The sequence below is a fragment of the Phyllobates terribilis genome, unplaced genomic scaffold (genome assembly GCF_046119375.1).
Source record: "Phyllobates terribilis strain yellow unplaced genomic scaffold, ASM4611937v1 Scaffold_11__3_contigs__length_659146591, whole genome shotgun sequence".
Classification (NCBI taxonomy): Eukaryota; Metazoa; Chordata; class Amphibia; order Anura; family Dendrobatidae; genus Phyllobates; species Phyllobates terribilis.
Window position 1 is genome coordinate 108,744,532 of NW_027362771.1, and position 124,059 is coordinate 108,868,590.

The 124,059-nt window shown below is 43.2% G+C and overlaps 2 protein-coding genes across 3 annotated transcripts; one reads left to right on the plus strand and one right to left on the minus strand.

The window, feature by feature from the left end:
- Positions 1–13,097: 13,097 nt before the first annotated feature.
- On the minus strand, positions 13,098–40,434 carry DEPDC4 (DEP domain containing 4). Its single transcript, XM_073651455.1, has 9 exons — positions 40,281–40,434; positions 36,720–37,110; positions 28,862–29,010; positions 28,546–28,726; positions 25,672–25,898; positions 24,021–24,163; positions 22,519–22,644; positions 19,905–19,983; positions 13,098–15,390 (listed from the first exon to the last, which is right to left on the minus strand). Exons 1-9 carry the CDS (start codon positions 40,348–40,350, stop codon positions 15,209–15,211), a joined length of 1,548 nt encoding a protein of 515 aa, XP_073507556.1. The 5' UTR covers positions 40,351–40,434; the 3' UTR covers positions 13,098–15,208.
- A 338-nt stretch (positions 40,435–40,772) lies between these two features.
- On the plus strand, positions 40,773–96,323 carry SCYL2 (SCY1 like pseudokinase 2). Of its 2 annotated transcripts, XM_073651453.1 has the most exons (19): positions 40,773–40,925; positions 48,755–48,950; positions 53,849–54,006; positions 69,115–69,259; positions 77,806–77,955; positions 80,562–80,783; positions 81,146–81,262; positions 82,990–83,115; positions 83,370–83,546; positions 84,626–84,637; positions 84,738–84,860; positions 87,075–87,188; positions 87,330–87,462; positions 87,552–87,670; positions 90,129–90,229; positions 90,465–90,531; positions 90,954–91,043; positions 91,963–92,085; positions 92,980–96,323. In XM_073651453.1, exons 2-19 carry the CDS (start codon positions 48,774–48,776, stop codon positions 93,631–93,633), a joined length of 2,808 nt encoding a protein of 935 aa, XP_073507554.1. In that variant the 5' UTR covers positions 40,773–40,925; positions 48,755–48,773; the 3' UTR covers positions 93,634–96,323. The 2 variants fall into 2 exon arrangements, with proteins under 2 accessions (XP_073507554.1, XP_073507555.1); XM_073651454.1 differs by lacking the exon at positions 84,626–84,637.
- The last annotated feature ends 27,736 nt before the right edge of the window (positions 96,324–124,059 follow it).

Here is a 124,059-nt window from a genome sequence, read left to right on the forward strand (position 1 = left end):
TGTCACCTGGTATATAGCTCAGCTGCGCCCATCTATCCCTGCCTGAGCATAGTGTTTCATTCAGTGTGTGCGTGCACTCTGAAGGTGCCAGGTCCCGTTCTGTGTTCTCTTGTCTGCCTATCCTGGAGGCTGTATTTCCAGGCCTGTCTGAACACGCTCCTAGCCTGTTCCTCCTGCCTTCTAGGGGCCGATTACCTAGACCTGTTCCTGTATCTTGTCTGACCTGTCTGAACACGCTCCTAGCCTGTTCCTCTCGCCTTCTAGGGGCTGATTACCTAGACCCGCTCCTGTATCTTGTCTGTCCTGTCTGAACATGCTCCTTGCCTGTTCGTCCTGCCTCTCTGGGGGCCGTATTCCCAGACCCGCTCCTGTATTCCGCTGCAGTGTCGGTCTCCTCCGTACACTCAGTTCCAGTCTGAACTCTCTCCTATCCTTTACCTGTTTTGCCTCTATGTCCGTTCCCTTCCTTTTTCTGCAGAGTCTGAACTCGTACCTAACTCCTGCTTGTTGTCTCTGTACTCCCGTTTGTGAGTTTGTGGTCCACTCGCTACTTCACTGCAAGTACCCTGTGGGTGTCTGGCTCTGCCTTTCCCTTCCTGTCTGTTCCGTGTGAACAGAGCCCTGTCCCCCCTACTCAGCCTAGCCTGCTCTGACTCCTTTGCTCACCGCTCCGGCGGTTCTAGCCTGCTCTGACTCCTTTGCTCACCGCTCCGGCGGTTCTAGCCTGCTCTGACTCCTTTGCTCACCGCTCCGGCGGTTCTAGTCTGCTCTGACTCCTTTGTTTACCGCTCCGGCGGTTCTAGCCTGCTCTGACTCCTTGCTCACTGCTCCGGCAGTCCTGTCCTGCCCTGCTTCTGCCCGCTGCTCCGGCAGTCCTGTCCTGCCCTGCTTCTGCCCGCTGCTCCGGCAGTCCTGTCCTGCCCTGCTTCTGCCCGCTGCTCCGGCAGTCCTGTCCTGCCCTGCTTCTGCCCGCTGCTCCGGCAGTCCTGTCCTGCCCTGCTTCTGCCCTCTGCTCCGGCAGTCCTGTCCTGCCCTGCTTCTGCCCTCTGCTCCGGCAGTCCTGTCCTGCCCTGCTTCTGCCCGCTGCTCCGGCAGTCCTGTCCTGCCCTGCTTCTGCCCGCTGCTGCGGCAGTCCTGTCCTGCCCTGCTTCTGCCCGCTGCTCCGGCAGTCCTGTCCTGCCCTGCTTCTGCCCGCTGCTCCGGCAGTCCTGTCCTGCCCTGCTTGTGCTCGCTGCTCCTGCAGTCCTGTCCTGCCCTGCTTGTGCTCGCTGCTCCTGCAGCCCCGTCCTGCTCTGTTCTTGCCCACCGCTTCGGGCGTTCCCTCTCTGCTGTGGTTGTCTACCGCATCTGCGGTTCTGTGACCCAGTCTGTACTGGGTCTTAACCTTTCTGTGCTCCAGCCCGTCCTTTCGGCCAGTACCTCCCTGCCTGCATACTCGCCTGTATCCACCCATCTGCATACCTGCCGTGTTTGCTTATATCCACCAGTCTGTGCCAGCCTAACCTGCCTGTTCCTGAGTCCCAGTGTGTACTGGGTCCTATCCCGCCTGTGTTCCTACCTGCTAGTGCCTCCCTGTCTGCACTCTAGCTGCGCTTGCCTTTACCCGCCTGCCTGCATACCAGTCGTGCCTGCCTATACCCTCCAGTCTGTGCGCCAGCCTAACCAGCCTGATCCAGTAATCCCTGTGTGGGTCAACCCCCGTGTCCGGAGTTTGACCTGGAGTAGCACCTGGTCCCTCTGCCCGGTTTCTCCCTGGTGCACTGGCGTCGTATGCCGTCGTGCCATCTTGGTCGGATCGGCCAGATACTTAGTCACGCCCCTCCAGGCACTCTCCGGTTCATGGTCCAGTGGAATCACTACAATCACACGCACACGCCGCTCAGCCCGGGCGTGTGCATAACAGTCAGTCTGTCAGCATTTTTAGTTGACATGTGGATGCGCTTATCAGTTATAATTCCACCAGCGGCACTAAAAGCCAGCTCTGATAAAATGCTAGCGGCAGGGCAGCCTAGGACCTCCAAGGCATAGAGAGCCAGTTCATTCCACGTACCCAGCTTGGATACCCAATAATTAAAAGGCACAGAGGAATCACGGAGGACGTTGGTATGGTCGGCAAGGTACTATCTCACCATCTTCCCAAACTTTGAACTCCTTGTGAGAGTACCCCGCACCTCAAGGCCTATGCGATGGGAGGGTCTGAGAAAACTGTCTCAGAACTTTGACAGTGTTCCCCTGCCTCTGCTGAATTGCATTTGTGTCTCTCTCGCCTGTACTCCTTGGTTATCTAACGAACTGTGACCTCTGCCGCCAGTGTTTTCAGATGGGAATTTTTTTAATAGTTCCGCAACAAGGGCCTTCTGGTACTGCCCCATTTTTGTAGCCCTGTCCGCCTCAGGAATAAGAGATATAAAGTTCTCCTTGTAGCGTGGGTCTAGTGTGTCACCAACCAGTAATGACTGTCACCCAAAATTTTGAGAACGCGAGGGTCATGGGAAAGGCAGCGTAACAAACTCAGCCATGCATGCCAGACTGCTAACAGGCAAGACTTCTGTGTCCTCACCAAGAGGATGACTGACCATGCTCCCCTTCTCCTCCTCTCTGTCCTCTGGCCATCCACGCTGAACAGACAGTATGACAGTTGTGCAGGTAGTACCGTCTATAGCGCATGAAACTAGCTCCTGTTCTTCCTCCTCCTCTTTGTCACCCAATCCACGTTAGGATGAGATGAGGCTGCGCTGTGTGTAATCACCTTGTATGGTTCCTTGCTCCATCTCATCGTGCTCCGCCTCCAATGCATTTCTTTGATTATGAGCAGAGAGCGTTTCAGAAGACAGAGAAGTGGGATGGTGACGCTAATTATGGCGTCATCGCCGCTCACCATCTTGGTGGAGTCCTCAAAGTTTTGGAGTTTTGTACATATGTCTGACATCCATGTCCACTCCTGAGGTCTTATGTGTGGAGTCTGAACTGAATACCGATGGCCTTGTTGATGCTGGTACTCAACAACTGCCCTCTTCTGCTCACAAATCCTTCCCAGCATCTGCAGTGTAGAGCTCCAACGCGTGGGGACATCACATACCAGTCTGTGAGCCGGAAGCTGCAAACGCTGCTGAAACACGGCTTGGGCGGCGGAAGCTGTAGGGGACTTTCTAAAATGGGCACACAGGTGGCGTACTTTAACAAGCAGATCTGGAAGCTCCGGGTAAGATTTGAGAAACCGCTGAACCACGAGGTTAAGCACACGGGCGAGGCATGGTATGTGTGTGAGCTGGCCTCGCTTCAGAGCCGAACCAAGTTCCAGCCATTGTCACACACGACCATGCCTGGCTGTAGGTTCAGCAGTGTGAGCCACAGATCTGCCTGCTCTTTCGGAGTTGTCCACATCTCTTCAGCATTGTGCAGTTTGTCACCTAAGCATATTAGCTTCAGCACAGCCTGTTGCCACTTGGCCGAGGCAGTGCTGCAGTGCTTCCAGCTTGTGACTGATGTGGTCATTTCGGAGATGGAGGCTGAAGGGGAGGAGGAGGCTGAGGTGCAGGAGCTGTAGACTGTGGGGACAGCCCTGATTGACCTAGGGCCCGCAATCCTTGGCATCGGGAGGATGTGTTCCGTCCTAAGATCCGACTGGGTCCCGGCTTCCACTATGTTAACCCACTATGCCGTCAGCGAGATTTACCGTCCCTGCCCACAAGCACTTGTCCACTTGTCCGTGGTTAGGTGGACTTTCCCGGTAACTGCGTTGTTGAAGGCACGGCTAATGTTTTGGGACACGTGCTTGTGTAATGTGGGGAAGGCACACTGGGAGAAATAGTGGCGGCTGGGGACCGAGTACCGAGGGACGGCCGCCGCCATCAGGTTGCAAAATGATTCCATCTCCACGAGCCTAAAAGGCAACATTTCGAGCACAAGCAGTCGTGAAATGTGGGAATTTAGTACTGTGGCCGGTGGGGCGTTGGCTGCGTATTTGCGCTTGTGTTCCAAGGACTGGGGTATGGACAACTGAACGCTGTGCTGGGACAAGGACGTGGACGTGCTTCTTGAGACTGTAGGGCAGGAGGCATCTTTGCATGCACTATGGACAGGGGATTGGCTTGCATGCACAACAGCAGAAGAAGCAATGGTGCCACCCGCAGACACTGTTCCTGGACCCTGGGGTTTGGCCCACAAAGTCAGGTGCTTTGCTGCCATGTGCCTGATCATGCTGGTGGTGGTCAGGCTGGTCGTTTTGCCACCCCTGCTGATGCTGGCCTGGCAGGTGGTGTAAATGGCCTTTTTGGGGTTATTGGCGCAGTCTTTAAAAAACAACAAGACTCGGGAAGACCTAACAGTTGCACTGGCAACTTCCTTCGTGTTGGTGTTATGGGGAACGGTTGCCTGCCTTCTTTCTGCGGCCACCACACTGTTTCTTCCTGCCTGTCGGGGTGCTCTGCCTCCCTCCCACTGTGTGCTGCTCTCCTCGCTCTGCATGTCCTCCTGCCAGGTTGGGTCAGTTACTATATCATCCACCACCTCGTCTTCCACTTCCGCACAAGGTCCTCCTCCTGACTTTCTGGCAATTGTGTCTCATCATCGTCCACCTCTTGTGACACTTTCCCACCGTCGCCTTCGTGTGACCGTGGCTACTCAAGTATTTGGGCATTGCTACATGCGATCTCCTCTTTCACCACTTCAAGTGGACCGGGCGAGAGGCCCAAATCTATGAATGGGAAAGTGAACAGCTCTTCGGAGAGTCCAAGTGTGGGATCAGTTGCCTCTGGGCACTCAGCATGGAGGGAGGAAGGAGGTTCAGGTTGAGGAATATGCGGTCCAGAGTCGCAGCTACTGAGACTTGACAATGTGGAAGACAAGGTGGTGGTGGTGGTGGCTAAGTGACTGGAAGCATTATCTGCTATCCAACCAATAACCTTTGCACACTGCTCTGTGTTCAATAGTGGTGTTCTGCAGTCCCCTATTAATTGGGACAGGAAGGTCGAGAGAGAAGATGTGGTTGTTTGTTGTGGCACAATTTCAGTTTGCCCACGGCCTTGTCCTCGGCCTCTGCATGTACCACCATCACGTCCAGTTCCCCCTTCCTTGCCACGTGCCTTGCCCATTTTAAATGGAGGACAATATCTTCCACGCTCACAACAAATGACTGAATTTGGAGCGAACTTAGATGGGATCAGTGTGACGAACAAACCACAGTTTTAAATAAAGGGCCTGTAGGTAACTATTTTGAACAGCAATCTAGTGTCAATTGCTTCACTGACACAAATTTTTAATGGAGGTCAGAAATGGCAGTATTTTCTGAAAACGTATATGTGATCCGTGTGACGGAGAAAACACAGTTTTAAATACCTGGATGCTAGGTAACTATTTTGAACAGTAAACTGGTGTCAATTGCTTCACTGCCACACTGATTTTTTTTTTAAAGGAGGCCAGAAATGGCGCATTTTCTGAAAACGTATATGTGATCCGTGTGACGGAGAAAACAGTTTTAAATAGCTGGATGTTTAGCGCTGTAATATGGAAATGACCGGGCTGTATTCTGCAGTCCCAACAAGCAAATGGCGCAGAAAAACTGTTTTCTGGATTGCTTTTTAAGCAAATAATAAAGATTAAAATCCAAAATAAAATTAGTCCTGGCCCCTGAGACCTGGGCCTATTTCTAGAAATATCTAACAGCAGCAGCAGACAGAACTGGAATGGAGCCTTTTGTCCTATGTGCACTGCAGTCTGCTATTTACCCTGCCTGCCTGATATCTCTGCAGATGGATTAGTCCTCAGAAGGACTGTTTGTTGAGATGGATATGTGTCTCTAATATAGTTTGGTACACCTACACTAACTAGAAACAAGCAAATTTCTCCCTAGCTCAGCAGCACCTCTCCCTACACTGTCTGATTCCGGAGTGACTGTGACGAGCATGGCGGCGCCAGGTCTGATATAGACCTGATGACGCTGTGCGGCCAGCCAATCACTGTAATGCCACAACCAACATGGTTACGGCATTACAGTGAGTGGCAGGCAATCCCTGCATGTTCATTGGCACTCTAAAGAGCGCCAAACATGCAGGGAGGAGACCCGAGCTCCCGCCGAGCAACCCCGGAAATACTCGACGAGAGCCGAGCATGTCGAGCAGTGAGATGCTCGGGCGAGCACCAAGCAGTAGCGAACATGCTCGCTCATCACTAGTTAAAAGTTGACCAGCAATTTCTAATTTTTCCAATAAAATTTACAAAACCATTTTTTCAGGGACCACATCACATTTGAAGTCACTTTGAGGGGTCTTTATGACAGAAAATACCCAAAAGTAACACCATTCCAAATACTGCACCCCTCAGGGTGCTCAAAACCACAGTCAAGAACTTTATTAACCCTACAGGTGCTTCACAGGAATTTTTGGAATGTGGAAGAAAAAAAATAACATTTAACTTTTTTCCCAAAAATGTTACTTTAGACCCAATTTTTTTTATTTTCGCAGGGGTAACAGGAAAAAATGGACCCCAAAATTTGTTGTGCAATTTCCCCTAAGCTTGCAGATACCCCATATGTGGGGAAAAAACACTGTTTGGGCGCACGGCAGGGTTCGGAAGGGAAGGAGCGCCATTTGACTTTTTGATTGTAAAATTTGCTTGAATAATTAGCGGACGCCATGTTGCGTTTGGGGAGCCCTTGATGTGCCTAAACAGTGGAAACCCCCCACAAGTGACACCATCTTGAAAACTAGACCCCTCAGGAAACTTATCTAGATGTGTGGTGAGCACCTTGAACCCCCAGGTGCTTCACAGAAGTTTATAACATTGAGCCGTAAAAATAAAATGTTCACATTTTTCCCACAAAAATGTTTTTCAGCCCCCAATTTTGCATTTTCATAAAGGAAACAGGAGAAATTGCACCATGCAGTTTGTTGTGCAATTTCTCCTGAGTAAGCAGATACCCCATATGTGGGGGAAAACCACTGTCTGGAGGCACGGCAGGGTTTGGAAGGGAAGAAGTGCCATTTGACTTTTTGATTGTAAAATTTGCTTGAATAATTAGCGGACGCCATGTTGCGTTTGGAGAGCCCCTGATGTGCCTAAACAGTGGAAACCCCCCCACAAGTGACACCATTTTGGAAACTAGACCCCTCAGGGAACTTATCTTGGTGTGTGGTGAGCACCTTGAACCCCCAGATGCTTCACAGAAGTTTATAACATGGAGCCATGAAAATAAAAAAATTAACTTTTTTCACAAAAATGATGTTTTAGCCCCAATTTTTTTTATTTTTTATTTTCACAAGGCTAGGAGAAGAAAATGGACCCAAAAACTTTTGTGCAATTTCTCCTGAGTATGCCAATACCCCATATGTGGGGAAAATACAGTGCTGGGGGCACGGCTGAGTTCAGAAGGGAAGGAGCACTGTATGACTTTTTGAACGCAAAATTGGCTGGAATCTAGAGCAGACGCCATGTCGTGTTTGGAGAGCCCCTCATGTGCCTAAATAGTGGAAACCCCCCACAAGTGACCCCATTTTGGAAACTACACCCCTCAAGGACTTTATCAAGGGGTATAGTGAACTTTTTGAACCCAGAGGTACGACACAGAATTCGATAACATTAGGTTATCATATTGAATAAGTTGTCATTAGTCTTGAGCGCAAGTGCTCGCTACTTGAATTTGCATCGGGTATTCAGGTATGCTCGAGTCCCCGCCCGCATGTTTCACGGTTATTAGACACCCTAAAAAAAACATGCGGGGTTCGCTCGTGCATGGCAGGCAATCCCCGTGAGTTTTTTTTGGCCGCGAAGCATATGGGGCAGAGACTCGAGCATGTCACTCGAGCACCCGCGATACTCAGTGCATACCCGAGCACCTGATGCAAACTTAAGTAGCGAGGACTTGCGCTCAACACTAGTCGCCATATCGTCATCTTTTTTTTTTTTTTTTTTTTTTACTTTTGAAAAAAATCCCAACCCTAACCCCAACCTTAGCCCAACCCTAACGCCAACCCCAACCCTAACGCTAGCACAACCCTATCCCGAGAGTTTATTTTTTATGCCGTTCCTCGTGCGGTACAAGTGATTAGACGATTTTATTCTTCGGGTCGGTGCAATTACAGGGATACCAGAATCATATCGGGTTTTTATGATTGACAGCTGTCACACACTAAAAGACGCATTTTTTTGTAAAATCTAGTTTTTGCATCGTCATATTTTGAGAGCTATAATTTTTCCATATTTTGGCAGACAGTCATGTGACGACTTGTTTTTTTGCGGGATGAGTTGACGTTTTTATTGATGCCATTTTCAGGCACGTGACATTTTTTGATCGCTTTCTATTCCGATTTTTGGGAGGCAGAATAAACAAAAACCAACAATTCAGGAATTGTTTTTTTTTATTTTTTTATGCTGTTCCGCGTGTTTTAAAATTGATAAGGTAGCTTTATTCTTCAGGTCAGTACGTTTACAGCGGTACCACATTTATATCGTTTTTCTATGTTTTGGCACTTTTACACAATAAAAGCGATTTTATAGCAAAAGAAGTATTTACTTACCGGTAACGGGATTTCTCAGAGCCCATGACGGCACCATGGAGAGAGGGGATCCGCCCTTCAAGGACAGGAAACCTACAGATAAAAGGGCGGTTCCTCTCTCCCGCATCAGATGTTTACAGAGTATGAGAGGACCACCAGGTTAGTAACACAAAAATTTTACATTTTAAGAACTTGTCAGAAACACCACGTGGCTACAAACAGGCAACTAATAAGTGTGTGCACCCACACGTGAAGGGAGGGAATGTACGGGTGCCATCATGGGCTCTGAGAAATCCCGTTACCGGTAAGTAACTATGTCTTTCTCCTTCCCCCATAACGGCACCACGGAGAGAATTACAGAAAAGTGACTCATTGGGTGGGGAGGGGGGGGGGGGGGGGGGGGCTACAGCTACCAGAACCCTTCTCCTGAAAGTAAGGTCTGGAGAAGAGGATAAGTCTAGCCGGTAGTGATTGAAGAAGGTAGAGGGGGAAGACCAGGTTGCCGCTCTACATATCTGCTCTATTGTAGCACCGGCCTTCTCCGCCCAAATGGCTGCTACCGCTCTTGTTGAGTGGGCCTTCAGTTTCTCCAGGGCAGCTTTCCCGCGTGAGGAGTACGATAGTGTGAAGGCCTCCCTTATCCATCTGGCCAGCGTGCCCTTAGAAGCTTTCTTCCCCTTACGAGGGCCCTGAAAGCAAAGAGAGAACTATCCTCCCTACACTCGTGTCGCCTCTAGGTAACGGATTAGGCACCTTCTGACGTCTAGTGTATGCAAGACTCTCTTTCGTGTTCCTAAGGTTGGGGCAGAAAGAAAGGAGGGTGATTTCCTGGGGGGGACCTGTGGAATCTTGATGCCACTTTTGGCAGGTAGGCAGGGTCAGTTCTCAAGGGTAACCCTATCCTCCAAGAATTGTGTGAAGGGGGGGCCTGCAGATAGGGCCTGAATATCACTAACCCTATGTGCGGATGTGAGAGCTACTAAAAGCGCTGTTTTGAGGGATAGAATTTTTAGAGACGCTTCTGACAGAGGTTCAAAAGGGTCCTTCGTTAAAGCTGAAAGGACCAAATTTAAATCCCAAGGTGTAGTATTTCGGGAGGGGATGGGTCAGGATCTGGATGATGCTTTAATGAACCTAGATACCTATCTATCCCTAGCCAGATCGAAATTGTAGAGGGCTCCCAGGGCTGCAACTTGGACTTTTAAGGTACTTGTGGCCAGACCCTGTTCCAAACCCCTCTGTAAAAATTCCAGGATAGAGTTAGTGGAACCTCCCCTCCTACCCTGGAACCGGAGACTGAAAGGAATTTCCTCCAGGTTTTCCCGTAAAGTTTGGTGGTCACAGGTTTCCTACTTTGAAGTAGTGTGGTGATAAGATTTGGGGAAAAACCTTTGTCCTTCAGAAGAGCCCTCAAATTCCAGGCTGTCAAGTGTAAGTTTGATGCCTGAGGATGGAGAAATGGACCCTGAGAAAGAAGGTCCAGAAGCTCCGGAAGAACCCATGGGTCGGAGATTGACAACATCCTCAGCCAAGAAAACCACGCCCTCTTTGGGCAGAAGGGGCCTATCAAGATTACTCTCGCTTTCTCTTCCCTGATTTTCCTCAGAACAGCTGGAATCAAGGCGGTCAGAGGAAAAGCATAAGCTAGAGGGTAACTCCATGGGATCATGAAGGCATCTAAAGCTATGGGGTTTCCTTTGGGGTCTAGAGAGCAGAAAGAGTGTGTTTTCTTGTTCCGACTGTTGGCGAACAGATCTATGGAAGGACGTCCCCACATTTGTACAATCTGACGAAAAACCGACTCCCATTCGCCCTGCTTTAGCTGTGTCCGACTCAGGAAGTCAGCGGTGCGATTTTCTATCCCTTTTATGTGTGTAAGTGTAGTTTTACACTGTCAAACCTGACACACCCGTGACAGTTATGCCATTGGGCAGTGAAGAAATAAAATTTTGTTTTCACACTGGAAATGGATAAAAATGGCACCAAATTTGTCCCACAATTTTCGCTGAATGTAGAAATACCCCATATGTGATTGTACAGTACTGCTTAGCCATATGGCAATACTTGGGAGGGATGGAGCACTACTTGCCTCCTGGAGTGTACATTTTTCTTGAATAATTTGCTGACTCCATATACAGAGCCCCTAAGTGCTAGAAGAGCAGAATATCCCGTCAAGTGACCCCATTTTGGAAATTATACCTCTTTGGGAATTTAGTGACCTGTAAATTAGGCAAGCTCTCATCCCTACAGAAATGCCAAACATGTGGACGCTAAATGCAGTCTAGGCACCCTGGAGCTTAGAAGGGTGGGGGGCATTTATCCTATACTCTGCGCTGAGCACTTATATCGGGGTTTCCATCTAAATCTCCGAGTGACGCGATCCAAATGATGGATCCATTCACTATAATGAGACAGCAGAGTTCCTCTGGTCTTAGCATGACCTCTGTCCAGCTTTGTCCTTTTCAGAAGTGCACAAAACTGTGGCCAACCGCACTTTTATACATGCCTAAAAAGATGGACAGCGTCGGATAACAGGCCACAGTGCCTCCATCTGCCTCATTATAGGGAATCTTCCGATGGGGATTTCATCTGAATCACGGATTTCAGAGATTTACACGGAAACCCCGGTGTAAGCGCTCAGCACAGAGCACAGAATAAATGTGAGCTGAGCCTTACTGCGATCTTTGGAAGGCAGAATGAACAAGTCAACAGCAGATGAAGAATTGGTTTATTTTTTATACTGTTCCTCGTGCGGTATAAGTGATTAGACGACTTTATTCTTCGGGTCGGTGCGATTACAGAGCTTTTATTGCATCTCCATATTTTGAAAGCTATAATTTTTCCAAATTTTGGCTAACAGTCATGGATGAGCTTGTTTTTCGCAGGATAAGTTGACGTTTTTATTGGTACCATTTTTGGGTACATGACATTTTTTGATCGCTTTCTATTCTGATTTTTGGGAGGCAGAATGAACAGAAACCAGCAATTCAGGAATTTATTTTTTTTATGCCGTTCTACATGTGGTAAAATTAATAAGGCAGCTTTAGTCTTTGGGTCAGTATGATTACAGCGATACCACATTTATATTGTTTTTGTGCTTTGGCGCTTTTACACAAAAACTTATAGAAAAAAATAATTTATTTATTCTGAGAACTAGAACTTATTTTTATGCTGATGGATCTGTATGGCAGCTAGTTTTTTTACGGGACAATATGACGTTTTTAGCGATATTTTTAATTTACATTCGTCTTTTTGATCGACTTTTATTCAATTTTTTTTCGCCAGTAGAATGATAAAGCATAGTTTTTTTTCACGATGTTCACTGAAGGGGTTAACTGGTGGGACAATTTTATAGGTCGGGTTGTTCCGAATGCCGCGATACCAAATATGTACTTTTTTTTTTTTCATACACATTTATTTTTTATGGGTACAATATATTATTATTTTGTGATATTTTTTAATTTTTTGCAATTTATTCTTTTTATTTTGCCCCACTATGGGACTTCCATTGTCTGCAGTCTGATTGCAGTTCTAATGCATTGAAATGCATGAGAACTGACAGGCTGCTCTCACACAAACGTGTTCGATCATGCACTGAGCATGATCTAGCAAGCTTGCTAGAGCCTGGTGACCGGGATGTCGTCATGACGACATCGGGTCACCATGGCAATGATCGGGGTCCAGCAATGACGTTGTGGGGGTGGTGATCGGAGGGCAGAGGGGGCTCCCTCTGCATGCTTGCTAAATTCTGTGATTGGATCATTTAGGGGGTTCAAGTGTCGGGTGTCAGAATCAGCCGACACCCGGTGGCGATCGCACGCTCAGAGCCTCTGTGCACACTAAATTGCATGTACATACTCCGTACGTCCAATGTTGGGAAGCACTTCCCAACCAGGAAGTACTGAGTATGTCTAAGGTCAGCAAGGAGTTAAAGTTGGTGGAAACTGGTGCGCAGCAGCCTCACCAGTAATCTGTAACCACTGGAAGGGAGCCCTGACAGCCGCCTCCTAGATGACGCAACTCTTCTTTGATTAGCTAGCCAGGAGTGGCATCACGTGTGTCACACCACAACCATGCCATTGCACCAGGTCAGCAAATCAAACGAGCCACCGATGTTGCCAGGCGGCTCTCAGAGCTCCCATCCAGTGGCCACAGATTCAAGATGTGGCTGATGGACCAAGGCTTGCAAATTGATTCATATGAACTCTACACAGAGTTTGTGAGCTAGGAAGGAGTTCTGTAGCACAAAGTTGCCAACCTCATTCTTTTTTTTCTGGACTAAATTATCCTCAGACAGCCTTTTTTGTAATAGACATTTCTGAAAAGGTCATAAATTGTAAATCTCTATAACGCAGATACTAAAACATATCAGCACCATTCACTGAACTGTAAAATATTGCTAATTAATAATAATACAAAACATCTCCATTCTCAAAATCATTGACATGCCAATTTTCTTTTTGCGGACAGTCCAGAATTTTAATAATGGGGACAACCATGTAATGATTTTTTTTATTATTTTGAGCACAGAGAAAAAACACCAACAACATTAATCGGGATAATTCATATTTTTATTTTCCATGAAAAAAAAAAAAAGTGTTACGAGTTCATTTTGTAGTTAAAATTAAGGTAAACAATATTTTTTTCTTTAATTGCAGCTTTTATTTACTATAGCTTTATTTCTTGATTTTATTACAAATAAAAACAACCACCAGATCTTGGACATGTAGGAGAAAATGTAAAATTAGATATTTTTTTTAATACCTTTCTACATTACTCAGCTATACAGTAATGTGTGTACAGAATTTATTGCTAATGGTTATCAATATATTCGTGGTTATTCACTGTTACCAAATGACAGTTATGAAATACTATGTTGGTAAATAATTGTTCATCTGTTATATCAGAAATGTGTATTAGTGCCATGATCCTGGTAACTAGTGTTTAAAAAAGCTAAATGTTCCAAATCAGTCTGATTACAGATATATTATCATTATTCCTACTATTATTACTAGCTGTATTATCCGGAGGTGAAGGAGTTGTGTTGGCTCCAGAGATCCCTGGTGGACTGCTAATTTGTGATGCATGGAAAGGCCAGGATCACACTCTATTAAGTCTGTATTCCCTCATTACCATTCAAGTATTGAACAATTTTCTGCTTAAAACCCTATTGAATTCATCATATCTCCCTATAGTTTATCGTAAGAAATAAAAAGCATTCATTCATACTATCAAATTCCTACACACAAAATGATTTGCACTTATCCCTTGAAGATGAATTGCTACATAAGACTATGACATTCAAGTAGCCCCTTTTAGGCTAAAAGTAGAATAAATTAGTATATTATTAAAGTGTCATCCCAGTCATGTAAATAATATAAAATGCACAGAAATTTCTGAGCAATCCACTCTCACACACCTGTTTTATTAAAGGGACTCGGTCAGCACAGAATAACTGCTCAAGACAAGTACATGAGCAGTTATATACACCTTTACAACTGCATGTTTCCCATCCATCACTGCCCTTTTCTGGCTCCATCCAGCCAGAGCTGTCAAAGAAGAGGAGGAGGGGTGGAGATAGAGGGAAAACAAGCAGGTGGGAAGGTGTACATAAATGTTTGGCCCCACCATGATGTGAGCGAGCGCCTGTACTTGGTTTGAACAGTCATTCTGTGCTGACAGAGTCCCTTTTAAACATCAGTCTTCATGTAAGAACACAGCATTTTAGGGTCAATGCTTGCTAAAACGGGTCGTACAGTTTAGAAACTCATGGCTTCCCTCTTCCAAAAGCACCACCACTACAGTCCGCAGGTTGTGTGCGCTATTGCAGTCTAAACTCATTATCTTCAATGGAACAGAGCTTCTGTAAAAGACACAACCCACTGACAGGTATTCCTGGAAGAAGACAGACATTTTTCTTCTCTTGTACACCCACTTTAGCCAGCATTCACACATGTTAGGTGGCCTAAGGAGCTATGCCTGCTCCACATGGATTAGGTACTGGCTGTACGAATACTAAGAGAAATGAACAGAACATTTACGTTTGCGCTGTGCCGATGGGCTGCCGTGGCAGCTGGCAGTTTGGTGAATTTTTTTTTTTTTTTACAGATTTTTAAAAATGTTGCAGACATAGTGAGACCTTAACGTAATTGATCTGCATTTACAATATACACCATCATGGCAGGTTAATGAAATTTAAGATCTACTGTATTTCACAGCTTCAATGTTAATAATCACAGACAGTACTCATTTGAAGTGAACCTCTGGTCTTATTACATCAGCCCATTTACTGCTGACAGTAATAACATCAACCTACTCAGTGATGTCTCTGGTTTCTAAAGGAGCGATAAGCCGTTCTGTATATCTGCCTATACTGTGTAAGGGATAAGTTCCCTTTAAGAATCAGTAGTTACTCGCAGTACAAAGTGCCAAAGCATACCAGTATAGGAACAAAGTTCTCTCTATAGAAACACATAAAAGAGCACATGGTAAGTCTCCAGTAAAGAGCTTCATATACTGTGGAAAGTACTTTCCACAATTTCTGGAGCAGTTACCAAATGCAAGGGAATTGCATTGGTTATGTATTGCAAGAAGAATGTCCAAAACATGACAACTGCTCCTGATCACATTTTTATGTAGATTTCAAACCTAGTCTCATAGGTGGGCACAAACCCACCTACTCGTAGTGCAAAGGGCCATTTCATCAAAGCAGAACCTTAGTTGCTGGAAACTGAAGGGTGATACTTTTGGAATTCTTTCATTAGTTTCTTCTTTTTCTTCTCAGGAATAGCAGAACTCCCGTCCACCATCATTAGTAACTGACGAATTTCCCTTCTTGTGTAATCATACCTCTGTTCTTCGTATTCTCTAATGGTTAACCGTTGACAAAATGTAAAACCTGTCACATGGGTGCAGAAAATAGGCATTTCAGAATATCCATGAACATAGAACTAACAGATTATCTTAAAAACATAACCATTATTTAAAAAAAAAAAAAAAAAAAGTAGTTACAATCAGGGCTGTGACGTCGGAGTCCATTTTGGTGCAGTCGGAATAAAATGGACTGACTCCTAAAATATTTTAATAAATTGGGTACAGTAGTACAATGCAGAATGTTCTGTAAATGTTTTCATAAGAATTTGGGAAAGTTGTGAAATGTCCTATAAATGTCTGTTCTGTTCCTGATCTAAGGCTGCGGGCACACGATGCGTTTTTCATGCGTTTATGCTGCGGAATTTCCGCAGCGGAAACGCATCAAAAACGCATGGTAATCCGCACCCCATGGTCCCCAATGGCATTCCGCAATGTCAATGCACATGCTGCGGATTTTTCCGCAGCGTTTCTGCAGCGCTCATAAATCCGCAGCATGTTCATTAATTTTGCGGAAGCGCCGCCATTGACTTGCATTGAGACGCATAGAATCCGTGTCAGTACATTTGTACACGCGGATTATATGCGATTCAATGTGCGGATGGTACCCAGTTCTGGAGAAGAGGAGACTCTCATCCAGACCTGGGTACCATTGTACCTGTAAAAAAAAAGAATAAAATAATAAATAAAGTTTATATTCACCTGTCCGGCGGCCCCTGCAGTGCTTCTCCTTCCAGGACCTGAGATGACGTCGCGGTCATGTGACCACAGGCTGTCTCGCAAGATGCCGGCAACCCGGAAGTAGCGCGACAACACACGCGACAGCTCACGCGGCGGGGGATTGGTAAGTATAGCTTTATTTTTTTATTTTTACAGTCACACTGTATAAATCCATGCCGTTTGTATGGATTTATACAATGTGACCTAGTTGTCAAGCACTTTCCAAGTGATGCTATCGCCTGGAAAGTGCTTGTCAGTCCGCATGCGGAAACAGATGCGCTAACGCATGTGGATACGCATGTGATTCCGCATGTATTCTGCAGGAAAAACGCATGCACAATCTGCATGCGTTTTTTCTGCCAGGGAGATGCAGAAATGCTGCAGAAATTTTCTGCTTCATTTCTGCATCGTGGGCACATAGCCTTAGGGTCTCGACTTTTAGTTGAGATGAATCTGTGCTGCACTTTATGTGCATGCTCAGTAGTGAGGCAGGGCTGTGGAGTCAGGGATATTGAGGAGTCAGAGGTTTGGCTTACCTGCTCCACAGCCCTGGTCACAATTCTTTCTTAGACGGCGGCACATGTACATTACATTTAGTGTACCCAGCAGCGGCAACTATTGGGTCTTCTGTAAATACTTTTTGCATGCTTTCTGACTGGTTCACAGATAAGTCTAACGGACTGTTACTGGGACGCCTTCTTTAACAGCATTAGGCGGTCTTACCCTCTTAACCAGGCACAACTAAAGAGCTCAGTACAACATTGGCTACGGAAAGTATTCAGACCCCTTTAAATGTTTCACTCTTTGTTTCATTGCAGCCATTTGGTAAATTCTAAAAAGTTGATTTATTTTCTCATTAAAGTACACTCTGCACCCCATCTTGACTGAAAAAAAAAACAGAAATGTAGAAATTTTTGCAAATTTATTAAAAAAGAAAAATTGAAATATCACATGGTCATAAGTATTCAGACCCTTTGCTCAGACACTCATATTTAAGTCACATGCTGTCCATTTCCTTGTGATGCTCCTTGAGATGGTTCTACTCCTTCATTGGCATCCAGCGGTGTTTAATTAAACTGATAGGGCTTGATTTGGAAAGGCACACACCTGTCTATATAAGACCTCACAGCTCAAAGTGCATGTCAGACCAAATGAGAATCATGAGCTCAAAAGGAACTGCCCAAGGAGCCCAGAGACAGAATTGTGGCAAGGCACAGATCTGGCCAAGATTCTAAAAGAATTTCTGCATTACTCAAGGTTCCTAAGAGCACAGTGGCCTCCATAATCCTTAAATGGAAGAAGTTTGGGACCACCAGAAGTCTTACTAGACCTGGCCGTCCAGCCAAACTGAGCAATCGTGGGAGAAGAGCCTTGGTGAGAGAGGTAAAGAAGAACCCCAAGATCACTGTGGCTGAGCTCCAGAGATTCAGTAGGGAAATGGGAGAAAGTTCCACAAAGTCAACTATCACTGCAACCCTCCACCAGTCAGGCCTTTATGACAGAGTGGCCTGACGGAAGCCTCTCCTCAGTGCAAGACATATGAAAGCCCGTATAGAGTTTGCTCAAAAACATATGAAGGACTCCCAGACTATGAGAAATAAGATTCTCTGGTCTGATGAAACGAAGATAGAACTTTTTGGTGATCATTCTAAGCAGTATATGTGGAGAAAACCAGGCACTGCTCATCACCTGCCCAATACAATCCCAACAGTGAAACATGGTGGTGGCAGCATCATGCTATGGCAGTGTTTTTTAGCTGCAGGGACAGGACGACTGGTTGCAATTGAAGGAAACATGAATACAGCCAAGCACAGAGATATCCTGGATGAAAACCTCTTCCAGAGTGCTCTGGACCTCAGACTAGGCCGAAGGTTCACCTTCCAACAAGACAATGACCCTAAGCACACAGCTAAAATAATAAAGGAGTGGCTTCAGAACAAATCTGTGACCATTCTTGACTGGCCCAGCCAGAGCCCTGACCTAAACCCAATTGAGCATCTCTCGAGAGACCTGAAAATAACTGTCCACCAACGTTCACCATCCAAACTGACGGAACTGGAGAGGATCTGCAAGGAAGAATGGCAGAGGATCCTCAAATCCAGGTGTGAAAAACTCGTTGCATCATTCCCAAGAAGACTCATGGCTGTACTAGCTCAAAATGGTGCTTCTACTCAATACTGAGCAAAGGGTCTGAATACTTATGACCATGTGATATTTCAGTTTTTCTTTTTTAATAAATTTGCAAATATTTCTACATTTGTTTGTTTTCAGTCAAGATGGGGTGCAGAGTGTACTTTAATGAGAAAAAAAATGAACTTTTTAGAATTCACCATATGGCTGCAATGAAACGAAGAGTAAAAAATTTAAAGGGGTCTGAATACTTTCCGTACCCACTGTAATTATGACCCACACTATACATCTGAACCCTTGTAAGACTGTTTTACGATTATTTGGAGCTATTTATTGTATATAGTAAGCTCTGCATTTGTGGAAAGGATTTGTATTGTTTCCATTGAGGAGTCACACACAATCCTAGATAACCTCTTTAATGCCATATATATTTTTTTACTACATGCCAAAGAACTAACAGGCACGTAGCTGACAATTACCTGCCGGTTGTATCCGATGCTAATCTCTGCCAACACATCACTGTCACAGAGCACTTCTGCTGGCAATTATGCAGCTATCGCTGACGTCACGTCGGCAGAGCAGCGACTTCTCTTCTACTCTGCCATGCTGATGGGGCGTAACTGCTGATGTCATGATGATTGACAGCCAGCTTCCCACTGCCTAAATGCAGAGAGGTGGCTGTCAATCCGCATGACGTAGACAGATATGACTTGTATCAGGAATATGTCACTACATGAAGTCATTGTGTGAACATTTTAGATATTGCCAGTTAGAGGGGTGCTTGAAACTGTATGCAATCATGTGGTGAGCACTTATGCGAGAATAACAAATGGGGGTTAAGTGGGAACCACTGGATGCAAGTATACTGCCTATATGGAAGATGGGCTCAAGAAAAGGGAAGCTTTGGCTATTATATACAGTAATGGGAGACTCATTTTGGCTCGCCACAATCTCAGAGCTGAATGTGGTTCTCAAGGTAAGAAAAGTTGGGCATCACTTGTGTAGATGGAAAGAACTATAGCCGAATCATAATAACATAGTAATGTAGGTTGAATAAAGGACCTAGGGTCCATCAAGTTCAACCTTTCTCCCCCAATTGTACTCCCTACACTAACTGACTGGGACTAGCCCTCACAAATGTATTACCATTTTTTTTATTACTGCACCATTACAATTAAAAATGTTCCTGTTTATATTTTTTTAAATTTGTTTTATGTTTTGTATTACTCTTGTGATTCTAATAAAGGTATTACTAAAATCCCTATGCCTACATCTGTTGATCCAGAAGAAGGCAAAAACCCCAGGACACCTTTGATTTCTCTCTCCCCATCTAGAATTTCTCCTATTACCATAAATTTAGTGAAGATTAAAGGGATTTCTGTTAGAGAAAGTGCAGTTAGTGAATGGGCAATTACAGGCTGCACGAAGACAAGAAACATGCCTCTTTCATTTAAAAATACATTAATACATCTTAATATATTCACATTTACTAATTCATTTCACCATGGCAGTAGTAGAGCAAAGGTCAGATATCAATCTTTATAGGTAACATTCGATATTTGCACAACCTCAAATAGGTCCAATTCTTCAGACACTAAGCCCTGGTAAGTATAAAATGCCAGGGAGACTAGTATCATTAATACATTAAACTTCATCGTTTAACTCCTTTACAAGTAGTTAATGAACAAATACCTAAAAGGTCATCTGGGTCTCCTCCATTCTGCAGGCTCCTTAACTTCGAGCTTACAAGGTCAAGTAGCTCCATGGGTGTCTGCATCATATGAAAAAAAACATGCAGTTTAATTGGTATAGAAGGCCTGCACAATATATACTTCTAAACATCCTACTTGAAGAAAACATTCAAACGTCCCTTTAAAGGGAATCTGTCAGCACGTGTTTGCTACAGTTAGGTCCACATATATTTGGACAGAGAACATTTTTCTAATTTTGGTTCTAGACATTACCACAATGAATTTTAAACAAAACAATTCAGATGCAGTTGAAGTTCAGACTTTCAGCTTTCATTTGAGGGTATCCACATTAAAATTGGATGAAGGGTTTAGGAGTTTCAGCTCCTTAACATGTGCCACCCTATTTTTAAAGGGACCAAAAGTAATTGGACAATTGACTCCAAGGCTATTTCATGGACAGGTGTGGGCAATCCCTTTGTTATGTCATTCTTAATTAAGCAGATAAAAGGCCTGGAGTTGATTTGAGGTGTGGTGCTTGCATTTGGAAGGTTTTGCTGTGAAGTAAACATGCGGCCAAAGGAGCTCTCCACGCAGGTGAAACAAGCCATCCTTAAGCTGCAAAAACAAAAAAAAAACATCCGAGAAATTGCTACAATATTAGGAGTGGCAAAATCTACAGTTTGGTACATCCTGAGAAAGAAAGAAAGCACCGGTGAACTCATCAATGCAAAAAGACCTGGGCGCCCACGGAAGACAACAGTGGTGGATGATCGCAGAATAATCTCCATCGTGAAGAGAAACCCCTTCACAACAGCCAATCAAGTGAACAACACTCTCCAGAAGGTAGGCGTATCAATATCCAAATCTACCATAAAGAGAAGACTGCATGAAAGTAAATACAGAGGGTTCACTGCACGGTGCAAGCCACTCATAAGCATCAAGAATAAAAAGGCTAGACTGGACTTTGCTAAAAAAACATCTAAAAAAGCCAGCACAGTTCTGGAAGAACATTCTTTGGACAGATGAAACCAAGATCAACCTCTACCAGAATGATAGAAAGAGAAAAGTATGACGAAAGGCGTGGTACAGCTCATGATCCAAAGCATACCACATCATCTGTAAAACACGGCAGAGGCAGTGTAATGGCTTGGGCATGCATGGCTGCCAGTGGCACTGGGTCACTAGTGTTTATTGATGATATTCAGAGCCATACTGTGTGCTCAGATCCAGCCAAATGCAGCCAAACTGATTGGTCGTCGTTTCATACTACAGATGGACAATGACCCAAAACAAAGCCAAAGCAACCCAGGAGTTTATTAAAGCAAAGAAGTGGAATATTCTTGAATGGCCAAGTCAGTCACCTGATCTCAACCCAATTGAGCATGCATTTCACTTGTTAAAGACTAAACTTCAGACAGAAAGGCACACAAACAAACAGCAACTGAAAACCACCGCAGTGAAGGCCTGGCAGAGCATCAAAAAGGGGGAAACACAGCGTCTGGTGATGTCCATGAGTTCAAGACTTCAGGCAGTCATAGCCTACAAAGGGTTTTCAACCAAGTACTAGAAATGAACATTTTATTTACAATTATTTAATCTGTCCAATTACTTTTGGTCCCTTTAAAAACAGGGTGGCACATGTTAAGGAGCTGAAACTCCTAAACTCTTCATCCAATTTTAATGTGGATACCCTCAAATGAAAGCTGAAAGTCTGAGCTTCAACTGCATCTGAATTGTTTTGTTTAAAATTCATTGTGGTAATGTCTAGAACCAAAATTAGAAAAATGTTGTCTCTGTCCAAATATATATGGACCTAACTGTATGTAATCTGACATCAGCAAAATATTGATTCCAGTGATGTATCACTTACTGGGCTGCTTGTTTTTACGGGGTTAATTGTAGAGAAAGAATGACATTGTAGTAAAAATCTCCAGGTGAGAACGATTATGGTGATGCTAAACTTGCATTATTGTATTGCGCATATCAGCTAGAACTCCATTTAAATAGTTTAGAAAGCAGAATCTAAACGGTTAACAGCAGAGATCACCACTCGGCCATGATATTAGAGACTATGTAAAATAGCCAGCATCTACTGTGTGTGAAAAGAGCTCAGTTCCCGAGCCCCCTCCACGCTTGCAGACCCTAGCTATGACATGGATGAGATTTTAATGACAACATTTCTAATTTGTCATGTGGACACTGTCACCAAGACCTTGCATAAATCCTTATCATCAACTATGATGCGGGTATTAATAGACACTGGAGATTATGGTCCACAATATGTCTCCATGATAATGCTGCATTTTTATTCAAGAGGAATATATTTAATGAGAAAGAAAGATCAGATCTTGTTATCTTGTAAGGGAACTTTACCCAAACAATACAAGACTGGTACTTTATATAAGAGCATTTATAAGACGTCGATGACAGGCTAGACAGCGGGTTGCTTCTGCAGTCCCTCTGAAATGTACATGAAGACACTGCTTTGGCAGGACACCCCTATTAGTAGGGATCCCCTAACCTGTGCTGCTACATGAAATTAACAACTAGTTCAATATCAACAGCTCTGGTTTTACAACAATGAGCTAAGCACACAATCCTAAATTCTGACTTACCTTGAAGAGTTCACTTGAATGATCCAGTAGAAACATAATAAATTGTTCACTTTGTCCTCTTGATACTGTGGAGTTGTGAACTACGACTTTTGGGAATGTTTTTACCACCATTACTTTGTTATCAAACTGGACAAAAAAAAAACAGTGACTTAATTTACAATAAGATAGACACTTTTATTATCCACATTTAAAAAATAATTGTAAGAAACAGGTTTGGTATTCTGATCTATTGAATACACACCTAAAAGGTCTTCAGTTCAAAATATCTTCCGGTTAGAAGAACCTATCCATTAGATTGGTGATAACTTTTAGATCTGTGCAGGTCTGACCGCTGAGACCCTCATGTATCGCCAGAACTGGACACTTTTATCACTGATAGACTGAAGCCGCAGTATGCATGTTCGACCTGCACTCCATTTATTCTCTATTGGACTGCTGAATCTTTGGATTTGGCTTTCATAGGGAACAGATGGAGTGGCAGTCGAGCATGCACACTGCAGCTCCATTCTAAGGAGGAAAAAATAAGTTGTCCATTCTGGCAATCATTGGGTGGTCCCAGCAGTCGAAACCCCCACTGTTCTAAAGTCATCACATCATCTATCCTGTGGATCGGTGATCAACATACCTACTAGAATATCCCTTTACATCAGGGGTACACAACCATTATTTGAGGGATACATTGTCAAATTTAACTGCTTACAAGGACCGCAATAAAACTGAAAAGGATATCACCTTTTGAGAGGTTTATGGCATATCAAAAGTATTTATCATAAATGTGTAAAAGATGCAGACTCCACTACCAAGATTCTCACATATTTAGAGAATGGGGATCCTCTTCTCCCCAATCAGTACTGTGCAAAGAACCCCTGCATGCCTGTAACTCGCTCTTTGAAGATTATGGGTGTTGTAGTAGCGGACTGCATTTTACAATTCCCATAAGCCACCTCTGTACCATATGCCTTTCTACAGTGCTAAACAGGGGTCAAGGAACCAAAGTCTCTTGATGTGTGGGGGATCCAGTTATGGTTACACAGTGCTGTACTCATGCTTGCCTGCTCCTGAGCTGTGTGTTACTCATCTTCCCTCTGACATGGAAGCTACTTTATACAGATAATTGGAGTCAGCACAGAATGGTATAGCGGGCCACATGTGGCATGTGGGCCGCACGTTGTGAACCCCTGCTTTAAAGAGTTTTTTTTTTTTTTAAAGGAAACCTCCTTGATTATGTTGTACTGTATCATGTGTGATTAGCAATCTGCACTGTACTCTAGAATTTTTTTTAATTTAATGTGTACCTGTCAGATGTTTTGATCAGTTAAAGGGGCCCAAGACCCCCATTAATCACCAGAATGAGGGGGCTAATGCTCAGCCCTTTGCCTCTGAACTGCACCCTTTGTCACTTTTGTTCTCCAAGAAGCCAAAGAATAGCAAATAAGCTCATTTGTACATGGGTCATTAACTAACAATAGCAGGAACTGGCTAGGCCCAGATGGCCATCTTACCTGCTTCTGCAGCCGGTAGGCATCAGTCTCAGAAGCAGCTGCCAGGAAAACAATTAAACGACGGAATTCCTCTCTTGCTTGTGGCATGAGCAATCTAAGGAAAAGCTGGACGGCTTCCAAAGCTTGGCTTCGCTTTCCATTTTCTGTAACAAAAACACTATTAGGCTGCGTGCCCCCTATGCGTTTTTCAAGCATTTTTGCCACGGAATTTCCGCAGCGAAAACGCTTAAAAAATGCTTGGTAATACGTTCCCCATGGTCCCCAATGATAATCCGCATGTGCTGTGCACATGCTGCGGAAATTTCCAATGCGGATTATCATTGTGGAAAAATACGCAGCATGTCCATTAATTTTGCAGACACACAGTGTAATCGCCCCATTGACTTGCATTGGACCGCGTGACATCCGCATCACTGCATCTGCACAAGCGGATATCACACGGTTCAATGTGCGGATGGTACCCAGGTCTGGAGGAGAGGAGACCCTCATCCAGACCTGGGTACCATAGAAACTGTTTAAAAAAAAAAAAAAAAAAAAAGGATTCTATTCACCTTCTGATGTCCTCCCGGTGTTTTCTCCCCTCCGTCTGGTCTGTTGTATGGATCGCAGTGTTGTGAAGGACCTGCCATGACGTCATTGAGCCATGTGACCTGTCACATGACTCAATGACGTCACCGCAGGTCCTTCACACCACAGTGAGCCGCCCAACACACCGGATGCAGCAGAGAAAACACAGGGAGGACATCGGAAGGTAAGTATAATCTTTATTTTTTACCATTCTTATTCTTTTTTTTTAAACTAACTTGGTCACACTACTATAAATCCATGCCGGTTGCATGGATTTATATAGTGTGAACAAGTTGTCAAGCACTTTTCCAAGTGATGCTAAAATCGCTTGGAAAAAGGCTTGATAACCCGCATGCAGAAATGCATGCAAAGACGCTTGACAAACACTTCTACCTGGCAGGAAAAACGCATGTAAAAATATGCAGCATTTCTGCATCGTGGGCTCATAGCCTTAAAGACCTATTAAATATTCTGGTTACTGTAAGTAGAGCATCATGTCACTGAATGACCGTGGCTTTGACATGTCATGCCTGCTCGCTGGAATGAACCCTTGATGGGAACGGTTTGAGCCATAGCAGTTAATCAGTGGTTTTCTTTCCTTAGAGGGTTAATAAGATAGACCCATTTTTGGTGCACAGCGTTGCATGATAGGCCATGTCTCTCTTGTTGGACAAGGTACAGGGTACAAGGACTGATGTCTACGTTGATAATTTCTGTACAGGGTTACAGAATATGTTGCCTATATGCAAGCAACATGAATACATAAAGGAATAAATGTAACAATTCACATTAAAACATCAACTTACAGTGGTAAAAGACTGAGTCACAGTATTCTTGATATATACCTCTAATGTATGCCACAGTATAAGCATCAGAAAAATAAGCTTTTCTGTAGTTACTTAAGAAAAAAAAAGTATATAAAATTATCCCTACATATGCCTGCGCGACAGATGTGAAAAGCACACTTGTCATCGCTCCTGTCAATGGGGCACTACGAACAGGTTCACTGCATGTGTAATGTGAAGATGACAAAACCCCACTAGTTACCGGTCTCACTTTCCAAACAAAAACTAGTGGCTCTCACCCAAAAGTTCCACAATTCCCATAAGAATCTGAACCATTCTGCAATCCAAAAAGGGATCTCTTTCCTGGGAGTAATATTTAGTAATAACGTCAAAAAGCATCTTCTTGTACAAGTCCAGATTTTCACCGTTTCCATTCATCTGAGATAACTCCTGGCTCAGCATCACAATTTGTTCATCAGGAAAATACTCCAAACACTCAACGGCTGCAGCGAGCCAACGGTCCAGCCTGAAAAAGAAGAAGTCATATTGTTAAATACTGTATTACCACCGCACTCTGCTGCTCTAAAGGCAGAATAAAGCCTGTAAAAGTAGCACCTTACATACAAAAAAGATTGCAGAATGACTGCTGGTAAGCTCATAAACAATGATCTTTTAGGGATTTGCTATTTATGCAATACACTAATGTAGCTTCACTAAAAGAGGACGTCGATTTTAACACCTTAGCAATAGACATTATGGTGCTGACGTGAGGTCTTTTTTGCTATGTTTGCGTTATGTTGAATGCAACGAAATAAATATATTGGGAGCTGGGATGCCACACTAGCTGTGCCTTTATCATCCGCAGGAACTGTTAGCTATACAGACACTGCTGCATAAGTCGGGATTGCAGGTAACTTTGATCCTGAGTGTTTAACCCCTCAAATTCCTTCAGTCAGTAGTGACCAGGCCATGTTGATGGATTGCCATGGAACTTGTGGGCAGAAAGAATGGCCATGATCTTCCACTTGTGTATGTCCATTAAAACACTGCAATACAGAACTAATGTGTGCATTACATAAGTGATCAAACAATTTCATTGTCACGCCCTCTAGTGTGAAAATTATATTATAAATTACATATACTATCTATCCATCTAGCTCAATTGCAGAAATAAAAAGGCAAGTGATCAAATATATAAAAAATTCAGGGCTTGTGTGTAATGATTTTTTTCTTTAAATTATGCCATATTTTTCATACCACAATCTGTATTAAAAATAAAAAAGATCTTGTAATGTACACATTGGCCACTGGGGACTCTAACTTCCTGTAGTTTCAGGAAACAACACATGCACATTGGCCACAATAGTCAAAACCCAACTGGATCCTTGGTCAGCGGTTACATTGCCTAATGGGATTGGTGGACCCTGTGTTATCAGCTGTGTATAGAGGTGTTACCCCATCATTGTAATCCTGCCTCTGATATGGAGCCTGCTGAAAACTCTTACCGAATGAACAGGAAGTATTAGTATAAAAAAAGATCCAGTATTACAGATTTAGCTTTTAACTAGTGATATGAAAAAAAAATTCCATGTGCTTTCCATTTGTCACGAGTAGTTCATTGGAGAGGCTTTGAATTTTTTTTTTTTCCCCATGTTCGAAAAATGGAGAGGAAGAGAACATGAACTCTATATCACCAGCTGTTGGAAGCCGCAATCCTACAAGTCACAATTGACCCTTTAACGAGCCTTGCAATATGACTTAGGATTTGGCTTTTATCCTAAGTCATATTGCAAGGCTTGTTAAAGGGTCGATTGTGACCTGTAGGATTTCTCCTTCCAACAGGTGATGATATAGAGTTCATGTTCTCTTCCTCTCTGAAGAGGCAATTTGCATATTAAACTTCCCAGAGGAGCATTGCACGGCAAATAAGTCTCATTACCTTGGCATGCCAGAGCCGGTATGTAACTCTCCACAAGGAGAAACGTTACCCCCAAAAACTGACACATGGACTAATAAAATAAACCCAGCAGAAAAAAATAAGTCCATTATTTAACTATTAGAAAAAACCCTGAATTTTAAAAGCCTAAAAAGGAATAAAAGTTAACAATTGAGGTCTCATTCACACATCAGTTTTTCCCCCTCACATGCGATGACAATTTATAGGAGTCTTTTGGATCAATTTTCATCTGTTTTTAGTCCGTGTGTCAGTTTTTACGATTCTCATTATCAGTTTCTTATATGCAAAAAAATCCCCCAAAAAACCCAGAAACAAAACAAAAAAACCTTCTCTATTTAATGGCATAATCTAAAACTATTTTTGAATATACTTGAATTAAAAATTAGCTATCCTTTCCCAACTACACTATCCAACTGCTCCTCCCCCCCTTCCTTTTTGATGACGCTTTGTTTGAGAACTCCAGTGCATGATGGGATACTCTAAAGAAGCGTCATCAGGGGGCACTTGCGTTGGCGGTGCAAGTCTGTGCGCGACACCTTCTATTCTGACATCCCGCTCTAGTGCCGACTCATTACTGACGATCTGAGCCGGCAACAGAGTGCGCTGTCATTGTGCGGATTGCCCCTGAAATGAGTGTCACTGATAATGCTTAGTTTCAGGGAGGGGGCTGCCTCATTTGAGTATCCCAGCATGCACTGGGATTCTCAAATGAAGAGTCATAAAAAATGAAGTGGAAAAAAAAAGCAGTCAGTGTAGTTAGTGAAGGATGGGGAATTTTTTATTTAAGTATATTAGAAAATAATTTGATTATGGCAGTAAATATATAGGGATTTAGAATGACAATTAATTTTGACTTTGGATAACCCCTTTAAGACAAATCCTAACACAGCTCTGTCAGCAGGAGGGAAAAAAAACACACACATAGAACACCAAATGGATGACTTGCAGAATGCAATAATAATAAAAAAAAAAAAAAGTTATTAATCATTCCACCTACCAAAAAAGTTTTCAATGCACTATATGTACACCAAAATTATGCTATTTAAAAATATATAAGGTACTTGCACTGCAAGAAAAAAAGGCCCCATATGCATTTTCTTTGGAAAATGAAAAAGGTCATGGCTCTTGTAACAGTAATAAAGAAACAAAAAAAATGCTGTGTCCTTCAGGCCCAAATTAGTTACAATGACATATTTTACATATTTTAATGACTTACTTGGGCAAGTTTAGAGTCTGTAGGACTTCCCTGTCCAGAAATGTGTTGGATACAATGAAATCAGCAAAATGCTTCTTGTATTTGGCCTTAACTGGGGAGTCCAAGATGCCTTCCAAGACAGGAATGTGAATTAATTGAAGAAGCCGAACCATCACTTGCTGTTTCCACACATTTTCAACGTCTTTAAGGATAAAAGGCAAAAAGCATTAGACACAGAAATTATTAAAAAGAAAAAACACACCATAAACAAGGGTTATTTCTTTGTAAAGAGACAAGGAAATGTATATGCAGCAGCTAGCATTGTCAGATACTTTACCTTTAGGAGATGGGGTGCTCTGCGGTTTATTGGGGTCTTGGTGAAGATGTGCATTAGGAATGTCACAGATACAGTGAAGGAGTTGGTTTAACTTCTCATTTGCAGAGTCCAGAGCAGACGGATTACAGATGGTTAGAACATGTCCAGTCCTGTATTAGTGACATTGAAATAAAGCATGTGATAATATATTCAGTACTGCACGTCATGCAATCCTCTAAGGTGTAAGCCCATATTTGGGAATTTGTAGAGGACATAATATAGAAGTGTAATTGCTTCTACAGAATATAGCAAATTCCTCATAGTTCCTCTGTCATGTTGTCATCTACAGTACTTTAACTGATGCCTCATTGGACCTTCGTTCACTTATAGTATATAAAAGTTATTAATTCCTGTAAATCAACTCTAAATCGAAAGTACCATTTTAAAGGAATTGTCCCATGATTAGCGTACCCATTTTTACGAGATTACAAAAAAAAAAAAACTTTTTGCAATAGAACATGAATTATATTATATATATATATATATATATATATATATATCTATATATCTATATATCTATATCTATATATATATATACACACACATATATATATATATATATATATATATATATATATATATATATATATATATATATATATATATATATATATATATATATATATATATATATATATACATATATTTCTTAAAGTGCTTGTCTCTAGATATTGCAGCTACATACTTATTATGGCACCCCTTTCTGTGCAGTCCCCAATAGGTCCCTTTGGCCTATTTAAAAATAGAATTCGACTTACCGGTAATTCGGTTTCTAAGACCCTCCACGACAGCACACCTGGAGGTAGCCTCCCCATCCTAATTAGGGACAGGAAACACAAGAGGTTAAATAGCCCCTCCCCTATACTATCCCCAGTGTTTTCAAAGGACCACACAAGATGAATGCTTCAATAATATTTTATTAACACTAAGGAGTTTTTCTCATAAATCAAGAAAGGGTGGGAATTACCCGTGCTGTCGTGGAGGGTCTTAGAAACCGAACTACCGGTAAGACTAATTCTATTTTCTCCAATCCCCTCCACGACAGCACCACTTGGAGCAATACCAAAGAATGAATTTTAGGGAGGGACAACCGCCTGAAGGACTTTCCTTCCAAATGCTAAGTCTCTATTTGACATTACATCCAATCTATAATGTTTAGCAAAGGTATGGACGGATGACCATGTACCTGCCCTTCAAATTTGCTCGACGGATGCGCTAGCCTTTTCAGCCCAGGAGACCGACATCGCTCTGGTGGAATGAGCTTTCAAGGATTCTGGAGGAAGTAAATCTTGATTTTTGATTGCCTCGCAAATCGCTTTTTTAATCCAATTTTCCAGCGTGTTTTTGGAGATTTTCTTCCCTTTGTTGGGACCTCCATATTGCACAAATAGGCTCTGAACCTTTCTCCAGGACTCCGTCTGACTTAAGTAGAAGATGATAGTCCTAAGATCCAGCGAGTGGAACTCCTCTTCCCTGTTATTTGATGGAATCTGACTAAAGGATGGAAGGATTATAGCCTGAGACATATGGAATTCAGATGAGACTTGGGAAGAAATGAAGGATCCAACTGGAGGATGATTCTGTCTTCCAAAACACGAAAGTAAGGCTCTCTGATGGAAAGTGCTCGAATTTCCCCTACCCTCCTAGCTGTAGTCAGGGCCATCAACAATGCTGCTTTCCATGACAGCTTATCTGAATCTTAAATAGACATTGGCTCGAAAGGTTGCATGGTAAGACCTTTAAGAACCGTATTGAGATTCCAAGGCGGAACATTTCTTGCTCTCGTCAGGTTCATTCGTGATGCAGCCGTCATGGATCTCCTAATCCATCTGTTTTGGGTCAAGTCAGTATCAAAATAGGAGCTTAGGGCTGAGATCCGGACCTTAAGAGTGCTTGGTCTTAATCTTTTAGACAGACAGTTTTGCAAAAAATCCAGAATCTTAGATATATTCGGCTGAAAGGGATCTAGTGTATGAGGGTCATACCACAGCTTGAAGGTCTTCCAGATCTTTCCATAAATGGAGTTCGTTACCTGCTTCCTGCTTTTCTGCAGTGTATGGATCACCTCCTCTGAAAAGCCTCTGGCTTTCAGGATGGTGGCTGCAGAAGCCAGACTGCTAAGGAGAGATTTTGAGGGGTCGGATGGTAGATCAGACCCTGATGCAAAAGATCGTGTATCCGAGGAAGAATCAACGGATCTGCCACTTTTAAACTGTTCAATATTCCGAACCATGCCCTTTTGGCCCACATCGGAGCTATGAGGATTGTTTTTACCCTTTCGGCCCTGATGTTTTGTAAAGTCCTTGGTAACAACGGAATTGGGGAAAACGCATATGCGAGTCTAACATTCCAAGGATGAGCAAAAGTATCTATCCCCGCTGCCAGATCCTTGGGGTCCAGGGAGAAAAAGGTTTTTACTTTCGCGTTCTCGTGGCTTGCGAACAGATCCACTTCTGGATTTCCCCATTTCTGTACAACCATGTAGAATATCTTCCAGTTCAGACTCCATTTTCCCGGATTAATGTCCTTTCTGCTTAATAAATCTGCCTGATAATTGTCAGAGCCCTTCAGGTGCAGAGCCGACAGGGATAGGAGATGAAGCTCTGCCCAGCAAAAGATCCTTGCAGAGACTGGGTTTCTGTTCCTTCCCTGATGTCTCAGGTGGGCTACCGTTGTCATATTGACCAAGTATATTCTGACATGCAACCCCTGGAGTAGGGACTCGGTTGCCAGAAGGGTCTCTTCCACCGCTTTCAATTATCTTAAGTTTGAGGACTGATCCGCAATTTCTTGCGACCAAATTCCCTGAAACACCACCTGCGAGACTACGGCTCCCCATCCCCTCTTGCTGGCGTCTGTCTTGACTAACACAAACGGATGCTGAAACTATACTGTTCCCTTTTCCAGATTTCTCGGACAAAGCCACCATCTTAAAAATACTTTCACCTGCTCTGGTAGATGAATCCTGCTGATGAGGGAACTTAGAGATCTGTCCCAGTGTGAAAGGATGAAGCTCTTGAGAACCCTTGTATGTGCTTGAGCCCAAGTTACCGCTTGAATAGAGGAGGTCATGGTCCCCAGGACAGACATGGCGAATCTTATTGAGACCTTGTTCTGGTTCATTAGTGCACAGACTTTTGACCTCAGCTGAATTTGCTTTTGCCTTAATCGCCCAAATATGGAACGATACTGATATTCCGTCATCTTACAAAGGCCACCACTTTCACCGTGAGCTTCGTGAACAAGCGGGGAGCTGACGAAATTCTGAAGGGAAGCACGTTGAGCTGAAAATGATGTATTCTTTGATTTTGACTTACAGCAAATCTGAGGAACTTCCCGTAAGAAGGATGAATTGGCACATGATAGACCTGCAAGAGGCATACTAATCTTCCCCAATCAGTGGAATTGTGGACTTTAAAGAATCCATCTTGAACCTTCTGAATTTTACATATTGGTTGAGACGTTTCAGATTGCGAATTATCCTGTAGGCACCTGATGCCTTTTTTTAACAAGAATATTCAAGAAGAGTGACCTTCTCCTCGTTCTCTGCCAGGAACTGTTGATATTACTCCTGCATTTTGTAAATCCTGAAGACCTGATATTAAGACTTTCTGCAATTTTGAGGAAGACCAGGTTGTTATCTCTGCTCTTCTTGGTGGGTAAGCAGCGAAGTCGATTTTGACTCCTTTTTCCACTATCTCCAGTATCTTTCTGTCTGCTGATATTAGCCACCACTGTGAAAGGAAACTTGAAATCCTGCCTCCTACCTTCCTGGCGTCATTGTCTGTCTTGTTTTGATTTTGAAAAATATTCTTCCCTCTTCCACCTTTGGGGGCAAGACCAGCGACTGGATTTTCCTTTGCCTCTATAGTCAAACGATTGCTGTTGCTGAGATGGAAGAAATGGCCTCTTCCTAAAGTTTTTTGGAACTTTTGGCTCTGGTAAAGATTTTTTCTTGTCTGAAGCTTTTTCTAATAGCTCATGCAAGGCCGAACCAAACATATATTCTCCTTTAAACGGGATGGAACAAATCTTTGATTTTGACACATTATCTCCGCTCCACATCTTCAGCCATAAAGCCCTTCTCGTGGAATTGGATAGTACTGCCTATCTTGCTGCAATTCTAACAGACTCTGCAGAGGTATCGCCTAAGATTCCAGTGGCTTTCTGGAGTAGGGGATGAGATGCAAGAAGGTCCTCCCTAGGAGTACCTTTCCAGAGATGATCCTCTAATTGATGTAACCAGAGGAACATGGATGGTGCTACACAAGTCGAGGCGATATGTGTCCTCAGGGAAGCCGCAGATGTTTCCCATGTCTTCCTCAACAGGCTGTTCATTTTCCTCTCCATTGGATCCTTTAGTTGGGAGGAATCTTCAAATGGAGGGGCTATCTTTTTCGCCACCCTCGAAACTTGAACATCTACTTTTGGAATCTCTGACCATGCTTTAGTCATACTCACATCTAGCGGGAATCTCTTTCATTTCTCCAGCAATATTTAACCTTTTTTCCGGAAACTCCCATTCATCCATGATGAGACTACGGATATTGTCGTGCACCTGGAACACTAGCTTTTTCTTCAACTTCAAGCCCCCAAACATCTTACCCTGGATTGTACGGGTTTTCTTCTCTTCCTCCACCTGCATAGTGTCCCTCACTTGCAATAACAATCCATATTTTCTAATGAAAAATAGTACTTTTTGTCCTCCTCACTTCCCTGATCTGCACCCAGGTCACCCTCTTCAAGCTCTTCCATAGAAATATTTTCCTCTGAGTCTGAAGTATCCCTGACTGGATACTTCCTCTTTTTAGCCGGTATGAGAAGGAAGCTAGTGAGGACTGTATTTCCTGCTGGACCATTCCCCTAACTTCTTCCATAAGGGACGGCTGTTCCTCTTTCACAATATTCTCCGTACATCTCTGGCACAGGAGTTTCTTATGGCCTGAGGTAAGCTTTTTTTCTACAAATGGCACATTTGCGTATTGTGCTTTCACCCACTTTCGGTGCAGGATCCTTGTCTCCCTAAAATTAGAAGGGAAGATGTATTTAAACTTTTCAGATCCTGCTCAAGAGAGTGGGGAATAACCTATCCCAGGAGTACTTACTGGGGCTGGGTTCACGCAGGGCTCTGCAGATGCAGGCTTTGAGACAACACCTTCCATAGATACAGTCATTTTCTGTCCTACCTTATCGGTGTCTTCTCATCTGGGCCTCTTATAGAAGGAACCGAGATCCAGCGCTGACTCCCACCAATCAGGTGGAAGTTTTCCTCCATTTTAGGGAAAAACCGCAGTTTCAAATTTCCCGCCACGGCCCCATATGTTCCACTGTGGAACGCAAACCGGAAGTGACGCCGCCGGCCGAACACCGCGTACTTCTGGTGCGTCCTGCATGCGCGCCGGACGCTGCCATGGAAGACGGAGGACAATCCACAGGCTGGGGAGCTACAGGAGGCCCCCAGCCCACCACCCACTCGGCTTTACCCGAAGGCACAGGAGAGTGGGGAGGTCCTGCTCAGGAGGGAACGGGAGCTAACAGGGGAGGAAGGCCAGAGGCGCTCGATCCCTGCAGCCCGCCTCAGGTATGTTATTAGGGCACTGATCGCCGGCCACAGCTACCCTAGGAACCTCTTCATCCCATAGGGACAGGAAAATACTGGGGATAGTATAGGGGAGGGGCTATTTAACCTCTTGTGTTTCCTGTCCCTAATTAGGATGGGGAGGCAACCTCCAGGTGGTGCTGTCGTGGAGGGGATTGGAGAAAAGACCAATACTTTTACCCACTTCCAGCTACTTTTTTCATTTTTGTTTTTTCTCCCCCCTTTTCCAAGAGCCCTAACTTTTATTTTCCAGTAGACATAGCTGTATGACGACTCTTTTCTTTACAGGACAGGTTACAGTTTTGAATGACACCATTCAGTTGACCAAATAATGTACCGTAAAACAAGAAAAATAATTCCAAATGCAGTGAAATTGTGGGGAAACAAATTGCAATTCCTCTATTGTTTTTTGGATTTCAGTTTTCAGCTGTTCATTATACTTCATGTCAGTACAATTACGGACATAGCAAATTTGTATAGTTACGTGTTTACTTTAGTGGTGACTTTTTTTCTTTTTAAATTGTTACATGCAAACGCCAGCTGTGTATCACAGCCAGAATCTGCTGGTTATGGTGCAAGCTCAGCTCTGAAGCCCAATCCATACACCTGTCACGCAAGGTGTGGGAAAGACTTAGTACAACACAAAGGGAAGAGGGAAAGGGAGCACAGACTCTAGGGAAATGGGGGAAGTGGAGACCTCCTAGGTTGATCTAGCGTCACCCTGTCTCCCCTAACGTCCCTGTATTGGCTCTTCACCAATCGCCGCATGCGTGCCTCAACCTGACTTTCCCAGGCGTATGGCTATGGAAGTGAGATGAGCACTAGTTGATCTCCACTAAACACTATAGACAACAAGGGTAGACAAACAGGGGGAAATTGCTTAGCTTTAGATGACTCCAGACAAATGCGCACACATCCTCAAGCTCCAGAGAGGACAAAGTAAAGCTCTTGCTAAGCCTTCACAAATAGTAATGAATATCGCTGGCACCTCTCTCTGAAACACAGCAGGTATTTATACACCCAGGCAGGGTGTTAATTAGCCAGAGGAAGGTAGCTGCTGGGTCCTAGAGAGACAGCCTCTAAGATTATGTCTGTAATGCCAAACGTAGAGATCTCCTGCAACCAACTGCAGGGCGCCTGTCTGTCACTTCTGACACACCCGTGACAACACCCGCACCCAGCATGTGCTGTACATGTACGGAAGATGTCAGGAAGGGTTTAAAGACCTATAATAGTCATTAGCCCTCTTGTAGATTATGTTTTGGGTCTCACAAATTACAGCCCTGCTCAAAACCGCTATCCTCTTGTATATAGGAATTGTAGAGTTTCCCGCTACTCTGCAGGGCCAATCAATGCACTATGAGTGGCTGCAGAAAAATACAAGTTATGGCTCTTGGAAGGAGGGGTGGAAAAAACAAAAAATGCAACACTGGGCACATTAGGTGGATGATCCAATTAACAAATCTGACGATGACACCATAACAAGTATGTAACAGCAATATTTAGACAGGAGCACTGAATGAGGTTCTGTTCACATCCCATTTGGGCTTTGTGTTGGAGGTATATGGTCCATTAACAGTATTCAACCAAAAATCACTAATGCCATTAATAAAAAAAAAAATATATATAAAATTATTCAATATGTATTTCTGTTATAGCGCACAATATAAGAATGCAAAAAAAAAAAAAAAAGATGCCAATGCATATCAGCTCAATGCAGCTCGTAGTATAAAAGGACACTGTTTTACGAATAGAGGCCTGCGGCTATGGTCAGAGTATGTACCAAAACCTTTACTAGTGTACATGTTTGTCAAATGCAATGTGAACAAAGCCCTAGTATCCGGTTTCAGATGCAAAATCTGTGTATATACTAAAAGAACAGCTCTTATGGGAAATAGAGTTCAAAAGTTAAAAAGCGGCAGTCAGCACTACTCACTCTATAGGAGCCAGCAAACTAATCCGAGAATGTTATCTGCACATGTGATACTCAGCGCAGCCTTTCAAAGTGTAGTAAAAAATTCCATCAGAAAAAAATGCACGGCACTCACCAAACCTAGCACACCTTTATAGGAAAAGATGACATCAGCCGGGACAAGGAATCAGATACGAGCAGTCAGTTCTAAGACTGTTAGAACCTCAGAAGGCATGCTTCTCTATGTCCAATAAATAGATGGATCGGATTTGCTTTTCTTATCGTACTTATGGGAATCATGTACCTACCTTGAGCGCCTCCTCTCTCTACCAACGCTCTTCTCGCTTGGGGAGCATTCAGCAGCACCTCTGGATTCTAAAAACCTATAGAAATGACTGTTACTGTCCTCAAAGACATGCTCCGCTTCACTCTTAAAAAGCTTAGCACCAACAGGTTCAAAGACTTTGTGGTCCATGAGGGCTTGGCACAGCTGCACCCCTTTAGTACGCGAAATATCGTAGCTGCTTAAATACATATTCTGCATCAGGTGGCAAAGGACGATGTCCACAGCATCCGAGCCGATGAAGCAGTTGGGATACGTCCGCAGGTGTTGTCGTCTGTTCTTTACTTCCACTTGAATTTTCAGTGCCTGGATAATGCTATTCCATAAATGTGTTGCCTGGAAGGGTCCAGTGTAGCCTGCAATATCAACATAATAGCACAAGTAAAAAATAAAATCTAATCTATAAAATGTTAGAACCAGGGCTGTGGAGTAAGTAAAGCCAAACCTCCGACTCCACAGCCCTGCCTCACTACTGAGCGTGTACATAAAGTGCAGCACAGATTCATCTCAGCTAAAAGCCTAAATCCATAGATCAGGAATAGAACAGACATTTATATGACATTTTATAACGTTCCCAAATTCTTATGAAAACAATTACAGCACATCCTACATTGTATTACTGTACCCAATTTATTATATATTTTAGGAGTCGGTCCATTTTATACCGACTCCACCAAATGGACATTGACTCCGCAAACCTGGTTATAATCGTAATACAGAATAAGAATAAACTGACGACTTCCATAATATTTACGAAAATGAATTCATTTTTCCCTGACTCGACAAACGCCTACGTGCTGGGCTTTGCCAATATGGAGGCAGCAACTTAAGTTATTCAGAACAAAGATTCCTTCTTCTACCCAACATCTGCTGAACAACCAATACACATCAGATGTGCAGCTGGCTAAGCAGAAACGGGGTATAAAGGGTGAATTCAGTCTACTGTGTATCATCATTAGACACAGCACCATCCCTGGCATTGACCCATTCATGCCTGGTCACCTGGCATCACTACAGCCACTAGAAAACACTGGAAGTAGAAAACTTTCCCATTTTATGTCCAAAAGATCTATTGGTAGAAGCCTAAAAGGGACTATTATGGCATCCTCATACCTTGAGCATAACTAAGTGGGACAGGGATGTAATTGAACCCAGACCGGGGGAGAAAGGGTATAAAAGTTCTCCATCCAATACGAGGAGAACTGAACCATGTGATTAGTGGGTTTCCCTGTTCACACTGCAGCCAAGGAGCTTATGCCAGTTATATTTATCGTACCAGGGCACTGACGGGTTTCTCAATCCTGTGCTATCAATTAGAGCAGTGTTCACATAATAAGTGATGCCGGTGCGGGTCCCACCATTGGGACCACTAATCACGACATTGCATATGCTTAAATACCGCTCCCTTCACACTCCCCTTTACTGTAATCACGCAGTGCAGAAGAAATTGGGGCTCAGACCCATCGTTCTAGTGATCAGTGGGGTCTCAGCAACCAGACATTTATCATCTATCCTGGGATACGTGTCAATCTAAGGAAAACCCTGTAAAATTCAGGAAATAAAATATGATGTAAAATAAATGAAATACATACAGTGCCTTGAAAAAGTATTCATACCCTGTCAACTTTTCCACATTTTTTTGTTTCCTGTTACAACCACAACCTTTAATATTACATAAGTTATATAGGTTGAATAAAGACCTAGGTCCATCTTGTTCAACCTTTCTCCACCAATTGTACATTTTGCCTAATTTAACTATAACCCACAATGTTATATTTATCGAGGAAATCCTCCAGCCCTTTTTTGAAAACTGTTATAGTGTCTGCCATCACTACCTCTTGTGGTAGGGTATTCCACAGTCCGACTGCTCTGACTGTAAAGAACCCTTTCCTATTTAGGTTCCGGAATCGCCTTTCTTCCACCCGTAATGAGATCTCCCTGGTCCTTAGTATGGTCTTTGGAAGGAATAAGTCATGTGACAGTCCTTTGTACTGACCACACATATACATGTAAATGAGTTCCCATCTGAGGCGTCGTTTTTCTAAGCTAAACAAGCTCAACTGTTCCAACCTCTCATATGAGAGGCCTTCCATCTCTTGTAATAATCTAGCTGCCCGCCTTTGAACTGACTCCAACTTTTGAACATCCTAAATATATTTTATTGGGATTTTATGTGGTATATCAAACACAAAGTAACAAGTATTTTATGAAGTGTAAAGGAAATGATACATGGTTTTCTAAATATTTTAAAAATATAAATCTGAAAATTGTTTCTGCATTTGTATTCATCACCTTCTTCTGCATGCTAGCTGTGTCCACTACATGGTACGTGGAAGAAGGTGCTCTGGAAAGATGAGACCAAAGTAAAAGTTTTTGAGCTAAATGCAAAATACTATTTATGGCAGAAAATGAATACTGCAAATCACACTGAAAATATCATCCCCACTATCAAACATGGTGGTGGCAGCATCATTCTTTTCCTCACCAGGTACAGGGAAGCTGGTCAGAGATGATGGGAAGATAGATGGAGCTAAATACAGAGCAATCCTGGGGGAAAACCTGTTTGAGGCCGCAAAAGACTTGACTGGGGTCTAGATTCACTTTCCAGCAGGACAATGACCCTAAATATACAGCCAGAGCTATAATGTAAGGGTTTATATCAAAGCATAGTCATGTTCAAATGGCCCATTCATAGTCCAAACCTAAATCCCATTGAGAATCTGTGGTAAGACTTGAATATGTCTGATCACAGACGCCTCCATCCAATCTCACTGAGCAGGAGCTAGTTTACATAGAAGAATGTCAGCCTCTAGATGTGCAAAGCTTGTAGAGACATACCCCAAATGACTTTCAGCAGTAATTGCAGAGGAAGGTGGTCCTACAAATTACTGACTCAGGGGGGCTGAATACAAATGCACGTCACAATATTCAGATTTATATTTTTGAAATAATTAGAAAACCATGTATCAATTCCTTTACACTTCACAAATACTTGCTAACTTTGTGTTGGGATTTCACATAAAATCTCAATAAAATACATTTAAGTTTGTGGGTGTAACGTGAAAAATGTGGAAGAGTTCAGGGGTATGTATACTTTTTCAAGGCACTGTATGATGTGTTCTTATGATGTTACATGTGGTGGCCTCAGGACTCTTGTCCGGTCTCCTGACTTCTGGTTTGCCGTGGGGCAGTGCTCTCCTGATTGACATTTCGGACCCCTGACTAGACCTGGGCGCTCCCTGATGAGGCAATTTTGCAGCATCGGAGCACAGGGCCGGGATCGGGAGCTCCAGCCACCACTAATAGACTGCAGAGGTGGCCGGTGACCTAGGCAACGAGCAGTAAACAATACAAGTGACAATTCTTCCATTCTAGAGAACAGAGAGGATTTTAATAACAAGTAAATTGAATAGTTGCATGTTCCTAGAAGGGCTCTGCCACATAGAAATACATGAGAGAGCCCCTGTAACTGGTGCTAGCGTATATGGCTGCCCCCATGGTGGTGGCGAAGCTGCAGCTCCATTACCTCTCCTGCGGGCTCTCAGCTCTCCCATACTGCGGATCCGACGGAATCTAGGAGTCAAATCTGCCGCCATGCACCTGCTGAGGTCACCTGCCGCCAGCTCTCATCACGTGACGCTGACTCTAGGAGGCGGGGCCGAGCGCTCTACGTCACGTTGACGTAACCTGCTCACGGCAGCCATCTTTAGTTCTGGCTCTGCCAGCATGTGCAGAGCGCTATCTCCGTGCAGCCAAGCATTGTGCTGTGTAATAAATGGCGCATTGTCTGCGTGTTAGCTGATATAGGGTCTAACAAATTATTATATGAATTGTTGTGGAAATATTAGTCCTCGTTATACGTCACTGTCGCAAGAGCAGAGAATGGCTTGGTTGTTTTCCGGACACCTTGCAGTCACCAGAGCGTCCCCTGCGCTGCTGGAAGGCTTGTGGCGCGGAGGACATGATGGTGTAGCCTCTAGGGCAGCGTGGAATCATTGTGACCTACGGGAAAATGGCGGCACAAGTCACGTACTGCTGGAGACACAGTCCTGACCTCTAGTGACTGGGGGAGGCGGTCAGCTGACAGCAGATGTGGAGCCACCTGAACGAGGAAAGAAGTGGAGCGGCCTGACGGGAGGAGACGGTGATCACAGCTCCGAGCTGGGGACAGGTACGGGGCCACGGCGGCCATGGTGTCAGCTGCCCGGTGTCCTGGCACTCGTTCACACTGGAGTCTCTGCCCCCTGCCATACTTTATACACCTGTATAGTGGACCTGCATCAGGTGGCTGACAGGAAGCAGCTGAGCCATGGACCCCCGTGTACGATCTGTGGTGGGGTCACCGAGGCGGCCTATTGGGGTACATTGCTGGAAGCGCATCAGCAGTTCTTTGCTTCTACCTTGGACGAAAGTATTACACACAGGACTGTGCAAAAGTGTTAGGCAGGTGTGGAATCATGCTGCAAAGTAAGAATGCTTCCAAAATACAAGCGCCAGCGGTTTATTCTTATCCCTTAACAAAACGCAAAGGGAATGAAGCAAAGAGAAATCTAAATCAAATGAATATTTGGTGTCACACTGACCACTCTGCCTGCAAGACCGCATCCATTCTTCTAGGTGCACTTACACGCAGTTTTTGAAGGACCGTGGCAGGGAGAATTCTCCAAACATCTTGGAGAACCATTCACAGATCTTCTATGGATGTAGGTTTGCACCAATCCTTCTCTTCATGTAATCTCAGACAGAATCAATGATGTTGAGATCGGGGTTCTATCAGGGCAATATCATCACTTCCAGGACTCCTTGGTCTTCTTTACGCTGAGTCTGGGAAGTGATGATACGGCCCCCACAGAGCTCTGATCTCAACTTCATTTAGTCTGTCTGGGATTACGGGAAGAGACAGGAGGATTGGAACAAGCTTACATCCATAGAAGATCTGTGGTTAGTTCTCTAAAATGTTTGGAATAACTTCCCTTCAAAAAACTGTGTATGCCTTGATGAATTAATGCTGCTTTGAAGGCAAAGGCTGCCCTCCCCAAATATAGATTTGATTTAGACCTCTCTTTTGATCACTCACTTTGCATTTTGTTAATTGATAAAAATTAACTGTTAGCACTTCTGTTTCTGAAAGTATTTTACTTTACTACATTTCACCTGAAAAAATATCAGAGAAAAAGAAACAGCCTTACCAACACCAAATCAGATTACAAATGCACAAGCAGGATTCAGGAGACCCCCATGATATACAGTAGGCGGGGGGCAGCGCAGGTGCAAAATGCTAATGAAAACAGCCACTCACTGACCTACAAATTCATGGAGGGAGTGGCTGTGTAGTATTATACATGCACACCGATGGGGCTTGCATAAGATGCCAGTAACACAGATGTGTGATGCACTGTATCTGGCTTGCAGCCTATTGATGATGCTCATACTATTAGATCAGGCGGCTGCCCAGCACTATATATGTGCACCCCCACAAGGACTGACACCACGGTACACCCAACCAACACTAAAGGGCTCGGCTGCATCCTGCATAAAGATGGAAAATAATGTATAAGATAAAATACATTTCATGAGGTATTAGTCGATATTTTGGCCAAAATATGTAAGCTCACAACCCACGTCAAGGGTCCTCATACCTGCAAGTTTTAACACTAAAATTAAAAACTGCTAACATAGGACATGTCCCCATGGGGACTTTATCATGGGGGTCCCCTGCACCCTGCTAATGCAGTTGTAATCTGATTTGGCATTGGTAAGGCTGTATTTTTTCTGTGATGGTTTTTGAAATCCTGTCCTATGTTGGCCATTTCTTTCACTTGAGCCTAAAACTTTCGCCCAATACTAGCCAATGTGTCCAATATGTTTGCATACATTTTCAGCGTGTTAATTTTTCTGTCTTTTGTACATTAAATGGACTTAATTTCAGGCAGATCAGAGAATGCTACAAAGAATGATTTTTTTTTCTAATGTTACTGTGGCCCCAATAAATATTCCATAGTACTTGCGTCCGGTCACTGTGGACGGAAACCCACGACTGATTTACAATCTTGTGATCCCTGTAGTATAACATTTCTTGAGCACCTTTTTCTCAATGAGTTTTCTAGTAGAAATGACTTCATGGAACTCTTGATCTTTGGGAAGTCTTTCGTTTCCTGAAACACTTGGAAGAGTTTTTGAAGCGGACTCAAGGGAGGGTTATACATACGGCAAACATCTGAATGTATAAGTTACTTCTTTGCATGCATGGTAGGGTCTCCTGATGGTGGGGTTTGCTTTGGGCAGAACAGATCCATTTTTTTCTCATTGTTTTCTTAATTGACACAATGCACCCCAAGAATCTTTCCTTTTAGCTTTAGTATGATACTCCTTGTGAGAGCTGTTATTTGCAGTTGAAAGCAGTTTGATTAACCCCCAACCTCAACTCCAGTCGCTACTGTTAACCATTTACATACCGCTCTAAGCAGCCACTCTCGTTTTTTAAACGTTTTATTTAAATTTTTGTAGGTGTTTTTCATTTATATACCGCTGTCAATTGCTGACATCGGCAATTAAATGGAGCAGTAGCTGTTGCTTTAACTAAATGGCTTATGTGGGTTCCTAGTGCTGTAATCGTGATGAGTTACAGCTTACCATGACACGCAGGGGCATGCTGAAGGCCCCCACTGCTGCCATCTTGGTACTCGGCCTCAGGCTGAGCTTCATAGAAATTCCTGATTTACCCCATATAATGCAATATTATGACTTCACAGTATATAGAACTGGCATCAAAAGACTTCACGTTCAAGTCGCCTAACGGGACTGTGACATAATAAAATATATATATATATATATATATCTCATATCACCACTATTTTCCTTCATTAGAAATAATGAAATGAAAAAAACTAACAGATTTGGGGTCTCTGCATTTGTTTAGTCTACCAAAATATAAAATGAAGTAACCCACACAGGGTAAACGCCAGTAAGAGAAAAAATACTCAAAATGTCAGAATTTGTTTTTTTCGGGTCTCCATATCTCCTTAAAAAAATACAATAAAAAGTGATCCAAACATCATATGTACCCCCCCCTCCCAAGTAAAGGATCAATAAAACCGTCAATTAGCCACACAAAACGCAAGCACTCTCACGCGGGTTCATTGACAGGAAAAAAAAAACATTACAGGTCTAGGAAAATGACAAGAAAAACCCCAATTTTTTTTTTTTGGTTTACACACTTCATACCAAACTTACTTTAAAAAAAATTCTATGCAATTGTACTGATCTGCAGAATAATTTGTCTAGGTCATTCTTACCATACAATGAACACTGTAAAAACTAACTCCAAAAAAGCAATGGCGTAATTACTTTTAGGCCTCATGCACACAAGCCTAAAAATTGGATGATTGCTATCCATCTTTTTGATGGCACTTGTCCTTAATGAGGCTGTGTACATGCCTGATTTTATTTATTTTTTTCCTTGAACCTAGTGGTCCAAGGAAAAAGATCGCAGCATATAAGATTTGCCCCCCAGAGTTGGATCACACTCAGCCATTCAAGTCTATGGGTTCATGAAAAAAATCGTATTGCACTCCGGAGTTTCAGAGAAAATATAGCTTGATTGTGCCGGCCGTGGACCATGGAGAGAGACGCGACTAGTCTGGCCAGCTTCTCCCCTCACCGTTCTAGTTGATAGGTCTTTCTCATGTGTAGACAATTGAAGTGTCACCTGGAGCGGCACCGGACTAGTCACGTATCTCACTATAGTACTTCACCACTGGAGCTTTTTAGAGAAAAATATACTTGGTTGCTGTCGTGCAGCCAGGACCTGATTCATGTTTCCCTTTGACCGGTTCCCTTTAAGTGATCTGCCTCCCTGGAGCTCCCATAGTTTATCTGCACCAGGCTTACCACAGAACTATCTAGTGGTGATCAAAGATTTGGTAATTGCAGAAGGGAACACACTCCCTTTTAAGGCATATATTCCACCAAACCTTAAAGACCCAAAGTATACGGCCAAGGAGAGCCTGCAACACAATATCTGACTTACTCTATATTTCCCATATAATCATTGCTGTAGGTTAGTACTATGGCCCCCACATGGAGCTACCGCCTACAAGGGTCTGCTCAGCATCACTCCTGCTCCTATGAAAGCCGTCACCTTTATAACTTCATAGCAGCTTTCCAGATGCAGAAGCAGTTTACAATTGTGTTTAGCGACAAACGATTAAATGATAATGGTAGCTTTATATGTAGTAACATGCCATTAAATCTCCGCTTACTGCCATATATTAATGTCATTTAGCCCTCTTAGGCAAACAACATGTTTTGGTACAGTCAGTGACATTCTTTAGAGAATCTACCCAGTGAGATGTAACTTTAGTGGATAATGCTATATTAAGGAATTGTCCATGTGCAGCAATAATGAAGGCTGTTTAGGGGATGGTAGATCATACTTTTACTGCTAGCTTGCTGCAAGACTTTAGGCCACAAAATATATTTTGTAAAGCTACTGGGAATTTAACACGTGGTGTGCTGAATCTGGTCAGTCTTGCTCCGCACAGTGCAATGGACAATTGCTGCATGACTTGGTTTCACAATTGTGTAGCCATTGGCCTGCCGCGGATGGGCAGAGATTTTGTCACTGCACTGTCTGGTCCTTAGTCTTAAAGAGGATCTGTCCCTTTTTTTAAAAAAAAAATTAGTTAAATACTTTATAAAATCCCTGAGCTCCCCTGATTCTGCCACTCTTTCCATGTTGTGCTTTGTCGGTGCATTGCAGAGAGATTCAGATATGTTTCTTCTGGAGCACAGTCTGTTTAATCTCTGCTTGTAGCCAACTGGGTGTTTCTTCTGTGTTCTCTGGGGGTGTGCACTGTAACCCCTTCCTCTTAGACGCTGCCAATCACAGCTCAGCAGCAGATATAGCAATTTCAGTTACTGCTGAGCTGTGATTAGCAGCTTTTTGGGGGAGGTGTGAAAGCACATATACCCTAGAGAAGACTGAAGAAAGTTGGACTGCAGCAGATATTTCACATACTGCTCTCCAAAAGTAATAAATGTGAATATATCTGTAATGGAGTGATGCAGGGCAAATCGGATTAAAGCGGAGCGGAATCAAGGGAGCTCAGGGATTTTTACGAGGTATTTAAATTATTATTTTTTTTGCGTAAGTGACAGGTCGTCTTTAAGACTGGAATGTTAAATTTGCTGTCCCCAATTCCAAAACCTTTTTTTTTTTTTTTTTTACTATTAGTCCATATCAAAGGCACATCTTCTTTTCTTTTAATGTAGACTCTCATAGGTGAGGTCTCCCGTCTATGACTGCCCCATCATGAAAATTTAGGTCCCCTTACTCCGATTCAGCAACCCAAACAGCCAGTAGTACCTGAATAGAGACAGTTGATATTAGAAGCTGGTTGTGGTCTCCTTTGTAGTCAATGTCAATGGTGGTTACGGAAATAGTCCTGGAATTACCGTAAATCACACCACAATGTTGAATTTGATTTTACATTCTGATATTACCTGATACTTTATCACAGAATATTACACCTTAAATAAGATGAGATTATACATATTGGTTCTAAGAGATCATGATTTACCTGGGCACCATTTATCCCAAATTGCAGGTGATTTATATCATTCTTTTTTTTTTGGTCTTTTTAACTGGAACACATTACAAAGTTATTATATATATATATATATATATATATATATATATATATATATATATATATATATATGGAATAATGTAGAACTGCTTGGCCTCCAATAAAAATTATACTTTCTTTTTTTTTCTTTTTTTTTTTTAGAGAGAGATCTGATATGCTGGTCATGGGAAATCTAATGTTGAAGCCATATACAAATGAGGTTGGAAGTGCACTGGGGCGTGTCACTGCATTTAGACGGCTTCCTCCAAGTGCACTGACACGCCCCCATGGTGCTACCACCCTGATTTGTATTTTGCTTCTATGATAGATTTCTCATGACTAACACATCTCTACAAAAAGGTATAATTTTATTGAGGGACAAGCACCTACACTGTTACACAGGGCTGTGAAGTCTGAATCGGTGTCCATTTTGGTGGAGTCAATCTAAAAATGTACTACCTCCTACAATATATAATAAATTGGGTACAGTAGTACAATGCAGAATGTGCTGTAAATGTTTCCATAAGCATTTGGGAAAGTTAAGAAATATCTGTTCTGTTCCTGATCTAAGGATCTGGGCTTTTAGTTGAGGTGAGTCTGTCCTGCACTTTATGTACACGCTCAGTAGTGAAGCTCTTCTACAGATCAGAGGAAGAAGGCCCTGAGAAGGAATGCTTGCATTCGTCTCAGAACTGCTAGAGTGGACAGGAACATTTTTTAGTTTGTTTTATCTACTAGTGCATCTCACTAAATTAAGTTAACTTTTTGATGATATTTTATTTCAGTTCTTCTATGCAAAAAGTGAAACTCATATATTATATAGAGTCATTACAAACAGAGTCATCTATTTCAAGTGTTTATTTCTGTTAATGTTGATGATTATGTCTTACAGCCAATGAAAACACAACAGTCATTATCTCAGTAAATTAGAATACTTTATAACAACAGCTTGAAAAATGTTTTTAAAATCCGAAATGTTGGCCTGCTGAAATGTATGTTCAGTAAATGCACTCAATACTTGGTCGGGCTCCTTTTGCATCAATTACTGCATCAATGCTGCATGGCATGGAAGCGATCAGCCTGTGGCACTGCTGAGGTGTTATGGAAGCCCAGGTTGCTTTGATAGCAGCCTTCAGCTCGTCTGCATTGTTGGGTCTGGTGTCGCTCATCTTCCTCTTGACAATGCCCCATAGATTTTCTATGGGGTTAAGGTCAGGCGAGTTTGCTGGTCAATCAAGCACAGTTATACTGTTGTTTGTAAACCAGGTATTGGTACTTTTGGCAGTGTGGACAGGTGCCAAGTCCTGCTGGAGAATGAAATTTCCATCTCCAAAAAGCTTGTCGGCAGAGGGAAGCATGAAGTGCTCTAAAATGTCCTGGCAGACGGCTGCGCTGACTTTGGTCTTGATAAAACACAGTGGACCTACACCAGCAGATGACATGGCTCCTCAAACCATGACTGATTGTGGAAACTTCACACTAGACCTCAAGCAGCTTGGATTGTGGCCTCTCCACTCTTCCTCCAGACTCTGGGACCTTTATTTCCAAATGAAAATTGGAACTCTGGGACCTTGTGGAGTGTGTCAATGACTGCCTTCTGGACATCTGTCAAGTCAGCAGTCTTCCCCATGATTGTGAAGCCTACTGAAATAGACTAAGGGATCTTTTTAAACACTAAGGAAGCCTTTGCAGGTGTTTTTTGTTAATTATTCTAATTTACTGAGATAATGACTTTTGTGTTTTCATTGGCTGTAAGCCATACTCATCAACATTAACAGAAATAAACACTTGAAATAGATCACTCTGTTTGTAATGACTCTATATAAATATGAGTTTCACTTTTTGGATTGAAGAACTGAAATAAATTAACTTTTTGATGATATTCTAATTTAGTGAGAAGCACTTGTAAATAGCTTGATTATTGCATCATAATGGTGATTATGATTAGTAAATGTATCACTTAATGATCCATGTATTAGGGAGTCGGTAGTTGGAGTCAGGGAAATTGAGGAAATGGGAGATTTGGCTTACCGACTCCACAGCCCTGCACACAGCCTTAACACTACCATTTATGAAAAGGTGCTGACAGGTTCTCTTTCAGGGTGATGTTTACTTGAATAGTCCTTTCCGACATGTGATTTTCTTTTTATAATTGTGTCCTGATAGGATGCAAAGCAAAGGCGCATATCTTACATTTACAGAGCTCACAGTTTGTTTGCACTGTTTAAATTATTCATTGGTAAAAAAAAAAAAAGTGGTAGAAACTGACGACCTCGTTCTCAAACACTTGATCATTTCTTTCAGATCTCATCATCCATTCTCTTTGCTTTCTTTTGCACTGAATACTGCTTTTTTTTCCAATATGTACAAGGTCTAGCCAGAAACCCAAAATGGAGTCCATGTTGAACAAGCTGAAAAGTACAGTCACAAAGGTGACCGCTGATGTTACAAGCGCTGTAATGGGAAACCCTGTCACCAGGGAGTTTGACGTAGGAAAGCATATAGCCAGCGGCGGCAATGGTCTAGCCTGGAAAATCTTCAATGGGACGAAAAAATCTACTAAACAGGTAGGTGTTCAATGGTTACTAGCAGTAAAGGCCAGACCAGTCTTTGGGGCCACGTAGTCAGTGAGCTCTCAAAATATGCCATAAAGTAATCATATCAGCGATTTAATGATCCGATCGTAATATGTAACCTAGCCTTGATGACGGACCAGCATTTATTTGCCACGTTTATCATCTAAAAATTCATATTATGTCACATCTCTATCTACCGCAATTCATTGTAGATAAATTGGTATAATAGTGGAGCAGCATGGTACACACAGTGGGGAAAATAAGTATTTGGTACACTGCCGATTTTACAAGTTTTCCCACCTACAAAGGATGGAGAGTTCTGTAATTTTTATCGTAGGTACACTTCAACTGTGAGAGACAGAATCTAAAAAAAAAAATCCAGAAAATCACATTGTATGATTTTTACATAATTCATTAGCATTTTATTGCATGAAATAAGTATTTGATGCAATAGAAAAACAGAATTTAATATTTGGTACAGAAACCTTTGTTTGCAATTACAGAGGTCAGATGTTTCCTGTAGTTCTTGACCAAGTTTGCACACACTGCAGCAGGGATTTTGGCCCACTCCTCCATACAGATCTTGTCCAGGTCTTTCAGGTTTCGGGGCTGTCGCTGGGCAATATTGAGTTTCAGCTCCTTCCAGAGATTTTCTATTGGGTTCAGGTCTGGAAACTGGCTAGGCCACTCCAGGATGCCTCTAAGGCTACTGCCCCCTATCGGTATTTGGTCAGCATTTTTTTTCTCAGGAGTGGAAGCCAAAACCAGGTGAGGAACAAAGTGCACCACTTTTGCATTTTTGACCCACTCCTGGTTTTGGCTCCCACTCCTGAGAAAAAACTACTGACCAAATACTGATAGTGAGGCCGTGGCCTTACGGAGCCACTCCTTAGTTGCCCTGGCTGTGTGTTTCGAGTCATTGTCATTCAGGAAGACCCAGCCACGACCCATCTTCAATGGTCTTACTGAGGGAAGGAGGTTGTTGGCCAAAATCTCGTGATACATGACCGCATTGATCCTCCCTTCAAGATACGGTGCAGTCAGCCTGTCCCCCTTTGCAGGAAAAGCATCCCCAGAGTATGATGTTTCCCCTCATCTGACCACATGACCTTCTCCCTGCCTCCTGTGGATCAACCAGATGGTCATTGGTGAACTCCAAACGGGCCTGGACATCTGCTGGCGTGAGCAGGGGGACCTTGCATGTCTTGCAGGATTTTCATCAATGACAGCGTAGTGTGTTACTATCTAATATTTGAGACTGTGGTCATTGACCAGGACCTCGCATGTAGTTCTGGGCTGATTCCTGGATTCCTGGCCTTTCTCAGAATCATCCTTACTACACGAGGAGAGATCTTGCATGGAGCCTCAGACTGAGGAGGATTAAAAGTGTTTCTTCCATTTTCTAATAATAGTGCCAACACAGCTGCTTGCCTATTGTCCTGTTGCCCATCCCAGCCTTGTGCTGGTCTACAATTTTGTCTCTGGTGTCCGTAGACAGCTCTTTGGTCTTGGCCATGGTGGAGAGGTTGAAGTGTGAATGATTGTGTGGACTGGTGTCTTTTATACAGATAACGAGTTCAAACAGGTGCAATTAATACAGGTAATGAGTGCAGGGTAGGAGGGCTTCTTAAATAAAAACTAACAGGTCCGTGAGAGCCAGAATTCTTGCTGATTAGTAGGTGATCAAATACTTATTTCTTGCAATAAAATGCAAATTATGTAAAAATTATACAATGTGATTTTCTGGTTTTTATTTTTAGATTCTGTCTCTCACAGTTGAAGTGTACCTACGATAGAAATTATAGACTTCTCCATTCTTTGTAGGTGGGAAAACTTGCAAAATCAGCAGTGTATCAACTACTTATTTTTCCCACTGTATGGCCAAAAGGTTTCCCGCTTTTCATTTGCATAGCACAGTGTGTTAACAAGCAATAATAATTTTATGCTCACATTAACTTTCATGCTTAATGAATGAGTGGTAAGTTGTTGAACCCGTTTAAATTACTCGTCTATCATCATTGCGAGTCCTCAGCGTTAGAATTTGAAACTTTATCTATTCGTCTAAATAGACCAAAAGGCACCTGTGGATATGCCATGAATGCTAATACCCAATTAAAGATTAAAGGGTTATCTTTTTTCTTCCGGAGCTCACTGCACCTCTTCCCATCCACTTTGTGCTTGCTGGGAGGGCAGACGTATGTTAATGAGTGACGGTTCTGGCCAGCAACATCATTGCACTGCTAGCCTGACTGGTGTACTCTCCGATGTTGCTATATGATGCATCTTTGCCCCTGCATTATCAGGAGCCTTGGATGTAACTGTTCAAGGTCAGGAACAAACATTGCTCTCCAGCGCATCGGTGCAGTGCTTACAAGATCTCTGTGAAAGAGTTTAAGCACTGCGATTGTTCAGTTGTGTACACGATTAATGTGCTGTAATATGCAGCTCCACTATACATGGGTACAGTAGGATATATAGTCCTATTCCTGCGATTCTGATGTTCCTCTTGACTCTGTGCTGTTTGCTCTTACTTCGCTACACAAACACTTGACCTCACTAGACCAGCAATGTCACTTCCCTGGGATTAGTACACTTGTCATCCACGTTTACAATTCTGCTGGCCCTTTGTAAGAAACAGATTGTAATGTATATGTAGGCTGAGGATCAGGAGAGTCACACTGCTAGCACCACTGTAACTCAGGCTCCTGTTGACACAGGAACTAATGCCTGAAGCATTTTTAGGCTCTGGAAATGTTTGCGTCATATATGTAGATAGCTGCACTTTTAGAAAAGTACAGTCATGTTTGCCTCTGCCTTTGGACACAGCAGCATGAGTCCTTAGAGCACATGTAGGTATAAGAGTGGCAGCTAATATGACTGCATCTTTCTGCAGTGCCGTCAAAAATAATCCATAGAGCTGCCCCTATTCCCAACAGAACCTCCTGGATCATGTACATGCACACTGCAGAATTACTTCAATGTGCCTAGATTCCTATTAAACATTTGATACATATACGCAAAGTAATCTTGCTGTCCACTTCATTTATTAGATTTACACTATTCTTTTAAAGAGGACCACTGTCTGGCTCAAAGAAATTGAGTTAAATAACTTGAAAACGTGAACCTCTTTGGTTCTTCTGCTTTTTTTTGCACTGTACCTAAGCTTGCTCCATTGCAGAGATACTCACATTTGTTGCTTTTGGAGCGCAGGATGTGAAATCTCTGCTTTTTGTTCATCTGCTCTTTTCTTCAGAGGCTCTTCTGGGGGCATTTACTTTCACACCCCTCTACCAGATGCTGCCAATCACAGCTCAGCAACTTCAGAGACTGGTAGACTGCTGGATCAGCTGCATAGCTGTGATTGGTAGCTTCTGGGAGTGAGGGGTAAAAGCGCATGCCCCCAAAGAAGACTCTGAAGCGCCCAGTTGGACCACAAGCAAAGATTTCACCTATTGCACTCCAGAAGAAACAAGTGTGATTATCTTTGCAATGGACTGACTGACATCAGAATCATGGGAGTTCGGAGATTTTTTTAATTATTTTTACAATGTATTTAACTCCATTTTTGAGCAAGTGACAGGTCCTCTTTAAAGCGACTCTGTCAGCACAGAATGACTGTTCAAACCAAGTACAGGTGCTAGGTGCTTCATGATGGGGCCAATCATTTATATACACTTTCCCATCTATCTCTGCTCTTCTCTGGCTCTATGAAGCCAGAGCTGTCAAGATGGATGGAAAACAAGCAGGTGTGAAGGTGTATATAAATGATTGGCTCCACCATGAAGCACTGAGGCCTGTACTTGGTTTGTACAGTCATTCTGTGCTGACAGTCCCTTTAATGTCTGATATTACATGACTGCACTAGGGAAGCAACTGTAAACCATTAACAATCCCTCCCAAGATTGCCAATGTTGACTGCATAAGGCTGTGTGCCCACGATGCAGATTTAATGCGTTTCCACGGCGGTATTTCCTATACATGCGGATTTGCCGCAGTTCAGTGCGCGGATGGTACCCGGGTCAGGAGAAAAGGAGACTGCTACTCCTCTCATCCGACCCAGGTACCATTGTACCCGCAAGTTAAAAAAAAATTATAAAGTAAAAAATAAAAAAAAATTATTCATACTCCCCTCTCCGGCGGCCCCCGGTCTCCTCCCGGTGGCGATCCTCTCTCCTCGGTGGCCCACGGTGTACTGCCAGGACCTGCAGTGACGTCATTTATCAGCTGATGGTCACGCAACCATCAGCTGACCGCTGACGTCAGCGGATGGTCGCGTGACCATCAGCTAATGACGTCACCGCAGGTCCTGGCAGTACACAGCGGGCCACCGAGGAGAGAGGATCGCCGCCGGGAGGAGGTGAGTATAAGGTGTTTTTTTGTGTTTTTTTTTTTTTTCTTTACTATTGATGCACCATTTGAAAGCAAAATCTCCTCATAAGTTGGTCACACAATATAAATCCATGCCAGTTGCATGGATTTATATTGTGTGACCAACTTATATTGTCAAGCCCTTTTCCAAATGCATTTGAGTGGTGCTCAAAATTGCTTGGAAACCCCCTTGGAAAAACAGCATGCCTAAACGCATGTAAAATCCACATTCGTTTTTTCTGCCAGGGAGAAAAAAAACTCTCAGGAAATTTCTGCTTCAAATCTGCATTGTGGGCACATAGCCTAAGACCATGTATAAAGTGTCAAAAATGCTGTTTTGTTTTTCAATTCAGTTAAACTGATGAGGTCAATTTGAAAAAAGTGAATCATCCAAGACAATAAGTCATCCAAACTGTGTTCCAGCCCATTAGTGTATAAACTTAATTCAAAATAAAGTTCTCTTTAGAACAATGTTTTAATGCTGGGTCCTTTTTACCTGTGTGTTTTTTTTTTTTTTATAGGAAGTTGCAGTTTTTGTGTTTGACAAAAAGTTAATTGACAAGTATCAAAAGTATGAGAAGGATCAAATTATAGATTCTCTCAAGCGGGGCGTCCAACAATTAACAAGGCTCCGACATCCACGGTTACTGACTGTACAGCATCCACTTGAAGAGTCTAGGTAAGGCAGACAATGTGGTTAATGAATTAAAAGGGAACCTGTCATGTCCTGTGCAGTATCTAAACTGCCCCCATTGCGTTGTCAGTGGTGCAATGTGCATCACTAACATGCTTCTTTCATTAAAATCGGTGCTAATATATGTATAAAGCACTTTATATATTTATATCATACCTGCTCGTTTAGTCACAGGGGTGTGATTCTTAGCATTTAGTCAGGGTTGGTGCCGCCCACGCATGTGAATTCTGTTCCCGACTTGCGCTGACGTAAGTATGCGGCACTTGCGCAGTATGTCATGGCTAGCCTCGCTTGTATCTCTGGGTCCGCGGCTCCCCAGTGAAAACTGTGTGTTGTTCTCAGCTTTACTGTGTGCCGCCGGAGCCGCTCATTACAGCGTATGCGTGGCTCCCAGAAATACAAGCGCGGCTGGCCATGACATACTGCGCATGCGCGGCATACTTAAGTCAGCGCTAGCCGGGAGCACTGAGAATTCACATGCGTAGGTGGCGCCAACCGTGACTAAATGCGATGAATCACACCCCTATTACTAAACGAGCAGGTATGATATAAGTATATAACGTGCTTTATACAGTACAGACCAAAAGTTTGGACACACCTTTTCATTTAAAGATTTTTCTGTATTTTCATGACTATGAAAATTGTACATTTACACTGAAGGCATCAAAACTATGAATTAACACATGTGGAATTATATACTTAACAAAAAAGTGTGAAACAACTGAAAATATGTCTTATATTCTAGGCTCTTCAAAGTAGCTACCTTTTGCTTTGATGACTGCTTTGCACACTCTTGGCATTCTCTTCATGACCTTCAAGAGGTAGTCATCGGAAATGGTTTTCACTTCACAGGTGTGCCCTGTCAGGTTTAATAAGTGGGATTTCTTGCCTTATAAATGGGGTTGGGACCATCAGTTGTGTTGTGCAGAAGTCAGGTGGATACACAGCTGATAGTCCTACTGAATAGACTGTTAGAATTTGTATTATGGCAAGAAAAAAGCAGCTAAGTAAAGAAAAATAAGTGGCCATCATTACTTTAAGAAATGAAGGTCAGTCAGTCCAAAAAATTGGGCAAACTTTGAAAGTGTCCCCAAGTACAGTTGCAAAAACCATCAAGCGCTACAAAGAAACTGGCTCACATGAGGACCGCCCCAGGAAAGGAAGACCATGAGTTACCTCTGCTTCTGAGGATAAGTTTATCCGAGTCACCAGCCTCAGAAATCGCAGGTTAACAGCAGCTCAGGTCAATGCCACACAGAGTTCTAGAGACCAGGTCAATGCCACACAGAGTTCTAGCAGCAGACACATCTCTACAACAACTGTTAAGAGGAGACTTTGTGCAGCAGGCCTTCATGGTAAAATAGCTGCTAGGAAACCATTGCTAAGGACAGGCAACAAGCAGAAGAGACTTGTTTGGGCTAAAGAACACAAGGGCTGGACATTAGACCAGTGGAAATCTGTGCTTTTTTTCTGATGAGTCCAAATTTGAGATCTTTGGTTCCAACCACTGTGTCTTTGTGCGACGCAGAAAAGGTGAACGGATGGGCTCTACATGCCTGGTTCCCACCGTGAAGCATGGAGGAGGAGGTGTGATGGTGTGGGGGTGCTTTGCCGGTGACACTGTTGGGGATTTATTCAAAATTGAAGGCATACAGAACTAGCATGGCTACCACAGCATCTTGCAGCGGCATGCTATTCCATCCGGTTTGCGTTTAGTTGGACCATCATTTATTTTTCAACAGGACAATGACCTCAAACACACCTCCAGGCTGTGTAAGGGCTGTTTGACCAAGAAGGAGAGTGATGGGGTGCTACGCCAGATGACCTGCCCTCCACATTCACCAGACCTGAACCCAATCGAGATGGTTTGGGGTCAGCTGGACCGCAGAGTGAAGGCAAAAGGGTCAACAAGTGCTAAGCATCTCTGGGAACTCCTTCAAGATTGTTGGAAGACCATTTCCGGTGACTATCTCTTGAAGCTCATCAAGAGAATGCCAAGAGTGTGCAAAGCAGTCATCAAAGCAAAAGGTGGCTACTTTGAAGAACCTAGAATATAAGACATATTTTCAGTTGTTTCACACTTTTTTGTTAAGTATATAATTCCACATGTGTTAATTCATAGTTTTGATGCCTTCAGTGTGAATGTACAATTTTCATAGTCATGAAAATACAGAAAAATCTTTAAATGAGAAGGTGTGTCCAAACTTTTGGTCTGTACTGTACATATGAGATTAGCGCGAATTCTAATGAAAAAAGTGTGTTAGTGATGCATATTGCACCACTAACAATGCCATCAGTGTGTCATCAGTTTTTTTTTTATGGATAAATACATAAATTACAAATCTTCTTCCATACTTTTCATTGTTAAACACGGACAGCACATGGATGCCTTCTGTGTGCTGTATGTGTTTTTCATGGACCCATAGACTTGTATTAGTTTTCATTCGTGCTGCTGGAAAAAAACGGACATGTGAACAGCAGCTTATAATGGGTACATGAATGATGGCAAAACTGGTCACATTTGACACAGTGTTAGCTTTATAAGTTTAGAATAACTGTGTGTTTATGTTGGACTCCTTTGATGATATCTTGAATAGTGTTGAGCCACCCCCGTAGTGTTCGAGTTCGGTTCGGTTCGTCGAACACCCGTGTGTTCGCCGAACTGTTCGTCGAACTGTTCGTCGAACACCTTCGAACACCGTTAAAACCAATGGCAGGCAAACAAAAACACATAGAAACACATAGAAAACACCTTCAAAGGTGTCCAAAAGCTGACAAACTGCTCAGAAGACACAACTAAGACATGGAAAAGTGACAAGTACATATAGTCATGCGAAAAGAAAAGAGGTGGAGGAGTAAAAGGAGGGGGAGACACAGATATAGGCATGTCATGCCCTTCTAAGATCCAAAAAGTGAGAAGCCGACACGTTCAGTCCGCTCCTGCCCGTGCCACCTCCGCGTCGCCGGGTTTGTGCCAGAGCCGCGGTGAACCCTGACGGCCAGCCCCCCTCTCCCAATACTGGTGCCTGTCCGCTGGTGGGTCGAGCGAGCCCCCCTGTGGTGGAGGCAGCTCTAAGCTTTTTAATTTAAATTGTCTCTCTAATTTGAATGAATACACTTTAAATCCATTTACAAGGATCTATTGGAGGGCAAGTCTCATGCCAGCAGCCGCGTAATTCCAGCTCCAGTAGCGTCCACTAAAGCTGCTGCAGTTAAAAAGCTTTTATAAGGATCGAGCTCGGCTGTCCACCGCAAGGCATCCTACTGCCAGTCCCAGTCCCTATGCCTTGGGGTGCCTCCTGATGCTCTTCACTGAGTATCCCGTGGTCCCGAAGCATTTCCTTTGAAAAAATTAAGTGTCCAAACTACAGGTGGTGTAGCTTGCTTAACAGCCGGGATAATCCGCTGACTAGCAGACACTGCTACTAGGCACAAAGTATTTCCTGGGCTAGATGTAGTTAAAAATTTGTAATTAGATACTCTCGTTGGATGCTGAGAAAGCATTCCATAGAGTCTCCTGGCACGCCATATATGATTCTCTTAAAAAGCTTGGGGTAGGGGTCTAGGGGACCCTTTTATAGCCAAAATCACGGCCCTGTATCGCAATACGTCACCTAGGCTGAAGATAAATGGAACTGTAGCACCCTGAGGGCTCGGTTGCTACAGAGGTATTGCACCTCACCCAGAGGTGTGATATCTCACTCTCAGGTAAGGATGTAGTGTGGATCAGGACCCGACACCTGCATGCATTACACCACATTGCCGTGGGGCAGGGCGACCAATATGCCCCTGAGATGGGCACGACAGTCCCTGTCCCTGGCTGGAGTGGGGGGAGGGAACACTGAGGAAGGGGAACCCTGTAGTGCAGGAGCAGGGAGGAAGCAGTTCCTGGGTGCATTGAGAAGGGAGTATAAAAGGTGGGCACCATCTTAGTTCAGTGCAGAGAAGTCTGAGCAGAAGTGGCAGGGAGCAGGGGCTCTGCATGAGCTCTGCTCCGGAGGCGGGCCTAGTAACAGAGGCCCAGGCCTGGAAGAGGGAGAAGGAAGGAAGAGGAGCGGAGAAGGCTCCAGGAACGAGGAACGAAGGGATCCCAGGGGTGCGGACGGGCGAGTCGCCACCGCACGCCCGAATCCACCTGCGTGGAGGGGTCAGGCCAAAGGGGGAGACCGGTCCCCGAAACTAGTGGAGGCAGGAAACGACCCTCAGCTAGAAACAGGAGGCTGTGACATTTTATGTGGCGCAGCCCCTCGCTACACCCGCTAGGAAGGCACCACATAGGGTCAGGGAAACTGGCGCCAAGTTTACCAAGAGGAGGCCCGAGGCAGCCGGACAGAAGGGTTGGTCAGAAAGGCCAGACAAAGGACACACAAAGGGGGTCCTGTGAAGCGCTCCAAAGTTATCTGGGAGTTGTCTGAGCCCCTCACCTGGTGAGCACAGTACGACGTGGGCAGCCGTTACCTGCAGACGTGGTCTGGATAATAAGAACTGTGAGTAAAGGCCCTGGACTGCATCACTGACTCCGTGTCGTTACTGCTGCTGCCCTGCACCATCACCCCCATCCTCCGCATACACTGCCCTGAGGCTATACTCCTCCCGTGGGGAGTTATGCTACGCTCTGCTGCACCCACAACACCAGCCTCAGCGGTCTGCCCTGGAGCGGCGGTTCACTCTGACCGCAATCCACGGGTGGCGTAGTCGGACATTTAAACATCAAAACCACATAAATAGTTCCGCCACTGGTTTGACCTCCCTGAGCCACGGAACCGGGTCGCCGCCACGGAGACTACAACCACCAGCATCCACCAAAAAGGGTCCGGCTCCGGGTGTCCCAAGGCCCAGGGGGCGCGTCAGAACATTTTCATCACCTTTCACAATCACCAATGGGACAAGGCAGGGATGTCCTCTGTCCCCTCTCTTATACATCCTAGTGACGGAGCACCTGCTCTCATCAATTCGCCATAACCCCAATATTAGGTGGATTGAGGTGGGAGGCACCGAGTACAAGTGCTCTCTATTTGCTGATGATGTCCTAGTATATATCACTCAATCACATATATCCATCCATGCTGTTATGGCTGAAATAGATCACTTTGTTACATGGTAAAATTTTAAAATCAATGCAGCGAAGTCTGAGGCCCTCGATGTCTCCCTCCCCAAATCCATATAGGATTCCATCCAGTCCAACTTTCCCTTTGCCTGGCCCTCACAGGGTATCAAATACTTAGGAATTCCTATTCATAGAGACCTCTCCCATCTATGTTATCTTAATTTTGGGCCCTTTATTGAACAACTCCATACAGACCACGGTTGGCAAGTTAGAACTGTAAGATTCACTACGTGAACCACTGGTGTTTTGTGGAAAAGCACATGTACACTGCGTTCCAAATTATTATGCAAAAAGTGTTTAGGAGTGATAAGGGAAGAATTTGTTTGTTTGTCAGTTAAACTCATTGATGGTGATGTGTGTCAGGGCTCTTTATATCACTGTAAGCAATTGCAGACACCTGTGCTAATTAGTTTGGCAGGTGTGTCCAATGAAAGGCAAGACTACTTAAGAAGGCTCTCTCACATTATTAAGCAGCCTACATTTTCTGCCAAAATGGGAAAGAAAAAGGATGTGTCGGCTGCTGAGAAGCAACAAATTGTGGAGTGTTTAGGTCAAGGCATGACTACAATCAACATTGTGCGATGATCAGGATGAAGTGTCTTGGCAATCAAGAAGTATGTAGCTGATTCACAGTACACACGTGTGCGTGCTGATAAGGGCAAATTGAGGACTCTTTCCTACAGGCAATTACGTCAGGTTGAAAGAGCAGCGGCAAAAAAGCCTTGTCATAGCAGCAGACAAGTTTTTGAAGCTGCTGGTGCCTCCAACGTCCCCCGAACAACAAGATGCAGGGTCCTTCAGAGGTTTGCAGCTGTGCATACGCCATCCTGTCGACCTCCTCTATCCACTTCACACAAGCAGAAACGGCTCCAGTGGGCCAAACATTACATGAAGACTGATTTCAAAACTGTTTTGTTCACGGATGAGTGCCGTGCAGCGCTCGATGGTCCAGATGGATGGAGTGGAGGATGGCTGGTTGATGGACACCCCACGCAAACACGGCTACAGCGCCAACAAGGAGGAGGTGGAGTAATGTTTTGGGCTGGAATCATGGGGAGAGAGATTGTCGGCCCCTTTAGGATCCCTGAAGGCGCTAAAGATGAACTCCATAATGTATGTGGATTTTCTCAAACAGCACTTCCTGCCATGGTTCAAGAAGAAGAACCGTGTATTTCACAGCAAGATCATTTTTCTGCATGATAATGCACCATCTCATGCTGCACATAAAACATCTGCATCTCTGGCTGATATGGGCATAAAAGGGGACAAACTTATGGTGTGACCCCCATGCTCCCCTGACCTCTACCCCATTCAGAACCTTTGGAGCATCATTAAAAGGAGTGTCTATGATGGCGGGAGGCAGTTCACATCTAAGCAACAGCTCTGGGAGGGTATTCTGTCCTCATGCAAAACAATTGAAGCAGAAACCATCCAAAACCTGACAAATTCAATGGACGAGAGAGTTCAGAAGCTCCTTTCGAACAAGGGGTCCTATGTGAAAATGTAACATCACCTAGAATAAAGTTTTGAGTTGAAAACTGTTTGATTTCAGTTTCTAACAACCTGCTAATGCTTATAATTTCAAAAATGACCATTTTTTTGGTCTTTATTAAAATGAAAAGGTTGATCGAAAAGTTTGGGGGATCTAAGAGTGTGGCAACCCAGTAGTCATGATTACTTCGAATTCTGACAATATGAGGGTCATGCTGCAGGTAGTGCAGCAAGAAGGCACTTATGTGTCTTGCGCATCTCGGAGCCCCAAAATTATTTTCCGGGCTAGATGCAGCTAAAAATTATTATTAATTTTAAATCTGGTGAAGCTTTAGTATAGATGGCCTAATAGGATCAGTGCTGCACACTGCTACAAAGCCCAAATTATTTTCCAGTCAAGATACAGATAAACATGATTAGTAATTTTAAATCTGGTGGAGCTTATTATAGATGGCCTAATAGAATCAGTGCTGCACACTGCTACAAAGCCCAAATTATTTTCCAGCCAAGATACAGATAAACATGATTAGTAATTTGAAAGCTTAAAACGGTTGGTACAGTGATTTTAACCAATCATCAAGCTTTTACTCTCCCCAGGGTGACACAGGGGTAGAAAAGTTGTTTCGGATCCATGATTTGTTCATCTTTATGAACGTGAGTCTGTCTACATTATCAGTGGAGAGCCGCGTGCGCTTATCTGTCAGCACACCACCAGCAGCGCTGAACACACGTTCAGACAGAACGCTGGCTGCGGGGCATGACAAGATCTCCAAGGCGTAAGTGGCTAGCTCCGGCCATTTATCCAGATTGGAAGCCCAAAAAGAGCAAGGGTCCAGTGACACAGTCATGGCTTCAATGTTTACTTGGAGATACTCCTGTACCATCGTCTCTAGGCGTTGACTATGTGTCAGACTTCTTGTCTCCTGTGGCCTTGCAAAGGATGGGCTAAAAAAGTGGTGAAATGATTCCGCAAAATTGATGTTACCAGCAGATACTGTGGTTCTGTTACGGTTTGAGTGCTGAACACTTGACGGTCCCACGGTTGGCAAGTTGGAACTGTGAGATTCACTACGTTCACCACTGGTATTTTGTGGAAAAACACATGTAAGATTCTGCAACAGTCTCTGCTGATGCTCCTGCATGTGTGCATCCCTTTCTATGGCAGGAATAATTTCTGCAAATTTACTTTTGTACCGGGGATCTAACAGTGTGGCAACCCAGTAGTCAGGATTATTTCTAATTCTCACAATTCGAGGGTCATGTTGCAGGTAGTGCAGCAAGAAGGCACTCATGTGTGTTGCGCATCCAGGAGCACCAAGTCCCTGTTGTGTTGGTGGCGAGGTAACAATCATGCTTCCTTCCTCTGTCCTCTCCCCCCAACCTCGCACAACAGAAATGTGATCAAGGTCTCCCTCGTCTGATGAGTCTTCCATCAGTTCGTCCTCCACTTCTTCCTGGGCTCCTGCACCTTCCTCACTAGTTTGGCTGCTACCATGCGCCCTGGTAAAACCATCTCCCCCACCCTCACATGCCTGCCGCCTTGGTGCTGCCGACCGTCTGGACCTTGCAGATGTTAGCCCTTCCGCATACAACTCCTCCTCCTCTACTTCCTCCACCTCCTCTTGTGCCACCACCTGACTCCGAATTCTGTTTAACATGTGCTCCAGCATGTAAATCACCGGAATAGTCATGCTGATAATGGCATCGTCAGCACTAAACATCTTCGTCGCCATTTCAAAACTGTGCAGAAGGGTGCATAGGTCCCTGATCTGAGACCACTCCTCCAGCGTGATTTGCCCCACCTCTGGATCTCGTTGGCCCAGGCTATACGTCAGAACGTATTGCACCAGGGCTTGTCGGTGCTGCCACAGTCGCTGCAAGATGTGCAGAGTTGAATTCCACCGGGTAGGCACATCGCATTTTAGCTGGTGAAGTGGCAGGCCCAACGACTTCTGTAGAGATGTAAGTCGCTGAGCTGCGGGATGCGAACGGCGGAAGTGAGCACACAGCGACCGTGCCCTCTGCAGAAGGCCATCTAGTCTGGGATAGTGGGCTAAAAATTGCTGGACAACCAGGTTCAACACGTGAGCCATACAAGGCACGTGTGTGACATTGCCCCGGCGAAGGGCCGCACCCAGGTTTGCAGCATTGTCGCACACGGCCTTCCCTGGTTTCAGGTCCAGTGGAGACAACCATTCATGAAATTGGTTCTCCAGAGCTGACCACAACTCCTCAGCTGTGTGACTCACATTTCCCAGACATTTCAATGTAAAAACCGCCTGATGACGTTGAGCCCTACTGCCAGCATAGTAAGGAGGTGTGCAGGATCCCTTCTGCGCAGTTAGAAAGCTTGTGGCATGACCAGACAGGCTTTGGGTGCAGGTGGAAGACCGAGAGGAGGTTGAGGAGGCAGAAGCAGTGGAGGAACTTTGACATAAAGAGGATTGACGCACAACTCGTGGGGACGGCAAGACTTGGACAGCAGCCCCTTGTCCTGCTGTCACCATAGTTACCCAGTGCCCAGTCAGCGACATGTAACGCCCCTGTCCATGCCTACTCGTCCAAGTGTCTGTGGTGAAATGCACCCTGTCACACACAGAGTTTCTCAAAGAAGCGGTGATGTTGTGTGCGACATGCTGGTGGAGCGCAGGCACACCTTTCTTTGAGAAGTAGTGCCGACTGGGCATCTGGTACTGGGGCACTGCGACGGACATAAGGTCTCGAAAATCCTCTGTGTCCACCAGGCGGAAAGGCAGCATTTCTGTAGCCAAGAGCTTGTAGATGGTGAAATTCAACCTCTTAGCTTTCTCATGGCTAGGAGGAAATGGTCTTTTACTTGTCCACATCTGAGGGACCGAGGGCTGGCTATTGTGCTTAGATGGGGTTGATAAGGGTGTTCCCGGCAAACTGCCGGTCTGTGAGGAAGATGCAGGCGGACATGTTAGGTTGCCTTGATCCAAAGGTGGTGCTATCGATGTCGGACAGCGCTCAACACCAGCTGGTGTTACCACCTCCAAAGAAAATGATGACCTGCCAATCACGCTGGCTGTTGCGGGTAAAGAGGTGGCAGGTCTGCGCCCCAAAACAGGTGTGACTGCTGTCCCCCCAGTCACAGAGGATGAAGAGGCCGCGGATGCACAAGATATGGCAGACGGTGGTTGGCCCGGCCGGCTAGGCCGCATTGTAGCACACTGAGCTTCCCACTGCAACTTATGCTTCATGTCCATGTGCCGGTTCATGCATGAAGTACTCAAACTATGTATTTTTTGGCCTCTACTTAGCTTTTGCTGACAAATGTTACAGATAACACGAGTTGGGTCATCTTTATCGATCTGAAAAAATGCCCAGGCTATGCAAGGCTTAGCACCCATGCGACCTGAAGAGCCACCACGACTTGTGGTGAGAGGCAGAGTTGTGTTTGAGGATGCAGTTGTTGACGTGCTTCCAGTACTACGTCTCTGTCCAGGAAGGCGCAACCTGACCTCGTCTTCACTAGCATCTTCCTCCACCTCCTCTGCTGACCTCATCTCTTGGCTGACTGTGGGTTGACAGTAAGTGGGATCTCCAACCTCATCATCATCACCCTGTGCGTTATCACACCCGTCGTCCTCAGAGCCAACCTGTTCCTTCCCTGACAAAAAACTAAAGTTGTCGCTCCAATCAGGTATTTGAGTCTTATCATCGTCTTCCTCATTGTCTCCACCAACAGGAGTTACAGTTTGGGAATGAGGGTCTACATTATGGTCAGAACCTTCTGCGTCTGGTCCTGGATCCGACTCATAAAGATTCTGGGCATCAGTGCAGATCATTTCCTCGTCTGGATTCACAGAAGCGCTGGAGTCGACCTCTGATTCCCAGGCTATAGTATGAGTAAACAGCTCTGCAGACTCAACCATCTGTTCTACCTCATACTCAGACGGGCAGCTGGAGATTTTGGAGCTGTGAGGAAGCAAGTGCGATTGGGGTGACACCTTTGAGGACTGGAGTATTTGTGATGTTGAAGTTGATGTGGAGGAGAGCCCACTTAAAGGAGCACTTGATATCCGTTGAAGCACCTGCTGTTTTTGTGCCTCATCTGGAATTTGTAGCGATTGGCGTGGCCGTAAGAAAGGGATCTTATCACATTGTCCGCTAAAAGAAGTAGACATTTTAGTTTGGCTGGAAGATGGTCTTTCTTCTGCAGATGTTACTGTTGCTTTAACACCTACCCCACGGACACAACCTTTTTTCCCCTTCCCAACACGCCTATTCCCCTTTCCACCAGCAGCAGGCCTTTTTCCACTCATTTTGGTGGTTAACTAATTCACAACTCTGGAGTTGTTTGCACAAAAAAACAATGGATGGGAACCGAGCAGAGCTGAGTGGCCAAACTGTGGTATTAGGCCAAAACTATTGGCTGGGTTAGATGCAGAAAAAAATTATATTCAATTTGCAACCTGATGGAGGTCAGTATAGATGGACTAATAGACCAAGTCCCACACACTGCTAGAAGGCCAAATATTTTTTCAGAGGTAGATGCAGATAAAAATTATTTTTAATTTGCAACCTGATGGAGGTCAGTATAGATGGACTAATAGAGAAAGTCCCACACACTGCTAGAAGGCCAAATATTTTTTCAGAGCTAGATGCAGATAAAAATTATATTCAATTTGCAACCTGATGGAGGTCAGTATAGATGGACTAATAGAACAAGTCCCACACACAGCTAGAAGCCCAAATATTTTTTCAGAGGTACTGTAGATGCAGATAAAAATTATATTCAATTTGCAACCTGATGGAGGTCAGTATAGATGGACTAATACAACAAGTCCCACACACTGCTAGAAGGCCACATATTTTTTCAGAGGTAGATGCAGAAAAAAATATATTCAGTTTGCAACCTGATGGAGGTCTGTATAGATGGATTAATAGAACAAGTCCCACACACAGCTAGAAGCCCAATATTTTTTCAGAGGTAGATGCAGAAAAAAATATATTCAGTTTGCAACCTGATGGAGGTCAGTATAGATGGACTAATAGAATGATGCTATGCCCAAAAGATTTTACTTCACTAGGTGCAGTAAAAAAATTGGTATTCTATACACAGGTGGTATATCTTGCAACACAGATAGGCTACTCCACTGACTAACACACTCTGCAATAGGCCAAAAAGGATTAGCTTTGCTAGATTCAGCCAAATGCTGTGAAAAAAACTTGCAGGAACTGATGTAACCTAGTCCTGAAAAGGACTGCAATTACAATTAGTCTTTACTCCCACAAACTATCTATTTAAGAGCACAGACCTGCCTGATAAAAGTCATAGGAAATGCTGTAACCTAGTCCTTAAAAGGACTGCAATCACAACTATTCCCTACTCCCAAGCTATCTGTAGATTTGTGCGAAAATTGGCTTGAAATTAACAAGGTATAGCGCACACAGCAACAGCGGTGCCGTCTAACACGCAGCTGCAGCAGTGAGAAAATGGTGGCGACGGGGAAAATGGCTTGGTCTTATAGGGCAAGGACATGTGACATACACTGCCAATGACACATGCCCTTGCTTGTGTGAAAAAAAGCACTTCGCTCCGTGTGTGCGCTGCTGATAGGCTGACAGATTGCACCTCCCCACTGCAAATGCGGGAAAGAGAAAAAAAATGGAGATCTTCATTATTTATGCAGAGATCCATCCCCTGCCCCTCCCCCCACCCCGCTGTACACTCAAACTGCGTATTAACATTAATTTTCATCATTACTGAGAAAAAATCCAGTTATGATTTTGGTGCACGAACAGTTATCGAACATAACCTCGAACAGCCGAATTTTTCTCAAATTGTTCGTGTTCGCCGAACGGCTCGAACACCGCCCAAAACAGCTCGAATTTGAGATTGGCGAACAGTTCGAGTAGAACAACGCTCATCTCTAATCTTGAAGTCAGACAGACTATTTAGATTACATGTCATTTATTACATTTGAATTTGTGGATATATTTATTCCCACTGAATAGAAAGGTGAGTCCCACTCCCAAATTGCGTTCGTTTGGGCACGACTTTGCAGTTTATTTTATCTATTAATTTACAAAACAGTTTGGGTAATTTACAGTACATCAAGCAATTAACCCCTTATATTATATGTGCAATCATACATCCACGCCAGGGTCCTTGTGTATGGAGCAGGCCCAGGAGTTGTTATACAGCCGGCATCTGCCTCTAACAGCAGGGAACTATTTTAACCATTTAGATGCTGCTGTGAATGGCACTAATGGTGACATTTAAATGGAGCAATTGTTGCACAAAATGATTTGTTGCACAAAAAATGCTATAGAAATGGTGTGTATGCTTAAATGGTATCTGTAAAAACAACTAGTCAAGCAAATGACAACCCTTCACACAACTTTGGTATCAGAAAACTAAAAATATAGTGACAAAAAAAAATAAAAATTCTACAGGTCTCTAAATTTTTCTAACCTCTGAAATAATAATAATAAAAAAACCTACAATGTCGTATTGATACTGACCTGAAAAATCATATGGCGATCTCATTTTCACCATACAATAAACGCTGTAAAAATGAAACACAAAAAATATCGGAATTGCAATTTTTTTTTTCACTATCTTGTTCCACTTGGAAATTTTTCCTGTGTTTTTTTTTTTTTTTTTTTCAGTACATTACGCTATATGGTAAATGATTTCATTCCAAAATACAACTTGACCCTCAAAAAAACAAGCCCTCACCCACCTATGTCAACGGGCCATTAAAAAGTAATAGCTGTAGGAAGTAAGAGGAGGGAAAAAAAACTTAAAGCGGTAAAATCTCCCTGTCCTGAAGGGGTTAATATATTAAAACCAGGCATTAACAGATGACATATTTTGCGGATTCAGTGTCTGTACAACGCTTGTTCTGCGGATTTGCTTTCTGGGAAGTGTTATCTTTACACCAATCTCTGTGCAATAATTAGGAGAAAGCAATGTACTATGGAGTTGTCAAAATGTGTATGCACATAGATAAGGTTGTATATGTGTAAATAACTGTATATATGACAAATACAGGTGCAGCTCACTAAATTAGAATATCATCAAAAAGTTAATTTATTTCAGTTCTTCAATACAAAAAGTAAAACTCATATATTATGTAGAGTCATTACAAACAAAGTGATTTATTTCTGTTAATGTTGATGATTATTTCTTACAGCCAATGAAAACACAAAAGTCATTATCTCAGTAAACTAGAATAATTAACAAAAACACCTGCAAAGGCATCCTAAGTGTTTAAAAAGGTCCCTTAGTCTGTTTCAGTAGGCTTCACAATCATGGGGAAGACTGCTGACTTGACAGATGTCCAGAAGGCAGTCACTGACACACAAGGTCCCAGAGTTCCAATTTTCATTTGGAAATCAAGCTCCCAGAGTCTGGTGGAAGAGTGGAGAGGCCACAATCCAAGCTGCTTGAGGTCTAGTGTGAAGTTTCCACAATCAGTGATGGTTTGAAGAGCCATGTCATCTGCTGGTGTAGGTCCACTGTGTTTTATCAAGACCAAAGTCAGCACAGCCATCTACCAGGACATTTTAGAGCACTTCATGCTTCCCTCTGCTGACAAGCTTTTTGGAGATGGAAATTTCTTTATCTAGGACTTGGCACCTGTCCACACTGCCAAAAGTACCAATACCTGGTTTAAAAACAACAGTATCACTGTGCTTGATTGGCCAGCAAACTCGCCTTACCTTAATCCCATAGAGAATCTATGAGGTATTGTCAAGAGGAAGATGAGAGACACCAGACCCAACAATGCAGACGAGCTGAAGGCTGCTATCAAAGCAACCTGGGCTTCCATAACACCTCAGCAGTGCCACAGGCTGATCGCCTCCATGCCACGCCGCATTGATACAGTAATTGATGTAAAAGGAGGCCGACCAAGTATTGAGTGCATTTACTGAATATACATTTCAGTAGGACAACATTTCGGATTTTAAAATCATTTTTCAACCTGTTGTTATAAAGTATTCTAATTTACTGAGATAATGACTTTTGTGTTTTCATTGGCTGTAAGCCACAATCATCAACATTAACAGAAATAAACACTTGGAATAGATCACTCTGTTTGTAATGACTCTATATAATGTATGAGTTTCACTTTTTGTATTGAAGAACTGAAATTAACTTTTTTGATGATATTCTAATTTAGTGAGAAGCACTTGTATCTGCGTGTGTCAAAAAACGGATTATTGACAAATCTGCAAAAAAAAATTGCAAATAATCAACAGAACAGATATACAGTCCATACAACAAATATTGCTGAAGCATATATTTTTTTATTTCTCAAGTATTAAAAAATATGACTCTGATGCTAGAAAAGCTTCCTTTCTGACTGCATCCCCTACAGTTGTGTCTGATGCCCGTTTCTATTAGCAGCACTATAATACAGGCTGTCACTCAGGATCTGTGCAATATAATGTGCCTCTTAGAATGATACATAGTGGACTTTTACAGGGGGTGTTACACTTTTTTTTGTTTCTTCCTACAGGGATTGTCTTGCCTTTTGCACGGAGCCTGTCTTTGCCAGTTTAGCTAATGTTCTTGGAAGCTGGGACAATCTTCCATCTCCGCTCCCTGCGGATATTAAAGATCACAAATTGTATGATGTTGAAACGAAATATGGCCTGCTTCAGGTAAGAAATGGAGCATGAATATAGTGCTGTTATTGTATATTCCATAACAGAAATCGGTACAACAATAGAGGACACTCTTACCAAGTCATCAGCCTTGTGGCCTAATCTTGTCACCTCTAAAGGAATATTTGTAGTATGTTCTTTTTCTTTTTATGTGATTATGTGACATAACTCTAATGAATATGATTACAATGATAGCTTATGCATCATAACACATATGGAAATAAAACAATGAGGTAAAACATCTCGAGCCACAGAGCTTTCATTACCCAATAGGAGATTTGTGCTGCCCAAACCACGGGCAGCATGAATCAGAGACTGTCTCCATTATTGCAGCTGTGTAGACTTAATTTTGAAACAGGAAAATTCTAGGGAAAAGAATTGGCACTCCCAGGAGAGATAAAAGCTGGATTTTCTTTATTAATATCGTCATTAAAAAAATCACATGTGCAGTTCCATGTTAACTCTCTGACACCTAGGATCGGGATGCCATCCACATAGCGACCGTACCAAAACGCGTCAGACATGAAGGGGTTACTCTCTGAATACACAAAAAATTCTTCCCACCACGCTACATATGGAATGGCAAGGGATGGTGAGAAACGTGAGCCCATTGGCACATCTTTTATTTTCATATAAAATTCGCTGAGCGGAAAAAATTGTGTTAGCAAAAACTCAGTGGCCATTATGATGAATGGTTTTAAGGTGTCATCATATTTGCTGTATTTACTTAAATTATGTTCCAATGCTTTGATGTCCAAAATGTGTGGGATGCTGGAATACAAATCCACTATATCACAGGTGAGAAAATTGTATTCTGCACACCACCACTCACTGGCCATATTGATCAAAACGGGTGTCTTTCAGAAAACCAGGGGCTCTGTCAATTTAAAGGTGACAGGTGATCATCAACCCAAACACTTAAGCGTTCATTAAAGGGAATCAGGTTTGCTGTGTAATCTGACAGCAGACAGTAGGAGATAGAGGCTGAAACACAGAATTCAGGGATGTGTCACTTGGCAAAGTGTGTGCTGTTTACAAACGCTGAAGGATTTATCACTAATAGAATAACATTTCTGGACCAGTCAGAATCCTCCCACTCGTGTGATAAGCTGCTCACAGTCTATGGGCTTTGTAGACTGAGAACCTGGTGATAGTGGTGTTAGCTTTCTCAGCTCGCCTTCATCCTAAATCTAAAAAGTCTGATTGTGTGAGAATGGCTGCACCCAGTAATCTAAGTGATACCTCGCTGGATTCAGGTTCTCTTTGCCTACATCAGACTGCTCTCAGATGAGGTAGCAAAAACCTGCTGACAGATTCCCTTTACGAGATCCAATTCCAGATATTGTTGGATATAGGGGTGGAGGAATAATTTCCTTAACAGTTTTAGTAAGACCATGAAAGATTGGCATTATGGGAGATTGCAGCATTGAAAGGGTTGTCCACTACTATTCAAAATAGCCCAATGTATTTTTATGATGAAAAGAAGCTTCTTTCTAATTACCTCCCGGTGCTGTTTCTGCCTGTGAGCGCCGCTACCCCCACTGACGTCACGTCAAGTTAGGTGTGACTCAGCGCTGGGGTCCCCGCGGTGGCTGCGGGGTTACCTCCCCGTCACATCCAGAATCCACCGCGCGCTTTCCCAATGAATGGTAGGAGCTCGTGGTGGATGCCGGGTGTGACGCAGAGGGTAACTCCGCCCACAACCCAGCAGCCACCGTGGAACGCAGAAGAGGGAGACCCCCAGCTCCATCCGGAATCATGACGTGACATCAGCGGATGTCAGAGCCGGCTGCAGCCTGGGGTCACGTGATGCCTGTGAGCGACCAGTGATAGCATCACTCACAGGCAGTAACAGCACCAGGAGGTAATTAGAAAGAAGCTTCTATTCAGCATAAAAACACATTGGGCTATTTTGAATAGTAGTGGACAACCCCTTTACATATTCTCCTGCTTTTTCTAGATAATATCTCCATGTTCACCCCTTCCTCCAATAATTTGGTTAAAGTTATAGTACATTCCACTGTAGGGTTATTTCTAATGCGTTTGTACTTTTCCTTGTTATCTAAACTTGCCTACAGTACATGCTATTGTCTATGATTACTGTGCATCCAGTTTTATCAGATTTTTTAATAATGATGTTTTTATTATCTTTGAGTGATTAGATAGCACTCATATGTGACTGGGAAAGAATTTTATGGTGTTTTTTTTTTTGATTCCATATGTAGCTTCCAAAGTTCTTTCTCAATTATAGTTTGGAAGTTGTCTAGTGCTGGCACACATGATGTTATTGGATAATAAGTGGGATTTGATGTCTTAAATTTTACCATTTTATCCTCCATTAAATTATCATCCATATTTTCACTTTCCATATATTTGAGCGTTATTAAAGCATAACTCTGAAATAAGATTGTCAAATTCAATGATATTCGCAAGTTCATCATTATCATTAGGATTATCTTACTGTCAACCTAGTGCTGCAGCACTTTTTCTGATATGTGCCACACTGTCAATATTTGCAGCAAAAAAATCTGCAGATACTGAATGGGTGAAAAAATGCTAAAAGAATTGAAATGCTACAAAATTAAACCTGCTTCAAATCTGCCAAGAAAAAATAAGCAACCTGTGCATGAGTGTAACATACCTGGCGGCGTCCTTGCATAGTGGTCCATCTCCCACTGTGCAAGAGCGCGCACTTGATCTCCTGTCCAGAATGTCTCTCTGGATTCCCTCCATGCTGTCTGTTTGTGTCTGTTTCTGCTGCTTAAGGGCGGCGCCCGATCACTTCCTGCTTTTTGTACCTGCTGTGGGTCACACCCCTTGTGCGTCCTCAGCCTATTGCTGTCTGTCACCTGGTATATAGCTCAGCTGCTCCAATCATTCCCTGCCTGAGCATAGTGTTTCATTCAGTGTGTGCTTGCACTCTGAAGGTGCCAGGTCCCGTTCTGTGTTCTCTTGTCTGCCTATCCTGGAGGCTGTATTTCCAGGCCTGTCTGAACACGCTCCTAGCCTGTTCCTCCTGCCTTCTAGGGGCCGATTACCTAGACCCGCTCCTGTATCTTGTCTGTCCTGTCTGAACACGCTCCTAGCCTGTTCCTCCCGCCTTCTAGGGGCCGATTACCTAGACCCGCTCTGGTATCTTGTCTGTCCTGTCTGAACACGCTCCTAGCCTGTTCCTCCCGCCTTCTAGGGGCCGATTACCTAGACCCGCTCCTGTATCTTGTCTGTCCTGTCTGAACACGCTCTTTGCCTGTTCGTCCTGCCTCTCTGGGAGCCGTATTCCCAGACCCGCTCCTGTATTCCGCTGCAGTGTCTGTCTCCTCCGTACACTCAGTTCCAGTCTGAACTCTCTCCTATCCTTTACCTGTTTTGCCTCTATGTCCGTTCCCTTCCTTTTTCTGCAGAGTCTGAACTCGTACCTAACTCCTGCTTGTTGTCTCTGTACTCCCGTTTGTGAGTTTGTGGTCCACTCGCTACTTCACTGCAAGTACCCTGTGGGTATCTGGCTCTGCCTTTCCCTTCCTGTCTGTTCCGTGTGAACAGAGCCCTGTCCCCCCTGCTCAGCCTTGCCTGCTCTGACTCCTTTGCTCACCGCTCCGGCGGTTCTAGCCTGCTCTGACTCCTTTGCTCACCGCTCCGGCGGTTCTAGCCTGCTCTGACTCCTTTGCTCACCGCTCCGGCGGTTCTAGCCTGCTCTGACTCCTTTGCTCACCGCTCCGGCGGTTCTAGCCTGCTCTGACTCCTTTGCTCACCGCTCCGGCGGTTCTAGCCTGCTCTGACTCCTTTGCTCACCGCTCCGGCGGTTCTAGCCTGCTCTGACTCCTTTGCTCACCGCTCCGGCGGTTCTAGCCTGCTCTGACTCCTTTGCTCACCGCTCCGGCGGTTCTAGCCTGCTCTGACTCCTTTGCTCACCGCTCCGGCGGTTCTAGCCTGCTCTGACTCCTTTGCTCACCGCTCCGGCGGTTCTAGCCTGCTCTGACTCCTTTGCTCACCGCTCCGGCGGTTCTAGCCTGCTCTGACTCTTTTGCTCACCGCTCCGGCGGTTCTAGCCTGCTCTGACTCTTTTGCTCACCGCTCCGGCGGTTCTAGCCTGCTCTGACTCCTTTGCTCACCGCTCCGGCGGTTCTAGCCTGCTCTGACTCCTTTGCTCACCGCTCCGGCGGTTCTAGCCTGCTCTGACTCCTTTGCTCACCGCTCCGGCGGTTCTAGCCTGCTCTGACTCCTTTGCTCACCGCTCCGGCGGTTCTAGCCTGCTCTGACTCCTTTGCTCACCGCTCCGGCGGTTCTAGCCTGCTCTGACTCTTTTGCTCACCGCTCCGGCGGTTCTAGCCTGCTCTGACTCCTTTGCTCACCGCTCCGGCGGTTCTAGCCTGCTCTGACTCCTTTGCTCACCGCTCCGGCGGTTCTAGCCTGCTCTGACTCCTTTGCTCACCGCTCCGGCGGTTCTAGCCTGCTCTGACTCCTTTGCTCACCGCTCCGGCGGTTCTAGCCTGCTCTGACTCCTTTGCTCACCGCTCCGGCGGTTCTAGCCTGCTCTGACTCCTTTGCTCACCGCTCCGGCGGTTCTAGCCTGCTCTGACTCCTTTGCTCACCGCTCCGGCGGTTCTAGCCTGCTCTGACTCCTTTGCTCACCGCTCCGGCGGTTCTAGCCTGCTCTGACTCCTTTGCTCACCGCTCCGGCGGTTCTAGCCTGCTCTGACTCCTTTGCTCACCGCTCCGGCGGTTCTAGCCTGCTCTGACTCCTTTGCTCACCGCTCCGGCGGTTCTAGCCTGCTCTGACTCCTTTGCTCACCGCTCCGGCGGTTCTAGCCTGCTCTGACTCCTTTGCTCACCGCTCCGGCGGTTCTAGCCTGCTCTGACTCCTTTGCTCACCGCTCCGGCGGTTCTAGCCTGCTCTGACTCCTTTGCTCACCGCTCCGGCGGTTCTAGCCTGCTCTGACTCCTTTGCTCACCGCTCCGGCGGTTCTAGCCTGCTCTGACTCCTTTGCTCACCGCTCCGGCGGTTCTAGCCTGCTCTGACTCCTTTGCTCACCGCTCCGGCGGTTCTAGCCTGCTCTGACTCCTTTGCTCACCGCTCCGGCGGTTCTAGCCTGCTCTGACTCCTTTGCTCACCGCTCCGGCGGTTCTAGCCTGCTCTGACTCCTTTGCTCACCGCTCCGGCGGTTCTAGCCTGCTCTGACTCCTTTGCTCACCGCTCCGGCGGTTCTAGCCTGCTCTGACTCCTTTGCTCACCGCTCCGGCGGTTCTAGCCTGCTCTGACTCCTTTGCTCACCGCTCCGGCGGTTCTAGCCTGCTCTGACTCCTTTGCTCACCGCTCCGGCGGTTCTAGCCTGCTCTGACTCCTTTGCTCACCGCTCCGGCGGTTCTAGCCTGCTCTGACTCCTTTGCTCACCGCTCCGGCGGTTCTAGCCTGCTCTGACTCCTTTGCTCACCGCTCCGGCGGTTCTAGCCTGCTCTGACTCCTTTGCTCACCGCTCCGGCGGTTCTAGCCTGCTCTGACTCCTTTGCTCACCGCTCCGGCGGTTCTAGCCTGCTCTGACTCCTTTGCTCACCGCTCCGGCGGTTCTAGCCTGCTCTGACTCCTTTGCTCACCGCTCCGGCGGTTCTAGCCTGCTCTGACTCCTTTGCTCACCGCTCCGGCGGTTCTAGCCTGCTCTGACTCCTTTGCTCACCGCTCCGGCGGTTCTAGCCTGCTCTGACTCCTTTGCTCACCGCTCCGGCGGTTCTAGCCTGCTCTGACTCCTTTGCTCACCGCTCCGGCGGTTCTAGCCTGCTCTGACTCCTTTGCTCACCGCTCCGGCGGTTCTAGCCTGCTCTGACTCCTTTGCTCACCGCTCCGGCGGTTCTAGCCTGCTCTGACTCCTTTGCTCACCGCTCCGGCGGTTCTAGCCTGCTCTGACTCCTTTGCTCACCGCTCCGGCGGTTCTAGCCTGCTCTGACTCCTTTGCTCACCGCTCCGGCGGTTCTAGCCTGCTCTGACTCCTTTGCTCACCGCTCCGGCGGTTCTAGCCTGCTCTGACTCCTTTGCTCACCGCTCCGGCGGTTCTAGCCTGCTCTGACTCCTTTGCTCACCGCTCCGGCGGTTCTAGCCTGCTCTGACTCCTTTGCTCACCGCTCCGGCGGTTCTAGCCTGCTCTGACTCCTTTGCTCGCTGCTCCAACAGCCTTGCTCCGCTCTGACCCTTTTGCTCACTGCTCCGGCAGTCTCGCTCCGCTCTTATCCTTTTGCTCACTGCTCCGGCAGTCTTGCTCCACTCTTGCTCACTGCTCCGGCAGTCTCGCTCAGCTCTGACCCTTTGCTCACCGCTCCTGGTGGCCTTGTCCTGCTCTACTCTTGCTCACCGCTCCAGGCGGCCTTGTCCTGCCCTGTTCTCGCTCACCTCTCTGGGCGGCCTCACTCTGCTGTGTTTGTCCGCCACATCTGTGGTTCTGTTCCTGAGTCCCAGTGTGTACTGGGTCCTATCCCGCCAGTGTCCCTACCTGCTAGTGCCTCCCTGTCTGCACTCTAGCTGTGCTTGCCTGTACCCCTCTGCCTGTATTGTTCCTGAGTCCCAGTGTGTACTGGGTCCTATCCCGCCTGTGTTCCTACCTGCTAGTGCCTCCCTGTCTGCACTCTAGCTGTGCTTGCCTGTACCCCCCGGCCTGCATACCCGCCTGCCTGCATACCAGTCGTGCCTGCCTATACCCACCAATCTGTGCGCCAGCCTAACCAGCCTGTTCCTGTATTCCCCTGTGTGGGTCAACAGCCGTGTCCGGGGTCTGTCTTGGAGTAGCACCTGGTCCCTCTGCTCGGTTCCTCCTTGGTGCACTGGCGTCGTATGCCGTCGTGCGACCCTGGTCGGATCGGGTGAATACCTAGTTACGCCCCTCCAGGCATTCACTCTCCGGCACGGCCCAGTGGAATCACACGCACACGCCGCTCAGCCCGGGCGTGTGCATTACAATGAGATTTTAAAAATCATTTTTACTTTTCTGGAACAGTGAAATGCTACGTATTTTCATAGCAAAAATGCAAGATGTGAACATACCCTTATGAAGGAAACATAGCTTGAAAAATTGCCAGATGACTAGTTTAAGTGGCCGGTCTCCAATGGCTTCTGCCCACCCTGATCCCCTAGATTGACAAGTCTCTCCCCTTACACGTATAGGGAAAGAACTGACTAGTCCTCCTAGCCTCCTAGTCCCCTGCCCGTTTTTCAGTTTGTTTTCCATGCAACACCACAGTGTTTCATAGTAAATCATGTATGACTGCAATCACATACACTGTGTGATTAATGCTGCCCATGGTTCTGGCAGCATGCATCGCCTTTCAGGTTACCTTTAAACTCAGCAGGTTCAAGACACATTATCAAATAGTCTTGTCCTGTGAAATTACAGCTTCTAGTTTAAACTGTGTGCAAATTGACCTGTGGTGCTGATTTTACATTTTTAACAATGGATGGAATCCATAACACAATTTTTATGTTAATACTTTTGCCATGGATCTGCAGCAGAATCTAAGATGGGGGAAAAAATAATATTATATTGTAACAGATCTTTAAAAAATATTTGGTTTGCGAAAATACCATATTGATTATAGCACCACTCCAGCGTGTTTATTTTTATTGCATCACTGGAGTGGTGGTTTAATTGCATTTCCCCTGGTCCTGGTCATATACTCACCTGCCGCCGCGGCCTTCATCAGTTTCCAGCGTCGGTCTCCAGTGAAAAGTGACCTGCTGGGAGCTCCAGTGTTTCATGGAGCGGCACAGAGGTCACTTTTCAATGCAAGTCCATGAATGCCTCGTTCATAGACTTGTATTGAGAGCTTGTGATGTAGCTTCTGACTTCCGGCCAGTCAGAAGTTGTGTTCACAAGATGGCGCTGCGGGACCGGAGCTGCACTGAAAAACTGTGTAGACACCACTGAAAAACTGTGTAGACGCGGGGGGCAGGTGACTTACATTTAAAGTGCCACTCTAGTGCTGGAAAAAAAACCAAACTCTGGAATGGTGCTTTAAAGTAATTGTCATCAGCAGATATCTGGTTGGGCTGTTTTTTTTTAACCCTTCCAGCATTGGAGTAGAAGCCAAAGGGAAACTGATCATATAGTTTTCTGTGGGATTTTACTCATTCGGCGTATCAATTATTGCGCTGAATCCTTCAAAGGTTGTACAGGTTGCATTTTTTTTTTTTATGTAGTTTAGTAATAGTAACTGGAGAAAAAGCTGGATGACAGCAGATGCCATTTTGACATCAGTTGCCCTCACATGAGGCAAACAAAAAACTGATATGGATGGCACAGATATATGGGAACCTGGTGGAAATGGCAGCCTTAGGGCACGTTTGATTGTTATGTTGGAAATATTTCTCAGCTTATGTGCCAAACGTTAAATCCAAGCTTCGAGTATAGCTTAATGTCTGTTTCTACCTCTATGCCCATCATGGATTCTCTCCCTCTAATTAGCGTCACTGGCCATTTATCATTTTTCATCTTTATTATGCTGCAGAAAGGATTGTCTGACATTCCAACCACAGCTTTGATAATACCAGTTTTGTGTCCCTGTAGGTCTCCGAAGGCTTGTCATTTTTACACAGCAGCGTCAAGATGATCCACTCAAATCTCACACCAGAAAATATCATTTTAAACAAGAGTGGCGCTTGGAAAATTATGGGTTTTGACTTCTGTAATCCTTCAATAAACCCATCAGAGCAAGAGGTAATTATGAGGAGACACATGACAATTGAGTCTTGTTCTTGTAGGATATTCCATATTGAACGTCCTGTGTAATGAATACCGTCATCAGTTTTCCATGGTCCGGTTCCCTTTATTTGGCCAATGAAATTTATCCACTAGATAAAACAATATAAATAACGGTTCCCACTTCTGGAATCCTGTAAATAGAGAAGTGAGCCAGACCGGATCCTGAAGTGCTGTAGGTATTACAAGTAATTTATAGTACGACTTGTGACTAGATTCTGCAGATGATTGGAGATCTGACAACTTATGAAACCTAAATTACTGGGATTGAATAGCATTGATAGTATTTCAGTCGTGTACGCTCAGTTAGACTTGCATTAGAAATGTCACTAATTTATAGAAATATATGTATACATGCTCGGCCACCTATTTCTTACACCATACAAGCTGTTATGGTAAATGAACTTATCACTCCCTCCTCGCTTTAGTCACGTTTTATCAGAGTTGGCTAATACAGCATAACTAATAAATGCTACTACAGCTAACAGTGTCATACTGATGAATGGCTTTATAAAGATGTTCCTGTAGAAGTGGTCTTTTTAAGCATTATGTTTAAAATGAGCTAATTATCATTGAAGAGCCATTAGGACAGGGCCGCTATCCTGAAAAGTCACGCCGTCTGCACTTCAATGTCGCATATACAGATTTGATTGGCATGCCCCTGTGTAACTATCAGCCTCTGTGTCTTGCAAATGCACCTTTACATTTTTCTTAAAGGGAATCTGTCACCAGATTTTTCCTACCTAATCTTGGAGCATCATTATGTAGGGACAGAAACCCTGATAACAGCAATTTGCCATTTACTGGGCTGCTTGCTGTAATCTTGATAACATCTCTGATTTATCAGGAGGAGCTGATCACTAGAGGACTAGTAAATCAGCTGCCATGTAGCCTTCCATATTCATGAGTCCTGAATAACTCCTCCCACACCACTGATTGGCAGCATTCTGCCTATGCACAGTGTAGGCAGAAAGCTGCCAATCAGTACTGTGGGCGGGGTTATACAGAGCTCAGCATTCAGCGTACTGCTAGATAAAACAGTAATTTTTATGAAAACTGCAGCAAGTGGCCCGGTAAGTGAAACATCGCTGGAATCGGGGTCCCTGCCTCTACATCATGCTGCTCTCAGATGGATAAGCAAAAAGTAAGTGACAGATTCCTTTTAACTGAAAGGTGCAGCTCTGCGATGTGCATTCCTTTGCGGTGACGAAGTCTGGCAGAGTACGCCTTGCTGCACTAATCATACCCAGGGAGTGCTAGACATTAGTACATTCATGAGGCTAATAGTGACATACTGTAATCAGGGAATGTCAATCAAGCCTGGAAAGGGAAGTTTGAAAACCGCACTGCATGACTTTTCAGGATAGCTGCACTGCCCCCATAACTCTTCAATATCTAGCATACCATACAGACTCTTCAACAGAAATTACCATACAGTGTGTGCATCATTATAAGATCATTTCATACCCTATGCTGAAATGGTCAACTTATTCAGGACATCTTTATAAAGCCATTTTGTACATTTCCTTAGTATTGCAACTGTCATATGGTTATTTTCAGGGCATAAGGAATTGCCATAGGTATTTTACCATGGAACATAGTAAACGTATGTTTTGAATCATAACTTGTTAGTGTATTTCCTGAAGACTGGAGTTGAGAAACGCTGCTATAGGCTACTATCTCTAGCATGATCTGCCAATGAAATAATAGTCAATAATCAAAATAAATAAAATGACCTAATAGGCCTAGTGACTTCAGTAAGGAGAGGTGTGCTAGGTAGGTCATGTAGTATTTACCCAGAGCAGATTATTTTAATCAGATTTTATTTTAAATCTTTTTGGTGCTTTTTTTTTATTCACATTAGAAAAGAAATCTTGAAATCTTGCAGTTTTCACAATATACAGGCACAGTTGGCTGAAGTTTTCTGAAGGTCACTTGTTCGGTTTACTGTGACATTATGAGCAGAATTACCTCATTATCCTTAGAGGACAGGCCATTTAATTAAAGAGTTCTGTTGTACTTCTGGAGCAGAGTAATAACACTATACCCACATATGAGGCACTGTATGCATTGCCACTGTCACTTTCTGACCTCTAGGGGGAGAGCTTTACTCCGTCTCTCTCTGACCTACAGACCAGTAATGTCTCATTTATTAGATGTATGTGCAATGTATTTTATCTAGGACACCATTGTGAGGAAATGAGCATTTCTATTAAGGAACACTTGTTTCCTGATAATCATGCAGTGTGCATCAGCTGATAATCCCTTGACAAACGAGCAAAACGCCCATTTGTTAGGTATAATGATTTTAAGCTTGCTTAAAAAAATAAATAAATAGTTCTTTGCAGCACATTGTTCTGTATAATAAACAAGAGGTGCTGCCGAGAACAAGCCTTTACCGATCGTTCTGTGTGCATGGGAGACGTGGTCTGCCTGTCTGAACGACTGCCAATAGACAAACATTTGGCTGATCGGCGGCTGTTTAACACTGCAGGTCGGGTAGTCTAAATGAGTTGTATGTACTGTTGTTATACAGTGATTCCATGTATATCTTCTTTCTGCAGATAAAGTACAGATGTAAAGAATGGGATCCTAATTTACCTTCACTATGCCTGCCTAATCCAGAATACCTGGCACCAGAATATATATTATCAGTAAGCTGTGACCCCGTCAGTGACATGTACTCGCTTGGTGTTATCGTACATGCAGTGTATAACAAAGGAAAGACCATCTTTGAAGTCAACAAACAGGACATCTACAAAAGCTTTAGCCGGCAGCTGGATCAGGTATGTTGTGCAAACTATTTAATGTTAAAAGTGGCCATTGCTTTTCATATTGAGATCACTGAAGAAAGAGATGCCCGCCATTTGTGAGGGAAGACTATAAATGCACTGATGGTTACCGTATTTCCCAAGACATCCTGTAATGTCTAGTAGCTTTACAGGCATTTTGTTCCCATCCACCATATGAGAAGTGATAACCCCTTTAAACAACACTTAAAATATTACATATAGAATTTAGAACTCACTATTTCTGTGTCCTTTGCATTGCATAGTATTAAACTTGTGTAGGAAAGATAGATCTGAGTATATAATGTAGGCTATGAATGATTTTGCCCTGTTCTCTGATTTGTTTTTATTTTGTACAGCTTAGTCGTCTAAACCCTAATGTCCTTGTCAATATCCCAGAAGAGGTTCAAGAACATCTGAAACTTCTTCTCAATGTTACTCCAGCAGTCAGACCCGATGCAGATCAGATGACAAAGGTAGGAGCAGCTTGGCAAGAACGTGTGAACTTTGGTTCCATTTACACTGGCCAACGGCAGCAATTAAATGACCGCCGATCAGCTACATGGCTTCATTTAAAGGCTTGTTTAAATGGTCTTTTCGCATAGAATATGATTGTTTTTGGCAGCACGTGTCCTCTTTGCATATGATGATGTGCTGCAGAGAACAATGATTTAACAGCAAGTTTAAAAATCAGTTAATTTGATGAACAAGTGTTTCACGTTCATAGGGCGATTGGCTGTCTGTTTAAACATGCCCTATGATTGGGAAACAAGCGTTCTTACGAAAGCTTTGTTTCTTATTATCATCCAGCAAAAATGCACCCGTCGTTGTTTTGACATCTGTTATCTACTTATTTCCAACCTGTTTTCAAATGGTTAGCGGCATCTGATGTCCTCACCTCCTTTTAGTAAAAGGAACCTCTCTGATTCCCCAATCCTCCAAAACTGCCACCATTACTACTTAATATTCCTAATCCTTCATCCTCATCTTTCCTTTACTCCCTATATCTGATCACTTGCTCGTTCACATCAGCTGCATTTCAAAAAAACATTGTAAGAATTCAACCTTTCTTAGGGTGCTTTCACATTGTATTCTGACATCCATAGACTATAATGGTGCCAACAGAACGAACGTGTACTGTCGTGCATCATTTTCAGACTTGTACACCTACTGGAGGTGGACACTCAGACACAGTCTATTACGTTTGAGTGTCCTCCTCCAGTAGGCGTACACTCCCGAAAATGATGCACGACAGAGCGCACATTCGCTCTGTTGGCACCATTATAGTCTATGGCCCTCTGCCTGAGCGCAATGTGAAAGCACCCTTACCTTTTACTGTCGCCTTGACTACTGCAACTCTCTACTTATCAGTCTCTCTTCTATCTATCCTGAATGCAGCAGCCAGCATCATATTTCCATCCAGTCACTACACTGATGCCTCTACCCTGTTCCACTCATTTTACTGGTCACCTATCCACCACAGAGTAAAATATCAACTTATCACTCTTGCATGTTTAAGTTCTCACCTGCCCAAAATCTCCTTCATCATCTGTCTCCTACACAACCCATACTCTACTTATCACTAATGACCGAAGACTGACATCCTCTATAATCTGAACCTCGTGCTGCACCAGTTCTCTGGAATGTACTTTCCCAGACAATAATGTGAATATTGAAAACTAACCAGATTAAGTGTACTCTAAACACCCTCCATGTACTAAATAGCACTATTACTGGTACAGATAGTACTTGTACCGGCTGGTGACCGGTTCATACCGCGTAATTTGAATGCCCTATTTATTATAACCATGGCTGGACACTACATGACTAGCACTTTTTTTTTACCTTTCGTGTCCCCCCTACTTCCCCATAGATTGTAAGCTTGCGAGCAGGGCTCTCACTCCTCTTGGTATTTGCTCAGCTATGTTTTTCTCTGTAATGTCTTATTTTTTTGTACATGTTACCTCTGAATTGTAAAATGCTCCAGCATATGTCAGCCCTATAGAAATACAATTATTAATAATTAATTAGACATTTGCATAGAAGCGCTAGAAACCTCCTAGCTGAGCAGCTGAAATACTGCATGAGGCTGGCTTTAGAATTAGGATTAGCCGAAAATCATAACTGTTTTTCCACTTTCCCATTCATAATGGGTTCCACGTTGTAAACAGTATGATCATGAAGTCTTGTTTGGTCTTTACAGATTCCATTTTTTGATGATGTTGGTGCTGTGACTCTACAATATTTTGATTCCCTTTTTCAACGGGACAATCTCCAGAAATCCCAGTTTTTTAAAGGTTTGCCGAAAGTTCTTCCCAAACTGCCAAAGGTTTGTATTGCAGGCAAATACTGGTAGACATTGGCTAAACACCTAGACAAACTGACTTGACATTTGAGCAATTCTTTATGAAGCACAGAAGTGCACTTCAAATGTATACAACAGTCATGGTAGTAGTATGTATACATTGTTGTTATTATTTATCAGCACCCTAAAATTCTATAATAAATGTTGAGATTGGGGTGCAAACTGCAAAGCAATTGTACCCCAAATGTTTACAGATGGTGTTTTGCTCTATTTTACAGCGTGTTGTTGTACAGCGTATATTACCAGCACTGACTTCAGAGTTTGTAAACCCAGACATGGTGCCATTTGTGTTACCCAATGTTTTGCTGATAGCAGAGGAGTGCACCAAGGAGGAGTATACAAAGCTCATCCTGCCGGACCTTGGGCCTGTTTTTCGGCAGCAGGAACCTATTCAGGTTTGTTTGCTTCATGTTGCTTACATTTTTTTGTTATAATGTCATTTTTTTAAGATGAGATATGAATGGGTGTGCTTGTGTTCAGGTGTAACTGTTGTTTCAAGTGAACTTATAGCAGCATATCTGTGTCAGCCACTGCCTCTTTAGCTCCTCCCCTCTTCATAGAGTTTTATGAGCAGTATTTCCGTATCCCCCTTCCATAGACTTTTATGAGCAGCAGCTGTCCTCTCATCCCTCAACAAACTGAAAATCTGTGGTTTTTTTTTTAATGAACACAGATTATACACATGTGTTGAGAATGAATGGTCAGTCCAGGAGGAGAAAGAAGTAGATTTTCTCTGAGATCTATTACAAAGTTTATTATCTTCACATGTATTATTGATTTACGCCACTTTAAAGGGAATCTGCCACCAGGTTTTTACTACCTTATCGGAGAGCCTCATGATGTAGGGACAGAGACCATGATTCTAGCGATGCATCACTTACTGGACTGCTTAGTGTAGTTTTTGTGAAATCACTATTTTATCAGAAGGATATTATCACTAAAACACTAGTAAACCTGGTGGCAGGTAGTCCAAACACTCCCACCATTAATTTGTAGCTTTCTGCCTATGCACAGTGTACACAGAAAGCTGCCAATCAGTTATGTGGGCGGGGTTATTCAGAGAACTGGTAAATCTGCAGCAGTGAAACCCATTTTTAACCAAACCTGCAGCAATCAGCCCAGCAAGTGATACATAACTGGAATCAGGGACTCTACACCTACATCATGCTGCTGTCAGATGGGGTAGCAAAAACCCGGTAATGGATGCCCTTTAAATTCTTGCTTCCATTTTGTTTTAACAATGAATAGTGTGAATCTACATTACATTGCTTAAAATGATGATGAGTTTAAAAGAGATTCACTAGTATAGCTCCAGGAGATTGGATTCATTTGGTGATCGCAAAAAATCAAACGTATTGTAGGTTAGTAAAACTGAAGCAAAATAAGTCACGCCATTGCGTTGTTTTTTTTTTTAAACACTAAACTTCTGTCTATAACCCTTGTCCCAACTGTCTTCCATTTTCCATGCCATCAGGCTAGCAATATGGTGAGTGGTTGTGTTTCATTATAATACTAGTCTTAATGTCTACGTCTGTGTAAGCAGTTTTGTAAGTAAAGTATAATCTGATTTTTTTTTTCTTTCATAGATACTTCTAATATTTTTGCAAAAAATGGATCTTCTTCTGACTAAGACTCCGCCAGATGAAATCAAGAACAGTGTATTACCCATGGTGTACAGGGCCCTAGAGGCACCGTCTATACAGATTCAGGTAGTTGCTTACATGTGACTAAATCATGTAATCATATGTCTAACCCATTCATTACCATTTTCACAGCAGTACGAATTAATGTTACCTGGAACAGATTTAACTCTGTTTTTTTTAAAGTATTCTAACAATAGCAAAACCTATTTTATTTCAGTGAAATCAAATCCTTTTTTTACTATGTGTAAATTTTAATTACAGCAGATGAAATAAGTATTGAACATGTCACCAGTTTTCTAAGTAAATATATTTCTAAAAGTGCTATTAACATGAAATTTTTACCAGATGTCGGTAACAACCCATCCAATCTACACTGGTAAAGAAATCAAACCATAGATGTCCATAAATTATGTGTAATAATGAGAAATGACACCGGGAAAAAGTATTGAACACCTGAAGACAGAGGTGCAAAAAGCCATGGAAAGTCATGATTCTAGCTCAAATCTCTCAGTAATTAGAAAGCGTCCTGCCACTGAAAAATTATATCAACTGGTTCAATTGATGGCCTAGAAAAAGTTGTCTCATTACCAAGGTGCCACACAAGAAACATCTCATGATGGGTAAAACCAGTCAGCTGTCTCAAGACCATCACAACCTTATTGTTGCAAAACATACTGATTGCTTTGGTTTCAGTAGAATTTCTAAACTACTGTTGGTTCCAGTAAGCACTGTTGGTGCCATAATCCAGAAGTGGAAAGAACATAATTTGACCATAAACCAGCCACAACCAGGTGCTCCCCACAAGATTTCAGACAGAGGAGTGAAAAGAATTATCAAAGGAGATGTCCAAGAGTCAAGGACCACCTGTGGAGAACTACAGAAAGACCTCTAATCAGCAGGTACAATTGTTTCAAAGAAAACTATAAGTAATGCACTCAATCTCCATGGCTCTTAAGCACACTCACCATGCAAGACTCCATTGCTGAACAAAAAGCATGTTCAAGTGAGTTTAAAGTTTGCTCAACAACATTTAGACAAACCTGTGAAATAGTGAGAGAATATAGTCTGGTCAGATGAGACCAAAATTTAACTCTTTGGATGCCATAATACATACTATATTTGGAGGCCAAAAGGCACTGCGTATCACCCCAAAAACCCCATACCAACAGTGAAGATTGGAGGTGGGAACATCATGATGTGGGGCTGTTTTTCAGCATACCGCACTGGTATGCTTCATAGGTTGAATGAACAAATGTACCGAGACATTCTTGATAAAAATCTGCTATCATCCCCAACAAAGGCTTTTGTACAAAGTATTAGTTAAATTTCATCAAGCGTGTTCAATACTTTTTTTCCCTGTGTCATTTCTCATTATTACACATAAATTAAGTTATGGACATCTATGGTTTCATTTATTTTCTTGTATGGATTGGATGGGTTGTTACCAACATCTGGTGAGAATTTCATGTCAATAGCACCTTTAGAAATATATTTACTTAGAAAATTGGTGCCGTGTTCAATACTTGTTTCACCCGCTGTATATAATCAAAATGTAGCTCTGGGTTCAAATCCAACTAAAGTGTAGGGAGTTTCTCTGTTCTCAACGTTTGTTTAGTTTTGCCCCTTGCTCTGGTTTCACCCAGTACTCAAGATATTAAGGGGTAAATTTGTAACTTAGATTGTGAGCCCTGATAGGATAGGGACTGGTGTGAAATATGTTGGTGCTATATTAATGTAAAGTCCAGGAGTGACGCTTAGTGGCCAGAACAAATATTACACATCAGAATTGTTTAACAATTAATGGTGGTGGAATTTGTGTAAATTGGAGTTCTTCTCCTATTAAGTATTTATAGAATCTGCTTAAGTTACACCAAATCTGGCATTTTTCACACATGGTTAACCGAGTGTAGGAGTTACATACTTTATGGTCATTTTATATATATTTTTTGTTGGTTTTTGACTTAAAGCTTTGTTTGCTGGTACGGTACAGTATTTTTGTAGCTCGGAATTATTCTTTGTAGCCATATGATGAGCTTTCAATGGATTTGTTAAGATGTATTTACTTGGGCTCATAGAAAAGACTCATCCTTTTTTTGTGAACTCCTGCTTTTTTTTATTTTTTATACAGATTACCAGACTAATGTTATCATACACAGCCATTTAGCCCATTGATCGATCTCATTCAGCTAAAATGAACCATTTTGAAGTATAAACCATTATCAAAATTTATATTTTGATTGTTATATATGAACCTAAATATTTATTTCTTTATATCTGTAGGAGCTGTGCCTAAACATAATCCCTACATTTGCAAACCTGATAGATTACCCATCCATGAAAAATTCTTTAATACCAAGAATTAAATCCGCTTGTCTACAGACCTCCTCCCTTGCTGTGAGTTGTTCTGAATTTTGTTTTCTGCTGTTCCTCCCAGTTCCCATAAAGTTATCAGCTCTTTTCCACATTGATGGAAGCTCGCTATTTGAGATTATATCAGTGACAACTAACTGACATTTTCTTTTCTATTTTGTATAGGTTAGGGTTAATTCCTTGGTGTGCTTAGGAAAGATTTTGGAGTACCTGGATAAGTGGTATGTTTTGGATGAAATTCTTCCTTTTTTGCAACAAATCCCATCCAGGGAGCCGGCCGTTCTTATGGGGATTCTAGGTATTGATATTTCTCTTATACACAAATTTGTTTATTCAGTACGTATGTCACGTAGATGTAATTCTAAAAAATGTCATTTATATTGACAGGAATATATAAATGTACCTTTACACACAAGAAGCTTGGTGTTACCAAAGAGCAGCTGGCTGGAAAAGTATTGCCACACTTAATTCCTCTAAGCATTGACAATAACTTAAATCTTAACCAGGTGAGTAAGGTTGTTCTTCACACTCTAAGGCCACGGCCCACCTATCAGTATTTGGTCAGTATTCGGTCAGTATTGTTTCTCAGGAGTGGGAGCCAAAACCAGGAGTGGAACAATCAGAGAAAAGGTATAATAGAAATAAGTCACCAATTCTGCATTTATCACCCACTCCTGGTTTTGGCTCCCACTCCTGAGAAAAAATACTGACCGAATACTGATAGTGGGGCCGTGGCCTTACTAGCAAAATAGGACATGGAAATGTTTTGTCTTGTTGAACTACCTGACCAGGTTTTTGCCCCATAATCTGAGAGCAGGATAATGTAGAATCAGAGATCCCAATTCCAGTGATTTGTCACTTACTGGGCTGCTTGCTGTAGTTTTGATTAAAATCACTGTTTTATCATCAAGAGAGTGTCACTCAAGGACTAGCAAACCTGCTGCCATGTAGTTCTCTATATTCATGAGTTCTGTTTAACCCCGCCACAACAACTGATTGGCTGCTTTCTGCCTATGCACAGTGTAGACAGAAATCAGTGGTGTGGGCGGGGTTATACACAGTTGGCATTTGCAGCAAGCAAACCAGTAAGTGACACATCACTGGAATCAGGGACTCTGCCCTTGCATCTTGCTGTTCTCAGATGACATATGATAACCCTTGCGACAGATTCCCTTTAAGCACTTCTTTAGTCCTTAGGGCTCAAATGGCACAGCAGTGCTAAATTAGTGGCCTTCTGAAGATGCCCCTTCTGTTTGCCCTTTTAGAGCTTTGTGGATTTCCCTGCCTGCCCTGTTTGTTTTGGTGATCGCAACTTATGTGTGTATTATATGAATATCCATTTATTTAAATGTCCACCAAGAAATACAAACACATCTGGTCCATTTATACGGCCCGGTTTTGTCCGATTACAAGTGCCGTTTGACGATACACATGAGTTATTCATTGCTCGTTTATTGATCTTTTTACACTGGCCTGCAAAAACTACTAGTAATAGAACGAGTGTTAATACAGTCATTCTGTTTTTATGCATGTTGTCGGCAGCATGTCACCCCTTTACTTATCCTGGGTGAAGGGCTGCCGATAACCATCATTTTTATGTGACAAACAATCTGATCATCGAATGAATGAGTTTTTGCTTATTTGCCGGGTGATCTTAGTCATGTTTGCACAGGGCTGTAATAGGAGTTTTCTTATGAACGCTTTTTCGCCAATTATCGGCTCATCTAAATTTGCCTTTAACCCCTTTACGACCTTAGGATTTTCTTTTTTTGTTTTGTTTTTTTGCTCCTTCCCAGAGCTATAACATTGATTTTACCGTATTGTGTACTGGAAAACAGTAAAAAAAATTCTGAAGTGCGGTGAAATTGCAAAAACAGTGCAATTCCGCAATTGTTTTTTTTTTTTTTTCTTTTTTGGCTGCCATGTTCACTAGATGCTAAAACTGACCTGCCATTATGATTCTCCAGGTCATCACGAGTTCACAGATACCAGACATGTATAGGTTATTTTTATTTAAGTAGTGAAAAAAAAAAATAGCGCCATTTTCAGAGACCCAGTTGGGGCCGGGTGAGGGTCTCATTTTTTGTGCGCTGCGCTGACATTTTTATTGGTACCTTTTTGGGGTAGATAAGATGTTTTGATCGCCTGTTAATGTATTTTATTGCAATGTTGCGGTGACCAAAAAAAAACAAAGTAATTTTGGCATTTTGATTTCTTTTCTCATTGCGCAGTTTACCGATTGGATTAATTTTTTTTATACTTTGATAGATCGGACGTTTCTGAACGCTGCGATACCAAATGTGTATTTTTGTTTTATTTTGAATGGGGCAAAAGGGGGGCGTTTTGAACTTTTATATGATTTAAATATTTTTTAAAACATTTTTTTTTCTACTTTTTATTTACATCAATAGTCTCCTTAGGAGACTTGAAGCTGCAATCGTCTGATCGCTTGTGCTACACATAGCAGGGCCGGCGTTCATAGCAGAACAGCAATGACAAGCACGGGGGTCCCATCGGCGCCCCACGAACAAGTGACAGGGGTGCTGATGGGCGGGGTTTGTGACGTGCTTCCAGCACGATCATGTTAAATGCCCCGGTCAGAAATTGACAGTGGTATTTAACATGATAACAGCTAATCAAATTAGCTGTCATGTGCCTGAAAAGATGCAACCATAACCGTTTTGAACAATCTAGCTTTTATTTGAAAAGAGGTTGTCTTTGAGATGGCGTAAGAATTCGGCCAGACCATTCTCCTCTTCTCCTGCGAGCGAGAGTGGGAGATGTGAAATGCTGGAGATAACTTCTAAGGTATTGATGCAGGTATCCTAACTCAATGTCTGTTTTATTTGGGTCATGTATATACCTATGAAGGTCATTGGGTCTTTTATAGAAATAATGTTTATTTATGTCTTCTGTACATTCAAGTTTGACTAAATAATTACTTTTTTTTCTTTTCTCAATTAGTTCAATTCATTCATGGCTGTGATTAAGGACATGCTGAACAAGTTAGAGGCAGAGCATAAAACAAAGCTAGAACAGCTTCATATTATGCAAGAGCAGCAGAAGTAAGTGGACTTTACCATTTATATCCTGCACATGAATGTGGTGTCATGTATGAAGCGCTTTTGATTGCAAGTGTAAAAGACGTTACTTGCTCCTTGATTATAATTGCTCAAAAAAAGAATAATTTTTTATTTTTTTCTTATTCTTTATTTTCTAAATTTTATGTACATATACAGTGTGTTTAGTTTGTTCAAAGTTTGCAGAATTGAGACACTGATCGTTCCGGATTTCTTCTAGGTCGCTGGATATAACAAATCAATTGAACATATCTGCAGAACAACAATCTAGTAAAGCAAACAATCAGGTAATACAACCTGTAAAAGACTTAAGTATTTACATATTTCTTCAACAACAAAGCTTTTTGCCAATCCTTTAGAATTTTACAATTAAAACACTGATTTCTCAGCAATGGAGGAACAAACCGGCCATGTAACGGTATTACTGGATTTGTCTTTGAAAGAACTACACGTAAATAGTTTGTAAGTGAAATCTGTGTGTATTTGGCACAAACTATGTACTGCATTCATTTAATTGCCTGCACAATATACAGTTATTAGCTAATATCCATTCACATTATCCTAAAGGATCACTTTATATGTCTAAAGACCCTATAACACTTTACATTACTTTAAGTTGTCAATTTCTAAACTTTCTTTTCTTTTTTTTAACTTTTGTAGTTGTCATCCAAGTTCCTTACTTACCAGACATGATTTTTTTTCCCTACAGACAGATAAAGTATTTGACATGAACCAAGACTTTCTGTCAGGCTCAAGTGAGAAACAAGAAAATGGACATGTGCCAAAGCAGCAAAGCAAGGTGAGACCTCTGAGTCTATTTAGCTATAGCATATACAGTTTTGAATGAGAAACCTCCCTTTAATTAAAAGGAGCTTGCTACAAAATAGATCTGTCATCTGTCCACAGGATAGGTGATAAATGTATGATGGCTTGGGGTCCTGCTAGGACCCCCACCAATGCCTCTAGTTTGGATCCCAAAGTCCTCTGTGTGTAATTGGAGCTATAATGAGCATGCTCGACCACCACATTCACTTCTATGGTACTGTCGTTTGGTCAGTCCTACAGAAATAAATGGTCATACATGCTCAATACTCAGTGCTTCTTCCTGCTGGCCAGCACACTGCTGAGCGTTTTTTTGAGCGATTGTTGGGGGTCTCAGGAATTGGACTCATTGCATTTAGGAAGGGATGCAATAAAATAAATAAAAAAATAAAATAGGTTCACGTTTAATGATTTTCCTATTGGTGCTAATGGAGTTATAACGCAGTACAATGTGGTGTTTTTTTCATCCGCTGTTATGATCTGAGCCGAATGTATTCTGCCATTTAGGCCGAACAGACAAACTGAAGACGCAACTTGCTCAGAATCTACTGAACCTTTTATTTTGCATGTTGTAGCTGCCAAGGGAGTAAGTTTGGGTCTTGTTCAAGTTGACTTTCTCTTTTGGGAGAAATGAGTAAATGATTTATCCGCTTAGTCATTTTCTTGAAGGTAAATCTATCTTTTTTTTCTATCAAACAAGAGTAAATAAAAAGTTCTGCAGCTTTAGAAAACCAGGTCAGGGTGATAAATGTGAGCAGTATAATACATTTGTGTCCAAGTAGTGGTGTTTTTATTGGATTGTATCCGTATATTAATAAAGGAATTCATTAGTATATTTTATGTTGAGTTGTGTTTTGTCCGATTTATAATATAATATATATTTTTTTTTGTCGCAGAAGTTATCACTTACACTTGAAGAGAAGCAAAAGCTGGCAAAAGAACAGGAACAAGTGCAGAAGATGAAAAGTCAGATGCCACTTACACCCAGCACAATGACACCTGCGGCACCTGCGAAGCAGGTAAAATCTGAAAATTCAGTCTGTTGCTTTATTATATTTCATGCAGTATCAGGTCTGATATGTTGTAACAGCTGCTGCCAAGACTTGCACGTCTGCTTCTATCATTGTAAAAAGGAGCTGATATGCAGAAGCTGCTACTCGTTAAATGGAGCGGTGTTGTTCTGCTTCATTCATTGTTTACATCCGGTGGCCGCCGGAGCCAATATCTGATTGGTGGTGGTGCCAAGTGTCAGACCCCCACTGATCTGATATTGATGATCTATCCTACATGCGATCATACACAGACGAATGTCGGCTGAACCTGCCGATCTTGATGGGTTCAGTTGATGGTCTAATGTATATGTGGGCACCAGCTGATTGATATGCAAGGAAGATGTCCATCATGAATGTTCGATTTCAGTCTGCTTCTCACGTTGTTCTCCTGGAGATAAACCAGTTGCTGACATGCCAGGTGGCGCCTTTCTCATAGACAATACAGAAGCACTTGGCCAAATGAGCGCTCCAGTGTATGGGGGAGTTGGCTGATATGGCTGCCTGCTGATTGATCAGCCGAAGCATCATTCGGCCAACAGCCATCTAATTTGTATGGCCATCCTATGAATAGGTCATCAATATTAAATACCCAGAGCACCACTTGAATGTGTTATGCAAGATAATTGTCAGCATTACACTGTAAACTACATGATTTGACAACCTGCACTCTGTGCTATCTTCTGACACATGTCCCTTCCCAACTATGAGGATTGTAATCTCTATGACATATTTAGTCGTGTCAAGGTTCCTTTGCTTAGGCAACTTCTTTGATTTTCATTACAATTCCAGCTACTTGGAACACCATTATATTACACATATGGCTAATGTAAGTACATCATGTTGTCTTCTTTATTCTTGCAGACTAAGGATCTAACCATGACACTCATGGAGAATATGTCCTCACTGAACAGTTTCACAAGTGTTGGTACCAAACCAGCGGTGGCAGGGTTTCCTCCCGTCACTGGCATGCCAGGAAGCGTTGGATTCCCAGGATCCATTGATAACATGGCTTTAAACAGAAACCTACAAAATGGGCTCAACTCCAACACAGGATTCCAAGCTTCCGGCTTTAGTATGGGGCCAATGAATCCCAACCACAATTTCTTTAGCGGAACCGCCCCCATGGGAATGAACAAGATACCGCCAATGTCCACTCCTGCTACCATGCAGAACTACAGTACTATCAGCAGCCCCCCTGGCATTCAGCAGCAGAACTCCTTCAGCAAACCCGCCTCAGATATGTCCTCTTTAGACAGTTTGTTTGGTCCACAAAAACCCAAAGTGAGTATGAGCCAGATGTCTCAGCAAAAGCAAAATCCCTGGATCAACCAGTATGTACCACCACAAGCTTCTCAGACCATGATTGGCAATGTAACTCAAACAGGAATGGCGGGACAGTCTGGATTTGGAGTCCAATCCAACCCTTTTTTCAATCCACCAAACCTCACACAGCCTGCAAACACAATGAAGAGTAGCAGTTCTGCTAGCAACGATTTAAAAGACCTTTTTGGCTAAGAACTCTTTTCTTACAGATTGTTTTATACTCCTGCTTAGCCTGCTTGGATCTCTTGGGTTTGTACTGCCATTCTGATAATACAAGGTTTCAAATTAGTTTGTTCTGTTCTGTCGCTCCTTCTTCCCTTCATTTTTGTGATGATCCTGTGGTTCTAGGTGATGAGCTGATTTCACTATTCAACATACTTTTATACTATATTGTGTGCATATATTATTACATAGAACTCGCCAAAAAGAATTTTACATTATTTGCCGTAAACCTTGATTATATAAGATGTATCATCCATTCGCGATCTTAAGGGGAACCTGTCACATAGGACAGCATGTACAATCTGTGGACAGTATGGTATAAAGCAGTGAGAGCTGAGAAGATTGACAATATACTTAGCTGGAAAGATTCAGTATAACTAGTATTTTATACATTTTTCTATGCTTTGATGTCTTTCCCTGCGTGAATGTGATAAAAAGTATAACTTGTATTTTTTACACTATTTCTATGCTCAGGAGTCTAGTAGGCAGTCTTACTCCGTCATTGACATCCTTCCCTATGCGACTGTCGTACAAAGATAGCTGCGAGTCACTGCTTAGGACCGCCTATAAAGAGTAGGGATTTGGCATCCTTAGCCAATTGATTTTATTCATAAAAGCCTTGTTCTTTCTATGCTTAGAAGTCCAGTGGGCGGTCCTAATTAGTGACTGACAGCTATCACTGTATCAGCCATACAGGAAAGGCTGTCAGTCACCACAAAGGACCACCTACTCTACTTCTATGCACAGAAAGAGCATAAAATACAAGTTATATGGAATCCTTTCCTACAAATTTATATAAGCAATCTGTTCATCGCTTTCTGCTCTAATTCAGGCTGCTTCCAGACTAGATGTTCATTGTGTCAGGTTCCATTTAAATTCTTCAAGATCATGTCCCAATAGAGTTTGTAATTCCAGTGATATATATTTCTTTTTTTTTAGGGGGGAATATTTTATTGTGACATCTGAGGTATGCGGAATTTTATGGTAGTATCTTATATATCTATTTTTTGTTTCCACTAACCATTCCTTTGCATCTTCCTCAGGGTACACACATTTGTGAAAACATTTTATTCTACTGAAAACCGTAGATCTAGAAGAAACCATTTCCTGATATTGAGCAGCACTTTGACCAGCCTTAAGCCCAGTCCATTAAAAGGACGCCACCAAATAGTATGAACAGTTAGAAGTACATTCCCTTTTTTGTGCATGTCCCCCGCAACATATGAAACCAGGAGATGAGATTTTATATTTAATTACCTCACTTGATATGTGATAAACCTTGGCATATATTGAGCAACCTTCTTTTTTTTCATTTTAATTTATGTAAAAATAGTATAGTTTTCTTTTGAATGTAAACATTTTAGTTTAGTATTTTATGTTGCATTTGGCACTTTTACCTAAATGCTTTAAGGAATAAGATATAATGAGATATGCAGTGTAAGCAAAATAAATCTTGAAAATTACAATATAAATTGTGATGTAAAAAAAAATCAATAGAAAATCATGAGCAATATGGTTCTTGTGGGGGATGAAAGGATATTTTCGACTTTTGTCACTTGTGGCCATGTGTCCTCCCCATTGAAGTGATTGGTGCCGAGCTGCAATACCACACACAACCCATGGTCAGTGGTGGTGCTGTTTCTGAAAGAAAGCAGTCCTTTTTTTCCAATCCTGGACTATCCCTTTTAAATTATAAAATAATAAGTTTAAAAGGGGGTGTCTCCTTTCAAACAACCTTTGCCCTTAGGCCGAGTTATCTATTAAAAAAAAAGCAAACTGAGCTCTGCTTGACCTCCTAGTGTTCATTTTGGTTTCTCTGCAGTTGTCCCAGTCCCTGTTGTTTGGCTGTAGTGGTGATGTCACAACGACAACACTGCAGCCAATCGCTGAGCTCATGTTTCTGTTTTTAGGTGGATGCAGACGTGATCTCACAACAACATCGCTGCAGCCAATCACTGAGCTCAGCAGCTCATGTCTACTGTTTGGCTGCAGCGCCGATGTCATGTTGACCGTTTACATCGGCTGAGCTCAGTAGATGTAATGTAACCACTGCAGCTAAACATCTGACACAGCCCTGGACCCGGAGTTTGTTTGTTTTTTTAAAGGTAACTGAGCCTAAGGAGAAAAGTTTTTTTAAAGGGGATTTGGAGCTCTGTAACAGTGATCACTATAAGGGATATATTGGGACGTGTATTTGCACAGAATTTTGGACCTATTTAGATAAAACCAGGCATCACTGCTATGTAGGAGACCTATCTGAGAATGACTTAGAGGGGGGAAAGTGATTCACCTAATCCTAACTGCTGAAGCAGTATGGAAAAGTCCTTCAAAGGTTTTACGAAAACAGTGCTCGAGTTCCCTGCATTCTTATTCCTTGTAAGTATGGATTCCTGAATATTGGAAACTTTTTGTTGTCTTTTTATACATAGTGAGATCTGTTTGTTCTACATTTTCTGTATATAAAGTGAATTTAATTTTCAATACTAGATTAACTGAACAGCACCTGCATATCCGAATACCCATAGTGGTAAAATCCTTAGTGTTGTATCCAAATGGACATTATAAGATGGGTTGTGGTATTCTACTATTAATGACCTTTTCACTTGTACATTATTATAATATTTATTTGGAATCTGTAATAAATCTTGATCTTGCAGATATTCTGTAGGTTTCATATTTCCTCTGCATATCCATTAGCTTGGCATGTTTCTCTCACAAATGCAGCATGTAGTCTACATTTATTTCAGATTAAACTTTTCCATGATTAATTTCTGCCCAGAATATAAGATTTGTGTCATAAGTTGTTCACTGTTACATGTGCTGGGCTTCAGTCTTCTGCTGTAAAGGCCTTGACATTGGCACCAGTAATGATTGTTGCAAACATCAGTCTAAGGCCACGGCCCCACTATCAGTATTTGGTCATTATTTTACATCAGTATTTATAAGCCAAAACCAGGAGTGGGTGATAAATACAGAAGTGGTAACGTGTTTCTATTATACTTGTTCCTCTCCTGGTTTTGTCTTACAAATACTCATGTGAACTACTGATCAAATACTGAACGTGTGAACATGGCCTTAAAGAGGACCTGTGACCAGTTTTTGCTCTTATGTTATTCCCACTGCTCCCTTGACTTACAGTTATATGAAAAAGTTTGGGCACCCCTATTAATCTTAAGCTTAATGTTTTATAAAAATTGGTGTTTTTGCAACAGCTATTTCAGTTTGATATATGTAATAACTGTTGGACACAGTAATGTTTCTGCCTTGAAATGAGGTTTATTGTACTAGCAGAAAACGTGCAATCTGCATTCAAACAAAATTTGACAGGTGCATAAGTATGGGCACCCTTATCATTTTCTTGTTTTAAATACTCCTACCTACTTTTTACTGACTTACTAAAGCACTTTTTTTGGTTTTGTAACCTCATTGAGCTTTGAACTTCATAGCCAGGTGTATGCAATCATGAGAAAAGCTACTTAAAGTGGCCACTTGCAAGTTGTTCTCCTGTTTTTATCTCCTCTGAAGAGTGGCATCATGGGCTCCTCAAAACAACTGTCAAATGATCTGAAAACAAAGATTATTCAACATAGTTGTTCAGGGGAAGGATACAAAAAGCTGTCTCAGAGATTTAACCTGTCAGTTTCCACTGTGAGGAACATAGTAAGGAAATGGAAGAACACAGGGACAGTTCTTGTTAAGGCCAGAAGTGGCAGGCCAAGAAAAACATCAGAAAGGCAGAGAAGAAGAATGGTGAGATCAGTCAAGGACAATCCTCAGACCACCTCCAGAGAGCTGCAACATCAACTTGCTGCAGATGGTGTCACTGTGCATCGGTCAACTATACAACGCACTTTGCACAAGGAGAAGCTGTATGGGAGAGTGATGCGAAAGAAGCCGTTTCTGCAAGCACGCCACAAACAGAGTCGGCTGAGGTATGCAAAAGCACATTTGGAGAAGCCAATTTCTTTTTGGAAGAAGGTCCTGTGGACTGATGAAACCAAGATTGAGTTGTTTGGTCATACAAAAAGGCGTTATATGCATGGTGGCAAAAAAGCACAGCATTCCAAGAAAAACACTTGCTACCCACAGTAAAATTTGGTGGAGGTTCCATCATGCTTTGGGGCTGTGTGGCCAATACCGGCACCGGGAATCTTGTTAAAGTTGAGGGACGCATGGATTCCACTCAGTATCAGCAGATTCTTGACAATAATGTTCAAGAATCAGTGATAAAGTTGAAGTTACGCAGGGGATGGATCTTTCAGCAAGACAATGATCCAAACACCGCTCCAAATCTACTGAGGCATTCATGCAGAGGAACAATTACAATGTTCTGGAATGGCCATCCCAGTCCCCAGACCTGAATATCATTGAACATCTGTGGGATCATTTGAAGAGGGCTGTCCATGCTCGGCGACCATCAAACTTAACTGAACTGGAATTGTTTTGTAAAGAGGAATGGTCAAAAATACATTCATCCAGGATCCAGGAACTCATTAAAAGCTACAGGAAGCGACTAGAGGCTGTTATTTTTGCAAAAGGAGGATCTACTAAATATTAATGTCACTTTTCTGGTGAGGTGCCCATACTTATGCACCTGTTAAATTTTGTTTGAATGCAGATTGCACATTTTCTGTTAGTACAATAAACCTCATTTCTAGGCAGAAACATTACTGTGTCCAACAGTTATTACATATATCAAACTGAAATAGCTGTTGCAAAAACACCAATTTTTATAAAACATTAAGCTTAAGATTAATAGGGGTGCCCAAACTTTTTCATATAACTGTAACTATTTTTGGTTTTAAATCTGCCATATGGTTCCAGAACTATGTCCTTTAGACTTCTCTGCATTATTAAAGTGTAAGAAACGCCCTTTTGACAAAGACCATAAAAAATTGCAGTAAATAGACCCACGTGTTTGGAGCCATAGGGTGGATTTTGAAGGCAAAAAAAATACTCAGGGGATCAGTAGGAATATAATAAGAGCATAACTGGGCATTTTTGACCCGGTGAAAGTCTCCTTTAAGGGAATTAATACCTTTTCATTAAAAAAAATGAGCCATGGCCACTTAAGCTTTAAAATGAGAAGAATAAGCAACTTTCACACTGAAGCCTTTAGCACCCCAGTACCACATCTACGCTGCCCCTTGCCAGGCTTTGTTTACAGGGCTGCAGAGGTGAAATCACATTTACAACACTTGAATGCTGCAGCCAATCACTGGGCTCAGCAACCTCATAACATCCACCTCGGTGTGACCGCTGACGAGCCCAGTGACTGGCTACCGCAGTGACATGTGGCAATGACATCAACCCTAGAGCCCGGTCAATGAACAATAGTGGTGAGTACGGATGAGTGAATCCGTGGAAGTTCGGGTTCTGGTAGCCGACCAAATTTTATGTCCATAGTTCGGTTCAGATACCAGAACTTTACCCGAACTTGAACATGAACCCAAACCCCATTAAAATGTATGAGGACCCGATCTTCAGAGCTCGAAAATTCTCTCTCTCTCTATCCCTCCTCCCCATTTTTCCCCTGGAATTCCGAAGATTAAAAAGAGGTCCTTGTTTGAAGTTCAGCACTGGACACTAAGTGTCCGGTACGAACCCCGAACTTTAAAGTTCGGGTTCGCTCCTCTCTAGTGGTGAGTAATGGAGAGATGGTGCGAGAGCAGCAGTGATCAGTACTGTTAACAGTCATGGCTCAATTTTTTTAATGTAACGGGACATTTGTTTAACATAATGGTGATGCATTAAAATGTCTGCCCTCCGTTGAATATTTGTTGATTTACCAACACAACCCTCCTATAGTTTTTATAGTGTCTATAGAAAAAAATCGGTGGTTACTGGGGGAAACCAACTAAAATCCTCGTTCCACCTCCTGCTATGGTATGGGATGCTTCAAAATAACCCCTTGTAATGATGTATGTCAGTTCGAAGATACATGAAATGAGTCCAAATGTTGGAGATTCCATAAAATTCATATTTTCATCCTTTGGACATGGCAAATATTGATCAAATTGACTCGCCATCGACTTTCCTAAAGTGCACCTCTGTCCGTCGCATTTGTTGCTTGGTTTTAATGGACTACCTTCATCCTATTGATTTTGAAGACCACGGGGCCTTACGGTGTAAACGGATTTGTTACATAATATTGAAAGACTTAAACACGTACCTTAATTTATATATAACTGTGAATCATGGGAATTGTTTCATATCCTATTGAAGGTTTTGTTTGTCTCGTCGTTACTGTTGATCCTGTGCTCTTGGTATTTACTTTTTGAACAAATTGTTTGTAAGGAAATCATTAATAAATGATGCCTGGGTAAGACAATACACTGGACAGGATAATTGTGTTTCCCTTTATTAAGAATGCATGCATTTTCTTTCATGAGTTTGCAGATTTTATAATTGTTAGGAAGAAAGTGATATAAAAAGATGGTATTCCCATTACATGCAGAACATTCAGGAGTTTTGTTGGTGACATGCAGGAAGTTCCAATGGCCAAATATCTCCTCCATGAACGTTGATTTTATACCTTCCCTTAAAAGTTTGTATGTAACTGCGCACCTACCCTGGATGGCCAGCCTTTCACAATTGAAACTGCCCTTTGTGGTTTCCGGAGTTCAGCATAAAATCAAGTTACCAAGTTTTTTGTGGATTAGTTGCAGTGTAAATCTACATTAAAATATATAAGCATATGTTCTAAGGAAATAGTCAAAATTTCTAGGCTAGGGGCTAGAATTTAAAAAACTGGCAAACTTTTCGGCCCCGCTTCATCAAAGCAGATACTGATGTAAATTGGCTAGAAAATCTAAAAATTTTGGCACAACTTGGAGTGGCGCAGATATTTTGCGACTTTTAAAGTTTTTGCGCAACTTTCTCCTAGCTCCGCCAAAATGGGCGGAGCTAGGTGGCATAGAGGCGCAGCGGAGAAGTGACGCCAATAGCTTGTCTAATTCATGACTAGCTGTGCTATTCCCTACACCGAAGGAAAAAAAACAAAATTTGAGATTGGTTTAAGTTGCTATACATGATGCACATAAATGCATGTTTCACAATGGCCATGAATCAGAAAAACCTACAAGAAGCAAAATGAAAATAAACCCTGCTGTAAATAAATAAAAAGCAAGTGCATCTAAATAAAATATGGTTCTTAGTAACACTGCTTTTGATCAAAAATAGTATATAAGCCATCCCACCATCGACAAGGTGAACCTATTCGGGACAGTCCTACACTGTCTAATATTAAAAACCTTACCATGTGTCAAAGTTGACCTCAATGTGTGAATAAGGGCAGAGAAAGGACTCAGTCTGATGCTGCCACCACCATGTTTCACTTTGAGGATGGTGTTCTTGGGATGATGAGCTGTGTTGGTTTGGTGCAAGATATAGCTTTTACCTTGTTGGCCAAAAAGTTCAATTTTGGTCTCCTCTGACAACAGGCACCTTCCTCCATTCATTTGAAGAGTTTCCCACATGTCTTTTGGCAAACTCAAAACGAGCCTTACAATTTTTGTTTGTAAGTAAAGACTTTTTTTCTGCCCACTCTTCCATAAAGGCCACCTCTATGGAATGTACAGCTTATTGTGATCATATAGACAGATACTCAAGTCTCTGCTTGGGAACTCTGCACCTCCTTCAGGGTTACCTTTGGTCTCTTTGTTAGGCGGCCTTCTCTTGTCCGGTTTGTTGTGGTACCATGTTCTATCCATTTGATAATATTGGAATTAATGGTGCTCTGTGGGATCATCAGAGATTGGGATATTTTTTATAACCTAACCCTGACTTATACTTCTCAATAACTTTGTCCCTGATTTGTTTGGAGATCTCCTTAGTATTCATGGTGTTGTTTGGTTAGTGGTACCTCTTGCTTAATGGTGTTGCAGCCTCTGTAGCCTTTCTGAAAAGGTAAAGGGTATACAGTAGTGTTCAAAATAATAGCAGTCCAATATGACCAGCTTAATCACTCTTTTTGGTATAAATTATATTACCACGTCAAACAATTTACCAGTTGGTGAAGTAGATTCTAAGAAAACCAACAGACTCAGCATTCATGATCTGCATGTTTTTGAGCCTGTGTATTTGTATAATTAATTGGAAGTGGGTGTGTTCAAAATAATAGCAGTGTGGAGTTCAATTAGTGAGGTCAATCATTCTGTGAAGAAACAGGTGTGAGTCAGGTGGCCCTTATTTAAGGGTGAAGTTAGCACATGTTGTACATGCATTTCTACTTGAAAGCCTGAGAAAGGGTGGTTCGAGACATTGTTTAGAAGAACAGCGTATTTTGATTAAAAAGCTGAATGGAGAAGGTAAAACTTATAAAGAAGTGCAGACAATGATGGGCTGTTCAGCTAAAATGATCTCTAATGCTTTCAAATGGAAAAACCAGAGCGACGTGGAAGAAAACGGATGATTACCATTCAAATGGATCGAAGAATAGCCAGAATGGCAAAGGCTCAGCCAATAATCAGCTCCAGGATGATCAAAGACAGTCTCAAGTTACCTGTGACTACTGTGATAGTTAGAAGACGCCTGTGTGAAGCTAATCTCTTAGCAAGAAGTCTCAGCCAAGTCCCACTGCTAAAAGAAAAAAAAAGACATGTACTGAAGCGGATACAATTTGCCAAAAAAACACATCAACAGGCCTACAGAGAAATGGAGAAACATTTTGTGGAATGATGACAGTAAAATTGTTCTTTTTGGGTCCGAGGGCCACAGACCGTTCGTCAGTCGACCCCCAAACTCTGCATTCAAGCCACATTACACTCTGAAGACAGTGAAGCATGGTGATGAGAAGGTGTGTCCAAACCTTTGGTCTGTACTGTATGTGTGTGTGTGTGTGTGTGTGTGTGTGTGTGTGTGTGTGTGTGTGCGCCTCGGGCCCTCATACCACCCTCATGGAGTCGGTTACTAACTGTTTGTGCAGACACATGCACATTTGTGGCCTGCTGGAGGTCATTTTGCAGGGCTCTGGCAGTGCTCCTCCTGTTCCTCCTTGCACAAAGGCGGAGGTAGCAGTCTTGCTGCTGGGTTGTTGCCCTTGTATGGCCCCCTCCATGTCTCCTGGTGTACTGGCCTGTCTCCTGGTAGCGCCTCCAGCCTCTGGACACTACGCTGACAGACACAGCAAACCTTCTTGCCACAGCTCGCATTGATGTGCCATCCTGGATGAGCTGCACTACCTGAGCAACTTCTGTGGGTTGTAGAGTCTGTCTCATGCTACCACGAGTGTGAAAGCACAACCAGCATTCAAAAGTGACCAAAACATCAGCCAGAAAGCATTGATACTGAGATGTGGACTGTTGTCCCCACCTGCAGAACCACTCCTTTTATTGAGTGTGTCTTGATAATTGCCAATAATTTCCATCTATTGTCTATTCCATTTGCACAACAGCATGTGAAATTGATTGTTAATCAGTGTTGCTTCCTAAGTGGACAGTTTGATTTCACAGAAGTTCGATTTACTTGGAGTTATATTCTGTTGTTTAAGTGTTCCCTTTATTATTCTTTTAAGAGTTTGATAATCCTCTCCTTTGTTTCAATTGACATCTCTCGTGTTGGAGCCATGATTCATGTCAGTCCACTTGGTGCAACACCTCTCCAAGGTGTGATCACTCCTTTTTAGATGCAGACTAACGAGCATATCTAATTTGATGCAGGTGTTAGTTTTGAAAATGAAAATTTACAGGGTGATTCCATAATTTTTTCCTCAGAATTGAGTGATTCCATAATTTTTTCCCTCTGCTTGGTCTGAAAAAAATTACCCTTACGGAGTACCACAGTTTTAATCTTGATTTCTTTTAGTGTTTCTTAAAGCCCTAAAGTTGCCATTTGAAATGACTTTAGTTTTGTGTCCATGTCTGTGATCTGCTTTTTTTCAACATTAAACAACTGAATGAACATCCTCTGAACCCGGTGATTCCATAATTTTTGCCAGGGGTTGTATATGTGTGACCGATGTGATAGTCAGACCTTCCCTGATGCTCAAAAGTATCAGTGTAGTTGTTCCGTGCACGTATTTGAATTCTACTATTTTAATTTGGAACAGGCACAACAACTCAGAACGTCCCACAATATGTGGTGACGACAAAACTAAATATTAAGTTCATGATTCACAGGAATGCTAAATCCTCAAAAAAAAGTACATATTGTGAGTTTATAAAGACAAATGCAGAACTGCTATTTTTTAGAACAGCCCAATGGTCATTTTTTGTTATTTTCTATAAAGTAGTTAGTTATTTCTCTTCATGTTTTAAATTACGAAACAGTGTGCAATGTTCCCAATGCATGGTAATAAAAACTAGTATAAAGATTTTGTGCTTAACTCATGTTTTTGAACACACTGCTTTTATTTTGAACACTACTGTATATTGACAGACTATGTGACTCTTAGGCTATGTTCACACACGTTGGGTTTTTCATCATATTTTGCTGCAGATTTTTATGGAAATTTTCAGCTGTGTTTTGCAGTACCAGCAAAGTCTGAGAAACCAGAATTCTCTTGGTTTTTTTTGTTTTTTTTGCTGCATATTATGTGCCTTTGTTGGGTTTTTGGAAAATAGTGTCACTTCTTTCAGCGTTTTTTCACCCATAGAAAGTAATGGGTGATGAAACAAACGCTGGAAAAAATGCACCAAAAACGCAGGTACATTTTTTTTCAGCGTTTTTGATGGTAAAATAGAATGGGGTTCATTTTTTCAAAGAACTTTATGTACATGCATAAATAGAGACAGAAGGACAGTGAAAAAAACGCACCGAAATCTGCATTTTTGACGCAGCTGATTTCCTGCCGGAGATCAGTTTTGCTGCGGATTTCTGACGTTAAAAAAAAAACACAACATGTGGGATCATAGCCATAGATTGCACACAGGTAGACTTCCTTTCACTAAGCATGTGGCTTATGAAGGTAATTGCTTGCACCAGAAATTTTTAAGTGCTTCATTGCAAAAGGTGTGAATACATATGGACAGGCCAATTTTTAGTTATTTGATCCCATACATTTAATTTATGTCTATATTTTTCTCACTTCACTTCACCAACTTAGACTATTTAGTGCTGATACATTACAACCTCTGTTTAAATATTTTTGTAATCCGATTTGTGTGTAATGCAAAAAAAAAAAAGTAAAAAGCCAAGGGGGGTGAATACTTTCGCAAGCCACAGTATACTTTTAAAAGATTATTCCTATTTTTTTTTCCTTTAGTAGTGCAGTGCTTCCCAACTTTCTACTTGTGGGGGTAACAGGAGCACCTGCCTGAGTGACAGCTACATCGTTGCACTGGTAACCCACACCGTGCACTTCCAGTGCTGCTTGATGAGGCCGCTTTGTCTGCTGGATGGGATCAGGAGCTAACAGTATGCTCCAGCTATCCTTGACAGCCTCAGGACAGTGCTTACAAGCTCAATAGGGAAGAATGTGTACAGTTATGTGCAAAATAATAGCAGTCGGTCATCACTAATGTGTTTTTGCTGTATCTAAGATAAAAAAAAAAATGAGTAAACACCCTGAAGTAAATAAATAGTAATAGTACATGTAAATAACATAGGATACTTAGTGAACATTGTTTTGATAAAAAAAAAAAAGTAAAAAGCCCATCCCACCACGACAAGGTGGACCTCAATTGGGATGGTATCTAACTCTTGTAGTTCACCTCACTATGTGTCAGCACATGTAAAAATAGATAAGGGCAGAGTAGGACATGCGTCCTGACTGTTCGGACACCTGCCTGTGGAAAGCTACGGGTGCATCTCACTAAATTAGAATATCATCAAAAAGTTAATTTATTTCAGTTCTTCAATACAAAAAGTGAAACTCATATTATATAGAGTCATTACAAACAGAGTGATCTATTTCAAGTGTTTATTTTTGTTAATGATGATTATGGCTTACAGCCACTGAAAACACAAAAGTCATTATCTCAATAAATTAAAATAATTAACAAAAAATACCTGCAAAGGCTTCCTAAGCATTTAAAAAAGGTCCCTTAGTCTTGTTTCAGTAGGCTCCACAATCATGGGGAAGACTGCTGACTTGACAGATGTCTAGAAGGCAGTCATTGACACACTCCACAAGGTCCCAGAGTCTGGAGGAAGAGTGGAGAGGCCACAATCCAAGCTGCTTGAGGTCTAGTGTGAACTTTCCACAATCAGTGATGGTTTGGGGAGCCATGTCATCTGCTGGTGTAGGTCCACTGTGTTTTATCAAGACCAAAGTCATCACAGCCGTCTACCAGGACATTTTTGTTTAGCCGACAAGGTTTTTGCAGATGGAAATGTCATTCTCCAGCAGGACTTGGCACCTGTCCACACTGCCAAAAGTAACAATACCTGGTTTAAAAACAACAGTATAACTGTGCTTGATTGGCCAGAAAACTCACCTGACCTTAAGCCCATAGAGAATCTATGAGGTATTGTCCAGAGGAAGATGAGACACCAGACCCAACAAAGGCTGCTATCAAAGCAACCTTGGGCTTCCATAACACCTCAGCAGTGCCACAGGCAGATCGCCTCCATGCCACGCCGCATTGATGCAGTAATTGATGCAAAAGGAGCCCCGACCAAGTATTGAGTGCATTTACTGAACATACATTTCAGTAGGCCAACATTTCGGACTTTAAAAACATTTTTCAAGCTGTTATTATAAAGTATTCTAATTTACTGAGATAATGACTGTTGTGTTTTCATTGGCTGTAAGCCATAATCATCAACATTAACAGAAATAAACACTTGAAATAGATCACTCTGTTTGTAATGACTCTACACTCCCTGACAGAAGTTATGTTGCTTATCCATGTTATATAAATAAAAGCTTATAACCTGATGTTAAATTCATCCATTGGTTTTATAAATTACTCTTTTGAAAGCTGAAACCCTCCCAAATTTGGTTTCGGTTAAGAAAATAAATTGGCATCAATGCTGAAATATTGTTCATTTAATGAACACAGAATGGTCAGATTTTTTCAAGACAAAAGTTTTGTCGCCTGGTCATATAATGCACCCAATCCTAATTTACATCCTCACCAGTGCTCAGTAAATGATCGGTTAATTAGTGGGTGTGTATAAAAAGAAACCAAGCACCCCAGACCTTCACTTGAACTGCAATTTGAGCTCTGACAACATGCCAAAAATCCACCCTGCGACCAAAGCCTTGATTATCAAGAGGCTGAAGACCAGATCCACTGCAGAGGTGGCTGGCACCTTTAATGTGTCTCAGCGTCAAGTACAAAAAATTAAAAAAAGATTTGAAGAGACTGGAGATGTGTTTGACAAGCCCAGGTCCGGCAGACCCCGCAAGACAACTGCTCAGGAGGAACGTTTGTTGGTTAGAAAATCCAAAGCAAGCCCCTCTTCCACTGCAGCAGAGCTCCAACAGGCCTGGTCACCTCAAGTCCCTGTGTCAACTAGAACAGTTTGTATGATTCTGTCTCGAAATGGCCTCCATGGTCGAATCAGTGCCCAGAAGCCAGCACTAAACAATAGGCAAATAAAAAACCGTGTGGCATTTGCAAAGTCCCACAGCCTGCTAAACAGATAGACGCTGAAAAAGTGACAGAAGGTGGATTTCTCTGATGAATCTTCAGTAGAATTACACCACACCTGCCGCAAATACTGCAGGAGATCTACTGGAGCCCGTATGGATCCAAAATACACCCAGAAAACAGTTACATTTGGTGGTGTAAAGATCATGGTCTGGGGTTACATTCAGTATGGGGGTGTGCGAAACATTTGCAAGGTGGAAGGCAATATCAATAGCCTAAAATATCAAGAAGTATTAGCTACCTCTTACATTCCAAATCATAAAAGGGGTCAAATTCTGCAGCAGGATTGTGCTCCATCTCATACATCCATCCCTACAACCAAAGTTCCTCCAGGCAAAAAAGATCAAGGTGCTCAAGGACTGGCCAGCCCAGTCACCAGACATGAACATCATTGAGCATGTTTGGGGTAGGATGAAAGAGGAAGCTTGGAAGACAAAACCAAAGAATCTAGATGAACTCTGGGAGGCATGTAAGACGGCATTCTCTGCTATTCCTGATGACTTCATTAATAAATTGTATGAATCATTGTTGAACCGCATGGATGCAGTCCTTCAAGCTCATGGAAGTCACACAAAATATTACATATGACTAATAGCACCACAACTTCATTCACCAATGTTATGCAACATATATTTGTATTTTAAGATAATTATTTGTTTGAATATCACATTACTTTCTGTGGGCGACAAAACTTTTGTCTTGCCAAAATCTGACCATTCTGTGTTCATTAAATGAACAATATTTCAGCACTGATGCCAATTTATTTTCTTAACCGAAACCAAATTTGGGAGGGTTTCAGCTTTCAAAAGAGTAATTTATAAAACCAATGGATGAATTTAACATTAGGTTATAAGCTTTTATTTACATAACATGGATAAGCGACATAACTTCTGTCAGGGAGTGTATATAATATGAGTTTCACTTTTTGTATTGAAGAACTGAAATTAACTTTTTGATGATATTCTAATTTAGTGAGATGCACATGACCCCTTAGTGACTGAGTCAATTTTGACCTTAATGACAAAGCCAAATTTTACAATTCTGACCACTGTCACTTTATGTGGTTATAACTTTGGAACGCTTTACCGGATCCCACTGATTCTGAGATTTTCTCGTGACATATTGTACTTTATGATTGTGGTAAAATTTCTTCGATATCACTTGCGTTTATTTGGAAAAAAAAATGGAAATTTGGTGGAAAATTGGAAAATTTCACAATTTTTTTAAAACTTTTAATTTTTATGCCCTTAAATCAGAGAGTTATGTCAAACAAAATAGTTAATAAATAACATTTCCCACATGTTTTCTTTACATCAGCACAATTTTTTCGAACATATTTTTTTTGTTAGGAAGCTCTAAGGGTTAAAAGTTGACCAGCGATTTCTCATTTTTCCAACAAAATTTACAAACCATGATTTTAGGGACCACATCACATTTGAAGTGACTTTGAGGGGTCTATATGACAGAAAATTCCCAAAAGTGACACCATTCTAAAAACTGCACCCCTTAAGGTGCTGAAAACCACATTCAAGAAGTTTATGACCCCTTCAGGTGCTTCGCAGGAATTTTTGGAATGTGGAAGAAAACAATGAACATTTAACTTTTTTTCACAAAAATGTTACTTTAGACCCAAAATTTTTTTATTTTTGCAAGGGTAACAGAAAAAAATGGACCCCAAAATTTGTTGTGCAATTTCTCCTGAGCATACCAATACCCCATATGTGGGGAAGTAACACTGTTTTGGCCCCACGGCAGGGCTCGGAAGGGAAGGAGCGCCATTTGACTTTTTGAATGTAAATTTGCTTGGAAAAAAAAAATAGCAGACACCCATGTAACGTTGAGGGAGCCCCTGATATGGTTAAACATAGCAACTTTACATCAGCACAATGTTTGGAACATAATTTTTTTGTTAGGAAGCTCGAAGGGATAAAATTGACCAGCAATTTCTCATTTTTCCAACAAAATTTACAAAACCATTTTTTTTAGGTACCATATCACATTTGAAGTGACTTTGAGGGCCCTATATGACACACAATGCCCAAAAGTGACTTCATTCTAAAAACTTCACCCCTGAAAGTGCTCAAAACCACATTCAAGAAGTTTATTGAACGTTCAGGTGCTTCACAGGAACTGAAGCAATGTGGAAAGAAAAAATTAACATTTAACTTTTTTCAGAAATTTTTATATCTTAGACCCATTTTTTTTATTTTTACAATGATAAAAGAGAAAATGGACCCCAAAATTTGTTGTGCAATTTGGCCTGAGCATGCCGATACCCCATGTGTGGGGGAAAACCACTGTTTGGGTGCACGGCAGGGTTTGGAAGGAAAAGAAAACCGTTTGGCTGTTGGAACATAAAATTGGCAGGAATCCAGAGTGGACGCCATTTGGCATTTGGAGAGCCCCTGATGCGCCTAAACAGTGGAAACCACCCACGAATGACCCCATTTTGGAAACTACGCCCCTCAAGGATTTTATCCAGGGGTATAGTGAGCATTTTGAACCCAGAGGTACAACACAGAATTTGATAACATTTCGTCGTCATATTGAAAAAAATATTTTTTTTCACAAAAATCTTGCTTTAGCCTCAAATTTCTCACTTTTGCAAGAGATAACACCGAAAAGCATACCCCACAGTTTGATACCCACTTTCTTACGAGCGCGGCGATGCCCTACAACTAGTCAAAAAGTTCTGTTCGAACAAACGGCAGGGCACCGAGCGGAAGGAGCAGTATTTGAATTTTGGAACACAAATTTGGCTGAAAGATGGCAGGTACCATGTCTTATTTGCAGGGCCCTAAAGCTGCCTAAACAGCAGAAATCCCCCACAACTTACCCCATTTGAAACTACACCCCTAAAGGATTTTATCCAGGGGTATAATGATGATTTTGAACCCAAAGGTACGACACACTTGATAACATTAGGTCGTCATACTGAATACATCGTTATCATTGTTGAGCGCAAGTGCTCGCTACTTGAGTTTGCATCAGGTGCTCGAGTGACATGCTTGCGTTTCCACCCCGCATATTTTGCGGTTGTTAGCCCAAAAAAAAACATGCCTGCCATACACATGCAATCCTCGCCTGTTTTTTTTTTGGGTGTCTAACAGCCGCGAAACATGCGGGGCGGGGACTCGAGCATGTCACTCAAGGACCCGATGCAAACTCAAGTAGCGAGCACTTGCGCTCAACACTAGTCATCATATCGTCCTCTTTTTTTTTTTTTGTCTAACTTTTGGAAAAAAAACAACCTCAACCCTAACACAACCCTAACCCCAACAGTAACTGCAAAGAATGAAAAAAACTTTTTTTTTTCTTAATTTATAATTTTTATATGACTAAGGATTAGTGATGAGCGAGTATGTTTTGTTAACCCTTTCGCCGAGTATTTATAGCGTGCTCGGGCTTTAAGTTTTCGTCACTCCGTGAACATGATTTGCAACTGTTTGACAGATTTAATATATGTGAGGAATGCTGGAAAAACAAGCATTCCTCACATGTATTAAATCTGTCAGTCGCAAGCACGCTATAAATACTTGGTGCTTGGCCGAGCATACTCGGCGAAAGGGTTAACCGAACATACTCGCTCATCACTACTAAGGATATAACAAAGGGGATTTGATTAAGTATTGACTTTTGATCACTGTGATATCACAGTGACCAAAAGGAACCAATAGAAAAAATTATCTGCTCTTGCAAGGTACCGGCCGGCAGATCTGGGTGGGCGCTGTGCGCATGTGCCGGCCATTTTTTTTTTTCCAGAAGATGATGCGGGGAGCGGAGGTACCGGGGTGGTGGCTTGGGGGCATTATTTTGATCTCCTCTGACCCTTATGTCTTGTCAGAAGAAAGAGAAATGATTGTAACAGCGGCACATTTTTTTTTTTTTTTTTTTTTACTTGATCGCCGTTATTCACGTGATCAGGGAACAGAAAAACCGGCCCTGATCATGTTCTCCAGGGTCTCAGCTACTGAAAAAACAGAGATTTTCAGATTCTGGGGGGCGCTATAGGCTTATTCCTGATCGTCATTTTAAAAATGCAATGAGGGAATAAGGCCCCTTAGCGGCTGCCGTTTTAATGTGTATCGGCGGTTGTTAAAGGATTAAACAAAATGAACATCATTCCCCCCCTAAATGGAAGATGCAAAAAACTAAACCAAAACAAAAAAAAACTGTTGAACCAGAATACATGTTGGTATAAGTGCAAATAGAAGTGCATTCACACTGTGGCAATTTAACAAGCCGAACCTTGTTAAACATTACTATTTACTTACTTACTACATGGCATTTGCTCATTTTTGTTTTTATCTTAGGTTCTGCTTATTAAATGTCCACAGTGTGAATGCACACCTATGCATTGCACTTATACCAACATGTGCTCTGGCTCACATTTTTTTTGTTGGTTTTAATCGCTGTTTTTGGCAGAAAAGATCATACAACATGGGGAAAAAAATTAATGACTAGGTGAAGGCAAGTAATGGTCAATCAACCGAATCAACAGTCATGACATGCACGCTGCTAATGGGGTGCAATTGACTCCTTTAATAAAAGGGGGGTGTTCTAATAGCAGTGCGCAGGTTAATTAGTGAGGTCCTTCATTCTGTGAAGAAACAGGTGTCAATTATGACCCTTATTTAAAGGAATGGGCAGCAAATGTTGTACCTGCTGTTTTTAGCCCTCGTTCATAGAGTAAAATGGGTTGTTCCAGATATTGTACCGAAGGAGAAAGATCTTTAATAACACTGTTCAACAAAATTGTAAATTGAACAAAAGTAGCTAATTCGTATAGATGTGATGCTGCTAAAAACTAAAATAACAGGTAAAATTGAGAATTGGCTCTAGATTTTATTTTACGAGTGTTGATTGTGGAGGATTGTAATGCAGCGAATGTATGGAAGCAAATACATTTTTTCATATTAGGTTGTATTAAGTTACTAATGCTGCTAGTCCAGTAAGCTGGACATCATGATTTAGTATCAAATTTATATCGGGACTCCTGATGAGCTGTACAGATGAAACACGTTGAGGCGTATGACTCTAGACGTGTCTGGGTAAGTACTAATTTTTCACATTTTTTTTTACTGGAAGCCTGTGATAGCATTTCTTCTGTGATGTTGCTATCAGTGTGTCAAGAGTGGGACAAGAGGGTTGCATTGACAATCCAACACAATGGGCAGCACTTTGAACACATTTTATAGGTGGTCATAAACTTGTAAAAAACTCATGAAAGAATAAAGTTACGTTAAAACCAAGCACACCATTGTTTTTCTTATGAAATTCTCAATAAGTTTGATGTGTCACATGACCCTCTTCCCATTGAAAAAAATAAAGTTGGATCCAAAATGGCCAACTTCAAAATGGCCGCCATGGTCACCACCCATCTGGAAAAGTTTTCCCCCTCCCATATACTAATATGCCACAAACAGGAAGTTGATATCACCAACCATTCCCATTTAATTTAGGTGTATCCATATAAATGGCCCACTCTGTATATAGATATATATATATATATATATATATATATATATATATATATATATATATATATATATATATATATATATATATATATATATATATAGATATATATATAGATATAGATATATATACACACCGCTCTGGCAAAAATTAAGAGACCACTGCAAAATTTTCAGTTTCTCTGATTTTTCTCTTTATTGGTATATTTTTTAGTAAAATGTACATTGTTGTTTTAGTCTATGAACTACTGGCAACATGTCTCTGAAATTCAAAGCTAAACATTTTGTATTTATTTGCAGCAAATGAGAAATCGTCAAAATACTAAAAAAGAAACAGTGCTTTCAGACCTCAAATTACTCATGTTTTAACTCAGGAACAGTTCAGAAATCAATATTTGGTGGACTAACCATGATTTTTAATCACAGCTTTCATGCGTCTTGGCTGCTTTCCACCAGTCTTTCCATGCTTTCCAATAGAAAACTGTTCAGTGGTCTCTTCATTTTTGCCAGAGCTATCTATATATATTTTTTTTGATATTGTCAAGTGTGTGTCTTCTATGTCGTTAGTCTTTTTTTTATTTGCAATTGACTAATAAAGGTAAATGTTTTTAATTAGGGGTTTACATATGTGAGACGCCTACATGAAGCCAAACTGTTTGCAAAAAACCCTTGTAAAGTACCATAGCTGAAAAAAAAGACATGTTGAAAAGGTTACAGTTTGCCAAAGAACACAATGACTGGCCTAAAGAGAAGTGGCACAATATTCTATGGATAGATGAGAGGAAGATTGTTCTTATTGGAGCTAAAGGCCGCAGACAGTTTGTGAAATGACCCATAAACACTGAATTTAAACCACAATAGACTGTTCTACAGAGGTGTAAGCATAATGGTTTGGGGATGTTTCTCATACTATGGAGTTGGGCCCATTTATTGCATACCAGGCACCATGGACCAGTCTGAATATATCAAAAAATTAGAAGAGATCATGTTGCCTTATGCTGAAGAAGAAATGCCCTTGAAATGAGTGTTTCAGCAGGACCATGACCCCAAACTCACCAGCAAGCGGGCAACCTCCTGGTTCCAGACCAACTAGATTAATGTTATGAAGTGGCCATCCCAATCCCCAGACCTTAATCCGATTTAAGAATTTGTGGAGTGACAACAAAAATGCTGTTTTTGATACAAAACCTAAGAATGTAAAAGAACTGAGGAATGTAGCCCTGCGAGCTTGGGCTGGAATATCTGTCCGCAGGTGTCAGATGTTAGGTGACTCCATACCACACAGATGTAAAGCAGTTATCAGAAATAAAGGTTACATAACTAAATGTTCAGTGATTAACGGAAAAGCTAAGTCTGTGAACAAATTTCAGTTTATACTGTAATTATTCGAGTTTGTAAATGAAAATGCAGACACTGGTATTTTTGAGCAGCCTATTATTCCTTTTTCTTCATTTTCAGTTTAAAAATTTATATTTTGTTGATGATTTCATTTGGAATTGAACATGCAGTGCTCCCAGTGCCTTTGTGTATATGGAAATCAATGCCATTATGCGGATTGAGCTTTTTCTCAGTTGTTTTAAACACGCTACTATTATTTTGCACATAACTGTAAGCCTTTCATGTACGGCCGCTGCTGGTAGACGACAACGGTGGCTGGTAATTTAGGCAACAAGAGGTATATAATAAAAATACAATTAATAGCAGGAGACCAAGGACACATTTTTAATTATAAATAACATTGGAAAGTTGCTTCTTTTTGCCGTAACAAACCATAGTCGTCTATGAAAATGGGAATAACTCTTTAAAACCAGAGAACCTGTGTGATATGAGGCATTCATCAAGTGATATCCAACAGTGTTTATAAAATCTTGATTAACTTTAAAAATTACTTTTATTTCTTTATCATTTGAATCGTAAATGGAGAGACATTGTACTCCTTTGTCCTACTCAGTCGCGCACCACATCCCATCTTCCCTCTTCTGCTCTAATACTACTTGTGTAGCTGTGTCATCACCTACTTAAACAAGGGGGGAACTGCATCTGAGTTGAAAACTGAGAGTTGTGTTGACACTGGCATGTATCATGTCCTTAACACTCAATTTTTGGGTTTATGAGGCAACAAATTGGTCTCTCCCAATGCATGCCCATCTGAGTGGGCCCCTAACCGGTAACCCTGATTACAACTACGTGGCGCACCCTAATTGTGGGTATAGGGGAGCCTCCGCAGATGACTGCGCTGTTACTGAAAATAAATCTCTATACTAACACCCAGACTGATATTACCGCCATTTTGTGACCATATAGTGGTAGATATCAGTTCTACAGAACATATAAGAGATTACAGTGCAGTTATAGATGGGGACTTACAGATGATGTTTGTTCTAATGGAGTTGTTCACTTTTCCCGTTTTTTCCATCTAACCCAGACTGACATAAAAACTTCTTCCAGCCAGGACTCGTCTGCACAGATTACAACAAAGTCGCATTTGACTTCTCACATTTCTTGCACTGTCTCCATCTATTCCCGACCTGAACAAACTACTCAACCCAGTGCTGAACCGCTGCTGCTCTATGTGTCCCTATTACTGCACCTGCTGCCCCACATAGTAATATCCTCCACTGTGCCCCTGACATTGTAAAATTGCCATTTCCCCCTAGAAAATATTACTTCCCTCTTTAAATACCCTAGAAAGTAATAATGCTTCCTGTGCACCTTTGCCAGTCACAATACCTTGAGTGCCCTTATAACAATGATTCGTAAGTGCCCACTTAACATTTAATAATGTCACCTGAAATCCCCAATGTACAGCTCCCCTATACAAGTATAATGGACCAACAGCTCCCCTGTACACAGTATATTGGACAAGCATTTCCCCTATACACAGTATAATGCCCCTACAGCTCTCCTATAAACAGTATGATGGGACCACAGCTCCGCCATACACAATATGAAAGGCCCTATACACAGTATGATGGGCCCACAGCTTTCCTATTTACAATATGATGGGCCCACAGCTCCCCTAGACACATTATAATGCCCCCACATCTTCCCTGAACACAGTATGGTGGGTCCACAGCTCCCCTATACCAAGTATAATAGACTACAGCTCTGTTATATACTGTAGCGCCGGCGTCCCTTCCCTCTCCTAGGCAGGGACGCTGTTCCCCTCCCCCTCTGCTCCGAGCCCGGCGTCCTCCTCCCGCTCTGCTGGCAGCGCGCGCTCCTTCCCGGCCACTGTGCTTAGGGCGCGCGCGCGCTCCCTCCCTCTTAAAGGGGCCGCGCGCCGTCCTAAGGAGTCCCCGGCCAATGGCCGGAGGACTTCACCATATATAAGGCACCTCCTCCAAAATGGAGGTGCCCGAGCAATGTTGTTGCACTGTTCACTACTCTGCTTCAGCCCTCAGGTCCCGTTGCCAGTTACCTGCCAGATTCCTGCCAGTTTACTGTCTGATTCCTGCCTGATATTCCGCTTACCTGCCTGCTAGCCTGAGGTCCGACGGTCTGCCTACCGACTCCTGTCAGTCTGTCTAAGGACCAGCTTGCCCGCTCACCTGGGAGCGCTCTTCTGCTACCTGCCTGCTAGCCTGAGGTCCGACGGTCTGCCCTCCAACTCCTGTCAGTCTGTCTATGGACCAGCTTACCCGCTCACCTGGGAGCGCACATCTGCTACCTGCCTGCTAGCCTACCTGGAGGCTCCGCCGTCACGTGCTGTGACCACCTGCCATTCCAGAGACTCTCGCTTGCTCACCTGGGAGCACACATCTACCATCTGCCTGCTAGCCTACCTGGAGGCTCTGCCATCACAGGTCGTACCTACCCTTTACCCAGAGACTGCCCCGGTCACTTGCCGTGACCTCCTGCCCGTTCATCCAGAGACTGCCCCGGTCACTTGCCGTGACCTCCTGCCCGTTCATCCAGAGACTGCCCCGGTCACTTGCCGTGACCTCCAGCCCGTTCACTCAGAGACTGTCCCGGTCACCTGCTGTGACCGCCTGCCCGTCTTCCCTGGTCGCCACCCGCTCCCTTACAAGGACCGTCCCCTTGTATAGTAGCTCAGAGGTTCCGCCTCCCAGACCCGTTACAGTTTGCTCGGGCCATGGAACCCGGTGGCACCCAAGCTCCCTCACTCTCGGACCTGTGTCATGAACTGTCCCGTCTGAGGTCCCAACAGGAGTCCATCCTGGGTCACCTGCGGAATGTCAATTCTCGCCTGGACACTCTGACTGCTCCACTAGCAACCACCGCCAGTGCCATGACTCGTAATCCGGCAGCTCCGCTGCCCACCAATACTATGGTATCCTACCCCGGACCCCGGCTTTCTGCACCTCCTCGCTTCGGAGGCGACTCCGCTCAGGCTCGGGGCTTTATAAATCAGTGCACCCTGCACTTTGAACTCCTGTCCCACCAGTTTAACTCCGACCGGGCCAAAATTGCCTTCATCATGTCCCATCTCACCGGGGAGGCCCTGGCCTGGCTAAATCCTCTATGGGAGAGAGGAGACCCCCTGGTGTCCGACTTGCCTGCCTTTCTCACGGCTTTCCGGAAAGTCTTCGACGAACCTGGACGGAAGACCTCATCCGCATCATCTCTGCTACGCCTCCGTCAGGGAAGTCTCACCGTGGGCCAATATGCCATACGGTTCCGTACCCTTGCCTCGGAGCTGGCCTGGGATAGCGACGCTCTGGTATCTGTCTTCTGGGAGGGTCTGTCCGGCCGTATTAAAGATGAACTTGCCGGTCGAGACATTCCTACCACTCTCGATGACCTAATAACTCTTGCCACCCGGATTGACCTACGGTTCCAGGAGCGTGCCAAAGAAGTCACCCGTGAGAGGAGGTTCCCACGTCTAGCTCCTACTTTTCAGAAATCCGTCACTCCCTCCGTTTCTCCCCAGGTACACTCTCCTGAGCCTATGCAGGTCGACCAGACCAAGATGGTCAAAACCCGTCAGGACTTACGCCGTGCCGAGGGGAGCTGCTTCTACTGTGGCAGTAAGGAGCACCGGATCCGTACCTGCCAGGAGAGGTCGGGAAACGCCTGTGTCTAGGTTCGCTCAGAGAGGTCGACCTAGACAAGAATAAATCCTCTCCATCTCTGCTGCTGTCAGTCTCAATTATCTGCGGGGAGAATCGTTTTTTCGAACTAGCCCAACTCGACTCTGGAGCGGCCGGGAATCTTATTTCACAGGCCCTGGTAGAAAAATACTGCATTCCCACCAAACCTCTGGCTATACCATTATCTGTCGCTGCTGTGGATGGGGGCCTCTTACCACGTCCCATCCAACTCATCACCGAATCCGTAACTCTGCAGGTGGGAATGCTGCATTCTGAGAGCATCTCTTTTCATGTTCTGCCTGGACTCTCTCACGCCCTCTTACTAGGTCTACCTTGGCTCCAGAGACATGCACCCGTGCTTGACTGGCAGACCGGAGAAGTCCTTCGCTGGGGACAGGACTGTCATAAGACTTGTTTGGTTCCTGTTCATCCCGCCCGTCCTTCTCCTACCCCAACTAATCTACCTGGACTTCCGATTCCCTATTGGTCATTTGCTGATGTCTTTAATAAAAAGGAGGCAGAGACATTACCCCCTCATAGACCATACGACTGTCCTATCGACCTGTTACCCGGTGCTACGCCTCCCCGTGGGCGTATTTACCCATTGTCCGCTGCTGAGACCCGGTCGATGTCCGAATATATTGAGGAGAATTTGGCCAGGGGATTCATCCGGAAATCTACCTCCCCGGCGGGAGCAGGCTTCTTTTTCGTAAAAAAGAAGGACGGCTCTCTCCGTCCCTGTATAGACTATAGAGGCCTTAACCAGATCACGGTGAAGAATAAGTACCCCCTTCCGCTCATTCCAGAATTATTTGATCGTCTGAGGGGGGCTAGAATCTTCACCAAACTGGACCTCCGTGGGGCGTACAACCTGGTCCGTATCCGTCAAGGGGATGAATGGAAGACTGCATTCAACACCCGGGACGGCCACTATGAATATCTGGTAATGCCCTTTGGTCTCTGTAACGCTCCTGCCGTCTTTCAAGAGTTGGTCAATGACATCTTCCGGGACCTTCTCTACTCCTGCGTAGTGGTGTACCTGGACGACATCTTGGTCTTCTCTCCGGATCTCCAGACTCACCGGAGAGACGTTCGTCAGGTCCTGCTCAGGCTCAGGCAGAATCACCTCTTCGCTAAATATGAGAAGTGCCTCTTTGAGCAGACCTCGCTTCCGTTTTTGGGCTACATTATTTCTCAGACCGGCCTACGAATGGATCCAGAGAAACTGTCTGCCATCGAGAAATGGCCCCGACCGGAGGGGTTGAAGGCCATTCAGCGGTTCCTGGGCTTCGCCAACTACTACCGCCTCTTCATACCGCACTTCTCTTCCCGGACTGCCCCAATTTCCGCACTCACCCGTAAGGGCACTAATCCCAGAGAGTGGCCGCCCGAAGCAGAGGAGGCCTTTCTTTCCTTAAAACAGGCCTTCTCTTCCGCCCCGGTGCTGCATCGCCCAGATGGCAACAAGCAGTTCTTCCTGGAGGTTGACGCCTCCTCCTCTGGAGCCGGAGCGGTACTTACCCAAAAATCATCTTCCGGGAGAATGGTAACTTGTGGCTTCTTCTCCAAACTCTTCTCCTCTTCTGAGCGCAACTATTCCATTGGAGATCGAGAGTTATTGGCCATCAAGCTGGCATTGGAGGAGTGGCGTTACCTGCTCGAAGGGGCTCTTCACCCGGTAATAATTTACACTGACCACAAGAACTTGGCTTACCTCCAGCATGCCCAGAGACTTAACCCGCGCCAAGCTCGGTGGTCCTTGTTTTTTGCTCGCTTTGATTTTATTCTTCATTTTCGCCCGGCTGACAAAAACATCAAGGCGGACGCCTTATCCCGATCCTTTCTGGTGTCTGATCTCGAGGAAGAACCGAAACACATCATCGATCCCGCCAGAGTAATGCAGGTGGCTCCCGTGAGTCTAAATCGTCTCCCTCCCGGTAAGATGTTCGTATCAGTACCTGATCGGGAGAAGATCCTACACTGGGGTCACTCGTCTAAACTAGCTGGCCACGCCGGTCAGAAAAAGACCCTCCAGCTTATTACCCGGCACTACTGGTGGCCTACCCTGCACAAGGACGTAATAGACTTTGTTTCTGTCTGTGTGTCCTGCGCCCGCAACAAGGTTCCGAGACATCTGCCAGCCGGTCGCCTCCTTCCGCTCCCAGTACCTGCTGCCCCCTGGCAGCATATAGCAATGGACTTTATAACTGATCTCCCCGTCTCTGCCGGTTGTACGGTCATTTGGGTGGTTGCTGACCGCTTTTCCAAGATGGCTCATTTCGTTCCCCTGCCAGGCCTCCCGTCTGCACCCGAGCTGGCTAAAGACTTTATCCGCCACACCTTCCGTCTTCATGGCCTGCCCCTCCACATCGTGTTGGATCGTGGGGTACAGTTCACCTCACGCTTCTGGAGAGCCACTTGTAAACTGCTAGACGTCACCCTGGACTTCTCCTCCGCTTACCACCCACAGTCTAATGGTCAAGTGGAGCGGATCAATCAGAACCTGACCAGTTACCTCCGGCACTTCGTTAATGCCCACCATTCAGACTGGGTGGATCTCCTGCCATGGGCCGAATTTTCTGACAACAATCACGAGAGCGAATCTTCCTCCAAATCCCCGTTTTTTGTAGTCTTCGGTCAGCATCCTCGGATCCCATTTCCCATCTCCACCTCGGTGGACAATCCGACTGCGGAATCTCTTGTTAACAAATTTTCCTCCATATGGGAGAGTACCCGATCCGCACTCCTTCTGTCATCCGAGCGTATGAAAAGACATGCTGACAAAAAACGTCTGGATCCTCCTCAATTCCGTCCAGGGGATAAGGTCTGGCTCTCGTCCAAGTATGTCCGGCTCAAGATTCCTTCCTATAAGTTAGGGCCTCGGTTCATCGGTCCTCTGGAGGTCATCAGTCAGATCAACCCGGTGGCCTATAAATTGAAACTCCCGGCCAACTTGCGGATCCCTAACTCCTTCCATGTATCTCTCCTCAAACCTGTGGTACTTAACTCTTTTTCCAAGTCTACAGGTACGCCTCCTGCTCCGGTTTCCGCTGAAAACGAATTTGAGGTAGAGAACATTCTGGCCACCAAAAGGGTAAGAGGGAAGACCTTTTTTCTAGTAGATTGGAAGGGGTTTGGTCCTGAAGAGAGAACGTGGGAGCCCCGGGAGAACATCCATGCCCCTCTCATCCTAGCTAAATTTCTCTCTGGCCTAAAAAAGGGGGGGCCTAAAGGGGGGGGTACTGTAGCGCCGGCGTCCCTGCCCTCTGCTAGGCAGGGACGCTGTTCCCCTCCCCCTCTGCTCCGAGCCCGGCGTCCTCCTCCCGCTCTGCTGGCAGCGCGCGCTCCTTCCAGGCCACTGCGCTTAGGGCGCGCGCGCTCCCTCCCTCTTAAAGGGGCCGCGCGCGCCGTCCTAAGGAGTCCCCGGCCAATGGCCGGAGGACTTCACCATATATAAGGCACCTCCTCCAAAATGGAGGTGCCCGAGCAATGTTGTTGCACTGTTCACTACTCTGCTTCAGCCCTCAGGTCCCGTTGCCAGTTACCTGCCAAGTTCCTGCCAGTTTACTGTCTGATTCCTGCCTGATATTCCGCTTACCTGCCTGCTAGCCTGAGGTCCGACGGTCTGCCTACCGACTCCTGTCAGTCTGTCTAAGGACCAGCTTGCCCGCTCACCTGGGAGCGCTCTTCTGCTACCTGCCTGCTAGCCTGAGGTCCGACGGTCTGCCCTCCAACTCCTGTCAGTCTGTCTATGGACCAGCTTGCCCGCTCACCTGGGAGCGCACATCTGCTACCTGCCTGCTAGCCTACCTGGAGGCTCCGCCGTCACGTGCTGTGACCACCTGCCATTCCAGAGACTCCTGCCCGCTCACCTGGGAGCGCACACCTGCTACCTGCCTGCTAGCCTACCTGGAGGCTCCGCCGTCACGTGCTGTGACCACCTGCCATTCCAGAGACTCCTGCCCGCTCACCTGGGAGCGCACACCTGTTACCTGCCTGCTAGCCTACCTGGAGGCTCCGCCGTCACGTGCTGTGACCACCTGCCATTCCAGAGACTCTCGCTTGCTCACCTGGGAGCACACATCTACCATCTGCCTGCTAGCCTACCTGGAGGCTCTGCCATCACAGGTCGTACCTACCTTTTACCCAGAGACTGCCCCGGTCACTTGCCGTGACCTCCTGCCCGTTCATCCAGAGACTGCCCCGGTCACTTGCCGTGACCTCCTGCCCGTTCATCCAGAGACTGCCCCGGTCACTTGCCGTGACCTCCAGCCCATTCACTCAGAGACTGTCCCGGTCACCTGCTGTGACCGCCTGCCCGTCTTCCCTGGTCGCCACCCGCTCCCTTACAAGGACCGCCCCCTTGTATAGTAGCTCAGAGGTTCCGCCTCACAGACCCGTTACATATACAATATAATGACCCACAGCTCTCTAAATACAATATGATGTCCCCACTGCTCGCTCTCTAAATATACATATAGGGCTGTGTTCTCATTATACTAAATGTTCATCTTTACACTATGCACTGAGAAAGCTTCCACAGCATAACGGAGTTTAGCCTGGAACCCCCTTTATCTGATGGAGACTAAGAGTGTCCTACATTAGTATAGTGTGCGTCAGCTTTTTTCCTTTACAAAAAAGCATGGCACCCTACACCTTCCTATACTGTAGAACGTATATCCCTAAGGTATCGTTTTCTTTGGACAGATACTTTGGTATGGATTGTCTCGGCACCTTCTGCATAGATACTGCCCCAAAATACCTGCTTGTTAAAAGGTTTTAAGAAATTAAACGTTAGCATTGTCCAACACTACGATATTGATTATCTTATTGTAGGAGAGCTCATCATCAAATAGGTGGGGGTTTGATATCTGGCACCCGCACTGATCAACTATTGCTAGAAATATATAGTGTATAGACCTAGAACACCAGAATATCTTAGTCCTGAATAACTCTTTTAACACTGGTCTGCCTTGTTACATACATGTGCGTCGGGTGCGTGGTTGCTGTCTTCTACAGGTGACAATCACCTGCAACTATTGCAATCTGAGCTACTTCAGCTTCTAGTGGTTTCGCCCCTTAGATGTCACTGTCAAGTGAGACCATGGCATCTAAGCAGTCAGACCACAACATTGCCCCCCATCACAATATGAGTGTTGGGGAAGGGGGTGGAGTTGCTGACAGGCTCCCTTTAACCCTTTACTAACATCCACCGTTTATGTATGGCGCAAATCGGTAGCAGTTGTATGTGCGGTCTCACCCTATACTCTGCAGGTAATGGCTGTGTGTTACAGCCAGAGCCTGCTTCTAATCAGTGCAGGTGGTGCGAAGTACCACCTGCGATTGTTAACTTTTTAAATGCCATTGTCAGTGGCACTCTGACAGCGGCATTAACAGTGCGCCAGCATGGGGCACGTCATTTTATACACCCATTGGCGTGCCCGTGATTTAATCGGGGGGCACCGATGGGTTGCTATAACAGCTGGGAGTCTGTTGAAGTCCTCCATGCTTGTCTTACAGATCTCCCTTGAAATTCAGCCTTTGGCTGGGCTTCAAAGGAGAACGTGATATATACTATATGCAGCAATACTGTGGTATTGATGTACATAGTACAAGCGATCAGATGATCACAGGTTCATGTCCCCAAGGGGACTAACAAGACAGTGAAAAGTAAAAAAATGTTTTAAAAAAATATTAAAAAATGAAAAAACATAAGTTCAAATCACTTACTTTTTTCCCCCAATTAAAAATAATTCTTTGTTAAAAAAAATTCACATGTGGTATCGCCGCATTCAGAAAAGTCCAATCTATCAAAATCTAAAAAAAATTAACCTAATTGGTAAACATACCCCCCAAAAATTCAAAATGACGAAAATGCATTTTTTGTGTATGCAATACCACAAAAAATGCTGTAGCATGCGATCAAAATGTCATATCTATCTCAAAATGGCATCAATAAAAACGTTGTCTTGCCCTGCAAAAAGTAAGCCATCACATGGCTCCATTGTTCGAAAATTGAAAACGTTACGGATCACAGAAAATGGCACCACAACCCAAATAATGTTTCACAACACTTTTCCAGTACACTACGTGGTAAAATGAATGGCGTCATTCAAAAGTACAATTCGTCCCGCAAAAAAACAAACCCACATACAGCTATGTGGATGGAAAAATACAAAAGTTATGGCTCTGGGAAGAAGGGAAGGAAAAAGAAAGTGCAAAAACGGAAATTGTCCACGTCGGGAAGGGGTAAACAACATACCTTTTTAGATAGAATTAAACATACTTGGTATTGTCATGTGTGGCCAATGACTCTGAGGCTATGTG

Coding starts and splice junctions, on each gene's coding strand:
- DEPDC4 (XM_073651455.1), bottom strand. CDS start 40,350: ATGGCGGCAGATTTGACTCCTAGATTCCGTCGGATCCGCAGTATGGGA. Junction 37,111..40,280: donor GCTGAGAGCCCGCAGGAGAG/GTAATGGAGCTG, acceptor TTGATATTGCAG/GCTACACTGGACCCTTCCAG. Junction 25,899..28,545: donor CAGACTCTAAACTTGCCCAA/GTAAGTCATTAA, acceptor CTTCTTTTTCAG/GCTGGACCGTTGGCTCGCTG.
- SCYL2 (XM_073651453.1), top strand. CDS start 48,774: ATGGAGTCCATGTTGAACAAGCTGAAAAGTACAGTCACAAAGGTGACC. Junction 54,007..69,114: donor CATCCACTTGAAGAGTCTAG/GTAAGGCAGACA, acceptor TTCTTCCTACAG/GGATTGTCTTGCCTTTTGCA. Junction 81,263..82,989: donor ATGCAGATCAGATGACAAAG/GTAGGAGCAGCT, acceptor TGGTCTTTACAG/ATTCCATTTTTTGATGATGT.